Source organism: Scyliorhinus canicula, chromosome 18, assembly GCF_902713615.1.
Source record: "Scyliorhinus canicula chromosome 18, sScyCan1.1, whole genome shotgun sequence".
Lineage (NCBI taxonomy): Eukaryota > Metazoa > Chordata > Chondrichthyes > Carcharhiniformes > Scyliorhinidae > Scyliorhinus > Scyliorhinus canicula.
Window position 1 is genome coordinate 24,257,732 of NC_052163.1, and position 144,179 is coordinate 24,401,910.

Here is a 144,179-nt window from a genome sequence, read left to right on the forward strand (position 1 = left end):
ATCAAAGCCAGAAAAGGCATCAGATGTGACTGGCAAAAATTTATTTATTTCTAAATTTAGAGTACCCAATTCATTTTTTCCAATTAAGGGGCAATTTAGCGTGGCCAATACACCTAACCTGCACATCTTTTTGGGTTGTGGGGGTGAAACCCACGCAAACACGGGGAGACTGCGCAAACTCCACACGGACAGTGACCCAGAGCCGGGATCTAACCTGGGACCTCAGCGCCGTGAGGCAGCAATGCTAACCACTGCGCCACCGTGCTGCCCTGTGACTGGCAAAAATAAACTCTCTGTGCTGTTGTTCTTGGTCTACCTGGGGCTGATGTGGGTTACCACACCATCCTCCGACGCCTCTCCATGATCCTCCAGCCAAGAGAAACTGCATTCACCTCATTGCATTTGTCATGTGAGAGCACCTTTAAGAAATGGGTGTTTAAGAAATGTACTTTTAAGAAATGGGTGTTTATCAGTGATGTCAGAGTGTGGGTGGAGCTGGGCTGTCTGTCAGATTTTTACTTTCGTTTTAGGCTCTTTGCTGCAGGGTGTGTTTCCGTTTTGTTTTCAGTGTTGGAGCTGAAGTTAGGCAGAGCAGGTGCACTGTTGATCTCTCTGCCATGAAAAGACTATCTCTTAATCATCTGGTGAATTCAGAATTATAAATGTTCTCGGTAGTGAATGTAAACCTAATGTGCTTCTGTTAAAAGGTGTTTCTTTTGCCTTCCGGATGTTGTTTGGGAAGTTATTAAGGATTACTTAGTGTTGTGTTCTTTGGGGGTTGTATTTGAATTAATGGTTGCTAAGATGTTCACTGTATGTTTTAAAAAGGTTAACTTGAGTTCATAGACTAAACATTGTTTTGCTTTTAAAAATATTTTTCCATTTCTGCTGTACCACACCTGTAGAGTGGGCCGTGTGCTCCCCATACCACAATCTATTAAAAGTTGTGGGTCAGGTGAACTCCGTGATACACTTTGGGGTTCTCTAAACCCTGGCCCATAACAAATTGAGGCTCGAGGGGGATAAATGTCCTTCTATTGGATTGGCTTAGTGAACTTAAAGACAGTGTGGGGTGAACATATTGTGGTACCTTTTCAGGTGTGGAATTCTAGTTTAAGTGGGGAGTGTGTTGTGGACAATGGCTCTTTCAGAGGCTCTGAAGTTTTTGGGGGTGGAGACAGTCACATGCAGTACCTTAAAGACAGAGACTAAAAGCAGACTGTTAGATTTGGCAAAAACATTGCAGTTAACATTACCTGACAAAATGCGAAAAGGTGAGGTAATTATGGCAGTGGCTAAGCATTTAAAGTTGCCTGAGATACAGTCTGACTCATTAGAAATGGCAAAGATCCAGTTGCAGATTAAGCAACTTGAACATGAGAAAGTATTAAAGCAGCTTGAATACAAAAGAGAGGAAAAAGAGAGAGAGAGCGGCAAGAGAAAGAGATAGAGAGGAAAAAGAGAGAAGAAAGGAGAAAAGAAAGAAAGCTTGAGCAGAACAAAAAGAAAGAGAAAGGGAGATACAGATCAGGGAAAAAGATGAAGAGAGAGAGTTTGAACTTCAGAAAATGGCCATGAAACATGACTGTGAGACACAGTTAAAATTGACAGATGTAAAGGGAAATGTACAGTTGGATGATAGTGATGAGGATAGTGAGAAAGAGCGTCAAAGTCGAAGGCTTGGTGGGAATATATTTAAATATGTCCAAGCATTGCCAAAGTTTCACGAGAAGGAGGTGGAAGCCTTTTGATTTCATTTGAGAAGGTAGCAAAACAAATGAAATGGCCACAGGACATGTGGGTATTACTGATTCAAACAAAGCTGATAGATAGGGCTAGTGAAGTGTTTGCATCACTACCGGAGGAGGTATCTGGGACGTATGAGGAGCCGAAAAAATCCATCTTAGGTGCATATGAACTAGTGCCTGAAGCCTACAGACAAAGGTTTAGAAATTTAAGGATAGAATTTGGTCAAACATACATGGCGTTTGAAAGGCTCAAACAGAGTAATTTTGATAGGTGGATAAGGGCTTTGAAAATAGACAAAACGTATGAAGCTCTCAGAGAAATTATACTTTTGGAGGAGTTTAAATATTCAATTCCTGATGTAGTGAGAACTCATGTGGAAGAGCAGAGGGTTAAAACTGCGAGGTTGGCAGCAGAAATGGCAGATGATTATGAATTAATTCATAAATCAAAGCTTGGTTTCCTACATCAGTTTCAGCCTGTGAGGAATAGAAACTGGGGACATGAGAAATACTCAAGTGGTAAAGGTAAAGGTGATCTGATGGGAGATAATAAGGAGAGTGTACCTCAGACTAAAAAAGAAATCCAGGAGGGTGGAAGAGACATGAAAAGTTTCAAATGTTTTCACTGTAATAAACTAGGCCATGTAAAGTCACAGTGTTGGTGGTTGAAGAAAAGCACTGGGAAGGCTGATGTGGTAATACAGGATAAGACAGTGGGGTTTGTTAAAGTGGTAAAGGAAAGCCCAAGTGAAGCAAAGGAGATGCAAAACATTGTACAGTCTGATCAAGAGGTGATTGATAAGAAGGTGCCAGATCTCTTTAACAAATTTACTTGGGTGGGTAAAGTTTACTCAGATGTATCAGGAGGAGCAGGTAAAGAGTCACAATTTTAAGAGTTACAGGAGCTAGTCAATCTTTAATGGTAAGAGATGAGGAGTTATGTACTTTGAGAAGAATGTTGCCAGAAAAGGTGGTAATATGTGGAATTCAGGATGAGAGAAGTAGTGTTCCATTATATAAGGTGAGGTTGGAAAGTCCAGTGAAGAGTGGTGAAGTGGTAGTAGGAGTAATAGAGAAACTATCTTATCCAGGAATACAGTTTATCTTGGGTAATGATATAGCTGGATTGCAGGTGGGAGTGATCGCAGGCAACAAAAGATATAGAAATAAAATGGATGTATCAGAAAGCATATACGGAAGAGGAATCTGGGTGTATACCAGAGTATTATTACCGTAAAAGTGATGTCTTGATGAGAAAATGGAGACCTTTACATATGCAGGTGGATGAAAAGTGGGCAGAAGTTCATCAAGTAGTATTGCCGGTAGGGTATAGAGTTGCACATGAGGTACCAGTGGGAGGTCATTTAGGAATAAGGAAAACTCAAGCTAAAATACAAAAAGATTTTTATTGGCCTGGACTAAATAAAGATGTAGTTAAATTTTGCCAATCATGTCACACATGTCTTGGGCAGCACGGTAGCATTGTGGATAGCACAATCGCTTCACAGCTCCAGGGTCCCAGGTTCGATTCCGGCTTGGGTCACTGCCTGTGCAGAGTCTGTAAATCCTCCCCGTGTGTGCGTGGGTTTCCTCCGGGTGCTCTGGTTTCCTCCCACAGTCCAAAGGTGTGCAGGTTAGGTGGATTGGCCATGATAAATTGCCCTTAGTGTTGGGTGGGGTTACTGGGTTATGGGGATAGGGTGGAGTTGTTGACCTTGGGTAGGGTGCTCTTTCCAGGAGCCGGTGCAGACTCGATGGGCTGAATGGCCTCCTTCCGCACTGTAAATTCTATGAAACAGGTCAAGTGATCAGGAAACCTCAAGCAGTGATGAAACCAGCACCCTTAATACCCATTCCAGAATTTGAGGAACCTTTTACAAGGGTCCTAATTGATTGCATAGGACCGCTTCCTAAAACAAAAAGTGGGAATCAATATCTTTTGACTATAATGGCTGTGTCTACTAGGTTTCCAGAGACCATTCCATTACATAATATTACAGCTAAAAAGATTGTGGAGGAAATACTTAAATTCTTTACTAGATATGGACTACCCACAGAAATACAATCGGATCAAGGATCAAATTTTACCTCCAGGTTATTCAAATAAGTTATGGATATCTTAGGAATAAAACAATTTATGTCAACTGCGTACCATCCAGAATCCCAGGGAGCGTTAGAAAGGTGGCATTGGACATTAAAGACAATGTTTAGGGCGTAGTGTCAAGATTATTCAGAGGATTGGGATAAAGGGATTCCATTTGTACTGTTTGAAATTAGGGATGCACCTAATGAGTCAACCAAATTTAGTCCTTTTGAACTAATTTTTGGTCATGAGGTAAGAGGACCACTTAAATTGATTAAGGAAAAATTGGTGAGGGAGAAATCAGAAATTACATTATTGGATTACGTGTCAGATTTTAGGGAACAATTGAATAGAGCAGGTGAATTGGCTAGACAACCTTTAAAAGTTGAACAACATGTGATGAAACGGGTCGTGGACAAGAAATCCAAAGTTCGTAGTTTTGCTGGTGGAGATAAAGTTTTAGTATTGTTACCATTGGTCGGTGAACTTTTAAAAGCTGGGTTTTGTACACCTTACCAGATTGAAAGGAAATTAAGTGAGGTGAATTATGTGGTAAAAACACCAGATAGAAGGAAGACTCACCGAGTGTGTTATGTGAATATGCTTAAAAGGTACTTTGAAAGAGAAGGAGAGAAAAAGGAGGAGGTTTTAATGATTCTAACTCAAAGTGATGAACCAAATCCAGATGAATGTGATACCTCAAATTAAATTGGAAAACGAGGATGTTCTTAAAAATTGGGATAAATTGTTGAGTTACCTTCCAGAGGAAAAACGGACTGACCTGAAAGAGTTATTGATATCACATGGGCAGGTTTGTTGAGATAAATTGGGAAGTATTAAAATGGCTATACATGATGTCGATACAACAACATCCATACAGACTTACCCCTTTAAAATTGGCACAGGTTAACAAAGAGATTGAGAGTATGCTTAAAAATGGCATAATTGAAGTGGGTTTCTGCCAATGGAGCTCACCCATAGTGATGGTGCCTAAACCAGATGGTACCCAATGGTTGTGTGTGGACTATAGAAAGGTTAATGCAGTTACAAGAACAGACTCTTATCCTATCCCACGTTTGGAGGATTGCATTGAAAAAGTGGGACAATCAGCTTTTATTTCTAAACTGGATTTACTTAAAGGTTACTGGCAGGTACCTTTATCCGAAAGGGCGAAGGAGATTTCAGCTTTTGTGGCTCCAGATGGTTATATACCAATTCAAAGTTATGCCATTTGGCATGAAAAATGCGCCAGCCACATTTCAACGGTTAACTAACAAAGTCATTTCAGGATTACCGAATTGTGCGGTATAATCGACGATCTGGTAATTTTCAGCCAGACATGGACAGAACATTTAAAATACCTGATGGAGTTATTTGATCGACTTCAGGAGGCGGGTTTGGTGATAAACCTAGCCTAAAGTGAATTTGGAAAGGCCCAAGTCACTTTCCTTGGCCATACAATTGGACAGGGTCAAATGGTCCCATGGGATATGAAAATAAAGGTTATTGGGTTAAAAGTTAAAGGTTATTCCGATGCCCTCGACACGACGGAAAATAATGCGATTTCTTGGTATGAGTGGATTTTACCGGAAATTTGTACCGAATTTTAGCAGTGTGGTCGCTCCACTGATGGACTTGCTCAAGAAGCGTAACAAATTCCAGTGGACAGCAGAGTGTCAACAGGCATTTGACGGCCTGAAGGCTGTGTTAACGACTGCTCCTGTGTTAGCCATCCCAAATTATACCAAACCATTCAAAGTGGCGGATGATGTGAGTGATGTGGGTGTAAGTGCGGTGCTTCTACAAGACGACGACGAAGGGCTAGAGCAGCCTATTGGTTATTTTTCAAAGAAATTGAATTCTCACCAGAAAAAGTATTCTACGATTGAGAAGGAGACTTTGAGTTTGATGCTGGCTTTGCAACATTTTCACATTTATGTGACCAGCAATCCGTTTGACACCGTTATATATACTGATCATAATCCGTTGACGTTTTTGGAGCGATTCCGGAATAACAGTGCAAGGCTGTTTTGCTGGAGTTTATTGTAACAGCCATTTCATTTAAAAATAGTACATGTGGCAGGATGAGAAAACGGGATAGCCGATGCTTTGTCACGAATGTGATGAATGGAAGCAGTTTCAGTTGGAGGAAGAAGAACGGGAAACAAAATGGACTATATTATTATACCTGTTTGCGTGTGCTGTTTTCTGAAAGGAGAAAGTATATTTACTGTGTGCATTTGTTAAAGGATAGTGAAAAATGAAACCATCTTGTAGTTGATGGTGTATTTTTTTTTTCTTGGGGGGAGGTGTCATGTGAGAGTACCTTTAAGAATTGGGTGCTTATGAAATGTACCTTTAAGAAATGGGTGTTTATCCGTGATATCAGAGTGTGGGTGGAGCAGGGCTGTCTGGCAGCTTTTTACTTTCATTTTAGGCTCTTTGCTGCAGGGTGTGTTTTAGCTTTGTTTTCAGTGTTGGAGCTGAAGCCAGACAGAGCAGGTGCACTGTTGACCTCTCTGCCGTTAAAAGACTATCTCTTGGACATTTGGTGAATTCAGAATTATAAATGTTCTCAGTAGTAAATGTAAACCTAATGTGCTTCTGTTAAAAGGTGTTTCTTTTGTCTTCTGGATGTTGTTTCGGAAGTTATTAAGGATTACTTAGTGTTGTATTCTTTGGGGGTCGTATTTTAATTAATGGTTGCTAAGAGGTTCACTGTATGTTTTAAAAAGGTTAATTTGAGTTCATAGAATAAACATTGTTTTGCTTTAAAAAATACTTTTCCATTTCTGCTGTACCACACCTGTAGAGTGGGCCGTGTGCTCCCCATACCACAATCTATTAAAAGTTGTGGGTCAGGTGAATTCCACTTTGGGGTTCTCTAAACCCTGGCCCATAACACATTCTTATCTATCTCTTTATAGCCAGAGAATCATCCATAATGGCTTCTCTTCCTACACCCACTCTGTTACCCCTAGCATACTCGAACCATCTTTCTTGGGCCCCTCTTACTTCTCATCTGCCTGCTCGACCCTTGGTGACAACACAGCGCACACGTATGCTGACAACACTAAGCTTTACTTCACCATCGCCTGTCTCCAAATTGCCAGCCTGCTTGTCCAGCATCCAGTACTGGATGAGCAGAAATGTTATGCAATTAAGATTAGGAAGGTCAAAGCCATTGTCTTTGGTCCCCTTTCCAAACTAATTTCCTTAGCCTCCAATCCCATTCCGTTCCCTGGGAACTATCTGAGGCTGAAACACAGTTCGAAACCTTGATGTGATAATCGACCCCCAGGTGGGCCTCTGGTCACACGTCCTCAGCACTGTTAAGACTGCAGAGTTCCAGCTCTGTAATATTACCTGATTCCGCCCTGTCTCAGCCTCTCAGCTGCTTAAACTCTCATCTCTGCCTTTGTTACCTCCAGATTTGACTATAGCAACAGGCTCCCAGCCAGCCTCTATCTAAGACTCTTCTGCCAGCGTTCCAACTCTCACAAAGTCCCGTTCACCTATGACCTCTGTGCTTAAGCAATGCCTCAACTTAAAAATTCTCATTCTTGTTTTCAATTCCCTCCCTTGCCTCACCCCCTCCGTAATCTCCTCCAGGCCCACAGCTCTCGGTTATCTCTGCTGCTCCAATTCTGGCCCTGTCAGCTTCTCCGTTTTTAACTACGGCAGCGCCCTCAGCTGACAGGCCTTAAGTTCTGAAATCTCCCTAAACCCCTCTGAGTAAAACATAGAACATAGAACAGTACAGCACAGAACAGGCCCTTCGGCCCTCGATGTTGTGCCGAACTTTGTCTGAAACCAAGATCAAGCTATCCCACTCCCTATCATTCTGGTGTGCTCCATGTGCCTATCCAATAACCGCTTGAAAGTTCCTAAAATGTCCGACTCCACGATCGCAGGCAGTCCATTCCACACACTAACCAATCTCTGAGTAAAGAACCTACCTCGGACATCCCTCCTATTTGATGGAAATCAGCTCCACTCCACCTCCTCCCATTCACACGCTCATAGACAGTCCCCGGACCACACGGGAACCCGGCTTCCAGCCTCCTCTCATAGGTTCGCCCCTCCCACTTCCTCCACCAATTCCCCTCTGAATTTTCCCCACTCAGCCTGCCTCTCACCCGACCACCCAGCCGACGCTAGTCACCCCACCCCTGCCCCATCCCACACCCCAGCTTATCCATCATCCTGGGAGCTCATTGTCGTTTTTTGAGCTTGCCCCTCCCCCCAGCCACCCCCTGCAGGAGAAGGCACCTGGACAGATTCCGCTACTGTTAAGGGGCTAGCACCATCGCGACATGTTGCACAATCGATTCTAATGAGAAACGGTGCCGGACTCGCTGGATTCACAATTGACACTTAGGAGGCTGACAAGTTGCAGCTGCACATACACACTTCACTCCTCATACACACCATCTTGACGCCGCACTCACCCGCTATCCGGTAGTCACCAGCCGCAACAGCGATGCCGAGACCAAGCGCCAATTATTAGTGGTCTCCACAAGTGGAGACCAGTCATATGGGCAGCACGGTAGCATGGTGGTTAGCATAAATGCTTCACAGCTCCAGGGTCCCAGGTTCGATTCCCGGCTGGGTCACTGTCTGTGCGGAGTCTGCACGTCCTCCCCGTGTGTGCGTGGGTTTCCTCCGGGTGCTCCGGTTTCCTCCCACAGTTCAAAGATGTGCGGGTTAGGTGGATTGGCCATGCTAAATTGCCCGTAGTGTCCTAAAAAGTAAGGTTAAGGGGGGGTTGTTGGGTTACGGGTATAGGGTGGATATGTGGGTTTGAGTAGGGTGATCATTGCTCGGCACAACATCGAGGGCTGAAGGGCCTGTTCTGTGCTGTACTGTTCCAAGTCTATAATGGCTATCGGCTGCCTCGTAGGCCATTGGAGCATCCAGGTTGGATAGGGAAGTATCTGGCACTCCACCTGGCACCAAGGCACCCTGGTAAGTCTGGGTGAATACCAATCTGGGTCTCACAGGGGAAAAACCCTACCAAACTTGACAATATTCCATATTCAGGCAACATTCCTCAAATAGAATAAACTTACAATAGTTAGACAACTACTCAAAGTTATACAACTACTACTCTGTCCCTCTATCTCTCTTTCTGTCTTTAAAGCACTCCTTAAAACCTAACTCTTTCACCACTTCTAATATTTTCACATGTGCCTTATAGGCCCTAACAGCATCCTTTTCATTAGGATTTTCCCTCCTGGTCCCTGCATAGTGACGAGCTTAATAAGGTCACAGGGAAAGTCCAGGAGCAGAACCTATCGGGTTGCCCTTCAAAAGAGCTGCAACAACCCAATAGATCATTGGTTCTTGTACAATTTTGTGGGCTCCTTAAATCACTGACATTAAGGACTTTCAACAAAGGTAGTTTGTTTCTAAACTCACAGCTATAAAGAGTTCTTGTGCTCCCAGGGGTAACTGACTCTCATGTTCCCACCACATGACTGCTTATGTAGCCGCGTCATTATAGAATCATACAACTTACAGTGCAGAAGGAGGCCATTCGGTCCATCGAGTCTGCATGGTCCCTTGAAAGGAGCACCCAATTTAAGCTCACACCTCCACCCTATCCCTATAATCCAGGTACTCCCCCTAAGCTTTTTGGACACTGAGGGCAATTTAGCATGGCCAATCCACCTAACCTGCACATCTTTGCACATGTTATCATGTAACCACTCAGCTTAAATCTTTCTCAGTTTAGTTGGGACTCCCAGTGTCATGAGATGTAACAGTGCTTCCATAGGAAACTGTGTACAGACCATTGTGTGACATGCAATTAATCAAACTGACAATGCACAACTATTTACAGATATATGTTGATGCCCAGATTAGGCTGTAATAACTAGTGCATAGGCCATCACGTCACCTTCTCTCCCCCACACCCACCCACCCCTCCTTGGGACAAAGAGTTTGACGCCAAAAGTCAGTGAACGGTTAAATGTTGGGCAGCATGGTGTCACAGTGGTTAACACAGTTGCCTCACGGCGCTGAGGACCTGGGTTCGATCCTGACCAGTGGTCACTATCTGTGTGGAGTTTGCACATTCTCCGTGGGTCTCATCCTCACAACCCGAAGATATGCTAAATTGCCCCTTAATTGGAAAAAAAAAGAATCGGGTACTTCAAATTTATTAAAAAAGGTTACATGGTAATAAAGCCGTGGAGTCTTGTGTTCAACCAGTTCAGGCGTCCAGAGTATGTGATTACGCTGACAGGTGGTGTTCTTGTCTTTCTGTGACCAGTGTCCTCACTGGTAGCAACATGGGATGTTTCATCTGTGTGTTTAACAAGTGCAGGATTCTCTAAGTTGGCCCATGTAGGACTCTACATGTCCGCTGGTGCAGGGGTCCATGCCATAGGCCAGATGACTGAAATGTTGTGTTATCTGCTGGTGCTGATTCTGCTACCTGCAGAAGGTAACGGCGATTGCGTACATAGTGGGCACCAAATGTCACTACCACATAACTGATCAGTTGTGAGGCATTACAGTAGAGCACCGCAAACTTGTCATGGCTAAATGCTGCCTGAATACTGACTGTTTGACCTGGTGTTAGAGGGCCAAGTTTATGGACATCTATATCGTAGTGCACTTTGATTCTCAATCTGCATTGCAGGAGGGCCTTGTTCATGTTGGTTTCACGTTCAGGCTGCAGCAGAGCCTTGGAAATAGGAATTGTGTTCCTGGCGTGCCTGCAAAAAAGTCTTTGTGCTGATGAGGGGAGGCCCTGTCGTGGTAGATTTTGCGGGTTGAAGAGTGCAGAGTACTAGCCTGTGCAATGCTGCGCACATTTCTCGGAAAGGTGCTTGGCTGAGTGAACCACCCATTCTGCCAAACCGTTTGACCATGGATATGGGGAGCTGCCCATGATATGCTCAAAGTCTCATGTGCGTGCAACTTGCAAAATTCAACAGAGACAAATTGGCGAGTGTTGTCTGTCATGCGTCTCTGTGGGATGCCGTGTGTGGCAAAGCATCTCTTAGACTTGATGATTATTGTTTTACTCATGATGTTTGGCAGGTGGTCAAGTTCAAACCACCCTGAATATGAATCAACTAAGACGAAGGCCGCGAATCTCCCCCCAAACTTTCAAGTTAATTTGTGGCGGGTTTTTCAGGGAGTTTAGCCGGCGAGTTCCCCACCACTATTCAATGACACTTAGTCACTTTTTGGGCCCTGGGTAGTTTCCGGCCGGTTTAGCCCACCCTGAGGATTTTTTTTTAGCACTGGGGAGTTGAACTCAGAGATGGGGCCACCCTTTTGAAAGGGTGCCCCGATCTCTAAGTGAGCTTGTGGGCTCTCCTCCCCCGCCCCCCCCTCCATGGGCAATGTTAGCCCCTACACACATGGACACTACCCCACACCCCAAATGAGGCACCCCGCTATGGGGTCCCCCCTCTTCTGCACCCCCCAAGCCCCCTTACTGCACCCTCTCCCTTCTAGGACTACCACCCATCTACCCCCCCCCCCCCCAACATCCCAGAGGGCCGTACTTACTTGCCCTGCACTCCCCCACCCTTCAACCCCACCCCTGTTGGCTTGACAGTGCCATTGTGCCTTCTAGATAGTGGACAGGCTTGGGAGTCAAGAGGTGAGTTACTCACCGCAGGATTCCTAGGCTCTTACCTGCTCTTGTAGTCACAGTATTTGTATGGCTAGTCCACAATAGTCCTCAATACCGGTGCCCCGCAAGGCTGCATACTTCGCCCCCTACTCTACTCCCTGTACACACACGACTGCGTGGCAAAACTTGGTTCCAACTCCATCTACAAGTTTGCTGACGATATGACCATAGTGGGCTGGATCTCGAATAACGAGTCAGAATACAGGAGGGAGATAGAGAGCCTGGAGGAGTGGTGTAACGACAACAATCTCTCCCTCAATGCCAGCAAAACTAAAGAGCTGGTCATTGACATCAGGAAGCAAAGTACTGTACACACCCCTGTCAGCATCAACGGGGCCGAGGTGGAGATGGTTAGCAGTTTCAAATTCCTAGGGGTGCACATCACCAAAAATTTGTCCTGGTCCACTCACGCCGACGCTATTACCAAGAAAGCACAACAGCGCCTATACTTCCTCAGGAAACTAAGGAAATTCGGCATGTCCACATTAACCCTTACCAACTTTTACAGATGCACCATAGAAAGCATCCTATCGGGCTGCATCACAGCCTGGTATGTCAACTGCTTGGCCCAGGACCGCAAGGAACTTCAGCGAGTCGTGAATACCGCCCAGTCCATCACACGAACCTGCCTCCCATCCATGGACTCCATCTACACCTCCTGCTGCCTGGGGAAAGCGGGCAGCATAATCAAGGATCCTTCCCACCCGGCTTACTCACTTTTCCAACTTCTTCCATCGGGCAGGAGATACAGAAGTCTGAGAACATGCACGAACAGACTCAAAAACAGCTTCTTCCCCACTGTCACGAGACTCCTAAATGACCCTCTTATTGACTAACCTCATTAACACTACACCCTGTATGCTTCATCCGATGCCAATGCTTATGTAGTTACATTGTATATCTTGTGTTGCCCTATTACGTATTTTCTTGAATTTTGTTTAATTCCCTTTTCTTCCCAGGTACTGAATGATCTGTTGAGCTGCTTGCAGAAAAATACTTTTCACTGTACCTCGGTACACGTGACAATAAACAAATCCAATCCAATCCAATCCAGTTTCAGGTCAATGGTAACCCCCCCCCCCCCCCCCCCCACGGATGTTGACAGTAGGAGATTTAACAATGGTAATGCCATTGAATGTCAAGGGACGATGGTTAGATTCTCTCTTGTTGCTGATGTCATTGCCTGGCACTTGTGTGGCATGAATGTTACTTGCCACTTGTCAGCCCAAGCCTGGATTTTATCCAGTTCTTTCTGTATTTGGACATGGAATGCTTCAATAGCTGAGGAGTCGCAAATGGTGCTGAACATTGTGTAATCATCAGCAAGCATCCCCACTTCTGACCTTATGGTGGAACGGAGGTCATTAATGAAGTAGCTGAAGATGGTTATACCTAGGAGACTACCCTGAGGAGCTCCTGCAATGATGTCCGAAAACTGAGATGACTGACCTCTAACAACCACAACCATATTCCTTTGTGCCAGGCATGATTCCATCCAGCGGAGAGTTTTCCTCCCCATTCCTGGGGGATGTTCCTGGCCATTGTCTACTTCTGTACAATCAGAAATCATTTATGTACTAAACAAAATTTGAATTGTTCGATAATTTGAATGAAACCACAGAAATGATACAGCAAGGTGAGAATTTACAGTCAGAAAATTTGTGTTGTCAGTCTTAGTTAAGTGGACTTTACTACTTTTTGACATTTGTTTGTTGCCTAAGAAGTGGCAGCCTGAGACATGATAAAAAACTTTTATATAGATCAAAATAAATAAACTGAGTGCTGGCAACCAGCTGGTTGTGGATGGGCAGGCCATTTTTATTCTGCATGGAGCATTCATAAATTTCTGGAAAGCAAACTGGATTTTGAAACTCTTATTTATAAAGCAACCATTATGTTCTCCCACTCTTGTCTGTTCGGATGTGGAGGTATCAGGGGTGAGTTTTACTCCCTCCGTCTAATGTCAAAGGGGTGTTTGCAGTGTTAAGATGGAAGAGGATCAACTAACTGCCCCTTCCTGATCCACTGCCATTGCAACTTGGGCTTTCCTAGGGTGGCCCAAACATGGGAACATTATTAATTGATGCAAATTAGGGTCCTATCATGTACATCAGGCCCCAGTGCAATCTTGAGGGTTTGCTTGGTGGAGTGTACGCTTCATTTGTTTGTTTTTTTAAGAAAAGGTTTTTGAGAGTACCCAATTATTGTTTTGCCAATTAAGGGGCAATTTAGCTTGGCCAATCCACCTAGCCTGCACATCTTTGGGTAGTGGGGGTGAAACCCACGCAGACATGGGGAGAATGTGCAAACTCCACACGGACAGTGACCCAGGGCCGGGATTTGAACCCGGGTCCTCTGCTCCGCAGTCCCAGTGCTAACCACTGCACCACACGCTGCCTTTATGCTTCATTTGTTAACCTGGTGGTCAATAGTGCTCACTGTTGTGCTGACCTCTGGGAGAGAGCAGGTAGATCACTGGCTGCATGTTACTGAGGACCTGCCGTCACAATGGACTGGGCCTCCTTCCAGGAATTTCTGGCACCTGGCAAGCGCACACCACGCTGGCCGACTGTCCAACAGCTAAAGTTGACCCCGTTACGGTTTAAGGACTACTGAGATTCCGATAAATTTCCATCAAGTAACAGAACTCGAGCCTTGAACCCACCTTGCCCATTTAAATGTTTGTAATTGAAGTATGACAGCCCTCTGTATAATATTGCCCCAGGCAGGCACTGAAATCCAGGTATGGGCTTCACTGTTGAAGTGCCAGTGCCCCACCTCGAAACAGGAGAAGCTCTCATAGCAGGACGAGATGAATAGGGTGATTTCCTCACCCTCCTGGCACAGTATTCGACCGATGAGCTAGTGCTCCATCTATTGGCTCAGACACAAAATGAACCCGTCAAACCTGAGCAGCAAAATCAAGTAATTTCACGAAAGCTCCCAACCTCATATTCTGAACGACTGGGGGAGCCAGGCTACTGAGATGGGTAAAATTGTGCTGTTTTAAACATGGCTATGAATCAGTCAGCAGTAGTGCATTTTCAGAAATAGTTGAGGGTGGCCCAAGAAACAAAAACTATCCAACAGTTCAACAGAGGGCTTGTTTTTTTTTCAAAATGCGAGGAGAATTCTGTTCTCATTGGAGTTTCTGTCATTTCCGTCTTCTCCCCTTGTGGTTATGACAGGAAGCGAGAGGCCAGTTATCGAGCCAGCACACTGCTGTTGAAATCTATGAAGTCAAACTCGTCTCCCACATCATCCTTAATTACATCGCCATCTTTGTGTTGCTGCAAACATTTCTGGACTGCCTTTAGGATTGCCTGCAGCCGCCGGTCCAAGGCAAGCAAATGAGGCTCTGTCAAAACTGGACTGAGAGCATCGTGAAGCAGGGATTCCCGCATAATGTCACTCAATCGATAATCCGGCTGTGACAATAGATCCAAACGTAGTAGTGTTGACTTCTTTATTCTATAAATTAGACAGTACAACCATTAGGGTATTCAGCAGGAAACATATTGGACTGGATCTTGCATTAAGAATGACATGGAGATGCCGGCGTTGGACTGGGGTGAGCACAGTAAGAAGTCTAACAACACCAGGTTAAAGTCCAACAGGTTTGTTTCAAACACTAGCTTTCGGAGCACTGCTCCTTCCTCAGGTGAATGAGGAGGTATGTTCCAGAAACGTGTATATAGACAAATTCAAAGATGCCAGACAATGCTTAGAATGCGAACATTTGCAGGTAATCAAGTCTTTACAGACCCAGAGATAGGGGTAACCCCGGGTTAAAGAGGTGTGAATTGTCTCTAGCCAGGACAGTTGGTAGGATTTAGCAATCCTACCGCGTCCTGAAGGCCGCCTTGGAGAACGCGTACCCGGAGATCAGAGGCTGAATGCCCTTGACTGCTTAAGTGTTCCTCGACTGGAAGGGAACATTCCTGCCTGGTGATTGTTGCGCGATGTCCGTTCATTCGTTGTCTCAGCGTCTGCATGGTCTCGCCAACGTACCATGCTTCGGGACATCCTTTCCTGCAGCGTATGAGGTAAACAACGTTGGCTGAGTCACACGAGTATGTACCACGTACCTGGTGGGTGGTGTTCTCGCGTGTAATGGTGGTATCCATGTCGATGATCTGGCATGTCTTGTAGAGATTGCCATGACAGGATTGTGTGGTGTCGTGGTCGCTGTTCTGAAGGCTGGGTAGTTTGCTGCAAACAATGGTTTGTTTGAGGTTGCGCGGTTGTTTGAAGGCAAGTAGTGGGGGTGTGGGGATGACCTTGGCAAGATGTTCATCTTCATCAATGATGTGTTGAATGCTGCGAAAAAGATGTCGTAGTTTCTCCACTCCGGGAAAGTACTGGACGACGAAAGGTACTCTATCGGTTGTGTCCCGTGTTTGCCTTCTGAGGAGGTCGGTGCGGTTTTTTGCTGTGGCACGTTGGAACTGTCGATCGATGAGTCGAGCGCCATATCCCGTTCGTACGAGGGCATCCTACAGCGTCTGTACATGTCTGTTACGCTCCTCCTCGTCTGAGCAGAAACCTGTAGCCAAGTTCCGCACACATGAGGCCTCAACCGGGACCCGGGATTCATGTCGCAATACATTCATCCCCCACCATCTGGCCTGGGCTTGCAAAATCCTACCAACTGTCCTGGCTAGAGACAATTTACACCTCTTTAACCTGGGGTTACCCTATTTTTGGATCTGTAAAGATTTAATTACCTGCAAATGCTCACATTCTAAGCATTGTCTGGCATCTTTGAATTTGTCTATATATATGTTTCTGGAACATACCTCTTCATTCACCTAAGGAAGGAGCAGTGCTCCGAAAGCTGGTGTTTGAAACAAACATATTGGACTTTAACCTGGTGTTGTAAGACTTCTTACTGCATTAAGAATAATAGTGAGGGTATCTGCACTTACTGTTAAGGAGCAAATCAGACAGCAATATCCAGTGTCTGTACCGGTACATTAAATGCAGAAATCTGGAAGTTACTGTCCAGGTTTCCCTGCTCCTCCACAAACTTCACTACATGGATGCCTCACTGAGAGATTTGACATTCGAAACACATATAGAGGCCATGGGGTTGGTGTACCCACTCACTCATTATCCACTAACCATGCCAGAGAACCTTTGGGCTAGTCCCTTCAAGTGTATGTGAATTTTTAACAAGGTGATAAGTTTAATTACAGCCAAGTCACCTCTCTGGCACTGAACATTTTAATTTTACAAGTGTGGAGTCTCATTCCTTAAAATTTTAATTGTTGCTAAGAGTTTTTTTATAAAATTAAATTAATCCTCGTGCTTGGTCAGCATACTTGAAATAAAAGATTAGCAGCTTGTCCATTGCCTGCAGAGGCTGGGCACAGAGGCCTCTCTGCTAAATTGGCATGGTGTTGTACTCATGACTGAGACACAGGACAGCACAGGCACAGCACAGGCCAATTTTGAACCCATTTGTCTTCATCTATATGAAGCCACCCTGACAGTGCGGGATTACCTGCAGCATTGAGTCAGAGGGGCAAGGATGGAGAGTTCATCATGTGAGTGCTTCCCAAACCTGAGAAAAAGAAGGAAATTGGTTAAAAACTAGTTTGTTAAAGTTGGCAATAAAGCATCATCATTCAGATGTGCGTATCAGGATGAATACAAACTGAAATATAATCAAGGTTGGTTTGATGTCAGTATTAGACTGCCGGACAAGCCTGCAATACATCTTCATGACCCTTATCAATCAAAATTAGACACTGTGTCACATCAGAAGATATTGGGACAGATGGTCAGGAGTTTGGTCAAAATGGGGCGCTGCACTGTACTAAAATGCTACATAAATACCAAGGTGCCATTGTAGAAATAATGACAAAATAGGTTTGTGATAGCAAAATCGCAACAACAGTGCCGGCTTTTCACAGCAGGGCAGAATTCTCAAAAAGAAGTCTATAAATTTTCATATAAATGACTGATGTGATTTTTGTTTGGGTTTACTGTGACTTATCAAATTATCTGCTGATTTGAATAAAGCCAGGAAACTACAAGTATGATAAACCAATGACGGAAAGTGAAAGCTGGGATGTTGCCATGTTTCAGCTGGGGATTTAACTGGTATCTATTCCGGAACAACAATCAGCAAAGATGAATCAATCACCTTGTGTCTTGGACAGGGTCAGAAAAATTGACTTTGACATATTCTGCGATCAGAAATAACTTCTGCCGTTCTCTACGTTTAAAAAAAATAAAATAAAATTGTGTGTTGCTATTGCTACGTTGGCTGTTCTGAGGTCATAACATAAGCCACTAACAACCAATTACTCGAGATGTTGGAAATTTGCAAAGCTCAGCCAGCTCTGTTTCTCCAAGCAGCAGGTTTTTCCACAAAGAGTCTGAAATACCTTTTGTCTCTGCTGATTATTAAAGAAAGATTTGAGCTGGATTCTCACCACAGACGTCACGTCTAGGTAAATTACAAAACTAGCATAGACTAGTTATTACAAATCCAGACTGTCTGCCTACTCATTTCATGCACACCTTTTGGAAATGGTGACGATGGACTGCTGATTTCATATCAGCCTAATATTCCGCAGACTTACTTATCACCCCAAAAACTGCCCAGAGGTGTTCAGCTCAGACTGGACTGGGATTTCTCCTCATTCATTGCCAATGTTGTTCGCAATCTCGCTCTCCAGTAGTCTTTAACATTCTCACAATGTCCCTTTTATATTTTTGAGAACATTATATCCAAAATGCACCGTCGAAACGACTGCGGTTACCATCTCCGTGCCAAGGCTGCCAGTTTCCAGTCCTCCCCGACACCTGAGGTAAGCTGTCAGAAATCAGCAGGGGAAACCTATTTTCCACTGGACGAAAAGGACTGGTGCCACAATAAGAGTGAAAACAAGGAAGCTGCCTTTGATGGTGCACCGGCCAATAACATTTTTTAAATGTTTCCTTCTGTGTAACCAGGAGCTGTTTTATCAATGGCCAGGGCCTCAGCTCTGTGCTTGCTCAGCACTTGGATGGTCTTGATACATTTTTTTAAAATTCCCATTGCTAATCCGCAGTTCACAGATGGATCAGATGTTCCTTCTCTTCCGTCTTTGTCGCATACGGTAAGAAATCAAACAGTTGAAACCATTCTTTTTAGAATCTAAATCCAAGAATGCAAGGAGCAGACAGAATGTGTTTGCTTGCCATAACACACAAATCAGAGCATGGCCCCTCTTGGTTTAAATGCACCAATATTGAGATGGAGTTCCCACAGAACTTAAAATGTGTAACTAACAGTTATGAAAAACGGTTCATATTTGGGCAGGGCTTGGCAGAATGGGAATAGATAGGAAATAGTGACTGCCAATGTAAAGCAGAATTGGGGAGAATTAGGGGCAGCACGGTAGCACAGTGGTTAGCACTATAGCTTCACAGCGCCAGGGTTCCAGGTTCGATTCCAGGCCTGGGTCACTGTCTGTGCAGAATCTGCACCTCCTCCTCGTGTCTGCGTGGGTTTCTTGCGGGTGCTCCGGTTTCCTCCAACGAGTCCCGAAAGATGTGCTGTTAGGTAATTTGGACAGTCTGAATTCTCCCTCTGTGTACCCGAACAGGCGCTAGAATATGGTGACTAGGGGATTTTCACAGTTACTTCATTGCAGTGCTAATGTAAGCCTACTTGTGACAATAAAGATTATTATTATTATTTCTAAAAAGAAATCTTCTGGTTTTCTGCTGTAACTCTGGCAGAAACAAAACAGCTCCGCTGGACACATATTTTATTTCTTGACTTGTTCCATTACCATCATCATTTAATAATAATAATAATAATCTTTATTGTCACAAATAGGTTTACATTAACACTGCAATGAAGTTACTGTGAAAATCCCCAGAATCGCCACACTCCGGCGTCTGATCGGGTACACTGAGGGAGCATTCAGACTGTCCAAATTACCTAACAGCATGTCTCTCAGGACTTGGGGAGGGATTAAACCGTAGCACCCGGAGGAAACCCATGCAGACATGGGGAGAACGTACAGACTCCACACAGACAGTGACCCAAGCCGGGAATCGAACCTGGGACCCTGGTGCTGTGAAGCAACAGTGCTATCCATTGTGCTATCGTGTCGCCTGCATAACCTCTCCTACCTCTCACCCTATCATAGATTTCCCATTTGTTCTTGCCTCTGCACCACCCCCATCCCAACAACCTCTTTTGCAGCCTCTTCATTTGCTTCAAACATGATATATTCCCAATTTATGAAAGGTCGTTAACCTGCAACGTTGCCTCTCCGCACACATGCTGCCTGACCTGTCTGATTTTATTTTTGATTTCCAGCAACCACAAATATTTTTCTTTTGGCTTCTTCATTATTATTCATTCAAGGGATGTGGGCATTGCTGGCTGGGCGAGCATTTATTGCCCAATGCCCATGCCTAATTGTCCCTGAGAAGGTGGTGATGAGCTGCCTTCTTGAACCGCTGATACCAACCTGGTTTGGGTAAACCCACAGTGCTCTTAGTGAGGGAGTTTCTGGAGCACGCCCTTGTTTGTTTTGGTTCTGGATCTGGATTGTCAAGATATGATGTGTGATCGTGAGTTACAGAAAGCTCACTGAGTTCACAGATGCAAATCATTCGATGGGTTGCACCTTACATGCAACTGTTGTGTGGGCTGCTGGTAAACAGGAACATCCATTCAGCTAAAAAGACTGAATCACGATGAGGTGACACAATGAGCCTTGTTGTAGTCTCACACTCTCACCCTGTTCTGTATGGGTTTATACCATCTAAGAAATCAAGTTCTTAAAATGAACCTGTTTTTAAAAAAAATTATAATACTTGTTCCTCTGGGTTCTGTTTTCATAATGTTAATAACACTGTATGTATAAACTGTACAAAGTTGTTACCCTCTGGCATTGTCGAAGTGAATGATATAACCATCCTTTCCAAACTTGGTGAAAACCTCAAAGTGATGTCGATCCATATTTCCTGTAAATAAATTTAGAAACATTGAAATTAGCAGCAGAAACGTTCACCAGGGCTGGCTTCATTTTGAGAAATTCACTGGTAGCTGTGTAAAGTTAGCTACTATAGTCCTTGCGATTTTGCTATCACAAACCTATTTTGTCATTATTTCTACAATGGTACCTTGGTATTTATGTAGCATTTTAGTACAGTGCAGCGCCCCATTTTGACCAAACTCCTGACCATCTGTCCCAATATCTTCTGATGTGACTCAGTGTCTAATTTTGACGTTCCATCATCTGAGTAAAATGTAATTAATTGTAAATATTAATCGTTGAACGTTTCCTATAGGTTTTCTTGTGCTGTCTGTCCACTGGTATCATAAAATGCTTTTAAATTGTTCAGTAGCTTTACCTCACTTTCAGTCACAAAAACGAAAATGGCCTGAATTTTCACTTGTGGGTCAGGAGCACAGAATTGGGACAATTCCCAACTCCACAATGCCAGCCCACAGCCTGGGAAAAAGGGCTCTGGAACATCCAATTTTCATTCAGGAATTGGGAGGGGGGTATGGTGGTGTCGGCAGGTTGAAAGGGGAGTTGGTGTGGGCAGCTCTGGAAACAGCGCAGGGGCTGCCATGCATGGAGTAGGACTGGGCGGAACGGTCCACCTCACTGCATTCTTACATTTAACTTCCTTCAAATACTTTATTCTTAATAACATCCCTTGTTTCTCCATTCCTAACAATACCACCACTTTCTCAAGGGCACGGATGGGCATTAAACTCTGGCCTGGCCTGTGACTCCCAAGTGCCGTTAAATATAGTTTAAAAAAAACAAACATTTATATTTATAGTCCCACTCCAAAGATTTTATAAGCACTTGGAGCTGTCAATCAAACTATGAATTGACAGGCACCCACTGACATAATGATAGGTTGTGAAACCAGTCACGCAGCACTAATCCTACAACGCTAACCCTCAGCCTCATTTCATAGAACATAGAACATAGAACACTACAGCGCAGTACGGGCCCTTCGGCCCTCGATGTTGCGCCGACCTGTGAAACCATCTGAAGCCTGTCTGACCTACACTATTCCATTTTCATCCATATGTCTATCCAGTGACCACTTAAATGACCTTAAAGTTGGCGAGTCTACTACTGTTGCAGGCAGGGCGTTCCACACCCCTACTACTCTCTGAGTAAAGAAACTGCCTCTGACATCTGTCCTATATCTATCACCCCTCAATTTAAAGCTATGTCCCCTCGTGTTGGTCATCACTACCCGAGGAAAAAGACTCTCACTGTCCACCCAATCTAACCCTCTGACTATCTTATATGTCTCTATTAAGTCACCTCTCAGCCTTCTCCTCTCTAACGAAAACAACCTCAATTCCCTGAGCCTTTCCTCGTAAGACCTTCCCTCCATACCAGGCAACATCCTAGTAAATCTCCTCTGAACCCTTTCCAAAGCTTCCACATCCTTCCTATAATGTGGTGACCAGAACTGCACGCAGTACTCCAGGTGCGGCCGCACCAGAGTTATGTACAGCTGCAGCATGACCTTGTGGTTCCGAAACTCAATCCCCCTGCTTATAAAGGCTAGCACACCATATGCCTTCTTAACAGCCCTATTAACCTGGGTGGCAACTTTCAGGGATTTATGTACCTGGATGCCGAGATCGCTCTGTTCATCTACACTACCAAGAATCTTGCCATTCGCCCAGTACTCTGCATTCCTGTTACTCCTTCCAAAGTGAACCACCTCACACTTTTCCTCATTAAACTCCATCTGCCACCTCTCAGCCCAGCTCTGCAGCTTATCTATGTCCCTCTGTATCCTACAACATCCTTCAGCACTATCCACAACTCCACCGACCTTCGTGTCATCTGCAAATTTACTAACCCATCCTTCTGCACCCTCTTCCAGGTCATTTATAAAAATGACAAACAGCAGTGGCCCCAAAACAGATCCTTGCGGTACACCACTAGTAACTGAACTCCAGGATGAACATTTGCCATCAACCACCACCCTCTGTCTTCTTTCAGCTAGCCAATTACTGATCCAAACCGCTAAATCAGCTTCAATTCCATACTTCCTTATTTTCTGCAATAGCCTACCGTGGGGAACCTTATCAAACGCCTTACTGAAATCCATATACACCACATCAACAGCTTTACCCTGATCCACCTGTTTGGTCACCTTCTCAAAAAACTCAATAAGGTTGTGAGGCATGACCTACCCTTCACAAAACCGTGTTGACTATCGCTAATCAACTTGTTCTTTTCAAGATGATTATAAACCCTATCTCTTATAACCTTTTCCAACATTTTACCCACAACCGAAGTAAGGCTCACAGGTCTATAATTACCAGGGTTGTCTCTACTCCCCTTCTTGAACAAGGGGACAACATTTGCTATCCTCCAGTCTTCCGGCACTATTCCTGTCGACAAAGACGACATAAAGATCAAGGACAAAGGCTCTGCAATCTCCTCCCTGGCTTCCCAGAGAATCCTAGGATAAATCCCATCTGGCCCAGGGGACTTATCTATTTTGACATTTTCCAAAATTGCTAACACCTCCTCCTTTTGAACCTCAATTCCATCTAGCCTGGTCGACTGAACCTGAGTGTTCTCATCGACAACATTGTCTTTCTCCAGTGTAAACACTGACGAAAAATATCTATTTAACGCTTCCCCTATCTCCTCTGATTCCACACACAACTTTCCACTACTATCCTTGATTGGCCCTAATCTTACTCGAGTCATTCCTTTGTTCCTGATATACCTATAGAAAGCCTTAGGGTTTTCCTTGATCCTATCCGCCAACGACTTTTCGTGTCCTCTCCTCGCTCTTCTTAACTCTCCCTTTAGGTCCTTCCTGGCTAACTTGTAACTCTCAAGTGCCCTAACTGAGCCTTCATGTCTCATCCTAACATAAGCCTTCTTCTTCCTCTTGACAAGTGCTTCAACTTCCTTAGTAAACCACGGTTCCCTTGCTCGACAACTTCCTCCCTGCCTGACAGGTACATACTTATCAAGGACATGCAGTAGCTGTTCCTTGAAAAAGCTCCACATTTCGATTGGACCTATCCCCTGCAGTTTTCTTCCCCATCCTATACATCCTAAATCTTGCCGAATAGCATCATAATTGCCTTTCCCCCAGCTATAATTCTTGCCTTGCGGTATATACCTATCCCTGCCCATTGCTAAAGTAAACATAACCGAGTTGTGATCACTATCACCAAAGTGCTCACCTACATCTAAATCTAACACCTGGCCGGGTTCATTACCTAGTACCAAATCCAATGTGGCCTCGCCCCTTGTTGGCCTGTCTACATACTGTGTCAGAAAACCCTCCTGCACACACTGCACAAAAACTGACCCATCTATAGTACTCGAACTATAGTATTTCCAGTCAATATTTGGAAAGTTAAAGTCCCCCATAACAACTACCCTGTTACTCTCGCTCCTGTCGAGAATCATCTTTGCAATCCTTTCCTCTACATCTCTGGAACTATTCGGAGGTCTATAGACAACTCCCAACAGGGTGACCTCTCCTCTACTGTTCCTAACCTCGGCCCATACTACCTCAGTAGACGAGTCCTCAAGTGTCCTTTCTACCGCCGTAATACTTTCCTTGATTAACAATGCCACCCCCCCCCCCTCTTTTACCATCTTCTCTGTTTTTACAGAAACATCTAAATCCTGGAACCTGCAACAACCATTCCTGTCCCTGCTCTACCCATGTCTCCGAAATCGCCACAACATCGAGATTTCAACAGATAGAATAAACTAGCAAGCACATTTTTTAAAAATGCAGATTTTCTTGTAGAAATATTTAAATGCCCTGATAGTTCTCTTTGATAGTGTCCCAGGGCCATATCGAAAAGGGTACTCTATCTCTCCAAATAACTCTGCAAATTTGAGACTTTCTCCTACCAGGTCTATAGTGCACAACTCGTGTTTTGGAAATCCCAAGAGCCAAAATCAGATCAGCCTTAAGACAGCTGCATGTAAAATGTGAAAGCTGCTTCCTTAAATCACAGATGTGCAAAGTGTGACCGACTCCATTCTCTCCTCTCCCCCCCCCCCCCCCCCCCCCCCCCCAAAATGATGGTGGCTGTCTTTGGGGGAAGGGGCCTCAGGAGCCATATTCAGTAAGACAGAGAGCCTCCCCGACTGCAAGCATTCAGGCTACTGTCTCAAAATGCTTGACACAAGAGAAGCAACCATCAAACCATAATCTATAGAGGGGAGTTGAAGAGGTTAGGGCTAAGAGCGGGGTAGTGGAGTAGGGGCGATAATGGCAGGTTTGAATGGGATGTGGTGATGCATATGATAGCAGAAAACATTTCATTTCCTGATTACATTTATTTCTGTGTTCAAATTGTAAGTAAAGCAATGAGTCATTCCTCTGAACGCTGAAGGAACTAGTCCTTTTGCAACAGTGTAAAAATAAATTTATGCTTTTCTATTTTAATCTAACGTAATTACAAATTGAAGTAACATTCCATGATTCTGTACATTTTAGTATTTATGTTAATTCCTTCAAGTGTTTTTGTCACTTCCAATTGGAAAAAGTATCAAATTGTTACTGTTGCTGTGCATGCAGTTTATACATAGTAGTGGGAAGGAGTAACCTCAAGGTGTAGAATTAATTTTGGTTCGAGGTGACATTTATCTTGGCTATGGGAACTCTGAATTGGCTCCTTCAGTAAAATATTAATCTCTGGGAGCTGGAGCCACTCAACAGGCTGACTCTGATCGCTCTCAAACACCTTCCTCTCTTCCCGACAAAAACTAAACAAGAGCTTGGCTGGAATTCTCTGTCTGTTCATGCCGATTCCGATTCAGGGTTGATGTCTAATTAATTGGAGTACCACAGACATACAGTTTTATCAAATAAAGTATCAATCCGACAGACGTCCCTGCACTGTGCTTCCCTCTGCTGGAGTAAACTATTCGTGGTTGGTTTTGCAAATCTCGTGGTGGAATCATTATTTGTTGCATTAAAATGTGATGCCTGCCTGTTGTGCTGCGTATGATTTTTTTTTTGTTCGTTTTAAAGTGCCTTTTGTTTTATTGAAATGTAGTATTTGTTATATGGAGATAGGACTCTGTTTCTCCCTTACCCTTTCTCTGATCCTGTCATGCACTATGCTAGGAGACATTGCGCGGTTTAATGGCCGTGTTGCACTCGGTGCAGATACGTGTGCGCCGGTTAGATCACGGGAGAGGCCGAAACCCGGATCCACGCCGGGCGCCGACCAGTTTGTGATCTAACTGGCCTACTCCCGTCAGCAGGTCGGATCCAGCCTGGAGGTGGCAACTCACCAATTGTCACCAATTAAGAGTCATCATTAATGAGATGGACACCCTATCTAATGGCCTCCCGGGATCTAACCAGCCCCTCAACAGGAGATCATGCTGGTGCCGTTTAGCACTGGTCCACACAAATGTGGATCAGACCTAACAGCACCTGGGGGACTTCCAAGTCATTGGAGACACCTGGGCGGTCAGGGAAAGGGCACGGTGGCACCCTGGCTCTCCCTCTGACACCTGGATGCCTTGGCACTGCCAGGCTGGCACCTTGGAACTGCCATTGCCAAGATGTCCAGGTGGCACTGCTAGGCTGGCAGGGGCACTCGGGGTGGCAGGGCCTTGGTGCCAGGGTGGCACTGATAAGGGCTGGGGTCTAAGGGGAGCCATGCCCATGAAAGGGGAGATGAGGGGGTATGATGGGTGGGCGATTGACGGGTGGATATGAAGTGCCTCCTAAAGATTTGGGGGTGAAGGGTGGGGGGGGTCCTGAAAGGGGTGGGGGGTAGCAAAAGAGGTTGTGGGGAGGCCTGAAAAGGGGAGGCCTTCAGCACTCCTAAAATGGGTTATCCTCACTTGGGGGGGGATTGGGTATGGCATAATGCACATGTGTGTGGAGTGACAGTGCCCGTGGGTGGGGTGTGTGGGGGACCCTCAAGCTCACTTAGAGATTGGAGCGCCCTTTCATGATGGTGGCGCGATCTCTGAGGATCCGGCCTCACCAGAGGGTTTTAGCCACATTTTCTACACAATTTCTAAGTGTGGGCTTGACCAAGGAGAAACTCCCCAAGGCCCAAAACATTGACGAAGGGCGCGATTTAACTCAAAGAAAATAGGTCCGTTCTAGACCCGGTTATCGAACGGTATTCCCTGTTTTACGCCCCCGGTGGGGAATGCCCGACTGAGGCCGCAGTTAGCTGCGAATCCTGCACTGTGGAGCTCTGAAGAGCAGAGCTGCTCGGTGCAGGAAGAGATTGGTGTTCCCTTTTAAAGGGCGCCCCAATCTCCCAACCCCCAACCCCCCCCCCATACCCCCAACTCACCTGTTGGGGGGTCGTCGAGCCCCCCGCCTCACCGCACCACATACCAGCAGGGCAACCCTGAGCCCGATTCCTGGGGTGGGCAAAATGCCAGCGTGACACCTTGGCACTGCCAACCTGGCTGTGCCCAGGTGGCACTGCCAGTCCACCTAACCTGCATGTCTTTGGACTGTGGGCGGAAACCAGAGAACCCGGAGGAAACCCACACAGGCACGGGGAGAACGTGCAGACTCCGCACAGACAGTGACCCAAGCTGGGAATCGAACCAAGGATCCTGGTGCTGTGAAGCCACAGTGCTAACCACTAAACTACCATGCTGCCCTGGGTATAAACCAAAAAATGTGACCAAATACTCATAAACTTTGGACTTTAAGCCAACGTTCACATTGTTAATCCAAGGGTGCTGTGGTCAATTGTATAAGTGCCTGACCTACCTCACCGCAAGTGGTGAGATCACACAAAGGACCTTCCTAGTTTGGGTTTTTGCTGTAATGTCGGAGGTGTGATGGTGTGGCAGATTTTGGTGTGGATGGATGTGGTGATGTTTAATCGTACAAATCTACATACTGACAGTTCTCAGCATCAGCTTTATCAAATTGAGGCACTGAAGATAACCCAGCCGATCCTCCAGAGGGAATTAGAGTCAAATACTGTTGTATTAATGGAACTGGTTCTACCTCTTTTATTCTCCTTCCTCTAGGGCAGGCGGTTTTTGGCCACCTGCCCAAGTATCATCTTGTGTGGCTTGGTGACAAACTTAGTTTGATTTTCCTATGAAACACTTCAGGACGTTACACTACGTTAAGGATGCTACTGCTGTCGAAACACTTGGACGTTTCAATGAGAAAATAAATCTTTACCTATTAGAAAATCAAATATGGCCATATCGATAACGTTCAGTAATCTGCTACCTTTATTGTAAGGAGGGGTATGTTTGACCTTTTCACAATAGTTTGGGTTGGTTTCCCACCTACAGAAAGACAAAACAGTCGGAGATCAGACATGTGGTGAAAGCCACCAATCATGATAACATTAAGAGCATGTCGTACCGTCAACCTATCTGCTATTATTTTAAACATTGCTTACCCAACTAAAGGTTGCTTGAAGGCAGTTCAACCTTCTCTAATATCTATCATTTTGACGACATGAAATCTGACGGTCAAGTGAGTTGTTCCTGAATTTTCTAATTGCTGATATAATCTTTCTCCTTCCTCATCAAGCATTATTTAAATGGACTGACCAGGACTGTTGCTACCATCACTCTTCTCTATTTATTAGTTGTTTTTCCTTCCTTTCAGGTCCCACTCATGGTGCGTACCTTGCCAAAACAGAGGCCACAACCAAGAATGTCCTGCCAAGGTGCTTGCAGTGTGACGATCCAGGTGTCTGGTTGTGTGAGAATGCTCAGGATTTATCTGCACAGTGACTGGCCTCTCATCCTCGAAAGGAGATGTCAGTTATCTCCACCTTAAACACCTCTCAACCATCACTGAAACTGGCTAATTCCACATGGAAACCGTGACTGTGTGCTATCAGTGCCAGGTCACACCAACATACTTCCATCAGAGCTAACTGTGACTCTAATTGGAAGTGTATCGGGGAGCGCAATCATATAGGGAAATCCCAGCAAGGCAGGATGTGTGGAGATGTCACCAACCTTAATGCCAGGAGTTTGGGGATTTTTTTTCTTCTATTTTCCACCTATCCAAATCAAAAGTGTGAATTTTGATTTGTTCCGAAGGGGTGTGAGCATCACTGCCATCGTTCTTCCCCTGTCTGCGTGGGTTTCCTCTGGGTGCTCCGGTTTCCTCCCACAGTCCAAAGATGTGCAGGTTAGGTGGACTGGCCATGATAAATTGCCCTTAGTGTCCAAAAATGTTAGTTGGGGTTACTGTTACGGGGATAGGGTGGAGGTGTAGGCTTTGGCAGGGTGATCTTTCCAAGGGTCGGTGCAGACTTGATGGGCTGAATGGCCTCCTTCTGCATGGTAAATTCTATAATTCTAAGACCAGAATTTATTGTTAATTCCTAATTGTCCTCGGGAACGTAGTGGTGTGGGTAATTTGACTTTTCTGTCACAGTTTGATCCAACTGAATGGTTTGCTGGGCCATTTCCAGGGTCAGTTAATGTAAATTTTACCCAATTAGGCAGCAGTAGGCAGGAGTTCTGTAAAGGTTCTGGCAGTTCTATCTCCCTTGCACAACAATGATTCGCAACAGTTTTGTTATGATACCATAGTTCAGCACAAACACTAATTTCTACTCTTTCCTTCTAGTCCTTCTCACTGCCTTCCCCACTGGGCATAAACCCGGCTCTTAAATACAAACTTCAATGAGAATTCCTGCTCTCAATTCACTGTGAAGCTAGTCCTGGTTTACTCTTAAAGGGACCTGTATTTTTAACATTGACAGTTAAGAGACAATCACATTTCCGTGAGTCTGGAGCCACGTGTCGGTCAGACAGGGAAGGATGGCAAATTTCCTCCCCTGAAGAATATTAGTGAACCATAAGTGTATTTACGACAATCCGATAATAACCTGATCATTATTAATGAGACCAGCTTTAAATTCCAGAGTTCTGAATTGAATTGAATTCTCTCCCCCCCCCCACCCTCCCTCCCACCCCACGTGCCATGGTGAGATTTGAACGCATGTCGCTGGTAATCATTCAAGGCCTCTGAATTACTAGCCCAGCAATATTCTCACTGTGTTGTCATCCATCCTGAGCCTGCTTTCGAATGGGAAAACCCAAGAGCGGTACAGGGACAGCTCCCAACTAATGAGAATAGGAGAGAGAAAGCGGTTGGGGAAAATGGAGAAAAAGCTGGGCCATCTTGGAAGGGAATGAAAGATCTCATCGAGGGAAAAGAGAGGAAGTGGAATAGGGGGGAAAGAGAGAGAGAAGAGAGAGAAGGCGAAATCAGGCTTGGCGGGGTGGAGTGAGGGAAACAAAGAGTCCATCACAGGAGGGTGGGGAACCGAGATTGCGGCTGAATGGGGCATAGCGGGATGGGGGTGAGCGATCATAGCAGGTGTGGGAGAGAGAGAGAGAAGCTGAAGCTTTGCTTCAAAGGCACTCGTACACCTTTTGTCCCATGAGGAGTTCTATAAAAGTTTCCGGGAGTTCTATCTCTCTTTGACTGCTGAGTTTATTGAGTCCTGGACAACTGTTCAATTTAAATTGGATTCTCATTGCAGTTTGGGAGCTTACTATGAATATGTTAACAAAGCTCTTCCCCTTAAAATGCCTCAGATTTCACTGCTGTAAAGACGGTACCAGACACATGCGGTGAGTTGGTGACACGTTCGCCATTTACAATCTTTGAACCACCCAGATATAAATCTCAACACTTACTCTTCTTTATTAGCAAATGTGTAGGACCTGCTCCATGGATTCTTGATGAGTTCCCGCTGTGCAATGTAAAGGTCAGGCAGAAAGGCAGACACTGACCCTTCCAGCAGGTGAGGTCGCCCACAGACTGCATACTCTGTCTTACATGAGTAGAGGCATCTTGCAAAGAGACATACATTGTTCTCTGTAAAAGAATGGAGACATAACAAACCTTCATTGTGTTATGACCATGTAGAGATTTAAAATTTCCAAAATTAGGGACCAAACTCTGGTCTGACATCCTGGAGACTTCATCACGTGACCTTCCTCCAATCGTCTCACTGAGTCAAACAGTCTTTTGTTTGTCCATCTCTAATATTTTTGTAACTAATAAAAAAAAGTGCTTGAAGAAAATCAGAGCATAAGTTTTTTTTAATACTGTGACCTCTCTGCCTTGCTGACAACAGTATCCAAAGAATTACTCAAAGAATCCTGGCAGTGCAGAAGGAGGCCATTCGACCCATTGAGTCTGCACCAGCCCCACCCCCGAGAGAGCATCCTAACCAAACCCACTTCTCCGCCCTATCCTGGTAACCCCACCTATTCTGCACATCTTTGAACCTAAAGGGCAATTTAGCATGGCCAATCCACCCAACCTGCACATATCTGGGCTGTAGGAGGAAACCAGAGGACCCGGAGGAAACCCATGCAGTCACGGGGAGAACGAGCAAACTGCGTCACCCAAGACCGGAATTGAACTCGGGTCCCTGCTGCTGTGAGGCAACTGTGCTAATCACTGTGCCGCCCTAATCTCTGACTCCCAGCAGTTTCAGAACTATCTGGGAGGTTTGGCAGACCAACAAAGCACACACAACTCAAGAGGAAGCGTGGACATTTTGTTACTTCATCAACCTCTGTAGAAACGAAGAGAACTGCTCAGCTTGTGACACTGGAAGAGAAAAGAACTTCCCTCTGTGTGGGTTCTCAATCTTCCCTCACTTCCATGGACAAGCATGTGGCATGTCCCAGAAAGGTTCCACTGGTGTATTTTCACAAGACCTCTTGCTTTGATCTGAATACAACACTTGCAAAGTAATCTGACACCAGATAAGCAATGGCAGGTTCGTTCCGTTACCATTGGCCAGCATCGAATAGCAGAGAATAGACAGATTAGAGCTGCGCTTGGTATCTATGGTGAAGTTTCTCTCAGGAGATTCAGTGACAGGAAAGATTACACCTGGCTTGTGAAGGAAGCAGTTTTATGGGTCAAATTAAATTCCGTAGGTTCTTATAACCATCAATGAATGGGGCCCGGGATCAAAAATGACACTAGCTTAGATTACCTAAAGAGTTGAGCACGTTTGTCAAGTGAAAATCCTCTTGCTGTGAATACCTCAGCATTACAGAAAGAAGATGAAATGTGAACAGCAAATTAAACATTAATCAAACACAGATATTTTTTCATGGTGAAACCAGATGGAAATTGCCGTCTGTTTTTACACAGCAAAAACTGTTACTGAATTTGGACATTTCCAGAACGGAGGACTGAATATCTTGTATTGCATTAAGTCCAGGTCGGTGCACGGCTATTTCTATGCCTGCTGTTCCGAATATTTCCGACCGAACCTTCCTATTCATTTTCAAAGGAGTTACTCATTGAATTTACAATGCTGAATAATGATTGGGCTCAACCCCAGGTTTCCATTGATTCAATAGGCCTGGTTTCAAACTGGACTCTTACAATCAACGGTAAGGTGGCTAAAGCTTCTACTAGTTGAAATAAAACCCAGTTGCTTTCAGGCAGTCAGCTAGCACATACACTGGCACATACCTGGTGAGATGAAAAAAGTGGCTTTCAATTCTTCATTTCTGGTCAAGTCTTGGATTTCTTTACTGAGGTTAAGTTTTCTGCCGGCCACCGGTGGAACACGTCGGAAATCAAGAATTCTTGAATGGAAGGTATAAATACATCAGAGCATACAATGACTAATATATGTAACAAATATATTTTCAGGTATAAATGTGTGTGTTTGTGCATATGGCTGGAGATAGGGGTTTTAATTCCCGACTAACTGTTCCTTTTGTATTTATTCTGTTTGAAAAGATTTTCTAATAGCGCCGATGTTGTTTTCACGAGAAACTGCAAGGAACCATTGACTGTATCTTACTGAATTCCTTTACATACAGGAACACGAGAAGGCCATTTAGCCCTTTCAGCCAGTTCCCCCATTCAATGAGATGATGGCTGATTTGAAACCTAACTCCATTTACCGTTTTTCCCTTAATACCTTGGCTGAACAAAAATCAATTCGCTTCCGAGAGATCCAAGCTCTGAGCCCCCCCCCACTCTGTGCATATTTCCTAACTTCATTCCTCGACAGGTGACCCAGTCCCAGATAGTGTTAATAGTACTTGCTTTGTTTAATTCTCATACATAATGAAGTTGTTTTTTGTTTAAAAACATAAAATCTTGTGACATAATTATATCAGTTAATTACGGCTGTTCAGATTTTTCTTTAAACGTGACCATCTGGTTTCCTTAGGTGTGGTGCCCGGAAACACTCAGAGTGCTCCATGTGCGGTCTAACCAGGGCTTTGTATTGATGAAGCATCACGACTATCCTCTTGTATTCTACTCTTCTAGAATTAAAGGCCAGTATTCCATTTGTATTTTAGATTATTTTCTGTACCCACACATGGCCTTTTAATAATCTGTGTACATGGACCCGCAAGTCTCTTTAGGCCTCCACAGTTTATAGCTTATCATTATTTAGAAAATATGTTCTATCTTTTTCAGATCCAAAGTGGAGATCTCACATTTGTCGGCATTAAAATTCATTTGCTCAATGTATTAGGACCTCTTTGTAAATTTATTCGGCGCAGTGGTTAGCACTGTTACCTCACAGTGCCAGGGACCCGAGTTCAATTCCAGCCTTGGGTGACTCCAGTCTGCGTGGAGTTGGCACTTTCTCCCCAGGTCTACGTGGATTTCCTCCGGGTGCTCCAGTTTCCTCCCACAGTCCAAAGACGTGCAGGTTAGGTGGAATGGCCATGATCAATTGCCCCATAGTGTCCAAAAGTGTGCAGGTTACAGGGATAGGGCGGGGAATGGGTCTAGGTAGGGTGCTCTTTCAGAGGGTGGGTACAGACTGGATGAGCTGAATGGCCATCTTCTACAATGTAGGAATTCTATTTTAAAACTGCTGGCTGATGCGACCATCAATTCACGCGAGCCAGAGAGTTGAAGTGAACAGTGGCTTTAATCGACTAGAACAGTGCCTGCCTGCGACTGCTCTGCAAGTGAGAGCCGCCTACAGGGCAGCTGCTCTTTATACCTCCCCTCAAGGGGGCGGAGCCAGGGGCGGAGCCCATAAGGGCACCAACATGATACATTCAGTGTAGTACAGTACAATGGTCCATAGGTGGAGCCCACATGGGCAACAGTGTGATACAATGTAATACAGTGGTGAATGGTTTAGTACAATACGTTCACCACACTGGCTACATTTGTGTCATTGGGAAACTTGGATATGTGGCTTTCTACCTCATCTTTTGGTCATTAATAAATATAGTGATCAATTGCAGTCCCAGTGCAGATTCTTGATAGAAGCCACTAGATACATCCAGACAATTATACCACTATCCTTACCGCACGTGTGTCCTGTCATCTTCAACAATGTCGCTGAAGCTTTTAAATCCTCTAATGGCAATGATTGACTGTGGAAACCACCTCCCCTCTCTTTCTCTTCATTATTATCCAGATTATTGCCGTAAACAAACTTCAAAAAAATGCCCCTGCCACTTCACTGCACCATTTCTTAAAAGAGTCTATACTTGGGGAGAATTTGTGGGTTGAATCAATGATAATTTTCATCATTTGAAGGTATTTTGATGCTACGGATACTCTGCGATGGATAAAATGTGACTTCAGCATGGACAAACAGCAGGCAGCAACAGCTCAGCCATTTGTTTTACACATCACACGACATTTCCTTCCACCGCAGTTCTGTTTTACCTCACACATCACAGGGATAAATACAATCCCGGGTCCTGCGGGGAGAGGGACTTTGTCGGACAAGTTCTCAGCAAGGTTGCTGGATGGAGCAGCACCTACAGTGGGTTTCCTATCTTGAGGGAAGGAAATGAAAGACTGGCTTTCATTTGAACAACATCTGAGTACAACGTCCCACTGAGAGGGGGACGGGGGGATATAAACCAGATGGTAATGAGTTGCTCCTGTAAAGTGGTCACTTGGTAGGTGGAACAAGGTGAGTTTTAGTGAACTCATTCGTTTGAAACATTTCCCTTTCCACAGTTAACGTTTAGGAATGAAAAGTGAATTATAAATAAAATCCCTTCCCCACCCAATCGTTTCCATAGATAGATGTGTTGTCCTACAGAGAGGTTGTATATGATTATATTGGCTCTCAGTGGTTTGTGGTTGACCTTATTATAGTATTTTGGCTTAAACGTTTGGTGGAATGCGAACCATCTGTAATCTTTACAATAACAATATTTATAAAGAATTTCAAGGAGTACAGTCTTCACAAAGAAACTTTCATACAAAGCCTCCACTTTGTGCTCAGAAACGGTCTGGATTTATCGCAATGTCCGTTGACAGAGTTGGAAAGTTGATTTATATTTTAAAATCTAGAAATTCCTCAAAGAAGGCCGTCCAGAATTCCCCGGGTCTGGGCACGCCCAGAACATGTGGGTATGGTTGGCCGGACCACCCCCAGCACATTTCGCACTTGTCCTCCACCTCGGGAGGAACCCGCTCATGCGTGTCTGAGTGACGTGTGCTCTGTGCACCACCTTGAGCTGCATCAGGCTTAGCCGGGCGCAGGAGGAGGTGGAGTTGACTCTGTGCAGTGCCCCGATCCAGAGTCCTCCCCCTATCTCCGTGCCCAATTCCTCATCCACTGGAGTACAATCCTTTTCCATGAGCCTCCTATATTTGGCACTGCACTTATCGTTCCCTAACCAGTCCAGCTCCACCATCCTGTCCAGGAGTGTGTGCGTGGGTCTTTGGGGGGAACTCTTTCTGGAGAAAGTTACGTAGCTGCAGATATCTGAGCTTGTTCCATTCTGGAAGTTGGAGCTTCTCAGTGGGTTTCCCCCAAGGTGGTGGGGGTCGAGATGGAGCCCTGAAGGGCAGCACGGTGGAGCAGTGGATAGCACTGCTGCCTCACGGCGCCGAGGTCCCAGGTTCGATCCCGGCTTTGGGTGTGGATTGGCCACACCAAATTGCCCCTTAATTGGAAAAAGTGAATTGGGTACTCCAAATTTATAAAAAGAAAAGAGATGGAGCCCTGCCCATCTGTGGCGGTCTTCAAGATATCAGAACACCCAGAGCTCAGGACAGGAAAAGAGGTGGAGGCCCTGGCCTTTGCCTGACTGATCGTCAGGCAGAGGCCTCTGCTAGGGTGGAAGTTGGCAGCACCGCCCCAGGCGTTGGACTGGCTCGCAGACCTAGCCAAATTCATGAGGCTGGGAAAAAGAAAATTTGGAAAAGAGGATCTGAACAGAGGTTCCACATCATGTGGAGCAAATTCACAAATTTATTCACACAGACCTGCTTGCAACTAGCAGCCAGTCAGACTAGCTAGGGGTAGATTGGAAAAGAGGGGATAGGGATAGCCGCCCAGAGAGAGGAGAGCTAGACAAAAATAGGGAAGGAAGGAGGAGGAAGGCCATCTACTGGTGAGAGCACAGGCCTTCCCTACATGGGGAAAGTAACCCTCTCGAAGGCCTAAGGACCAAGGTGGTACCCCCCCACACACCAATGGAATTAAGGCTACCGACAAACAAGGGCGGGGGAGACCCCAAACGTACCAGGATACAGAAGGGGGAAACGAGAAACGACTCCTACCACTAAATGACAAAGACCCTAGTGAAACCCGACAGACTATTCTGAAAATCGAACATTGTTGTACAAATGTAAATACTATCCAGCGTTAGAGCCCCGGTCACGGCTATGGTGACAAGGAGGGGCCCGAGGCTGGCCGTTCAAACCTACGTCATTAGAACATAGAACATAGAACAGTACAGCACAGAACAGGCCCTTCGGCCCTCGATGTTGTGCCGAGCAATGATCACCCTACTCAAACCCATGTATCCACCCTATACCCGTAACCCAAAAACCCCACCCCCCTTAACCTTACTTTTTAGGACACTACGGGCAATTTAGCGTGGCCAATCTACCTAACCCGCACATCTTTGGACTATGGGAGGAAACCGGAGCACCCGGAGGAAACCCACGCACACACGGGGAGGACGTGCAGACTCAGCACAGACAGTGACCCAGCCGGGAACTGAACCTGGGACTCTGGAGCTGTGAAGCATTTATGCTAACCACCATGCTACCGTGCTGCCCATACGATACTTTGTATGAAAGCCTGTTTCTTTAAGTTTTTAATTCTTTCTCTCCTCTTTTCTTGTTTCCTCTGTAACTGTTATTTGAAATACCAATAAAAATATTTTCAAAAATAAAAATCTAGAAATTCCCTTTAGTTTGAATGAGAAATGGACTCTGATCTCCTGCCTGGAAAAGGAATGATATCTTTGATATTAACAGATGGTGTTGGGGGAAATGGGGACACCATCATTCTGTCCTCCCAGTCAGATATGCATTTACGCGGCGGATAACTCAAAGGGAATGGCTTTTTTTTTAGTTCTATGGGGCAGAATATAAATTACAAAATGTAATTAAATCACATTATGACTCAAGCATTAAGTATTAACAAATTAATTTGTGTTCAGATAGCTTCCTCCCACCGGCATCCTCAGTTGGCAAGGAAGTGATGCCTGGGTATCTGTCCTTATCCACAATAATCATGAGGCTGTGATTTGTTTTTAAGGATTACTCACAATAGGTTGAATTTTAGGGTTTGGATATAATGCCACCATGGTCCCCACCCCCAGACTAAAATGTCGATGTGGGGGGGAAGGGTTTGAGGGGCAGCTGTGAGGTGGGACTTTCACCCCTCAGAAACAGGAGGGCGTACCTTAGCTGCTGGCCAATCTGAGGCTTGCAGCTTCTTAGCACTGGCAGCGCCTCTGGGAGTGATAGCCACTGCTGATAGTGCAGCAAGGTAGAGAGGTTGAACTGCCCTGGTCACCAGGGCTGGATGTAAGTCTGGGCTCGCAGTGCGCCAGGCCATGGTGAGGGGAGTTGGAAGGCTGGGGTAGGTAGGCTGAGGGACGGACCCTGGGGGTGGCTCAGATAGATCCAATGGACACATTAAGGAGGGAACACCCCTTCCCTGCCACCAGCCCTTTCAGGGAAAGGTACTTGGCTGGGCACTTGAAGTGAGACTCTTCCTCCACCACTGGCTAAATCCCAGATGAGGCCCAGAAGTGGGCACTGTGGATAATTAAAGGCTGCTTGAAGACTTCAGTTGGCCCACAGATGGCCTACCCCACGTCACCCCCTGCCTCATTGTTGGTAAAATGAGGGAAAGCTGGACAGGTAGGCAGAAGGCATGTTGCCACTGAAATTTATGTCTTCACTACCCACCCACCCCCACCCACCCCTGCCCCCACCATCCCCCCATCTTAAATCTTGCCAATGAAGAAATTCTGTTTTGCATTCACACTGGCTTTTCCCACAAAATTAGGAGGGAAATGTCACTCTCCAAGATCATACAGCTCGAAAAACATTGTGTGTCTGGCCCTTCTATGAATCTGGTCACTTGTGGACCATCACCAGAAATAAAAATGACCAAGAATGCAACTGTCTTGTTCTAAAAGCTTATTTAGCCTGCCCTACACAGATCCCCTATGAGGCTGACTCTCTAATGCTTGTTTGAAGTGGCTGAGTGAGTCTGTCAATCAGAAAATCAGAGCAACAATTAATAGACAATAAATGTGGCCTTGCCAGTCTCACCCACATTGCTTCAACGTACATTTTATTTTGCAAAAAGCCTTCACTACAAATGCATACACTTGCGAGGATTTACAAAGACTGCCAATTAATTAAAGGTGAATACATGAATACTCAAAGAAGTGGATTATCATACAATCTTATTATGTTGGATAAACAGTCTCAGGGAGCTATTTTTACTGAAGTTGGTAGAATCATAGAAATCCAGTAAATACTTTGTCTCATTACCAACAAACATTCTTTATGTATTCAGCCAGTGACATTGGATTCTTTACACTAGGTGAAATCAGGGCCATACCTGTCTAGGTGAAAAGCAGCTATTTCCGCATTGTGCCGTTGAAAGTCAACAAAATAAAAAACATCTTCTGGAGTCTCCTCCTCTCGTGTTTGCCTGAAAAAGTGAATGGAACATATTTTGTGTAGTGTGGGCCCATTCTTCTTACAAAAAAATAAAGGGGGACATCTCCAATCAGTCACACACGTACAGGCACAGTGCCCGCTTGAAATATTCTTGAATTCCCCTCTTCAGGGTGCCTTCTGTACAATTCCCCAGTTACCCCTCGCTTCCTGCAGGCTGCTGTGTTGGCAGCTGCCAGAAAATGCCTACCTCAGGATGTTGAGAATAACTGGCATGGTATTATAGTAATTGATCTGGAACCAGTGCACTTTGAATGTAGAGATATGTATGTCCATAACAACACCACCTCCCAACTCCACAAAGAGAAAATACAACTAACTATGATTGACAGCTCCTGACTGCATCAAACACAGTTTAGTGCTTTCTGCTGAGAAAAAGAGGGTTTGAAAGCACTTAACTCCTAAATGTTTATAAACATTGAGGTTAGCTTCAAAGCAGGGTACTTGAGATGCAGTCACACACAATTGCAGCCCACTAAAAGCTTTTTTTCTTTCAAAAGTGAATAGATGGCTTGCAGATCAAAGGGTCAGAGGGGGTTGAAAGCCTTGTGATGTGGTTTTGGCTTTCTCTGAACAGCTGCTGCTTTCTGCACCTCTGTCTGAGTGAGAAAGCAATGATTTTTCACTATCTCTGCCAAGACCTCTTTAGCTTCTGGGCAAGGGTGCCTGATGACCCCCCGTCTTTGATCTGGGGTCTCTAATATGGGTGGGGTCTCTGATATGGGTGGGGTCTCTGATATGAGGGTGTCTAATGGGGATGACTGATGGGGGGTCCGATTGTGGGGGGTCGACAGGATTTTCATTGTGCGGGGAAGTACCGTTACAATGTGCATTTCTCTAGGCTGGGCTCCATGGTCTTTGCAAAGTCTGAACTGGATCAGTCTGAATTTTGCCTGTGATTGGTCTGTGAAAGTGATCCCACTGCTCCATCAGGTGAGACAAAAGCTGTTTATTTGATTGGCCTGTTATGAAATCCCAAACTGAACTGCAAATGATGATTCAAAAAGGACTGTGATCAGCACTCAAGTCAAATAGACACGGTAGCACAGTGGTTAGCACTGTTGCTTCACAGCTCCAGGGCCCCACGTTCGATTCCTGACTTGGGTCACTATCTGTGCGGAGTCTGCATGGGTTTCCTCCGGGTGCTCTGGCTTCCTCCCGCAGTCCAAAGATGTGCAGGTTAGGTGGATTGGCCATGCTAGATTGCCCTTAGTTTCCAAAAAGGTTAGGTGGGGTTACGAGGATGGGGTGGAGGTGTGGGCTTAGCTAGGGTGCACTTTCCAAGGGCCGGTGCAGACTCGATGGGCCGAATGGCTTCCTTCTGCTCTGTAAATTCTATAATTGATTGCATTTATCCAGTGGATCAGTCTCTGGTATCCATAACAAAATTTTTCGATCGCACCTTGGTGACCTGAGAATGCCTCAATAAACATCACAGCCAGTGAAGTACCTTTATGAAACGTATGTTGTGATGTAGGAAATGCACAAGCCAGTTTGCAGACAGCAAGGCCTATCGATGTGATAGTGGCCAGATAAATAGATTTTATGATATTTGTTGAGGGATAAATATTGTTCAATATACCGTGGATAAACCCCCTGTATTTCTTCAGAATAGTAAGAAGTCTTCCAACACCAGGTTAAAGTTGGAGCTTTTGGAGCATAGCATCTTCATCAGGTGAGCTGCGCTCCGAAAGCTAGTGATTCCAAACAAACCTGCTGGACTTTAACCTGGTGTTGGAAGACTTCTTATTGTACCCACCCCAGTCCAACGCTGGCATCCCCACATCATGGTTACCTTCTTCAGAATAGTTTGTGGGAACTTTCACATCTACTAGAGAGGGGCCTCAGTTTAACATCCCATCCAAAGATAGCAACCCCAACAGTGCAACACTCTTTCAGTAGTGCAGTCGACTGTTAGTTTAGAATTGTGTGCTCAAATCTTTGTTGTGGGATTCAGGTCCACACCCTTTCACCTCAGGCGCAAAAGTGCTTTGATAAACAAAGGTCGAACCGCAGTGAAGCTTTTAAAGTTTCCAATGCTCAGACTTCTGAAGGACAATCACTGAGAACCTCAGCTGGAGTTGCAGTTGGGCTGGAGCACGTTGCAACAACTTGAGACATTCAATTGATATGAATTACCTTGTGGTTTGGAAACATCTTTTGAACCCCGGGCCAGTGTTGCAGTGCCTGGAACTCACTCCAGCACGATTGCTAACGTTTGCATCATATAGAGAACTGTGGCTTTATTTTTGAAAAGAAAACTTTGCAGCGGTTGTAGGATTGCAAAGACTGCCTCAGCCACGGAGGCAGGCTGAAAGCATATTACAGTCAGGACGAAAGGTTTATTGCATCAAGCAACACTGGTTGGTAAAAAACGTACAATTTCCACAGGGAATTCTGACGATGTTCACTTCAACTTATGCAGGAATTCCTGAGAAATGCCGTTTGCAATTATTTTTGCCGTTATTTGGGGCCAGAATTTTATGTTCTCCCCGTGCAGGTTCTGAGGCAAGGTGGGGGTAGGGGGTGGGGGGGGGGGGGGGGGGGAGCTAAAGGTTACATGGGTTGAATTCCCTCTGACATTCCGCCTACCCCGACCCAGATGCAATTTCAGGGCGGACTGGGCCTTGAACGTGAGACCAATCCTTTCCCCTTTTAAGGCCCTTAAGCAGCCACTTTGTGGTCAGTTAAAGGCCTTTTTCCACCCAGCTTAATCTTTTAGGCTGGCGGGTTCGGGGGTCAGAGCAGGTTGGGAAACTGAAAAATCAATGATTCTCCATCTTGGGTGGGAAGTGGGGAGAGCAGGGGGTTGTGCGAGGAGGACAGTACCTGAACCTGAAGGCCCCTTCAGATCTGGGGTGCTCTTCCCTCTGAGACGTAGGAGCTCTGCCTTCCTCCCCCCGATGTCAAGATCGTGTTCCCCCCACCCCTCCTCCACAGGGCACCCCCTACCTTCCTGCCCCCGGGACCTCCCTCAAGTGCAGTCCTGGGATAAGAGCTGAGGTGGAGCAATGCAGTACCCCTTCTGGCCACTGCAGCATTGTGTCTGTCGAATGCTCCCCATGGCGGGATTTCCTTCCAAGGACAGACAGAAGTCCTGCCTGATGCCAATCAAGGTTCAGTTCAGCACGAAATGGCTGTGGGCCTGTCAGAATTGGCGGGGGTGGGTTACACTCTGTCGGCACTCACCGTCCTGAAAACTCAGGCCCTGGGGTTTCTGCCAATGCTGCACCAGGATCTCAGGCATGGAAATTCGACCACTTCTTGTGGAATAAGGGACAGTTTTCTATTAAAGGGAAAGTAAGGCATTTATCTAACTACTGATTACTTCAACTAGATTTGTGGGTGAAGCCATCTGCTCTCCACATGTGGCATGAAGTGGAATCATTGATTTCTTCATTTGAGATCTGAAGCTTAACAGGTAAAGCTGCAGGACAATGCCTTAAATCACATCCCTTCAGATACCCTTTTACTCTCCGGCACAGAGAGACAAAGTCCATTGCTATCAGTGAACTACATTTCCTTTCGTTGCTTCACCCAGACCTTGTTTTCAGGCTCTTTGTAAGTTTTTTAAACTGTTCAGTTCAGACTGTAATGCAGAAACCACTGTCACCATTAAAGGGTTGACTGGTTAGTGACACATGACTGTACTTTCAATTGAATTAATCCGTCTCCAATATGATTGAAAATAGAGTATCTAATTAATTTAAATGTCTTTGAAATAACGAGCAAAGGTTCCTCCTCATTTGTAGCAAATGTTAATCATTTTCTTTATATCCGTAGTTATGGTTTTGTAACGAACAGCAAAATTAGATAAATGCTCCCAGTGTATTCAACACCACAACCTTCTGTGGTAAATAATTCCATAGGTTCACCCCTAGCGGGTTGGTTTAGCACAGGGCTAAATCACTGGCTTTGAAAGCAGACCAAGGCAGGCCAGCAGCGGCGCCGGAATGTGGCGACTAGGGGCTTTTCACAATAACTTCATCTGAAGCCTACTTGTGACAATAAGCGATTTTCATTTCATTTCATTTCTCTGAGTGAATCGATACATTCCAACGAGTGAGAAGAAATTCAAGGGGCAGACCCACCGTCCATGGTTAACTGGAAAGGTTAAAGATGGTATCAAACTTAAAGAAAAAACATATAATTGTGCAAAGACAGTTGGCAGGTTAGAAGATTGGACAGAATATATGGAACAGCAAAGGATGACTAAAAGATTAATAAGGAGGGAAAAATTAGAGTATAAGTCAAAGCTAGCCAGAAATATAAAGCAGATAGTAAGAGATTTTCTAAACATTTAAAAACGAAAAGTTAACAAAGTGAGCATTGGTCCTTTGGAAAGTGTGTCTGGGGAATTGCTAATGGAAAACAAGGAAATGGCTGAAGAATTGAACAGACATTTTGCATCAGTTTTCACCATAGAGGATGTGGGTGGCACGGTTGAATAGTGGTTAGCACTGTTGCCTCACAGCACCAGGGTCCCAGGTTTGATTCCCACTTGGGTCACTGTCTGTGCAAAGTCTGCACGTTCTCCTGCTGTCTGCGTGGGTTTCCTCCGGGTGCTCCGGTTTCCTCGCACAAGTCTCAAAAGATGTGCTTGTTAGGTGAATTGGAAATTCTGAATGCTCCGTCTGTGTACCCGAACAGGCGCCGGAGTCTGGCGACTAGGGGATTTTCACAGTAACTTCATTGCAGCGTTAGTGTAAGCCTAATTGTGACAATAAACATTTGTAAAAAAAAGTAACATCCCAGAAGCTGCTATACCTCAGGAAATAGAAGGGTAGGAGGAACTCAGGAAAATTACAGTCACCAGGAAGGTGGTACTGAGTAAATTGTTGGAACTTCAGGTTAACGAGAGCTCAGGTCCCAGATGGACTTCACCCTGGGATCTTAAAGGAAGTGGCTAGTGAGATAGTTGATGCATTGATTTTAATTTTCCAAATCTCCCTAGATTCAGGTAAGGTCCCAGTAGATTAGATTATAGCAGTGGAGAATCCCAACCGAGGTTACTGTCAGGTCAGCAATGATTTTATTAAGTGGCCTCAGCCTCCTCCTGCTACTTGTTCATATGTAATATGACGACTTAGACATGGAACGATGTCCAAATGAGTGATGGGCCAGAGGAGGCTCAGAACGTTCAGTCTCAGTCACAGTAGAAAACCCTGTCTCGAAGTAATGTGGGAAGGAGACAGAATTGATGAATTTTTTTTAAAAATCTGATTATTTTCAATAAAACAAATCCCAAGAACGTAATGTTGGATGATTCCTCCCAAGGTATGAATGTAACACTCATCTCTCAGCAGCATCTTTGGAGTTCGGTTCAAGCATGTAGATATTGTGGGTGAGGCTCAATACTCTCATGAACTCTCTTGTCCTTTCTCGTTTGAATACAGTATTTGCAACTGTGTTAAACAGTGACAATACCTGATGATTCACTCCAATGTGGAAGGGCTACAGGGTGTTTAAGTTGCAGTAAGGTTAAACATGTGAATTAACTTACTTCATGGGCTTGAACATGGCTTTTCCAAAGTTCTGAAATTTTAGAAGGAATTTCAGATGGACTCCACTTGGCTTCACAACTTGCAGCGAGAGTGAGAGGGAAAAGAAACAAGAAGATTGAAAGTTATAACAAATATAATTGTGTTCCATATAGTACAGGTTATCTTAATTTGAATTCTCCCCTCAGATACTTCTCACTATCCAAGACAAACACAGTGTAAAACACTTGAAAGCCTGCAGTGGCTTCAGAGCAGAAAAAACGCTTTGGTTTTAAAATGAGGACAGGCTGAACACGTACTCATAGCTTTAAGTGGGAACTTCACATCTTCTGCCCATATCTCTCATCATGTAGTTATAAGCTGTAATTCTCATGGTTTATGGAAAAGCGCTGACTTCCGCAGAATGATGCACAAAGTTCCAAACAATTAAACTAATTGTAGCTTTGCTTGTGCATTTCAGAATGAACAAAAACTACGACTGGCGCCATGTCAACCAGTTTACAGATAGATGTAGTAACTTCTGCCATGGCCTTTCATTGTAGGGTACCATATCAATGCAGGATAAGCTCATGCTTCTTATTCACCAAATATAGAACCTTATACACACGTCATATAAGTTCAGAGGTGGTAGATTTAGAACTGAGATGAGGAGGAACTACTTCTCGCAGATGGTGGCAAATTTGTGGAACTCGCTGCCCCATTGTATGGTGGAATCGGAGTCATTAAATGGTTTCAAGAAGGAGGTAGGGATATTTCTGATTTTAAAAACGGGTTAAATGGATGTGGGGAACAGGTGGGGAGGTGGATTTGAGACCAGGAAGAGATCAGCCATGATCTGACTGAATGGCAGAGCAGGCTCGAAGGGCTGAATTGCCTACTTCTGCTCCTAATTCCTATCTCCTATGTTCCTATGTCCTATGTTACTGCCCTAAAACTGTTGCCCCCTCTGCACACCAGTACCAGATTAAGGTAGCAAAAATACCAAAATGCGGAATTCAGTTCTAATTCCCCACCATTATTGTGCAGATTCGGAGTCATCGGATATACACCATATTATCAGGTGTAGAAGCCCAAGCTTCATTGTGCCCGAGATGCCAGTAGCATATTGGGAACCAAATCTAAATGTTATAATGAGCCAGTCTTGCATAATGAGGTAACAATGTTCACTTCGGAACAGATGTGTGAAGCATTTCTTGAGCTGCAATTCTGGTCCGTATATCCTGGATCATATTATCAGTTCTTTACAACATTGAAGATGGTGGAAAGTTATTAAACACACTGCCTTGATTTTGCTGTGCGCTGGTGCAAGTGCAAACTTATAGATAAAATTAACCCTACTAAATTAACAGCTGAGTTGCTTTCTGGTGCAAATTAGTATATATCAGAGCAGCTCTGCTACTTTGACCCTTGACGTTCTGACCTTGAAATCCAGGAGGATTGGAGGCAGTGTTTCATATATTTCCCGTTACTCCGAGGGCTATGGGGGAAAAGGCAGGGGAGTGACACTTGGTGAATTGCTGTTGCAAAGAGCCAGCACGGACACGATGGGCTAAATGGCCTCCTGCGCTATGATCATTCTAAAATCCTATGAAACGGATACATTTTCTAAACAGCATTTTTAACAAATAGCTTCAACAATATTGCTAAATTTCATGTCCAAGTGCGATGAGTTTTTAGTTTGGCTTCACACTATTTCCCATGTAAGAAATAAGCTTTGTACAGTTTGTACCAATTCTTGCTAATACACAGGGTCCACACAGGCAGATTTGGCTCTAATTTTTATCCTTCTGCAAAATGTTGAATCAAACATCTGATATGCACACTTTTGGGAACAAGGCCCACTTCTCTACTTACCTTAGATACAAACATCACTTTATCAGCTTTAGTATTTGTATCCTGCTGTGAGGAAAATAAATCATGCTTGCGCACGTGTAGAAAGTAGTGCATATTTATTTTAAAAATATTTTTCTGAAAGCATTTATAAATATATACATAAAACCAAGAAAGAGAGCATACAGGAAGTCACATAGCCAATAAATAACACCCCACCCTCCCTGCCATTTCCCTCCACCGAGCCTGCCTCCCCCCTTTTTACCCCCTATAAACTCCCCCCCCCCCCCAACTACCCCTGATGTCTTAATTATCCTTGAAGAGGTCACTAAAAAGCTTCCATCTCCGGACGAACCCCCCCCTCCCCCCTCCCCCCCCCCCCCCTCCCCCCCCCCCCCCCCTCCCCCCCCCTCCCCCCCCCTCCCCCCCTCCCCCCCCCCTCCCCTCCCCCCCCCTCCCCCCCCTCCCCCCCTCCCCCCCCTCCCCCCCCCCCTCCCCCCCCCTCCCCTCCCCCCCTCCCCCCCCTCCCCTCCCCCCCCCCTCCCCCCCCTCCCCTCCCCCCCCCCTCCCCCCCTCCCCCCCCTCCCCCCCCTCCCCCCACCTCCCCTCCCCCCACCTCCCCTCCCCTCCCCCCACCTCCCCTCCCCTCCCTGGATTTACACGGCGGTCTAAAGTTTTTTTTAATGAATTTAGTGTACCCAATTCATTTTTTTTTCCAATGAAGGGGCAATTTAGCATATTCAATCCACCTACCTTACACATCTTTGGGTTGTGGGGGGTGAAACCCACGCAAGCACGGGGAGAATGTGCAAACTCCACACGGACAGTGACCCAGAGCCGGGACCGAACCTGGGACCTCGGCGCCGTGAGGCAACAGGGCTAACCCACTGTGCCACCGTGCTGCCCCACAGTGGTCTAAAGTTGAAGATCACCTGAAGAAGGAGCCGTGCTCCGAAAGCTCGTGTTTGAAACAAACCTGTTGGACTTTAACCTGGTGTTGTAAGACTTCTTAAAGTTGAAGAGACATGAATGCAATCAGCAGTGCCAGCAGTGAACAAGGATGGAAGGGTTAAATGTTTAAAACAAATATCCTTTTTATAACAAGGAGCAGTTGAACAAATTGTCAGCAGATTTCGTTGCTCCGAGCCATAATGGGAGTGTGAAAAGATTGCTGAGGTGCTAATAGTGACAGCGAGCCTCGACCACAAGTAAGTGGAAAAAAACGTCAAGATGCTTTTTTTCTCATTTCTGTTGAGTCAGGCATCCTTCTGCTGCAGCAGGAGCAGATACAATGCCTACTCTAAGCCAGCTCAAATAGTGCAGGCACAGCACAAATAGTAACAACTTAGAATGGCCAAACGTTTAAAAACAAAATCAGTTAACATCACCTGGTTTTCAGGTTTGAAACTGTTTGCTTCATTTTGTTGTCAATGTGTCAAATGCATTTATAATCAAGATTAAAATTTAGATTTTTTTTTCAGGGCCTTCTGCTAATCTTGATCACAAACATCAGTGTGAGGCTTCACCAAGATCATTCACTGGGAATCTAACAAAATCTGTTCAGGATAAGAGGTTAAATATCTCTCATACCTTCTTTACAATTGCATCTCCCATTCAAAGCCTTTTCGTCGTACGTGTAATCTATAAAATATGTTTAAAAATATTTTATTCATAACATAATTGCAAGATTAATAATCTAAGAAGCAGTTAAAATTCCATTTTGGGTCTCTATGAAGCAATTTACACTTTGGAATGATCATAAAAATGACAGTGGGTCACTGTCCGTGTGGAATTTGCACATTCTCCCTGTGCCTGCGTGGGTTTCACCCCCACAACCCAAAGATGTGCAGGGGAGGTGGATTGGCCACATCTTTTGATTAGAAGAAGGCCAAACGATACAAACACTAATTTTGCGTTGGAGGGTACCCTCCCCTCAGTATCAATGTACAGGGAGGAGGGATGGATACACGGACTATTGAAACAGTTCACAGCACATTTTTACAAAAAAACAAATGGTACAAGCACTAAACTTTGCGCTGGAGAGACCAGATACCCTCACCTCTGAACCAATAGGAGAGAAAGGAAGGGGGTGTGGTGGGGAGAGAGGAGAAATGAAGGTGTGGGTAGAGAGGGGAAATGAAGGTGGTGGGAGAGAGGGGAGAGGAAGGTGGTGGATAGAGAGAGGACAGGAAGGTGGTGGGGAGAGAGGGGAAAGGAAGGTGGTGGATAGAGAGGGGAAAGGAAGGTGGTGGATAGAGAGGGGAAAGGAAGGTGGTGGATAGAGAGGGGAAAGGAAGGTGGTGGGGAGAGAGGGGAAAGGAAGGTGTGGGTAGAGAGGGGAAAGGAAGGTGGTGGGGAGAGAGGGGAAAGGAAGGTGGTGGGTAGAGAGGGGAAAGGAAGGTGGTGGGGAGAGAGGGGAAAGGAAGGTGGTGGGGAGAGAGGGGAAAGGAAGGTGGTGGGGAGAGAGGGGAAAGGAAGGTGGAGGGGAGAGAGGGGAAAGGAAGATAGTGGGTAGAGAGGGGAAAGGAAGGTGGTGGGGAGAGGAAGGTGGTGGGGAGAGAGGGGAAAGGAAGGTGGTGGATAGAGAGGGGAAAGGAAGGTGGTGGGGAGAGAGGGGAAAGGAAGGTGGTGGGTAGAGAGGGGAAAGGAAGGTGGTGGGGAGAGAGGGGAAAGGAAGGTGGTGGGTAGAGAGGGGAAAGGAAGGTGGTGGGGAGAGAGGGGAAAGGAAGGTGTTGGGGAGAGAGGGAAAAGGAAGGTGGTGGGGAGAAAGGGGAAAGGAAGGTGGTGGGTAGAGAGGGGAAAGGAAGGTGGTGGGGAGAGAGGGGAAAGGAAGATGGTGGGGAGAGAGGGGAAAGGAAGGTGTTGGGGAGAGAGGGAAAAGGAAGGTGGTGGGGAGAGAGGGGCAAGGAAGGTGGTAGGTAGAGAGGGGAATGGAAGGTGGTGGGTAGAGAGGGGAAAGGAAGGTGGTGGGGAGAGAGGGGAAAGGAAGGTGGTGGGTAGAGAGGGGAAAGGAAGGTGGTGGGGAGAGAGGGGAAAGGAAGGTGGTGGGGAGAGAGGGGAAAGGAAGGTGGTGGGTAGAGAGGGGAAAGGAAGGTGGTGGGGAGAGAGGGGAAAGGAAGGTGGTGGGAGAGGAAGGTGGTGGGGAGGGACCAATAGGACACTGCCTGAACTATCTACGGAGGCACAAAAACAAAAGAACCTTCAGTTATGATGTGCCAGATTCCAGGAGTCTCCCAGAGGGAGTGAGGGGCGACCTAAATTGCCCTTAATTGAAAAACAAATTAATTGGGTACTCCAAATTTAAAAAAAAGTGATCAGACTTCTACTCAAACCTGTTTCCGTGGCATAGCAGAGGTCAGAATCATTGAGGAGGCCACCTGACACTGATCAGACGGTGCGTAACTCCAGCGCTGTGCAAAAACCAAGTTTCTAAAGTGCTCAGTTTGACCAGTGTTCTGGTTTCTTCCCACAGTCCAAAAATGTGCAGGTTATGTGCATTGGCTATGCTAAAATTGCCCCTTTGTGTCCAAGGATGTGCAGTTTAGGTGTGGTTACGGGGTTAGGGCAGGGCAGTGAGCCTGTGCTCTTTCAGTGGGTTGGTGCAGACTCGATGGGCCAAATGGCTTCCTTCTGCACTGTAGGGGTACTATGATCAGACCACCTCGGCACTTCCTAAACTTTAAAAAAAATTTATAGTACCCAATTCATTTTTTCCCCCCAACTCAGGGGCAATTTATCGTGGCCAATCTACCTAGCCTGCACATCTTTTGGGATATGGGGGCAAAACACACGCAAACGCGGGGAGAATGTGCAAACTCCACACGGACAGTGACCCAGAATGGAACCTGGGACCTCGGTACTGTGAGGCAGCAGTGCTAACCACTGCGCCACCGTGCTGCCCCCGGCACTTCCTAAACATAAACAGAGCTTATTTAAACGTTTGAAGTAAGCAGGAACTCCCATCTGCAACCCACATGTAAGTCCGTTTGTGCAGAACTCTCTCTTTGTAACATGGGTGAGACTCGCCAACAGCAACACGATTAAGTGCTGCCGGCTAGGAGTGTAACTATAATCTTTGGCTCTCAAACGTTTTTCCTTAAAATGGCAACCAAAGAATGTATAAAAGTGCACTCAATGATTTTTTTAAAAGTTTTATTTTTCAACTGCAGCAAGACTTTTAAGTAAAACAAATCTAATCTGTGGCAGCTCACTGAAATATTCAGTGAAAGCAGCTTCAGTTCACAATAAATGGATAGGCTGGAAAAGGAAAAATACATTGGGGTTTGCACAGCTGCCGTACCAGTCTTCACATCTGACTATTGATCTCTGTGTTACTGGCAGTGACCTTTAATAACCTGGTATAATTCATGAACCCTTTAACTCCATATTTCGTGTAGAACTCAAAGAGAGGAAAGATGCAATTCACCATTCTTCTATTGTTCAATCCTTGAAGTTACAGAACAGTGTGCTCAAACATTTTGCAACCCATTTTCTCTTCACACAAAATATCTGTTTAGTTCATCTGCTGAAGATCTGTTGCTTTTATAGATTGCGGAATAAACAGGACGGTACAGTGGCGTAGTGGTTAACACTGCTGCCTCATGGCGTCGAGGACCCGGGTTCGATCCCGGGTCACTGTCCGTGTGGAGTTTGCACATTCTTCCCGTATTTGCATGGGTCTCACCCCCACAACCCAACGATATGCAGGCTAGGTAGATTGGCCACGCTAAATTGCCCCTTCATTGGAAAAAAAATAACTGGGTACTCTAAATGTATTTTAAAAAAATAAATTGTGGAATAAACAGTTTAAAAAATTGAATGATCAGTATTTGAAACAATTAATGAACTGATCAACTATGAAACAAGGCATTGGGCAAATGCAAAAATATCGACACACTTTGAAAGTTATTCAGGACATTTCATATCAAGTTGCACACATTAGAAACACTGGAATTTATGTAGTCGTTAGTTCATTCCTCCCCCGAGAGAACAAAGAACAAAGAACAAAGAAAAGTACAGCACAGGAACAGGTCCTTCGGCCCCCCAAGCCTGCGCCGACCATGCTGCCCGTGTAAACTAAAATCTTCTACACTTCCGGGGTCCATATCCCTCTATTCCCATCCTATTCATGTATTTGTCAAGATGCCCCTTAAACGTCACTATCATCCCTGTTTCCACCACCTCCTTCGGCGGCGAGTTCCAGGCACCCACTACCCTCTGTGTAAAAAACTTGCCTCGTACATCTCCTAAAGGTACCATACCTTAAGAGGGCGTTGGTAACAATGGACTGCCAGTGTCTGGGTCCATGATTTTGTTTGGCCAAGTACTGCCGTTTGCTATTGCCTTCTGCAGAACTGCTAACCAGGAAACTCCCCCACTTAACGCCTGCATCAGGCACATACTGGAAGGATTTAAAGATTGGTAATCAGCCACGTTATGAATGCACCTTTCGTGGCAATCAAGTGCTGAAGTGGGTTGTGAATCCAGAGCGTCTGGCCCAGCGGTAGGGGTGGTACCCACTGCACAAGACCTCCCTTTTGTTTGTAAGTAGTTTATTTAATTGTTGTGGCTGAACTCAGCTCAAACGTTTCTTTTAGATCTGCATGCGTCAAACAACTTGATGCACGATCAATTGCACAAAGATGAGAGTTGAATACAACTGAGGCTTTATTACACGAAGATGTGTGGTCTCCTACAGCAGCTGGCAAAATGGCTGCTGCACGAGGAGCACACATATTTATACTCCGCCTACTGGGTGGAGCCAGTAGGCAGGGACTACCCCCGTACCTGTAGTACAGGACCTTACCATACATACCCTAATATATACAGCAGTGGTTACTACCACATTCACTCCCTGTTAAAATTGAGTCCGGGGGGGTAGTGGAGAACTATATACAGCACGAGTTTAAAGTACAGAGAAAAAAATTTTGAGTCCAGAACCAATTACAGGTTTAGCCAGTCCGGAGCCTTGATCTGACGTTGGGAGCGACGCAGTGGTGGCGGCGATTGTGGTGTTGGTCGGGTCCTTGGTGACTCCGGGAGTATGCCGAGATCCTCTTCATCCTCGGGCGTGGGCAGGGGGAGGACAGATGGTCCTGGGGGGGTTGCTGCTGGGTGCGCCAGGGGAGGGGAGGGTGGCGCCGGGCTGGGTGTGTGTGTGTGCGTGGAACCTGCTGGTGCAAGGTCCCTGAGAGAGACAGTATCTTGGTGGCCGTCGGGGTACGCTACGTAGGCAAACTGGGGGTTGACGTGGAGTAACTGCACCCTTTCCACCAACGGGTCCGCCTTGTGGAGTTGTACGTGCTTACGGAGGAGTATGGGTCCTGGAGCTGCGAGCCAAGTCGGGAGCGACACCCCGGAGGTGGACCTCCTGGGGAAGGCAAAGAGACATTCATGGGGTGTGTTGTTAGTCACAGTGCATAGGAGCGACCAAATGGAGTGCAGTGCATCGGGGAGGATCTCCTGCCAGCGGGAGGCCGGGAGATTTCTGAACTGTAGGGCCAGCTGGACGGCCCTCCAGACCGTCCCGTTCTCCCTCTCCATCTGTCCGTTTCCCCAAGGGTTATAGCTGGCCGTCCTGCTCGAGGCGATACCCCTGCTGAGCAGGAACTGACACTCATCACTCATGAATGAGGATCCCCTGTCACTGTGGATGTAGGCGGGGAAGCCAAACAGAGCGAAGATATGTGTTGAGGGCGTTGATGACGGTGGCAGACGTCATGTCGGGGCATGGGATGGCGAAGGGGAATCTGGAATACTCATCGACCACACTGAGGAAATACGTGTTCCGGTCGGTGGAGGGGAGGGGCCCTTTGAAGTCCACACTGAGGCGTTCGTATGGGCGGGAGGCCTTCACCAGGCGCACACGCTCTGGCTGGTAGAAGTGCGGCCTGCACTCCGCACAGACCTGGCAGTCCCTGGTGATGGCCCTGACTTCCTCGGCGGAGTAGGGCAGATTGCAGATTGGAGTAGGGCCTTAATGAAGTGGTGCAACCACGTGACTCCTGGGTGACAGAGGTTGTCGTGCAGAGTCTGGAGTCGGTCCACCTGTGCGCTGGCACATGTAACTCGGGATAGGGCATCGGGGAGGCTCGTTGAGCTTACCGGGACGATCCAAAATCTCGTAGTTGTAGGTGGAGAGCTCGATTCTCCACCTCAAGATTTTATCATTTTTGATCTTGCCCTGCTGTGTGTTGTTAAACATGAAGGCTACCGACCGTTGGTCAGTGAGGAGAGTGAATCTCCTGCCGGCCAGGTAATGCCTCCAATGCCGCACAGCTTCAACGATGGCCTGGGCCTCTTTTTCGGCGAAGGAGTGCCGAATTTCGGAGGCATGAAGGGTTTGTGAAAAGAATACCACGGGCCTGCCTGCCTGGTTGAGGGTGGCGGCTAGGGCGACATCTGATGCGTCGCTCTCCACTTGAAAGGGTAACGTCTTGTCGACTGCGTGCATCGCGGCCTTGCCGATTTCAGCCCTAATACGGTTGAAGGCCTGTTGAGCCTCGGCCGTCAGGGGGAAAAGGGTGGACTAGATGAGTGGGCAGGCCTTGTCCGCATAATTTGGAACCCACTGGGTGTAGTAAGGAAAGACCCCAGGCAGAGTTTGAGGGCCTTGGGGCAGTGGGGAAGGGGGAGTTTCATGAGGGGGCGCATGCGGTCGGGGTCGGGCCCCAGAACTCCGTTCTGGACCGCATAGCCGCGGATGGCTAAGCGGTTCGTGCTGAACTCGCACTTCTCCTTGTTATAAGCGAGGCTTAGGAGAGTGGCGGTGCGGAGAAATTTGGCACGGTTGGCATCATGGTCCTGCTGATCGTGGTCGCAGATGGTGACATTGTCTAGGTACGGGAAAGTGGCCCGCAGCCCGTACCGGTCGACCATTCGGTCCATCTCCCTTTGGAAGACCGAGATCCCGTTGGTGACACCGAAGTGAACCCTAAGAAAATGGTAGAGGCAGCCATCTGCCTCAAGGACAGTGTATGGGAGGTCCTGCTTCTCCCAACTTGCAGCCTCATTTTCACACTGGCAGTATAATTCAGGAGCCTAGTGTAGAGTGAGAGGAGGCTCATGTGGACCATAAATGGCACCTGCCAGCAAGGCTGACCAGCCTGAGCGTGCACCCAACGTGCGGAGGCCATCGCTTGAGTTTGTACCGGTACGACACAATTGTTTTCCAGGATGCCTTTGTCTATCTGTAAGAGAACTTTAATTCCTTACCCACTTCACTGACGTCAAGAACAGCCAAATCTTCAAGCAGACGATCGAGAAAAGGATCCGATCGAGGGTACAGTGCATAGCGATCAATGGCCAAGTGAAACTTCAACCAGTTAGAAGCCAGGTAAACCTTGGAGCTGTAGCGACCACCTGTTAACTCCCCCGCCCGTGCTCTTTTCCTTTGTGTGGAACACAAAAAAGAAAACAGGTTAAAATTTGTGAATCGCTCGGTGACACAACTCTCAGGATAAGGGTCTAACAGCTGCATTAAAATGAAAAGCAAGGGCTTGCTTCGCTTATTTTTTTTTGTTTTCCTTATTTGAAGCACTGCTTTCACTTGGCCAAGTAAACAAAATTGCGGGCAAGATCAGGAATTGTGAACAGAAAACTAAGGGGATCAAAATGTAATTAAAAGGACCAGCAATCCCAAAGTGTCGCAGTCGAGCTGAAAAGTATTAATATCGGTAGAATGGTATTTTCTTTAAGGTGAAATTCTGACTAAATATCAGTCAGGAAAATGAAAAACAAAATATAATCCCTCACAGGAAGCTTTTGAAGGAAGAGTAAATAAAATATTTAATATCACACTGAGAAATTCCTCTGGCCCAGGTTTCCCACAGGTGCGGGGGCAACAACATAAACAGTGTTTTCTCCTGAGACTTGTACAGCCTTCCACTGTTCACTTCTGTCAGTGCTAGGATGATACCTTCAAATCTTCCCACTCGTTAAACTCACTAATACTGGTCTGATCTGGAGCAAAATCATCCTTTTGCACCTTTGGAATACTGGATATGATAATAATAATAACCGCTTATTGTCACAGGTAGGCTTCAATGAAGTTACTGTGAAAAGCCCCTAGTTGCCACATTCCGGCGCCTGTTCAGTTACTACGTAATTACCTTGAGCGAGAACTTAACAGAAATTTATGCTAACATTCAGTCATCCATTTTTCAAGGTGTACAAATCCTTGAATTAAATTAAGTTTAAAACAAGATCCTGAATCAACGTTTACATAATTTTTCTATCTGCCAAAATCATCAAATAGCACAAAATATGAGATTTAATTTTCCGGTCCTTGGTAGTGAAATGGTTGCTGTGGAATGCACAAAGTGAGAGCTTGCAGCCTTTCCACTAGGCCCAGCTCGCAGGATCAGTCGCCATTGGCCTTACTGCGCACGTACATGATGTTCCCGAATTGGGCTTTTCAGCAGGACTCTGTTCTCAGTGTGGAGAGAGAAGATAATAATGTATAGCTGCGCTCTAAAAGGCTTTATTCAGAATATAGGGAGTTTCAACCTCAACAGCCTTCGATTCTTATAAAAAGGCTGATCTCTGGGCACCATAGTTTGTTGGCAAGAACGGAGAGACCAAGCAGCATGTAGGATGTGAGCGTAAGTGTGAGACGTTCACTATCGACACCTGTGGAATTGTCCACACGATTTGGTGTGCTGATTTGGTGTGTGCTATCTCCACTACAGAGTTGCCGGTGACAGAGAACCTAAGCCTAGACAAAAGTACCTTCCATTGATGCTTGACCTATGGTTATAAGGGCTTCGACCCGAATGGACAACAATCTCTGCCTGTTTTCAATGTGTTGCTATTTAGGACGTCAGTGCCCTAACTGCTGAGAGCTCTGCTCCTGGATCAGTGGAGAATGCCCACCAGCAGGAGTATAGATGCATTGGACACCAATCTGGGCATTGCATCTGGACATTAAACTTATCCAGCCCCTGTAGCCCTGCAAATGATAAACGATATGCCGAAAAATAGCGCAAATCAGTTAGCCACCTTAATAGTTGTATCAGGCACAGGGCTGGCTCATGACTTAGCCATATTCATAGCTGGCATTTCATTCCAACCGCCTCTCACTGACACTCAGAAAACAGTCATATTATTGTCAATGGGAGCAAGGAGTGCAAGATTACCAATGCGCACCAAAGACAAGTATTGCCGAGGACATGCATAAGGCTGAAGATTGTAACTGAGCTCTGGCGGTCATCACTGCTTTCTCCTTCAGCTATTTGCCGGACAGGAAACTGTCCGAGGACAGTATGACTGATCACTGACCATCTGCATTAATGGGATGGAAAGATGGACATAGAAATGAATGGTGTGACTTTAGAACCCCCAAGGATGAAGGAATTGCTGGGTGGCACAGCAGCGGGTATGGATAGTATACTTTTGTGTCACTCGGCGTCCTTCGCAGCCCTGCTCTTGCTCATAGTCTCAGACAGGTTTGACTACCAGATGAGCACTGAATGGCTCGCATTGTGCTGCGTACTCACAATGACATTATTGGAAAATGAGCTGTTTCCACCACAAGAGAGCCAAATTACAGTCAAGGAACAAAAGCCAGTTCTGATGCACAAGTCAAAAACACCATCCATTGTTCGCAGTTACGCTGATTTAGACAGTATTCAGGGCTGTTTGGGCATTTTAAGTGCACAGAGCTCACACATTGTACAGCCATGGATGGATGTCGAGAGCAATTTTGAAATGTGCACCTTTGATTTTATTGCTGCTTTGTTTAAAAAAGTGTCTCAATGCTGAGTGTAATTTCAAGGTATAGATCCCAATTACTAATAAATGCATACGTGAACATTATTGTCAAGTTACTACAAGCTCAATTACCTTACTGTCAATTAAGCACAGTACTTAAATGCAAGTGAGAACAAGGATTGCACATCATTTCTGAAAAGCTCTAATACGATTCATTATCAACACCACAAACGAAACATTTTGCAGTATGTTTGAACAATATTTCTATATCATAAAATATGCATGTTTAGACAGCTAAAAATGTTCTTTCAGCATCAGATTTATTATTACATATGAAAGGAAAAGTTTTAACTCCTTACATTTCACAGATCTAACAGTGAGCAGTATATGTTGAGTACTAAGGTGTAAGGAGTGTGTCCTTAATAATCTCAGTGATAGTTGCCAGAAATTCCATAGAACTATAGAAAACCCCTGCTGAATTCAGGCTCTCTGGGCTGTCTATATGTTTTAAGATTTCAGCCATTTCAACTATTATTACACAGAGATAGTTTGCATTTATATGGCACATTGAATGATCTCAGGATATTCCATAGCATTTCAGTCAACGGAACACCTTTGAAGTGTAGTCACTGTTGAAATTTAGGAAATGCGACAGTCAATTTGCATATGTAAACATCCCACAAACAGCGATGTGATAATGACCTGATTTTCTGTTATCTCTAAGTGTCAGTTGAGGCATTAGTCAACAGAATCTGGACACTGGGAGAAGCGTCCTGTTTTCATTTAAAATAATGACACATCCTCCGAGTGGGAAAACAGGGGGCGGGATTCTCAGATGGCGAGTCAGAGTGTTTGCGCTGTCGTGAACGCTGTTGTGTTTCACGACGGCGCTAACGGGCCGTCGGCAGCATCGATTCAGATCCCGAAAAGGGGCCAGCAGCGGGGCCGCGAGAAACGCAGTGGGCGAGGCGCTAGACCGGCGCCGTCATCGTGCGACACCCGGATGACGCAGCGCTGTGCCATTTTATGTGCGCGATCCGCACACAGGCCCCGACACAGAGGGATGGCTGCGCTCCGCCCTGCCGCTCCCAGGTTCCAGGACAATGACCTGGAGACACTGCTGGATGCAGTGGAAGAGCGGAGGGCGATCCTGTGCCCAAGACGTGGCCACCGGCACCTGGCCAGCACAGTCAGGCGCAGCTGGCATGATGTGGACATCGCTGTTAGCGCTGTGGGGCACACCCATGCTCGGGACGGCAGTGCCGCAAGAAGCTCCACAACCCCACGAGGGCAGCCAGGGTAAATACCCCGAGAGTTCACCCGGGCCACATACTATCCCCCCCCCCCCCCCCACCACGTGCCGCACGCCCACCCCTTGCCCATGCAGGAGAGGGGGCACCACGTACCACATGATCCACATGGGCACCACACCCCCCCATGCGAGCTGCCGTGACGTGGTGCCCAGTGCCCCCCCCCCCCAGTCGTAATGTTGCCAACATCTGCGCGTCTTGCTGCTGACCGCCTAACTCTGATGCCCCCCCCCCCCCCCCCCCCCCCCCCGGGCAGGATAAGACAGCCCACAACCATCGTGAATCTGCAAGAACCAGAGGGGGAATCACCTGTGCTACACCCCCTCACCGTCCATGAGCTGAGGGCTCTGAACCTCGCTGGGGGAGCCGCCACCCAGGAGGTAGAGCCATGCCAGATCGGAGGCACAGTACCAAGTGAGACTCCCCTGCTAGGCTGCACTCCCTCAGCCCCTCACCTTCCTCTTCACACTGCCCCCTCCACCCCCTCCACCCCTCACACTGCACCTCCTCACACTGCCCCTCCACCCCCTGACCCCCCCACACACTCCACCCCGTCACACTGCCCCTCCACCCCCTAACCCCCCTCACACTGCCCCTCCACCCCCTAACACCCCTCACACTGCCCCTCCACCCCTCACACTCCACCTCCTCACACTGCCCCTCCACCCCCTAACCCCCCTCACACTGCCCCTCCACCCCCTCACACTGCACCTCCTCACACTGCCCCTCCACCCCCTGACCCCCCCACACACTCCACCCCGTCACACTGCCCCTCCACCCCCTAACCCCCCTCACACTGCTCCTCCACCCCCTAACCCCCCTCACACTGCCCCTCCACCCCCTCACACTCCACCTCCTCACACTGCCCCTCCACCCCCTAACCCCCCTCACACTGCCCCTCCACCCCCTAACCCCCCTCACACTGCCCCTCCACCCCCTAACCCCCCTCACACTGCACCTCCTCACACTGCCCCTCCATCCCCTAACCCCCCTCACACTGCACCTCCTCACACTGCCCCTCCCCCCCTAACCCCCCTCACACTGCCCCTCTACCCCCTAACCCCCCTCACACTGCCCCTCCACCTCCTAACCCCCTCACACTGCCCCTCCACCCCCTAACCCCACCTCATACTGCCCCTCCACCACCTAACTCCCCTCATACTGCACCTCCTCACACTGACCCTCCACCCCCTAACCCCCCTCACACTGCCCCTCCATCCCCTAACCCCCCTCACACTGCGCCTCCTCACACTGGCCCCTCAACCCCTAACCCCCCTCACACTGCACCTCCACCCCCTAACCCCCCCTCATACTGCCCCTCCATCCCCTAACTCCCCTCATACTGCACCCCCTCACACTGACCCTCCACCCCTAACCCCCCTCACACTGCCCCTCCACCCCCTAACCCCCCTCACACTGCCCCTCCATCCCCTAACCCCCCTCACACTGCCCCTCCACCCCCTAACCCCCCTCACACTGCACCTCCTCACACTGCCCCTCCATCCCCTAACCCCCCTCACACTGCCCCTCCACCCCCTAACCCCCCCTCATACTGCACCTCCTCACACTGCCCCTCCACCCCCTAACCCTCCTCACACTGCCCCCTCCACCCCCTAACCCCCCTCACACTTCCTCTCCACCCCCTAACCCCCCTCACACTGCACCTCCTCACACTGCCCCTCCACCCCCTAACTCCCCTCACACTGCACCTCCTCACACTGCCCCTCCATCCCCTAACCCCCCTCACACTGCACCTCCTCACACTGCCCCTCCACCCCCTAACCCCCCTCACACTGCCCCTCCACTCCCTAACCCCCCCTCATACTGCACCTCCTCACACTGCCCCTCCACCCCCTAACCCCCCTCACACTGCACCTCCTCACACTGCCCCTCCATCCCCTAACCCCCCTCACACTGCCCCTCCACTCCCTAACCCCCCTCATACTGCACCTCCTCACACTGCCCCTCCACCCCCTAACCCTCCTCACACTGCCCCTCCACCCCCTAACCCCCCTCACACTGCCCCTCCACCCCCTAACCCCCTCACACTGCACCTCCTCACACTGCCCCTCCACCCCCTAACCCCACTCACACTGCCCCTCCACCCCCTAACCCCCCTCACACTGCACCTCCTCACACTGCCCCTCCACCCCCTAACTCCACTCACACTGCACCTCCTCACACTGCCCCTCCATCCCCTAACCCCCGTCACACTCCCCTCCACCCCCTAACCCCCCTCACACTGCTCCTCCACCCCCTAACCCCCCTCACACTGCCCCTCCACCCCCTCACACTCCACCTCCTCACACTGCCCCTCCACCCCCTAACCCCCCTCACACTGCCCCTCCACCCCCTAACCCCCCTCACACTGCCCCTCCACCCCCTAACCCCCCTCACACTGCACCTCCTCACACTGCCCCTCCATCCCCTAACCCCCCTCACACTGCACCTCCTCACACTGCCCCTCCCCCCCTAACCCCCCTCACACTGCCCCTCTACCCCCTAACCCCCCTCACACTGCCCCTCCACCTCCTAACCCCCTCACACTGCCCCTCCACCCCCTAACCCCACCTCATACTGCCCCTCCACCACCTAACGCCCCTCATACTGCACCTCCTCACACTGACCCTCCACCCCCTAACCCCCCTCACACTGCCCCTCCATCCCCTAACCCCCCTCACACTGCGCCTCCTCACACTGGCCCCTCAACCCCTAACCCCCCTCACACTGCACCTCCACCCCCTAACCCCCCCTCATACTGCCCCTCCATCCCCTAACTCCCCTCATACTGCACCCCCTCACACTGACCCTCCACCCCTAACCCCCCTCACACTGCCCCTCCACCCCCTAACCCGCCTCACACTGCCCCTCCATCCCCTAACCCCCCTCACACTGCCCCTCCACCCCCTCACACTCCACCTCCTCACACTGCCCCTCCACCCCCTAACCCCCCTCACACTGCCCCTCCACCCCCTCACACTGCACCTCCTCACACTGCCCCTCCACCCCCTGACCCCCCCACACACTCCACCCCGTCACACTGCCCCTCCACCCCCTAACCCCCCTCACACTGCTCCTCCACCCCCTAACCCCCCTCACACTGCACCTCCTCACACTGCCCCTCCATCCCCTAACCCCCCTCACACTGCCCCTCCACTCCCTAACCCCCCCTCATACTGCACCTCCTCACACTGCCCCTCCACCCCCTAACCCTCCTCACACTGCCCCCTCCACCCCCTAACCCCCCTCACACTTCCTCTCCACCCCCTAACCCCCCTCACACTGCACCTCCTCACACTGCCCCTCCACCCCCTAACTCCCCTCACACTGCACCTCCTCACACTGCCCCTCCATCCCCTAACCCCCCTCACACTGCACCTCCTCACACTGCCCCTCTACCCCCTAACCCCCCTCACACTGCCCCTCCACTCCCTAACCCCCCCTCATACTGCACCTCCTCACACTGCCCCTCCACCCCCTAACCCCCCTCACACTGCACCTCCTCACACTGCCCCTCCATCCCCTAACCCCCCTCACACTGCCCCTCCACCCCCTAACCCCCCTCATACTGCACCTCCTCACACTGCCCCTCCACCCCCTAACCCTCCTCACACTGCCCCCTCCACCCCCTAACCCCCCTCACACTGCCCCTCCACCCCCTAACCCCCTCACACTGCACCTCCTCACACTGCCCCTCCACCCCCTAACCCCACTCACACTGCCCTCCACCCCCTAACCCCCCTCACACTGCACCTCCTCACACTGCCCCTCCACCCCCTAACTCCACTCACACTGCACCTCCTCACACTGCCCCTCCATCCCCTAACCCCCGTCACACTGCCCCTCCACCCCCTAACCCCCCTCACACTGCTCCTCCACCCCCTAACCCCCCTCACACTGCCCCTCCACCCCCTCACACTCCACCTCCTCACACTGCCCCTCCACCCCCTAACCCCCCTCACACTGCCCCTCCACCCCCTAACCCCCCTCACACTGCCCCTCCACCCCCTAACCCCCCTCACACTGCACCTCCTCACACTGCTCCTCCATCCCCTAACCCCCCTCACACTGCACCTCCTCACACTGCCCCTCCCCCCTAACCCCCTCACACTGCCCCTCTACCCCCTAACCCCCCTCACACTGCCCCTCCACCTCCTAACCCCCTCACACTGCCCCTCCACCCCCTAACCCCACCTCATACTGCCCCTCCACCACCTAACTCCCCTCATACTGCACCTCCTCACACTGACCCTCCACCCCCTAACCCCCCTCACACTGCCCCTCCATCCCCTAACCCCCCTCACACTGCGCCTCCTCACACTGGCCCCTCAACCCCTAACCCCCCTCACACTGCACCTCCACCCCCTAACCCCCCCTCATACTGCCCCTCCATCCCCTAACTCCCCTCATACTGCACCCCCTCACACTGACCCTCCACCCCTAACCCCCTCACACTGCCCCTCCACCCCCTAACCCGCCTCACACTGCCCCTCCATCCCCTAACCCCCCTCACACTGCCCCTCCACCCCCTAACCCCCCTCACACTGCACCTCCTCACACTGCCCCTCCATCCCCTAACCCCCCTCACACTGCCCCTCCACTCCCTAACCCCCCCTCATACTGCACCTCCTCACACTGCCCCTCCACCCCCTAACCCTCCTCACACTGCCCCCTCCACCCCCTAACCCCCCTCACACTTCCTCTCCACCCCCTAACCCCCCTCACACTGCACCTCCTCACACTGCCCCTCCACCCCCTAACTCCCCTCACACTGCACCTCCTCACACTGCCCCTCCATCCCCTAACCCCCCTCACACTGCACCTCCTCACACTGCCCCTCCACCCCCTAACCCCCCTCACACTGCCCCTCCACTCCCTAACCCCCCCTCATACTGCACCTCCTCACACTGCCCCTCCACCCCCTAACCCCCCTCACACTGCACCTCCTCACACTGCCCCTCCATCCCCTAACCCCCCTCACACTGCCCCTCCACTCCCTAACCCCCCTCATACTGCACCTCCTCACACTGCCCCTCCACCCCCTAACCCTCCTCACACTGCCCCTCCACCCCCTAACCCCCCTCACACTGCCCCTCCACCCCCTAACCCCCTCACACTGCACCTCCTCACACTGCCCCTCCACCCCTAACCCCACTCACACTGCCCCTCCACCCCCTAACCCCCTCACACTGCACCTCCTCACACTGCCCCTCCACCCCCTAACTCCACTCACACTGCACCTCCTCACACTGCCCCTCCATCCCCTAACCCCCCTCACACTGCCCCTCCACCCCCTAACCCCCTCACACTGCCCCTCCACCCCCTAACCCCACTCATACTGCCCCTCCACCCCCTAACCCCCTCACACTGCACCTCCTCACACTGCCCCTCCACCGCCTAACCCCACTCACACTGCCCCTCCACCCCCTAACCCCCCTCACACTGCACCTCCTCACACTGCCCCTCCACCCCCTAACTCCACTCACACTGCACCTCCTCACACTGCCCCTCCATCCCCTAACCCCCCTCACACTGCCCCTCCACCCCCTAACCCCCTCACACTGCCCCTCCACCCCCTAACCCCACTCACACTGCCCCTCCACCCCCTAACCCCACCTCATACTGCCCCTCCACCACCTAACTCCCCTCATACTGCACCTCCTCACACTGACCCTCCACCCCCTAACCCCCCTCACACTGCCCCTCCATCCCCTAACCCCCCTCACACTGCGCCTCCTCACACTGGCCCCTCAACCCCTAACCCCCCTCACACTGCACCTCCACCCCCTAACCCCCCCTCATACTGCCCCTCCATCCCCTAACTCCCCTCATACTGCACCCCCTCACACTGACCCTCCACCCCTAACCCCCCTCACACTGCCCCTCCACCCCCTAACCCCCCTCACACTGCCCCTCCATCCCCTAACCCCCCTCACACTGCCCCTCCACCCCCTAACCCCCCTCACACTGCACCTCCTCACACTGCCCCTCCATCCCCTAACCCCCCTCACACTGCCCCTCCACTCCCTAACCCCCCCTCATACTGCACCTCCTCACACTGCCCCTCCATCCCCTAACCCTCCTCACACTGCCCCCTCCACCCCCTAACCCCCCTCACACTGCCTCTCCACCCCCTAACCCCCCTCACACTGCACCTCCTCACACTGCCCCTCCATCCCCTAACCCCCCTCACACTGCCCCTCCACCCCCTAACCCCCCTCACACTGCACCTCCTCACACTGCCCCTCCACCCCCTAACTCCCCTCACACTGCACCTCCTCACACTGCCCCTCCATCCCCTAACCCCCCTCACACTGCACCTCCTCACACTGCCCCTCTACCCCCTAACCCCCTCACACTGCCCCTCCACTCCCTAACCCCCCCTCATACTGCACCTCCTCACACTGCCCCTCCACCCCCTAACCCCCCTCACACTGCCCCTCCACCCCCTAACCCCCCTCACACTGCACCTCCTCACACTGCCCCTCCATCCCCTAACCCCCCTCACACTGCCCCTCCACTCCCTAACCCCCCCTCATACTGCACCTCCTCACACTGCCCCTCCACCCCCTAACCCTCCTCACACTGCCCCTCCACCCCCTAACCCCCCTCACACTGCCCCTCCACCCCCTAACCCCCTCACACTGCACCTCCTCACACTGCCCCTCCACCCCCTAACCCCACTCACACTGCCCCTCCACCCCCTAACCCCCCTCACACTGCACCTCCTCACACTGCCCCTCTACCCCCTAACCCCCCTCACACTGCCCCTCCACTCCCTAACCCCCCTCATACTGCACCTCCTCACACTGCCCCTCCACCCCCTAACCCCCCCTCACACTGCCCCTCCACCCCCTAACCCCCCTCACACTGCACCTCCTCACACTGCCCCTCCATCCCCTAACCCCCCTCACACTGCCCCTCCACTCCCTAACCCCCCCTCATACTGCACCTCCTCACACTGCCCCTCCACCCCCTAACTCTCCTCACACTGCCCCTCCACCCCCTAACCCCCCTCACACTGCCCCTCCACCCCCTAACCCCCTCACACTGCACCTCCTCACACTGCCCCTCCACCCCCTAACTCCACTCACACTGCACCTCCTCACACTGCCCCTCCATCCCCTAACCCCCCTCACACTGCACCTCCTCACACATCTCCTCTACACCCTAACCCCCCTCACACTGTCCCTCCACCCCAACCCCCCTCACACACTCCACCCGCTCACACTGACCCCTCCATCCCCTAACCCCCCCTTCACACTGTCCCCTCCACCCACTAACTCCCCCTCACACTCCACCCCGTCACACTGCCCTTCCACCCCCTCACACCCGACTCCGCGTGTCTAACGATACATGCTTTATTGTGTATTCCAGGGCCAGCTGCCGATCATCTCTGAACGTCTCAGACAAGCCACCGCCGTCCAGGTCCACATCCATCTGCCCACAGGGACGCATGCCAGGAAGGGGAAGGAAGACAGACAGGCGGGCCCTCTTCCGAAGCCGGGCCACAGGAGACGGATGCATAGATGACCAACACAAACGACACTGACGAACACATGACAGTCAGGACACTGACGGCCATGAGACGGATGAAGAGAGGACGGAGATCCAGGACTGGCAGCGCCAGGTGTTGGTGGTGCCACAGCGCTTGTCTCCACTCGCACCACCTTCCCATAGTGAGGCCCAGGGGCTACCGGGATCCCCGAGAGAGGAGAAGGTTCTAGGGCCCGTCATGGTGACTCCTGCAAGGGAGGTCCTGGAACACTCGGACTCCCCCCATCCCATCCCTGGTGCATCTGATGGGCAGCGGGCAAAACAGGGTGGCACCATGCCATCCAGCACGCCCGCCGAGCAGCCTGGCCCATCCAAGCCGGGCCACCCCAGGAAACGCGTGCCGAAGGGGAGCCAGGTCGCAGGTCAGGAGTCTCAGCAGTCCGCCTGGGCACAGCTTAGTTATAGGGGCTAGGGCACTTGTATGTGAATGTCACGATTAATGTCACTGTTACACCAAACCCCGATGCCTCTGCGCTACGTCCGGCGCCTGAGGGGTCGTGAAGGGGACCGAGTGGCACTGGGGTCGAAGGTCGGTAAAGCGGTGAGGGTGGGTGTGTGTTCCCCCCCTCCCCACAACCCCCGTCATCCTCGGAATACCGATGCCAGCTGCCCCACATGGCCATGTGATGGAGTGCTCGTGACGCATACAGGGACCACCCAGGTGGAGGGTGTAGCTGTGGCCATGAGTCAGACATTGTCCAAAAATCCGGAGCTCACAGCTCATCGCAGAGCGGGTTGTCATCATTCAACATGGCACTGATCACACCAGCTTACACAAGCAATTGTGTGAGACCATCCCGTTGTGCCGCAGGTGCAAGGTGCTGTGAAAGTGGCAGTGTGGGAGCGAGGGTTGTCGGATGGTGCGGGAAGTGAGGGGTGCTGGGTGGTGCGTTTGGGTGGAACGATGGTGCAAGTGCCTTGCTCAGTGATGCCCTCCCTCTAGTTGGTGAAACATGCGGTGATCAACGCCTCGCATGCTCGCTCGCCAAGCCGGTGGCGTCGTGCAGCCTCCCGGCTGATCCAGCCCCCATGTCGCGTCTGGGGACCCCCTCCCCATCCTCCTCCTCCTCCTCATGTAAAGAGCGTCGCCCTCGTTGGGCTCCCCCTGTGCCTCCTCCAGGATATCACCCCTCTGCTGGGCTATGTTGTGCAGGACGCAGCAGACAACAACAATGCGGCCGACCCGCTCTGGATGGTACTGGAGGGCCCCTCCAGAGGGCTCCAGGCACATGAAGCGCATCTTCAAAAGGCCAAAGCACCTCTCGACAACAACCCTGGTTGCTGCATGGGCCTCATTGTAGTGGGTCTCCGCATTGGTCTGTGGCCTCCGTATCGGCGTCATCAGCCACGGCCGCAACGGGTAACCCCTGTCGCCCAGCAACCAGCCCCTCAGCCGGGAGGACGTGTTCCTCGAACATGGCGGGGATGAAAGATTGTGCCACTATAAAGGCATCATGCACACTGCCAGGGTACTGGGCGCACACGTGCATGATCTTCATGCGTTGGTTGCAGACCACCTGAATGTTCATGGAGTAGGTCCCCTTTCTGTTCATGAACACATCCCTGTTCTCTGATGGTGGACGCATGGCGATGTGCACCGCATCAATCACCACCTGGACCATTGGTACCCTGGCCACGGAGGCGAATCCCGCTGCCTGGGCATCCTGGAGTGCGCGGGACTCTGGAAACTGGATGTACCGGTCGGCGATGGCATACAGGGCGTCGGTGACTGCTCGGATGCACCGGTGCACCGATGCCTGGGAGATACCGGATAGCTCTCCGCTTGGCACCTGGAACGACCCCATCGTGTAGAAGTTGAGAGCAACCATCACCTTAACGGCCACTGGGATAGCAGGTCCTTCCCCGTTCCACATGATGCCAGGTGTGCCATGAGGTGACATATATGTACGACGGCCTCCCTACTCATCCAGAGTCTCCTCCTGCATGCCCTGTCCGACAGGTCCTCGAAGGACATGTGGTGACGGTACACTCGAGACCTCATGGGGTGCCTCCGGCGCCTTAGCACCACCACCTCCTCCTCCTCCCCTGCGCCCCATCAAGATTGGTATCCTCATCCTGTGCATCCCCAACGATGTGGTGGTCATCGTCCACCTTTGCCTCCTCCTGCACATGTCGGGCTGGCGGGCGGGCCTGCAGCCTGAGCGGGTGGCACGGGACCCTCTGCAGCCGGTCCCTCTGCTGCAGCCGCCGCTGCCACAGCTACTCTGAGCCGCCTGCGCCGACGCTGCCAAAGGGCCACCTGCAGGGCAGCGGCTCCCGCCAGGGCGGCAAACATCGCTGGCTGATGCCCAAACATTACGATCTGCGGGGGGGGGGGGGGGGGGGGGGGGGGGGGTGGTGATACAACATGTTTAACGATTGCGCATTGACACCTCAACAGCCGGGTGCCATGGGAGATATATGTGCCCCGGTTGGCTGGTGTCGCTACAGACACGCAGGCAGCCTGACCCCTGCCCACAGTATCCGTCCACAACCCAGTTTTGCCCGTCCCTCCTCATTGCGCCACCGTGGGCCGGCCATGCCCTCACAGGGGCTGGCATGTGTGTTGCCTTGACCCTTCCCAGAGATGGTCTTCGTTATCTGGGTGTTGCGGCACCTGTGGGGGGGGGGGGGGGGGGGGCGCTGGGCGCACCCAAGGTCAAGGCGTGTGGCCACGTGGGATGGCGGCGCCAGTGGCCTTTGCCCATCAGCATGACCAAAACTTGCAGATGTGGCTTCGCCACCACCCTGCCATGACAGGCCAGCTGGCATGTCGCTCCCACGGAAAACCCTCCCCCCCCTCCCCGGGACATGGAGGCCCCCTGCCCCAACCCCCCCGAATATGACTGCACCCTTCCCCCTCCTAACTCCCTCCTCCTCCTCCCTCCTTCCTCCCTCCTCCTCCTCCCTCCTTCCTCCCCCTCCTCCTCCCTCCTCCTCTTCCCCCTCCTTTCCCCCCTCCTTCCCCCCTCCTCCTTCCCCCTCCTCCTTCCCCCCACGTCCTCCAGCCCCCTCCTCCTCATTCCCCCTCCTCCTCCCCTCCTCCTCCTCTTCCCTCCCTCCTCCCCCTTCCTCATTCCCCCCTCCTCCTCCTCCTCCCCCCTCCACCTACCCCCCCCTTCTCCCCCCTCTCCCCCCCCTCCCCGAGCATGCGGCACCCTTTCCCAAGACCCTCCCACCCACCAGCACCGGCCGTGGACGCCACAACATGCTGCCTCCGAAAACGCCGGCCGCTCACCCCTCACTCTGCATCGTCAGCCAGGACGACTGGCTGGCAAATCTATTTTGCAGCGATGAACCGCAACGGCGTGACCTGGGGTCACGCCATCGGGACTTCGGCCCATCCGGGCCACTGAATAGCGGGGGGCCCGGAGAATCGCAAGACTTAGCACCTCAGGCAATTCTGCACCGCCAACCTCGATAACGCCGTTCTCACTGGTTGGGAGAATGGCGGAATGGCGTTGGACCGGCGTCGCATGAAAATCCGGCGCGAACGGCGGTTCTCCCAAACGGTGCGGCATGGGAGAATCCCACCCCATGTGGCGGATTAATGTCTGACACAAAAGCATCGGTGCTAATGGCACGGTGCTCCCTCAATGCTGTATTGAAGTATCAGCCTAGATTTTTCTGCTCAAGTCCTTGCTCCCCAATCCCCCCACCTTCTGACTCAGGCAGAAATGCTCCCAATAAACTCACTTGACCGCTGGAACCTGTATAACAGTAATATTAATACCATACATATGAAATGTAATAATTTTGCACAAAAATAGAATCTTTCAAGCACATTTGTTTATCTGTCTTTTACTCAATTTTTACTCTTACTTTTATTAGTTCAATTCAGCATGTCAGTAATTTGGTATTACAGACCTTTTGAGTATTGCTGACAAAAGAGACAAGCTGTCGAAGCTCTTCATCTTGCACTCAATCAGGGTAATTTGGTTAGGTTCGCAGTGTGGCTGATTTACGTGTGCTAGAAGCTACATATTTCACACACAGGGACCTTTTCTTTGCCGACAATAGGAGCCTGTACACACATTGCACCTTTTTCACCCAAACAAAAATTTAAGGGACAGCCATTCCCTGGTTCATTCTTCAGCTCAATGCCTTAATCAATCAGAGTCAACCTGCTCGGTTTAAGTTTAAACAAAGCTTAGCAATTGACTGTCAGTTGTTAGTTACTGGGGCATTCTCCATGGCAACGCTTCTACCAGTAAGAGTTTATCTGCCAACCAATCATCGCTCTCTTCCAATGATGGCTATATGATGAGTTGCAGCCAGCCAATCTCTTTACTCAATGATACACAAGTTAAATTTAACTTCTACCATTTTTTACTGTTATAATTCACTTTGCCTTTGTGACATATATGATGCACAATCAATGGACACGAAACGTAGATAAAGTCCGAACGATAGGCTTTAATACGCAAGAAGTGACCCGGCAGCAGACATACAGAAGAATGGCTGACTGCTGGGGTACACGGGTTCTTATACCCTGCCTCATAGGCGGAGCTACCTTCCTCTCAGCCAATCGGCTGAGAGGCACATGACGTACCTGGGCCAATGGGCAGCGAGTCCTCTGCACCAATGGCAGCTCACACTCCCAGGTACCGTAATAACCCTAGTCATACTACCACAGTATACGTTTTGTAAAATATGTGGCTTTTGAAATGTTTTATTCATCTTATCTTCTGTCCATCCAAAGTTCTATTTGGTTGGTGGTCCAAAATGTGTTCCCAATCAACTTGTGACTATGTGAGAACAGGTTCCAAACTGTTTTCAGCCAAATGTGTGGCATAATCAGCAACATTGTCATGGGCATAACCAGGTTAATTATTGTGCTTTCGAGCAGCTAAACTATGATCTGGTATTTCCTGTTGATGAGATTACCTTGCCCGTACTGCCAATAGGCCCTACTCGGTCAGACTAGGCAAATTAAATTGAAACACAGAATGAGTTCCCCCAAATAGTAGAAAATAAGGATATAAATGAGTAATATTATACCAAATGTAAATAAACTAATGGTGTTTGTTTCTGAGTCTGGCTGTTAATAAAAATCTACCAAGTTGAGAATAATCTAAACTCATCAGAAAAGCTTGCTTCAAGAAGACAAAATTAAAATGTTTCGTAAATGATCGAAAGATAGGACAATATATGGTCTCCAAACAAAGCTGCCTATATTTTCATGCTATCAGCGGACTTCAGTCAATACCATGTGCAGCGACTCAGGGCGACTAACCTAAACTGGCAACAGGTAAATGTCATAATTTATAACAATATATCATGGTGCAGACACACACTGATGGACACACACCCGTACCAGCCTCCCCAGACAGGCGCCGGAATGTGGCGACTAGGGGCTTTTCACAGTAACTTCATTGAAGCCTACTCGTGACAATAAGCCATTTTCATTTCATTTTCACACAGGGACCAATAAACATGTACAAACACCGCAGCCAATCACCAGTTAGAATATACATACTATAAAGGCAGAGGGCACCATGGTTCCCGCTCATTCTGGGTGCTGCCTCTCAGTGTAACAAGAACTCATCCAGCCCAGCACAGACTCACACCACTTGCTGAGAGAATCAACTGGTTCGGACAAGGCTTAGGTCTCTAGGTTAAGTTAGCATCATTTAGACTCACAGTCATTGTGTGTTAGTTAGTTAGAAGTAGTTAATAAAATTGAGTTGAACCTTCATCAGTGTTGGAAGTGTCTGTTCATCCCTCAAGTCTACACTTGCCAACACTTCAGCAACAAGTAATATTCTGCCTCTTTCTCAAAAACCAATAGCCCAATGTCACCAAATATGTGGGCAGCTGTGGTAACGTGAGACCACAAAATAGGTAGTCGAATGCTTTGTTTAAAAGGAACTTCTTTATCTAAATAAATAACGAAGTTTAACAATAACAGTACTATAGCAGAGTAGTACTATAAGTAATAACTATGAAAACAGGAGCAGTAGTAAAACAAGTCTCCTCTTGCAGAATAACAAAGCCTGCAGAAGCTCAGAGTCCTCAACAGGCACCGGTGTAAGATTTGCAGAGAAGAAAGGCTTTAAAAGAAAATTAATTTAGAGTACCCAATTCATTCTTTCCAATTAAGGGGCAATTTAGCGTGGTCAATCCATCTACCCTCCACATCTTTGGGTTGTGGGGGCAAGACCCTCGCAAGCACGGGGAGAATGTTGCAAACTCCACACAGACAGTGACCCAGAGCCGGGATCGAACCTGGGACCTCGGCATCGTGAGGCTGCAGTGCTAACCAATGTGCCTCCATGCTGTTCAGGAGAAAGACTTATAAGAACATTCTGTACTTAAAATGACCACTCTGCAATGGTAGCGTTCTATTTCCCAGTTCTGAGAGAAGAGGAAATAGAATCCGCAGATACCTACTTTAGTCATTTCAATGTTACAATGTGCGTAATGTCACAGAACTCACAATATATGAGTTATTGTGAAATTAATAGCAATGTCTATTTCGGTAGCACCTGGCAGAAAACAAATTTACTTTTATATGGTGTGGTTCATAGTCACAAAGAGTCACAGTCACATGGAGCATTGAAGTCTAGCAGTCAACCAATGAAGTACTTTTGAAGAGTAGTTGCTGTTGTAATTTCGGAAATGTTGCAGCCAACCTGACTGAATAAACTCCCACAAAAGGCCTGATCATGATCAGAAAAGATCCTCTGTCATTTTTACTATTGTATTGATGATCATGTGCATCCCAAGGAGCAAATACCCATGTGGTGAAGAATGTATTGTTATTTTTATCTGAGAAAGATGGGATAGATGATGGAACGCTGGCTGGTCCCAAGGTAGCCAAAATGTCACCAATGATTTAAGATCACAGCTGAGTCCGGAGGATTGTACTGTAGATTTCTCCAAGCGAAGGTATCTTCACAAAGCAAAGACCTGAAAATGGAGCTGTTAGAAAGGAACTCAAACTTCAGCTGGTTTGAAATGAAATGAAAAAATGAAAATCGCTTATTGTCACGAGTAGGCTTCAAATGAAGTTACTGTGAAAAGCCCCTAGTCGCCACATTCCGGCGCCTGTTCGGGGAGGCTGTTACGGGAATCGAACCGTGCTGCTGGCCTGCTTTCAAAGCCAGCGATTTAGCCCTGTGCTAAACAGCCCTATTGGTTTGTCAGAAGATTGAATAATTGACCCACACATACCAGAGATGGCATGTGCCCAGATCAGGGGACAGCTCAGCAGATGTTGCAACAATTCAATTATTAATTTGCATGTCGGTACGAGATTGGAGGCACTTAGTGGAGCAAGTTCATTCAATAGCCGACCTGTTGACCACAATGGTCGGGAACCAGCTTCCCTGTTGCCCTCAGCTCAGGAATGGACCAACCCAAGATCCTTGTGCCCAGTCACTGGAGGAACAACCTCGAGAGATACTTCTGGATGGACCGCCTAACTGACTTCACTTTTCTTCCAATGTTTCCCGATTCCCATTGATTACATTCTGTTCATTTCAATTTGGCGGTGAAGCTTCTTCTATATTCTCTTCTATGTACAAAATGTCATTTATTTATTTCCATTTTGTACTTCACTGTCTGTGTTGCAACACTAAACCATTCACCAGCAGAGGGAGTTGCATTTAGGTTTCCAAGTAAATTAATTTGTATTTGAACTGGCGCAAGTTCTGGCCTGCAAGCAGTCCTCAGACGTACGACACAATTGGTTCCTGGAAACCGTGTTGGAAGTCAGAACCGATTTCCCCACAGGAACAATGTTAAAAATGAGGGTTTGGCTCCATCTCCGGGTCAAGGCAGCATTTCTACTGGAAAATTGCAACCTCAGACGCAATTTAACTTGCAAAACAAAAAGACCCGTTTTGGTCACGTGTCTGCAGCGCCGATAATGACCCTGCTATCAATGAGGACTCGGCGAGGAACACACTTGCCTCATTTCCAGGAAGAGATCTGGGCACTATTTTAAAATGCTGCTGCAATCTCTTGATCCGCCTCGGACACCCCACCCCGGCCTCTGGACCCCCATACTGCCCCAACTTACCTCTTAGGGTGTCCTCGAGCCCCCCCCCCCCCCCCCTCCATCACCTTGAGGGCACGGCATCCCATGGCCCGACCTCTGACACGGGTAACCTTAGCACTCAGCCTGTCATCCTGACAGTGTCCCTACCAGCCTGGCAGTGCCACCCAGGCACCCTTACAGTGCCATGTTGGCACTGCGAGTGTCCAGGTGGCAGTGCCAAGGTGCCATGTTGGAAATGAAGCTTCAAATGAAGTTAGTGTGAAAAGCCCCTAGTTGCCACATTCCGGCGCCTGTTCAGGTTGGCTGGTACAGGAATTGAACCATGCTGCTGGCCTGCATTGGTCTGCTTTAAAAGCCAGCTCTTTAGCCCTGTGCTAAACAATGCCAAGTTGCCCGAGTGCCAATGGAAGAACCAGGTATCACCCTGCCCTGAGCCTACCACCCGGGGGCCTCCGATCAACTGGGAGCCTTGCCAAAGTGCCGTTATACCTGGTCCTCGTTTGTGTGGGCCAGTGCTAAACAGTGTCATGGTGACGTCTCCTAGTTGAGGCCGTTAGCTCCCGAGCAGGCGTCTGGATAATCGGGAGCAGACGCATTTAAATGAGCCTAATGACTCACTTCAATATGTCAATCTGGATCTCGCTCAGCGAGGGCGAAATCCAGGTTGTGACATCTCGCGAGATCTAACATTTCGAGCATCACAAATATCGTGAGAGGCCTCTCATAAGATTAAACATCCACGTGACTTTGCTGGAGGAGGTGCTGACGATAGGGGGACTGGAGAAGCGGGTAGTGTCAGCGGATCACGGGGCTATTTTGGAAGAGGAGAAGGCACCCCAGGAAGGAACCAGCTGGCGAGTGTATACGCAGATATCTTCAACACCTCACTCCTCTGCTCTGAGGTCCCCACCGCCATGAAGAAGACCACCATAATACCTGTAGCCTGCCTCAACGACTACCAACCAGTGGCGCTGACGTCTGTTATCATGAAATGCTTAGAGCGGCTAGTCATGAGATCATGAGATGGATCACTGCCAGCCTCCCAGACAGTCTCGATCCATTGCAGTTCGCCTGTCAATGCAACCGGTCCACAGCAGATTCTATCTCTCCGGCTCTACAATCAACACTCGAACACCTATATAAGATTGCTGTTCATTGACTACAGCGCCCATTCAACACCATTATCCCGACAAGACTAATAACCAAACTCTACAATCTTGGACTTGACCCCTCCCTGTGCAGCTGGATTCTTGACTTCCCCACCAACAGACCGCAATCTGTCAGGACAGGCAACAGCACCTCCTCCACAATAGCCCTCAACACCGGGGCCCCGCAAGGATGTGTGCTCAGTCCTCTAGTGTATTCCCTGTACGCACATGAATGTGTGGCAAGATTTAACTCCAACTCAAACTGTAAGTTTGCGGATGACACGACTGTGGAGGGCCGTATCTCGAACAATGATGGATCAGACTACGGAGGGAGATAAATCACTTGGTTGCATGGTGTACCGAAAACAACCTCTTTCTAAATGTCGGAAAGACCAAGGAACTGATCATCGACTTCAGGAAGCACAGCATGACACACACTCCCGTCTTCATCAATGGCTCCGAAGTGGAGATGTTCGATAGCTTTAAGTTCCTGGGGGTCACCATCACCAACAGTCTGTCCTGGTCCACTCATGTTGATGCAACAGTCAAGAATGCCCAATAACGTCTCTACTTCCAATGGAAGTTAAAGAAATTTGGCATGTCTGCATCGACTCTCACAAACTTTGACAGATGTGCAGTAGAGAGCATCCTATCCGGCTGCATCACAGCCTGGTATGGCAACTGCGTAGTCCAAGATCGCAAAAAGCTGCAGAGTATGGTGAACTCAGCCCAATGCATCACACAAGCTTGCCACCCCCCCATTGATTCCGTATACATCTCCCGCTACCTCAGGAAGGCAGACAGCAATATCAGAGACCCCTCCCACCCAGGCATTACCTTCTTCCAGACCCTTCCATCAGGCAGAAGGTACAGAAGTCTGAGGACCCGCACATCCAGACACGGGAACAGCTTCTTCCCCACAGCTACAAGACTCCTCAACGACCTCCCCTCGAGCTGATCTGTTCCCTGTAAGAACGCTATTCACAATGCCCAATGCTGCTCTTGCTCATGTATTTGCTTTGTTTGGCCCCTTGTTCCGCACTGCAACCAATCACTGTTTGTCGATGTACCATTTGTCAATGTTCTCTATTAATTATTCTTTTTGTCCACTATGCGCGTACTGTGTACGTTCCTTCAGCTGCAAAAGAACACTTTTCACTGTACTTCGGTACATGTGACAATAAATCAAATCAATCAATCAAGGCAAAGTGGGATGAAGAATTGGGAGAGGGTTTGGGAGAGGGTATGGAGCAGAGGTTCTGGTGTGAGGTGCTCTGGAGGGTGAACGCCTCCACCTCGTGTGCGAGGTTGGGGCTGATGCAGCTGAAGGTGGTGTATAGAGCACACCTTACAAGAGCGAGGATGAGTCGGCTCTTAGAGGGGTTAGAAGATGCGTGTGAACGTTATGGGGCGGGCCCGCAAGCCACATTCAAATGTTTTGGTCCTGTCCAAAGCTGGAGGATTACTGGAAGGAGGTGTTTAGGGTAATCTCTAAAGTGGTGCCCGTGAAACTGGACCCGGGCCCTCGGGAGGCCATATTCGGGGTGTTGGACATGACATTGTTGGAAACGGGTGCGGAGGCAGATGTTGTAGCCTTTGCCTTATTGATCACCCGAAGGCGGATCCTGTTGGGATGGAGGTCAACCTCTCCACCCTGATCCCTGGCATGCTGGGGCAACTGCTGGAATTCTTGACACTTGAAAAGGTCAAATCTGAACTGAGGGGAAGGATGGAGGTATTCTGCAATTCATGGGCGTTATCCATTATGCACTTTAAGAATTGGATTATATCGAACATTTGGGGGGAGGGGTTGGGAGAGTTGGGGGAGGGGGACTGTATGCGTTAATGGTGACTATGGGTGATTCCTGATTCCTTTTTGTCATTTGTTTATGTTAACATGCGGGCTAATGTTTGGGGGTTTGGTCAGAGGATGGAATTGTTGTTATTGATTTGGGGAATGACATTACATTTGTTACTGATGATTATTGTTGGGTGCAAATTTGGGAGAAAATGTGAAAAGGAGAATAAAAATATATTTTTTAAAAAACCCATGACACCAAGTCGAACATGATGAGTCCATTCGATCAAGCCCCTCATTTTCCAGGAGTTTTCGACATGCAACTTGGGGCATTCAAATATCTGCCAGCAGACAACAGCGACCATTGTCCACATCTGTCCAAGCTAAATGCTTCGATGGGAGAGCAGTCAACAAGGCAAGGCAGGATTTTTACCAGAAACTGCAGCCCTATTTGACAAATCACTCTTCCAGTTTTTGGGCTCGAACTTGGCCAGGCTATGTACTGCCGGCAAGCCACAGCAACCATTCTCTACCGCGACCTTTCAGCCCGGTGAGTGAAGGTGCAAAGGTTTTTCTGGGAATTTCTCAACTTCAACATATATCAAATTTATAAAATTATAAAAGGTGGGCTGACTTGGTGTCACAATGTCAAAACCAACGTCACAAATTTGAAACAGGTTGTCAATTTTTAACCGTCATAATGTCATGCTAGGGAGATAATAGAAACTTGGGTCCAGTAATGGGGTCCAAGATGCAGCAGGAAATTTAGGGGTTACAAAGACTGCTGGCAGAAGAGTTAGTGGAATATGCCCACAGTCTGAGTTATCTTGTCCCATTCAGACTTAACCTCATCAGTGGGATTACACAAGATGTCCCGGTTCAGCCAGGATGATCCACTCAATGGGCAGCGCGGTGGCCTAGTGGTTAGCACAACCGCCTCACGGCGCTGAGGTCCCAGGTTCGATCCCGGCTCTGGGTCACTGTCCGTGTGGAGTTTGCATATTCTCCCCGTGTCTGCGTGGGTTTCGCCCCCACAACCCAAAAATATGCAGAGTAGGTGGATTGGCCACGCTAAATTGCCCCTTAATTGGAAAAAATAATTGGGTAATCTAAATTTATAAAAAAAAAAAGATGATCCACTCAAGATCCATTGTCATTCTGGACAACCTTGCTTGACCAGCCATCAACCCATCACTGAGTCTGATGATCTACCTGTCCATTAATGAAAGGTTAGTTGCATATGAATGGCATAGCTCTGTTCTTTTGTAAAAACGGAGTCGGCAATCAGCGAAGATAATGATAAGGGATTAAAGTCTGGCCTCCTCAGGGGAGAACCTTTGTTTGAAAGGGTGGGTGGAGCTTAGAGACAGAGAGAGGGGAAGAAATCCTTTTTTGAACAGTTGTAATCTGTTAGTAGTAATACTGAAGTAAAGGTTAAATATTATTTTCTGTTCTTTTGTTTTAATAAAATTTGTTTATAAAATAACCAAGCCCAATTTCTTCTTATATTATCACTCCTGGAATGAATTGATCGTTCCACACCACATTGAAACTGATTGGTTGAGAGCTGACCAGGCATCTGGAACAATAAATCGAACTTTGTAAAGCCAAGGACTGCCTGAACCTCTTAATTGTGCAGTGAAAGCAGAGTGACCAGCTTAGGCTTTTGGCAACTTCCGTGCAGCCTTCCAAAGACTGTGGTTGTCATTAGAGTAGGTGTGGTCAGCAAGATGAAGTTACAGGAATTCTTCCGCAACCCTTTTTCCAATGGACCCACTTGGTGAATCTCCGATCCTCATACAGAATGTCTTTTGTGAGTGGAATCATGATCGGTCGCAAGCCAGCTTTGTCCTCAAGGCACCAATGAGAGGACAACATTTCACCAAAGGGCAGTGGAAGGTCACTGCACCCCCTGGAGGCAACAGTAGACTCCTGCATGTATCAGGCAGCAAACAATAAAGAAATGTCAGTGAGGCAGTTCTGTCATTCATTACCAATGTCTTCTGCCACACTGCCTTATTCTCCTCGCCTCCATATGCTTCTATTCTGAATGAAATGAAATGAAAATCGCTTATTGTCACGAGTAGGCTTCAATGAAGTTACTGTGAAAAGCCCCTAGTCGCCACATTCCGGCGCCTGTCCGGGGAGGCTGGTACGGGAATCGAACCATGCTGCTGGCCTGCTTGGTCTGCTTTAAAAGCCAGCGATTAGCCCTGTGAGCTAAACCAGCTATTCTTCCATAAGGCTTCCCCAAAATGATTCTGAGTATTTGTGGACTGGCAAAAAATATTTGGAATGATGTAATGAGACTGTAGCACTTTTGGGAGTAAAGTTTGGATCTCACTGAGCAAAGCTGTGTAAAATAATGGGTGGAATTTTCTGGAGGCGTTTCAAAGTGCTGTCTCAGGCGGGTACAGTGGTGTGGAACCTGGAGACTGCGCAGATGACTTTTCCCGCCAAATCTTCAAACTCTTTGAAAGTTAAAATGCTGGAGGCTGGTCACATGCCGTCATGCTGGCGGGGTGGGTTGAGCTCGCCCCGCCGGCAACTTCGGCCTTCCAGAGAATGGGGCCACCCCCACGGAAACAGGGAACACAGCTGCCTCCCCATGGACACAGGGAAAAAGCTCCCTCTTGCACACAGCAAATCCTCCCCTTCGTGGACCTCCCCAAAGGAAGCTCTCAGCACTGACATCTGGCATTGCCCCTGAACACTGCCCCCCCCCCCCCAGTGCCAGGGGGACAGTGACAAAGGCAGAGCTAACAGTGCCTATTGTAAATCATGCTAACATATTATGTCAGAGGGGGAGGAAATCCAAACATGGGGAGACGATAGAGCGGGGAAGTCGGACAATGATATCAAAATGTATTTAAACGGACTTCCTGCCATTGCATGGTGGGAACTCCAATTATGTCACTGGCAAGGGGCAGGGGCAATCGCATTGTGAAATCGCGCCAGCGCGAATCACATCTTTCAGCTCGTGTGAGATTTTGCACCCCCTTCGTTATTTATGCCCGCATCAAACAGTGCGGCAAATTCCTGACCAAAGGGTTGACAAAGTCCCTGTGAAGGCAGCAACCTTTCCTTTTGCAAAAATATACTTTATTTGTAAAATATCTGAAAGAACGTGACAAACATTTCAAGATGACCATCACATTAAGTGCAATTCAGGTTTCTGTGAAGGGAGCAAACATCGAGCAAAGGTTGGGGACTCTTGAAAGCTCTCAAACCTTACCTTGCAGCTGAACCAAAAGACTAGGGCAACAGTTGTTCCTTTTTATTTGAGTGTAACTTCCACAAGTGCAACAGTGTTGTAAAATTTGGAAATTCCCAGCCATCACACCATCTTGTTCCTCTGCAAATGAGCTTTGTGATGTTTGGGTAGGCAGCATCAATAATTCCAATGCGAATGAGAAACTTGTGTTTAGCATATTAACAACGCACAAATCATCATAATTTACTAAACACAGGTTCCTTGATCTTTGCTTCCTGTACGACAACGATGTTATTTTAGTGAGCAACATCAAAATTGTCCTCAGTGTTTACGCTAAATCTTTCTTCTTTCTGTCTCTCTCTTCCTCTCTCTCTCTCTCTTTCTTTCCTCCCCTCTTTCCTTCCCCTTTCTCTCTCTATCTCCCCTCTCTCTCCACCTCTTCTCCACTCACTCTCTCTCTCTCCTCCCTGCTCTCACTCTCCGTCCTCTGTGCTCTCACACCCCCTTTCCCTCGCGCTCCCTCCCCCTTTCCCTCCCCCTCACTCTCTCACTCCTCCCCTCGCTCCCTCCCTCCTCCCCCTCACTCTCTCCCTCCTCCTCTCTTTCTCTCTCTCCTCCCCCCTCTCTTTCCCAATTCCCCTTCACTCCTCCTCCCACCATCCCTCCTCCCCTCGCCTCCCTCCCTCCTCCCCCTCACTCTTTCCCTCCTCCCCTCACTTACTCGCTCTCCACACTCTGCCTCCTCTCATCTCTGTCTCCCTTTTCCTCCTCTTTCTCTCTGTCCTACCCTCATTCCCTCTCCCACCTCCTCTTCACTCTCCCTCATTCCGCTCACTCTCCCTCTGCTCTCTTCACTTTGCCCTGCTCCCCCTCGCTCTCTCCCTCCTGCCCTCTCTCTCTCCTCACTTCTCTCTTGCTCCCACCTACCACTTGCTTTCTCCCTCCTCCCCATGTTTTTTCCCCTCTTCTTCCACGCACTCCCTCTTCCTCTCCCTCCTCCCCTTTGCTCTCTCCATCCTCCCCTTCACGCTCTCTCCCTCCTCCACTTTGCTCTCTCCCTCCACCCCCTCGCTCTCTCCCTCCTCCCCCTCTCTCTCCCGCTTTCCCTTCCCCTCGCTCTCTCCCTCCTCCTTCTCTCACCGTCCTCCCTCTCTCTCTTCCCCTCGCACCCTCCTCCTCCTCTCTCCTCCCTTCTTTCTTTCTCATCTCCCCCTTCCTCTCGCCTCCTCCCCTCACTCTCCTCCCCCTCTCTCTCCTCCCTCCTCTCTCTCCTCGCCCCTCTCTCACTCTCCTCCCCTCCCCCCGCTCCTTTCATACATTTCCTCATGTTTGGTGCTTTCAATTTCCGGAATGTTCTGGAACATATTGTGCGATCACATCCTATTATTTCCTTTGGGTCCTCATTTCCATAACTGATATTTGTAGAAGCTGGCTTGTTCCTGCAAAGCACTGGATTGCATGGGAAGTGAAATTGTGAATAATTTTTGTGCGCTTTTAAATTAAATATTATCCCATGCTGTAAGATTTACCTGTTGATTAAAGCACTTAACATTCAAAAAGTGTTGCTTCACAGCGAGGACTAATGAAACCAGATAGTTTCATGACTCATAGCAGATTCATGTATATGCAAAATCCGCAACATGTGTATGAGCAAGCATCAGTCAGACTATTATAACCAGTGACCTTGCTTCTGATGCTAAATGGTGGGCCCTGAAAAAGAGTGAATATTTAAATCTGTTTTGTTCGAATCGTTGCAATCCACCCGTACTCATTTTTGAAATTGATGCTTTAATCAATGCATTTTCCTTGCTGCAGCTGATTGAACGATGCTTGAAAAATTAGCCGCAGCCAGCATGATTGTCGAAGGGTTTGTATTCTTGCCAATGCTAATCAACAGTAGTTATGAAATGGCACTAATCCACACAGGGCGTGCCAAACACCAGTGTTTTGGTATAAGCAGGTATTCAAACTTCAGTCCCCATGCAGATCCAGAAGCTAAAAATTGGGGCACGGTTAACAGTATATACATTATTACTCTCGCAATGGTTTTGTTTCTGAATTTCACATTAATTTTCTTTGTTAAAAAGGAGCAGTGGAAGAAAGAATTTGAATCCTTACATCCCAAGCCGACTCGCGGCAGATATATTAAAGGCTCACTTTTCCTGGTAGTCAGGTTCTCTTTTTAACTAAGATGAACGTATAGTAACCTGTTAGCCGCTGCAGCCTGCTGCTGGTAACCACTCATGCCAGGAGATCTGCTGTCGTGGTATGTCACATTCGCCTGCCTTGAGCCGTCCTCACACATCCACTGTAGCGTGTCTGCAACCATCCTGTGACATCTGCCATCCAGTTGCACCTAAGCCGACCCCTTCTTATTTTTGCTTCCCCTCTATTTTTCCCTCTAGAAGAGGCCTTTGTAACTTTTCGGCTCAGATCAGGGTGGCACAGTAGCATAGTGGCTAGCACCGTTGCTTCACAGCGGCAGGGCCCCAGGTTTAATTCCCGGCTTGGGTCACTGTCTGTGCGGAGTCTGCACGTTCTCCCCATGTCTGCATGGGTTTCCTCCACGTGCTCCGGTTTCCTCCCACGAGTCCCGAAATATGTCCTTGTTAGGTAATTTGGCCATTCTGAATTCTCCCTCCGTGTACCCAAACCGGCGCCGGAATGTGGCGACAAGGGGATTTTCACAGTAACTTCATTGCAGTGTTAATGTAAGCCTACTTGCGACAATAAAGATTATTATTAAATCAAACGTGTAAAAAATGCTGCGATCTGCCTAGTGTTTATCCATGGGCTTCTTGTGGATTAATGGATATGGCAGCTGTATTGATTTCACAATTGTCACAGCGAGATCCTGCTCTCCATTTTTAATTCTCATAATTTTCTTCCTTTTCCATTTTGCCAACATAATTGTGGCTAAAAGCTGTGCCTGACTGACGGCCCATGGAACCTATGCCTGTGATTAATTAGCCACCAAATCGATTTCTAATGACACCAGTTGCGAATGGTTTGGTTTTGAAATACCAAAAAGGATTCCCAAGCTTGCTCTGGATTTTTGCTGGTTCCCCGGCTGAGAGATGAACCCAAGCGGAATACAAGCACCTTGGTTATCTGAGGGAAAGGATAAAACTAACCAGGGTCATTAATCTCCCTTTATTCATTTTAAAGACAGAGGAAGACTTAAAAGGAAAATTTGCATCTAAGCAGAAGATTTTCATCACCTCGGGGCATCTCACAGCACTTTACAGCCCAGGAAGTACTTATATTTTTAGAAGTGAGGCCACTCCTTGAAGGTAGAAAAAGTGGCAACCAGGTAGTGGACAAACTTCCAGATCATCTATTTTAGTGGTGTTGATTGAGGGATGAATATTGTTCTGGACACACAGTAGAATTCCCCTGTCTTCCTTTGAATAGTCCCATGCGGCATCTTTCATGCCCACTTGAGTGGGCAGACGTCACGTTCGAAAGACAGCACCCACAACAAAAAACAGCACCCACAACAAAAAACAGCACCCACAACAAAAAACAGCACCCACAACAAAAAACAGCACCCACAACAGTGCTTCACTACCTCAGCATTGTACTGAAGTGTCAATCTGGATTAATTAGAATCATAGAATTTACAGTGCAGAAGGAGACTATTCAGCCCATTGAGTCTACACCAGCCCTTGGAAAGTGCACCCTATCTAAGCCCACGCCTCCACCCTATCCCCGTAACCCAGTAACCCCACCCAACCTTTTCTTTGGACAGTAAGGGCAATTTATCATGGCCAATCCACCTAACCTGCACATCTTTGGACTGTGGCAGGAAACTGGAGCACCCGGAGGAAGCCCACGCAGACACAGGGAGAACGTGCAGACTTCACACAGACAGTGACCCAAGCCGGGAATCGAACCCGGGACCCTGGAGTTGCGAAGCGACTGTGCTAACCACTGTGCCACTGTGCTGCCCACCACTAAAATAGATGATCTGATTAATGTTCGTGGACGTTTGTCCACTACCTGGTTGCCACTTTTTTTACCTTCAAGCAGTGACCACACTTCTAAAAATGAAAGATTTGTTGAAGTCTCTGTAGTAGGACTTGATCCAGAACTTCAATGTGCACCTCATATGATTCAGGTGAGAGTGCTACTACTGAGTTACTGCCAAGATTGGTAGCACAGTGGTTAGCACTTTGCTTCACAGTGCCAGGTTCCCAGGTTCGATTCCCGCTTGGGCCACTGTCTGTGCAGAGTCTGCACGTTCTCCCCGTGCCTGCGTGGGTACCCTCCGGGTGCTCTGGTTTCCTCCCACAAGTCCCGAAAGATGTGCTATTAGGTGAATTGGACATTCCCAATTCTCCCTCTTTGTATCCAAACAGGCGCCGGAGTGTGGCGACTAGGGGATTTTCACTGTAACTTCATTGCAGTGTTAATGTAAGCCTACTTGTAGCACTATTAAAGATTCTGAGATTATTATGAGATCCTAGCCTCAGATGGAAATATTATTCTGGTGCGATGCACCAGTTGTGTTCTGTAAAGGTAGCAAAGGACATGGAGCTAACATAGGGAACTGAAGTTGAGACCAGCTATGATCTGATTGAATGGCAGAGCAGCCTCAGGAGAGCTGAATGTCTCAGCTCTCTTTCAATGTTCCACTTTTCCCCATTATGATCTCTCTGCTTGGAATGACCAATTTTTTTGAATCGAGTAGTTTTGTACTGCGACGCGTGGAACAGTGGTAAATTTACGTGAATCCATTTTATCAGGACCGCTTTGGACATCAACAGGAAGCTAATTTTCACTCATCACCGGGAATACATTCAGCCCATCTTCCATGACAACCTGTCCACGTAAGTGATACCAAATCAGCAAATATATTTGAAAACAATTTACCTCAGTGGTCAATCCATAGATAAACACCAGCCATAAGCACAAGGGTAAAGTTACCTAAATTAACCTGTGGTTCTGGTGAGCAAAACAGACATATTTCAATAAAGTACATCTACCTGTTTGTATTGTGCATAAAATGTCCAGTTTATTCAAAAAGTATAAACCCTATCAATCAGAGGTTTCTGGAATAACTAATACCCACATGAACTTGGCCCTCCCTATCTCTGTAATCTCCAGCAGCCTAACAACCCTCCAAGATCTCTCCTTCCGAGTCTGACTTCTTTGCATTTCCAATTTTAAATCGCTCCACCGTAGTTATGTCTTCGGTTGTTTCCACCCTATGCTCTGGAATTCCCTTGCTAGGTCTCCCTGGCTCGCGACTATATATACCACTACGAAAATGCTCGTACAAACGTATCTCTTTGACCAAACATTTGGGCACCTATATGAAATGAAATGAAATGAAAATTGCTTATTGTCACGAGTAGGGTTCAATGACGTTACTGTGAAAAGCCCCTAGTCGCCACATTCCGGCGCCTGTCCGGGGAGGCTGGTACGGCTCCATGTCAGTTTCATCAGTATCTTGTGAAGTGTCTCAGGACAAATTGAAATGCTGAAAATGCTGCAAGCGTGCAAGTTGTTTTAATTAAAAAAATTTTTTTAAAATAAATTTAGAGTACCAATTCATTTTTTCCAATTAAGGGGCAATTTAACACGGCCAATTCACCTATTCTGCACATCTTTTGGGTTGTGGGGGCGAAACCCACGCAAACATGGGGAGAATGTGCAAACTCCACACAGTCAGCGACCCGGAGCCGGGATCGAACCTGGGACCTCAGCGCCGTGAGGCAGCAATGCTAACCAGTGCGCCACTGTGCGCAAATTGTTTTAATAGGGAGATCTTAGGAGAAGGAATAGCAGAAAGTGAGATATTGGTAGGTTACTGCGTTTTCAACATTTTTTCCTTCCAACCTTTTATCCCTTGGTTTTCTTTGCCTTGTCACAATTGTATCTCCTGAATCATGTTCCTCCTTCAATTGGTGGCAGGTAAAGATCTCAAGCTCAACAGGTATAACGTCTTCCCACCTGATAGGTTCAGTATAACAAAGCAAGTGACTCTTGCACAACAGCTTCACTACAGCTGTAGATTGTACGCACACAATTTTGAGCTACGGTTTTCCCAGTTAGGACTTCCTGCCCTATTCCCTTTGCCTTCTATTTTCGCTGGTGGGGCCTAAGGGTGCGAGTGATCCATCCGTTTACAACACTCCCACCTGTGATGGCTCCATTGCTGAGGTGGACAGGCCAAACCTGCATTCTCCACCAACACCCACCCGCTTCCCCGACTCCTCCCCCACAATTGTTGTGGACTTGGTTCCCTTCAGTAAGTATGCATGATTTCATGGTCTCTCAGAGGACTCATGGACAATAGGGGAAACCCCAGTTCAAGGACTGGGGCATTTTGGGCAGCTGGGGCGGTGATCGGGTGTGTGAGATGTAGCGTCGTGGGGCCGGTCGTTGGGACATTCTTTCCTCATCCAGGTCCGCCGGCTGAGTCCGCCATCGCGTTCGGCACGGCCGCTTAAGGCCGCCACTGTGTGCACGTGCAGACTCGAAACCGGAAGTGCGGGGGCCTGTTTCCGCAGCTGAAGCTGCGAGAAGCGCTCCGGGGCCCTGCCAGCCCCCTGCAGGTAGATGAATAGCTGCTAATATTTTTAAGGAATCTCCAAAGTAAAACTCCAGCGTTTTTACGCTAGCGTGGATACATAGCCCCATTGGAAAATCCAGCCCCTGTTCTTTCAGTATCAATGGTTATATACTGTCCTGTGAGGTAGACAGGTTTATGTACAGTAATTGATTGTAGAGTTCTGTCCTGCAATGATAAGATGACTATTGCACTCAACAAAATTATGCAAGTGTTGAAATGCATGAAAGTACCTTTCCCATTGGGAAAAGTGCTCATGTGCATTTAAAACTGAAGAAAACACTGCCTTGGGAACTCTAGTGTAATAATTGGAAGTGATTAAAATTCTCAGCATCCTTTAAATGTGAAAGAAAAAGCTTTGGCAGCTGTCAGATATTTTAAAAAGTTAGACACCTGCTGCTGGTGTGTATTGATTACCAGACCGTCTGTTGTAGTTTGGGAAAATGTTACCTATCTGTTATTTAATAAGCTTCATTGTCTGTGAACTAGAATGGTTTATTATGATAATTTAGATGATTATGAATGCTTGGCTGTGTTTCAAAATCTCAAGACCCACTTTTCTCAGCCGGAGACATTACGGACATGTTGATTTACTATTATAAGAGGTTGTCAAAGGATTAGCTGTCTTTGTGATAGTGAAATTGATATTTATTTTTTTTATAGCAAATTGACCATTGAGGGTATTTAGTTATTTTTGAATGGCTTTTGTTGAAGGAAGATTGTTTCAGTATGGTGTGTTTGATTATATCAGAATATTAGAAGTTTATTTTAATGTCCATTTCAAAGACATTGTTAGATGTGCCCATAGTGGACACTGGGTAAGTGACTATGGAGGATACTTGGGAGGCATGAGGTGACCATGTGTTAATATTAAATGCTAGTATTTGGTGAAGGAATAATACAGCAACTTTTTTTCTACCGTCAGCAACTTTATTATGCATCCAACTCGGCAGAGTTACAAATGGCATATAAAATCCCCTCAGTAACTGTTCAAGCTGTGTCCATTTGTACACTTTTGGAGCCAATAAATATTACCTGTCTTTAATAAGGCAATTAAGGCTTAACAATGTAATTATCACAGCATACATCTGCTGATACGTTGACACATTGACAGCATAGGGGGCTATGAGGAGGTATGTTGGTGTGCGGGAGGTGATGGTTTTGGGATCTGACATTGCAACTGGGCAGATGTCCCAGTGAATGGAAACAGGCATTCTAGCCAGCTGGCTTCACAATCCATTCACCTCCATTGCCACCTCAGGAGGCCCAACTCCATCCTGCCCCGACCTCCCCAGAATGAAAATATGGTGGGCAGGGGAGCTCTTTCAAAGGGGCCGAGTCAGGAAGTTGCCCGACTCAACCTTACTGCCTCCTCTGGAAAAATCAGGAGCCACCATACAAAAACACAAGAGCAAAAGAAATAGGAGCAGGGATCGGCCGTGTGGCCTGTCGAGCTCCTGTCGATCCTGCTACACCATTCAGTACAGTCCTGACTAATCTTGGGCTTCAGCTCCATTTCCCCACCCACTCCCCATACCTCTTAATTCACCGAGAGACCACAAATCCATCCATCCCAACCTTAAATGTAGCCGCAACCCTCTTCTGCAGAGAATTCCAAAACCCATGATGCTTTGAGTAAAATAATTTCACTTCAGTAGAGTTCTAAATGACCGGCTCCCTTATCCTGAGATTGTTCCCCTGTTGTTTTAGATTCCCAAATCAGCAGGAATTATTTCGCAGCATCTTCCCTGCCAGCGCCTTTAGAATTCTGTAAGTTTCAATGAGAGTGCCTCTTATTCTGCAGAACTCCAGAGAGTATAAGCCCCATTTACTCAGCCTCTCAACATAGAACACCTTCTCATCCTCGCAGCCAATCTAGTGAACCTTTACCCTTCTGCCTCCAATGCGAGTATGTCTGCTCTCCTGTGCGGAGATACAAACGGCGCACAGTATTCCAAATATGGTCATACCAAAACCCTGTAGAATTGCAGCAATATTATTATTTTATTATTACTGCAATATAAATAAGACGAGATGAACACGCCAATCCTATGCTTCAATTCATTTCTATTCTGAATGCAATTCATAACATTATATTGCTTCTCCCCATATCATGAACAATTGAATGAAAATCTGTACATTCAGGCAATTTTCCCCGTCATTTTGAGGTTCCCTCTACCTCTCTTTATATTGTTGAGTTGCAGATTTTTCTGAGGTTTCAACCAGTTAACAGAGGGAAACACAAGTCTGTGGCTGATTACTCAATATAAGCAAAATGCAGAGCTCATCTGTCTGCCTGTCTTAAAAACAAAATTCTTGGGAAGTTAATCAGTTAAAAACAAGTAGTAAAACCCCTGGCAGCCAGCTTATAATTAGTTGCATAAATTGTCAATCCATCTGACATTTATTTAGCATTGAAAGCCAACTTCTGATCCGTCTGACTCCCTATTTGAACATCACAAAGTGACAGCTTAGAGACTCTGGTCTTTACATAATGGCTTGAATTTTTCATGCGGCGAATCTCTGGAAATGTGTATACAAGCCATCTCAAACTGAAAAGCTGAGCCATTAAGCATCGAAACAGGTCTTAACAATGGACAAACATTATTTATGAATGTTGTTTTTTTCTTTATGTCATTGTATTATTCCGAGAAAGTTGATGCAAGGAACAACAATTTATATTTCTATGGTGCCTTTAGTTAACAAAAGAACCCAAACTGCCCCACAGGAGCATTAGAGAACAAAATGTGACACCAAGACACATAAGGAGATATTAGGTCAGCTTCCCAAAAGCTTGCTCAAAGAGTGGATTAAAAGAAGAATATGAGGTAGAGGTGCAGGGAGGGAGAAGCAGAGCTTGTGGTCCAGACAATCACTAATGATTGGGCAATTATAATTAGGAATGCACAAAGCAGACAGTACCAGAGGACTGTGGATATCTTGGAGGGTTGCGGGCCTACAGGAGATTCTGGAGATAGGGAGGAGCGAGGTCATGGGGGGATTTAAAAACAAGGATGAGACTTTTAAAATCAAAATTCTGCTTGATGAGAGCCAAGGTAGACCATTGAGCACAGGGGTGATAGATGAACAAGATTTGGTGAAAGTAAGGACAAAGGCAACAGAGTTTTGGATGGCCTCCAGTTTACTGAGGGTATAATGTGGAGGACCAAGCTTTGGAATGGCAACATCTCGAGGTAAGGAAGGCCGGAATGAGGGTTCCAGCTGCCTGGGAAAAGACAAAGTCGGCCGATGTTGTGGAGGAAAAAGTAGGCGGTCTTTATGACGATGGGCTAAGTGGTCATCTCAAGGTCAAATATGACATCAAGGTTGCAAACAGTTTTGGTTGAGTCTCAGACAATTGCAGGGAGACGGATGGAGTCGATAGGTAGGAAACGGAGATTGGATTGGGAATCCAGTGCAATGGTTTCAGTCTACACAATATTTGCTTGGAGAAATTTCTGTTCATCCAATTTCGGATATCAGATAAGAAGCCCGATAACTTAGCAACAGTGGAGTCATCGATAGACATGGTGGTGAGGCAGACCTGCGTGTTGTCAGACTACCCGTGAAAACTCACACTATGCTTTAGCATGATGCTGCTGAGAGGCAGAATGTATATGAGAAAACAGGAGGAGGAGAGGCATAAATAATTGGAGGGCTCCAGAGGTAATGGTATCATTTAAAAAGAAGGAACATTGATAATGACTGATCCTCATAGATTCTCCTAAGAAATAAAACAAAATGTATTTTGCAGGTTTGAAAAGGTATTTCAGGGTTCAGATCACTGACACTATTCAAAGAGCACAGTAAGAAATCTTACAATACCAGGTTAAAGTCCAACAGGTTTGTTTCGAATCTCCAGATTTCGGAGCACCGAAAGCTAGTGATTAGAAACAAACCTGTTGGACTTTAACCTGGTGTTGTAAGACTTCTTACTGTGCTCACCCCAGTCCAACGCCGGCATCTCCACATCATGACTATTGAAAGAAGCACAGAGGAGTTCTCCCGGCCACCATTTATCCTTCAACCAACCAACACTAAAAACAGATTATCTGGTCATTCAGCTTTCCAAGTTCCTTCAGGGTTGACAGTGTATTGCCTCACAAGAAGACACAAACAAACACTTTGTGAACGACCCACACAGAAGGTCCCCCAGTTTCGACCTCCCACAAAGCTAAGCTGAATCTACACAAACCCTGGTAGGTGCAGGTATCTGGTGCACAAATGGAAAATTAAAAACCCTCCTATGTGTGACTGTGGTCACCCAGAACAGATCAAGGCACACATCATTACTCAATAACGCCCGACTCATAAGTAAGGAGGTATTACAGCGACACACATAATAATGATACTCTTTATTGTCGCAAGTAGACTTACATTAACACTGCAATGAAGTTACTGTGACAATCCCCTAGTCGCCACATTCTGGCGCCTGTTCGGGTACACTGAGGGAGAATTCAAAATGTCCAAATTACCTAACAGCACAACTTTCGGGATGTGTGAGAGGAAACCGGAGCACCTGGAGAAAACCCACGCAGACCCGGGGGGAACATGCAGACTCCGCACAGAGAGTGACCCACTCCGGGAATCGAACCCAGGACCCTGGTGCTGTGAGGCAATAGTACTAACCACTGTGCTACCGTGCCGCTCACAACACTGCCACTCCTGAAGTAATATCCTGGCTTGACCACCTTGGTCTAAAATTATAGTTGTTGGTCTATACCCAGCCAAATGTTTGGTTATTTATCTCACTCATGTCTGTGGAACCCTCTTGTGATGACATTGGCTGCTAACTTCCCTATATTACAACGGTGACCACTGTTCAAAAGTACTTCATTGATTGTACAAGACTTTGGGATGTCCTGAGATTGTGAAAGGATCTGTATAAGTGCAAGTCTTTAAATATAAATAAAGCTAAGCTCCAATTTGACAATTTATGATATCACCTCTTGGTACTACTGAAGTTACGGTGAAAAGCCCCCAGACGCCACACTCCGGTGCCTGTTCGAGTACACAGAGGAAGGATGCAGAAAGTCCAATTCACCTAACAAGCACGTCTTTCGGGACTTGTGGGAGGAAACCGGAGCACCCGGAGGAAATTCACGCAGGCACGGGGAGAACGTGCAGACTCCGCACAGACAGTGACCTAGGCCGGGAACTGAACCTGGGACCCTGGCGCTGTGAAGCAACAGTGCTAACCACTGTGCTACCGTGCAGCCCACATGATGATTACCTTATGACATTGGTCTGAAAGACTAAAATACAAGCGGCTGAAGAACCACTGTATATGGAAAAAGAGCTGCAGCAAGTCAGTTGATAGTCATTAGTGGCCAACAGCTTCCTGTGCTTAACCCAAAATGCTGGGACAGAAACAAGGGTTCCCATCACAAAGTACAGGCTTGTGCAGAAAAGGTAAAACTGTTTCCTGCTTTAAAAAGAAACCAGTTCAAGGGTATAATAAAACAGGTTTTGGCTGCAGTTTGTTTCCAACTATAATTGGTTACAAAATATATATGCTGTGATACCCTCAGCTTAAAACATTCACTTGGTGACCTCAGTAAACCTCAAGTCAATATTACTGCTGTCAGCCAAATTTGTAGTGATAAACACTGCGTTTAATGGGAGAATTTGAGCAGAAGATAACGGGGGTGTTGAGATGATCAGGGTAAGCAAGACTAAATTAGCTTTCATTTTGTGCCAAGCGTATCGGAAGAGTAATTAGACATGAATTGTTGCACAGGTTAGGGATTTTTATGGAGAACAAATTGACTTTTCTTAGAGGATTGAGGAGGATTATAGCTCGGTTGTTTTTCCTGCGTAGGACTTAACAATTACACACAAAACTTGGATTGAGGAAGATATCAGGGCCGGGATTCTCCGTTTGGGGGCTATCGGCGGGATTCTTCATTCTGGTCGCCTGAAATGTGTTCCCCGATGGGACGGAGAATCGGGCATAGGCGGAAAATCGGGATCGGCGCGCTCCAAACCCTCCCGATGAAGGTGGGAACAAGGTCCACGCCGCATGCCAGCGGGAGCATGAAAGTAAATGCAAATGGGTCTTAATGACTTATTTGCATCTAATTAGCACACCCAACACCCTATGAATGGGCCTCCCGTGATTCTCCGGGCCCTGCGGCCGGGAATCACCTGGACACGGATCACTCGTGGTCTTTACCAGTGTAGCCCTGGTGTGGTAGACCTCATGGTGGGCCAGGGGGCTCTTGGCCCACGATGAGTTCCACCACATCAGGGCCATGCAGGTGGGCCATCCAAGCTCATCCAAGAGCCAACCCTGCCCAGGGACCCCTGTAATAGGGGACGTCCCCAGGGACCTCTGTAATAGGAGGACCCCTCACAGAGGGCACCCAGGCAATCCAGGTGTGGGGGGCAGCTGTGCGGTGCGGGGTGGTGCTTCGGGCCCGATTTGTGAGAGGGGCGGGGCAGGGGGAGGGTGGTTGGCCGCGGGACCTCACTATCAGGCTGCCCGATCAAAATGGTGGCCCGAAAATGGGATTCCCTGGGAATCCCTCATATTCTACACCATGCATAAATTTGCATGACGGGGAGCGTGGAATTACTGACCAGTTTGCACTCCCAGGGGGATCGTAAACTGGTTGCAATTAAGCTCTGTCGGGAGAACATAGTCTCCCAAAGGGTGAATCCAGCCTTAAGTGTTACCACTGGGATAGAATAGCATGCGAGCCGCGTTTCTGTTTGAGCCATGAATCAGGACTTGCAAATGGGGCAGCATCTGCTGGCGCAAACTGAATGCAATTCACTGCCCAGCGGGCAGTGTAACCACTGGGGCCCGGAATTAGTGCCAAAGAGCCTGACAGCTGGAGCTGTTTTTAAGCACCCCACTCACCACAAACACATTTTAGCCACGGTGGTGACTCGGAGACTTGTTCCCCCCCCACTCCGGTTTCAGGAGTCAGAAGTGGACCCACTGCTCAATGCCAATGAGGAGAAGAAAGACACCCTCTTCCCCAGGGTGGGCTCGGTACTCAAGCCAGCTCTCCTGATAAGGCCTGGGAGGAGGTGGCAGAGGTAGTCAGTCACTGTTGCCAGTCTCACCAGTAGGAGACAGTTTGTAATCCTGAGGGGTGGCTGTTGATGTGTTATCTGTGTTGGTCTAACATCGACTGCAACTGGATGCAGTAAAACGAGAAACAGGCTTCCGACACAGGAGATGGTCCAACACTGTTTTGTTGAACCTGTTGACTGCTGTACATAATCTGCTGTGGGTTGACACTCTATTAATCTAACTGATAACCTCCTATTGGCTTGACCAGACTTGCTCTCTATCACATGGTGATGATGCTCATTGGCCTGTGCACTGCGACTATCTCCCTAGCCGTGTCCTGTGAGAGAGAGAGAGCCTTAATGCCCTGTGGCTTTATAGTGGTGGTAACCTGTCTGGTGATTGGCTGTTCTGTGTCGTGTGTGTTCATTGGTTATCCTGTGTGTCAATCACTGCCTGTCTGCATCTCATGATATACATGAGTGGATATTATGACAGGTGTCACTGGTGAAGCCCCTTCCCTGAGAGGTGCAGAGAACCAGGGAGGGTTCCAAAGGCCAGACGGTGAAGGTGTCCTTTGTTTGGGGTGAGCTCTGCTAAGCCCCTACTTCCTCTGCTGTGAGGCAGCTCTTCTGAGGAGTGCCAACACCTGGTGGGCCACTGATTGAGCTCGGCCATGTCCATCCCCTTGCTGATACTGCTGGGGTATGAGGGTTTCAAGAGGGACGGCCTGGGTGGGCTCCCACAACAGCAGAGGCACTTGAACATTCACAGGACACAGTGAGCAGTCAGCTGTGTGAGCAGCCAGGAAGGAGCCTAAAAGTAGCACCAAAGGGGTGCGTTTAAATCCACATACTGCAGCAATGGTGATCCGAACCAGGCCACTCCGATCCTGAGGGAGACACCCAGAGTCCATGGACCTGGCAGCAAGCCATTCCCTGCTGCTGCCCCCGGCGGCCTGGGCAGCCACAACCCCCCCCCCCCCCCCCCCCCAAACAAGCCCGCCAATATTCGAGAGTTTTCTTAGCCTCCCCCTCCCCCTCAAAAGCCATGGCCCCCGGGGCCCACTTGTAAATACATGCACCAGTTTGCGTCCACGAGGTGTGGAGCACGAGGTGATAGTCCCACTAATGATATTCCAACCCATGCAAATGGTGGTTTTACGTGGACCCACCAGCATGTGGTGCAAATTTTGATAACAGAGTCAGCGCGAGACCAGAGCTTGGCAATGGGTACAGCTCTGGGTGAATTTTCCATTGTGCGCTATTCTTCGCCCAATCATCATTCACACTGCCAGCATTGCAAAGTGGAGAATTCAGCCCCAGATTTCTCTTGATCCCAATGCTGCTCATGCCAAAGTCAGTACATAAACAAAACTCCTGTTTAAAGGTATCCTCTCTCTTATCTACGTCTATTTATTTATATACAGGTGGCTAATTGTCATATACTATTCAATGATTTGAAGATTTCAAGAGCTTCCTCCTGTTAAAGTTCATAAGAAAAATGCAAAAGATGCTGCTGTTTTCCACCCTATTGCCAGGGTATAAAAAATGCAGTACTCTACATCCTCAGATCAACTTGCTACACCATCTCCTTTAATATAACACACATCACTTATGTCTCTTTCGCCAAGGATGCCGTCAAATTTCCACTTTACTATTGCTCCAAAGTGACAGTCCCAGCTCCCAATCTGATCCCTCAAATGCATCAATGCACAGATCTCTCACTACTTTGATTTGCCACTGCCTGGAATAAGATGTCCTCGGGACATCTTATATATTAAAGATGAGTATTTGTTTAATGCACAAGCATAGAGTTCCTCCAGGGCAGCACAGTGGTGCAGTGGTTAGCACTGCTGTCTACAGTGCCAAGAACCCAGATTCGAATCCTGGCCCTGGGTCACTGTCTGTGTGGAGTTTGCACATTCTCCCCGGGTCTGTGTGGGTTTCACCCCCACAACCCAAAGATGTGCAGGGTAGGTGGATTGGTGATGCTAAATTGTCCCTTAATTGGAAAAAAGTAGTTGGGTACTCTAAATTAATTTTTTTAAAAGGATAACGTTCCTCCACATGTGCCCAAACTGTTAGAAATCTACAGGTTGGGTGCAGTGCTCAGTGAGTGTGTACGCATACATCTGCCAAACCTTTTTTTAAGATAAATTTAGAGTATCCAATTAATTTTTTCCAATTAAGGGGCAATTTAACGTGTTCAATCCACCTACCCTGCACATCTTTGGGTTGTGGGGACGAAACCCACGCAAACACGGGAAATGGTGCACATTTCCGGCACCATATTCACTTCCTGTAAGACTGCCCCACTCCACGCTGTTGCTAATACACATATTGGTAAAATCAATAGATTTTCCAATCACCATGAGCAATATGAAATGAAAATGGCTTATTGTCACAAGTAGACTTCAATGAAGTTACTGTGAAAAGCCCCTAGTCGCCACATTCAGGGAGGCTGTTACGGGAATTGAACCGTGCCGCTGGCCTGCTTAGTCTGCTTTCAAAGCTAGTGATTTAGCCCAGTGTGCTAAACAGCCCCTATCACAGCAGATCTGCCAAACAATATTGTAACAGTGTGAATCACACTCTTTCCAAATGCAAGAAACATGATTTGTTTCTTGGGAAAAGGGAATGTTCTTTCAGAATTCCGGGGAGAAATAAGTAGGCTGTTCTTTTGTGACTGAGTTAATCATTCCAGTCAAAATTGAATTCAGAATTTAAGGCACCACTGAGGGAACCTGCTGCATTGACAGGACGACTGTCCTTCAGATCGGTCAAGATGAGGTCGATCGGAGACTTTCGATGGCGGCAATGAAGGAGTAAGTTGCACATTTGGTGGCTCCCGCTCGGGTCGGACTTTTGGACCTTTTCCCCTGATTTTCTCCCGGACTTGAATTGAAAAATTGATGACAGAGGCAATTGTGTACTGAATTCCCACATCGGTGCATGGAGAGGAGGACTTGAAGTGCTCGTAAAGGCAGAAACAGAAAACAGAGAAGGCTTTGGCTGAAGCTGCAGCAGGAGACAGCATGGCAGAGGACCGGACCGCTGGCTCGGCGACCCAGCTGTCAATGGAGCAGCTGATGCAAGTTATTCAGGAAGTCTTCGCTAAGCAGAAACGGGACTGCTTGGACCCGATAAAAGAGTCAGCTTAGATTGGATGCCCAAGATCGAGCGATCCGGAAAGTAGAGAAGGCGCTGGACGACCAGGAGGAACATCAAACTGCGGTGGAGTTGGAGGTGGGGATGCTGAGAGACCAGCAGAAAAAGTTCCTGGAGAAGGTGGAGGACCTGGAGAATAGGTCCCGCCGGCAGAACTTGAGAATCGTTGGGCTCCCAGAGGGGTCAGAAGGTGCGGACGCTGTGGCATACATCGCAGACATGTTTGAGAAGCTGCTGGGGGATGGGGCATTCTCCCGACCATTGGAGGTGGACAGGGCTCAAAGAGCACTCGCAAGGAAGCCATGAATTGGGAGACCCCCCCCCGACGGCAATAGTGGTGAGATTCCACAGGTACTTGGATAAGGAGCGCATTCTACAGTGGGCCAAGCAGACACGGAGCTGTAAATGGGACAACAGTATCCTGCGGATCTACCAAGGCCTGAGCATGGAGGTGGCCAGGAGAAGAGCAGGCTTCAACCAGATCAGGTCAATCCTTTTTAAGAAAATGGTGAAGTTCAGACTGTTGTATCCGGCCCATCTCTGGGTCATGCACCAGGAACAGCACTTTTATTTTGAGTCGCCTGAGGACGCGTTGGACTTAGCAAAAAGGAAAGGACTGGTGGTGGACTGAGAACTTTTGAACTTTGCTGCAACGTTCATGTTTCTAAAAAAAGTTTCTCGTTTTTCATTTGTGGAAGCTGTCTGTAATGCCATCTGTACTGATTTGGGGCCAGTTGCAGAGCTGAGTGAGTTAAGGTTTACATTTGCACTGTTCGGGAATGGAGGTGTGCTTGTTTAGATTTTGGATCTCATACTTGATCTTTGTTAGCGTTTCCCCCCCCCCCCCTGTTTTTTCTGTCAGGCAATTGTGTTGGGATTGTTTGTCATTGGAATATGTATGTATGAGGGGGGGGACAATAGGTGGGAGACTATTCAGCGCCAGGGGTGGGGCCACCATGCTAGCTGGGCAGGCTAGCTCATGGAAGCATAGTGGGGTGGTTGTATATGTTAGGTTTATTAAAGGGGTTGAGTTATATTGTGTTGTTACTAGGGGGGGGAAATGTTCTGCTGACGAGGGAGGGGCTTGTGCTAATGGACAGACAGGAGGTTGGGGGTGGAGGCTGCCTGGGGGCGGGCCGGTGGAGGTGGGTCCAAAAAAGGGAATGGCTGATCGGTGAAGCTGGGGGGGGGGGACAATGAGCCCTCCAACTAGGCTGATCACCTGAATGTTCAAGGGCTAAATGGGCCGGTCAAGAGGGCACGCGTGTTCGCGCATCTGAGGGGACTGAAGGCGGATGTGGTAATGTTGCAGGAGACGTACCTTTGAGTAACTGAGCAGATTAGATTGAGGAAAGGCTGGGTCAGTCAGGTCTTTCACTCGGGACTAGATTCAAAGACAAGAGGGGTCGTGATCCTGATCAATAAGCGGGTGGTGTTTGAGGCGGGTAGAATAGTTGAGGATGTGGGAGGCCGGTACATTATGGCCAGTGGGAAACTGGAGGGGGTGCAGGTGGTATTAGTAAATGTGTACGCGCCAAATTGGGATGATGTGGAGTTCATAAAGAGGATGCTGAGGAAGATATCGGACCTGGATTCACATAAGTTGGTCATGGGAGGGGACTTCAACAGTTATTGACCCTGGTTTAGACCGGTCAAGCTCAAAATTGGGCAGGGTGTCAGCAATGGCAAAGGAACTAAAAGGGTTCATGGAGCAGATTGGGGGGGGGGGGGGGGGGGGGGGGGGGGGGGGGGGGGGGGGGGGGTAGACCCATGGAGATTTGGACAGCCGAGGGTGAAGGAGTTCTTCTGCTCACACGTGCATAAAGTGTACTCCCGGATTGATTTCTTTATTCTGAGCAGGGCTTTACTGACGGGGGTGGTGGACACGGGGTACTTAGCGATCACAATCTCAGACCATGCTCCGCACCGGGTTGACCTGCAGGTTAGTAAAGACAGTAACCAGCGCCCGCACTGGAGGTTAGATATGGGACTTTTAGCTGATGAAGGGGTGTGCAAGCGGCTGAGGAAATGTATTCAGAACTACCTGCAGGTCAACTACACGAGGAAATTTCAGCAGCAAACATCTGGGAAGCACTGAAGGCAGTGGTCAGAGGGGAGCTGATCGCGATACGGGCCCATAGGGAGAAGGTAGACAAGGCAGAGACGGACCGACAGGTAAAAGAGATACTACAGATCGATAGGAGGTATGCGGAGACCCCAGAGGCAGGACTTTTAAGGGAACGGCAGAGGCTACAGGCAGAGTTCGGCTTGTTAACCACAGGGAGGGCGGTTGAGCAGCTGAGAAAGGCGAGGGGGGCAATCTTGGAGGATGGAGAGAAGGCCAGCAGAATGCTTGCACAGCAGCTTAGAAAGAGGGAGGCAGCCAGGGAGATAAGGAAAGTAAATGATGGAGACGGGAACCTGGTGGGACACTCAGCAGGGGGTGAATAAGGCGTTGAAGGATTTTTACAGTAAGCGGTACGGGTCGGAACCCCCAACAGGGCCAGAGGGGGTGAGGCACTTCTTAGGGGCGCTGAATTTCCCAAAGGTGGACGGAGAGCTGGTAGAAGGGCTGGGAGCACCGATAGGGTTGGAAGAGATAGTGGAGGGTCTGAAGGACATGCAGGCGGGTAAAGCCCCGGGGCCAGACGGGTTCTCAGTGGAGTTCTATAAAATGTTTTCTGGTATATTGGGGCCGGTGTTAATGAGGATGTTCAATGATGATGTCACAGGCCACAATTTCGCTGATGCTTAAGCGGGACAAGAACCCGGAGCTGTGTGGGTCCTACAGGCCGATATCCCTGTTGAATGTGGATGCTAAACTGCTAGCCAAAATTTTGTCCTCCAGGATTGAGGATTGTGTTCCGGACGTTATTGGGGAGGACCAGAAGGGGCTTGTTAAGGGTAGGCAGTTGGTGGCCAATATAAGGCTATTAAATATGATCATGATGCCCCCGGAAGGTAGGGAGGTGAAGGTAGTGGTCGCAATGGACGCAGAGAAGGCCTTTGATCGAGTAGAATGGGGATATCTGTGGGAGGTACTGGGATGGTTCGGATTTGGGCAGGGCTTTATTGACTGGGTCAGGTTGCTGTATCAGGCTCCTGTGGCGGGCGTACGGACAAATAGGACAACATTGGACTACTTTAGACTGCACCGGGGGACGAGACAGGGATGCCCCCTCTCCCCACTGTTGTTCACGCTAGTTGTAGAGCCGCTAGCAATTGCTCTGAGAACTTCAAGGGGCTGAAAGGGGCTGGTCTGGGGGGGGTGGAGCACAGAGTCTCGCTTTTCCCAGACAACCTGCTTCTGTATGTATTGGACCCAATAGAGGGGATCGAAGAAATCATGAGGATTCAAGGAGAATTTGGCCGGTTTTCGGGGTATAAGCTAAATATGGGGAAAAGTGACTTGTTTGCGAGGGGACAGGTGAGGTGATTGTGGGAGCTGCTGTTTAGATTAGTAGGGGGAAGCTTTAGGTACCTTGGCATCCAAGTGGCGCGGGAATGTGACCGGCTGCATAAATTAAACCTAGCCCTGGTAGTAGACCAAATGAAGGACGATTTTCGGAGATGGGACACGCTTCCCTTGTCACTAGCTGGGAGGGTGCAGACGGTGAAGATGACGGTCCTTGCGAAATTCCTGTTGTGTTCCAGTGTCTCCCCATCTTTGTTCCACGGTCCTTTTTTAAACGGTCAACAAAGTGATCACTGGCTTTGTTTGGGCGGACAATACCCCGCGAGTAAGGAAGGTAATGCTTGAGCGGAGTCAGGGAGAGGGCGGGCTGGCGCTGCCAAATTTTAGTAACTATTACTGGGCGGCGCATATAGCCATGATCAGGAAGTGGGTGGTGGGGGAGGGGTTGGCATGGGAGCATATGGAGGTGGCTTCATGCAAGGGCACCAGTATGGGGGCATTGGTAACTGTGCCTCTACTATTCCCGCCGGCACGGTACTCCACCAGCCCCATGGTGGTGGCGGCCCTGAAAGTCTGGGGGCAATGGAGGAGACATGTGGGAGCAGAGGGAGCATCGGTTTGCCCCGCGAAGTATGGATGGGTTCCGGAGATGGCAGAGAGCAGGGATTGAGAGGATGGCAGATATAGAACAGTCCAGCACAGAACAGGCCCTTCGGCCCTCGATGTTGTGCCGAGCAATGATCACCCTACTTAAACCCACATACCCGTAACCCAACAATCCCCCCATTAACCTTACACTACGGGCAATTTAGCATGGCCAATCCACCTAACCCGCACATCTTTGGACTGTGGGAGGAAACCGGAGCACCCGGAGTAAACCCACGCACACACAGGGAGAACGTGCAGACTCCACACAGACAGTAACCCAGCCGGGAATCGAACCTGGGACCCTGGAGCTGTGAAGCATTGATGCTAACCACCATGCTACCGTGAGGCCCCTACTTCACTACTTCAAGTGAACATAAAATGATCTTCAGGATTTACTCAGGATGGAGAATCCTTCTGGCGTTGGAGGGACGAAGGGCCTGTTCCTGTGCTGTGTTGTTCTTTGTTCTTTGTCCCGACTAACATTTCACACTCAACCACACAACCAGATTAATTCATTTCACTTAATATGGTCAGTGGTTAGCACCGTTGCCTCACAGCACCAGGGACCCGGGTTCGATTCCAGCCTTGGGTGAATGTCAGGGTGGAGTGTGCACTTTCTCTCCCTGACTGCGTGGGTTTCCTACATTGCTCCGGTTTCCTCCCACAGTCCAGAGATGTGCAGGTCAGGTGGATTAGCCATGCTAAACTGGCCCTTAGTGTTCAAAGATGTTGAACACTAAGTTCAAAGTGTTCAAAAGTGACCCTTATCTACGGGTGCTCTTTCGTGGGTTGGTGCAGACTCGATGGGCTGAATGGCCTCCTTCTGCACTTTTGGGATTCTATCAAAAAAAATATTTGTGATGTGAACTGATGGTCACATTTACCCATCTGCTAACAGTTTCTGAATAGCTTGTTGTTTTGAGATGGTGTCTAATACTTTGGAACATGCTGTGGAGCGGGGGAGTCTTAAAATGCTGTCTAAATACATAAATCATCTGTTATATGATATTTTAATAATCTACAGGACTTGGGCTGACCTGCGTGCCCCAGTTATGATTGATTCATGAACAGCCTCATGAATCTTGGAGAATGGGGGGGGGGGGGGGGGGGGGTGAATGGAGAAAAGTGTTTCAATTTTTATTATTTGTAACAAGTGGTGCAGGACACATGCAGAACCCCAACCCACGTTTGGAAATCTCCAAAACCAACTTGTTGGGCATTGACATCGGTGAATCCCTCCATGTTTTTTTCAGGGCACAATTTCTATCCACCCCACTAAATGCAGATGATCACAGAATGCGGTAACAACTTGGAGACTTGTGCACGTCACAATCTGAATTCAGACAAGTTGTCCTTTGAAAGGAGGAGATGATGGCTAGTCTCAAAGGCCAGGGTGAACACGCCATGCAAAGGAAGCATTCGCACCAGGAAACTCTACACCACCTCATCTGCACAAAACCGTTACTTGCAAATTAATCTGTTCCGCCTAGGGGGCACGGTGGCTCAGTGGTTAGCACTGCTGCCTCACGGCGCTGTGGACCCGGGTTCGATCCCGGCCCTGGGTCACTGTACGTGTGGAATTTGCACATCTCCCCGTGTTTGTGTGGGTTTCACCCCCACAGCCCAAAATGATGTGCAGGGTAGGTGGATTGGCCACGCTAAATTGCCACGCTTAATTGGAAAAATATAATTGGGTACTCTGAATTTAGATGAAAAAAATTGATCTGTTCCACCGTGTTACAGGCTGCCAGGAAATTGCATCGCCTGCAAAGTGGGGAGTGGGGCTGTTAAAATTAATCCCCACCGAATTTTCCGACACAACCGTGTGTTTGTTGACGGAATAGGGAACATGCAGCCCCATTACAGAGGATGGGGTTGACTGACTCACTGCAGTCACTGCACAGGACCTGGCAGGTGGTCCCCACGTCAAAGCCGCCTTAAAATGTGGTCGGTGGTGAACGTGGGGTGGAGGACAGTGGCGGAGCACTCACCTCCCACTGGGTTGTTTCATTAACCTGTGCTTCAAACTGGTTCAGCAAGCGCGAAAAGTAGATTGTGCAGAAAGCGCTCGGATGGATTGCACGGAGGACTGGATTTGAGAGCCTATCATATTTGGGAGATTTCCAGATGGAATTAATCATTTCCGCCTCCAGAGGCTTCGGGATTATCTGTGGAATGTTATATATTCTCTTCAGTTCAGTCAAATATGAGGGGAAATCGGTGAATTGAATGTTTGATTAAAATGGCATCTTCTCGGGTATTTTCCCAATGAACACTCACTGCGTTGATTCAGAGTTTGATTTGAACCCATTCCAACCCCACCCACTCAGGGTGGGATGCAAAGAAACGGGTTGCCCATTGCCCTCAGCACGCTTCCCTCTGACCTGTTGCTTGGCAATGGGCAGGTTTACAGATACCCTTCAGCCAGCCCAAGCATAATGCTGCTGGGGGGTTTTTGTTTTAGTCAATGTCCCAGCCTGGTCAAGTTGCAAAAGTGGTTCTGTTAACACCAGCAGTGAGAATTGCAGCCAGGGATGTTTTGAAGAAGGGACGATGGATTGACAGCTTGTGGGGTGTCGGGGGGGTCAAGATCCAGAAATCAACAAAACAAAAAAAATCCCCACCGACTCGACAGTACTATGATTTGTGTGTGGGATGCCAGGGAAAGACCAGCCTCAATCTCCAGGGATGGGATTGCAACAATGGATCTATTTCTGTCCAGTCTACAGCTAGTCCATGATTCGAGCTACATCAGATTCCAGAGGCACTGGGCAGCTGACTGGCTGAGTGACTGTTAAACAGAGGATAGTGTGGCTTTCCATGCTCCATATAAACACTCAGTGTCAGTCCCTAAATTAAAATGCAGGAAGAGCTGACGCCAACTTCCATTTCATCTCCTCCCCCACCTCCCCCCCCCCAGCTACATTTTCTCAGGAGCCTCCACATAATTAATGGCAATAATAATCTTCCCCCCCCCCCCCCCCCCCCCCCCCCCAACCACCACCCCTCCCCTCTGTGAAAAGTTATTCGACAACTTACCTATTGGCCCGCTTCGCTTTGTAATTGCAATATTTCACAGCGTCCTCCTTTTCCAGAAGCTGGTCGCCAGGTCGCCGGGGCAGCGACTGCCCTCGGTAGAAAGGATGCGAGAAGAGTTTGCGGAGTTTGGACAGAGTTGGGTGGAGGGACCAGCGCCCGCTCTCCGCCGGAGCCCCGCTGCCGTTCGCAGGGGAGTTCCGCGGGACGGCGCTCCGGTTGGGGGACTCCTCGCACGGGCATTGGCTTCGGATGGAGCGCTGGTGTAACTTTGGTAAGATGTTGAAGAGCAGGTCGACTGTGAAGGCGGTCGAGAGGAGCAGGACGATGAGAAATCTGCTTCTGGCACTCCACATGGTGTTTGGCTGAGGCAGGCTTTGCCTGCCAGGGAAATAGAGAGAGAGAGGGAGGGAGAGAGTCTGTCACAACACGACCCACGCTTATCAGCTCAGCCGCAGAGGCTTCTTAAAGTGACACTGCTCCCAGACACCACATTACTCAGCTGGGAAGGCTCCGAGCACAGGAAAAATACAAAGAAAGGCCCCTTTACTCTTCATCTTCTCAACCCTCCCCAAAAAACAACATCTTTTAGATTTCACATTTTACAGCCCAAGGGATTATTAACGCAGAATGGATTCTGTATCGCATTTAAGCACAAATGATTCTGACAGTTGTAGTGTGGACACGTTCATCTCCTGGTTCCTGAAGAAGCAGGATTAAGAGGAAATTTATTTCTTAATTTCAGCCATAAATTAACCAGGGAGGCCAACGTTACTCCAGGCTTTCCAACGAGTCTGTTTCGGAAGAGGTCTCCCCCAACCACCCCCATTTGTTAATGTGAAGGCTGATTGTGAAAGTCAGTGCTGAGTGCAAGTGAGGCAATGCCTCCTCCACCCAGCCCCTCTCCTCCTCAACAGGATGTCTGTGACACCTCGCCTCAGAGGGTATCGTCCACTCCCCCCCCCCCCCCCCACCCCCAATTTAACTTTCTTCTTTTAAGCAATTGAGCTCGCTCGGAAATCGATGCAACATTCACAAAGAACTGAAAATTATTTTAATGAGCAAAATATTGCGGATGCTGGAATCCCCAAACAAGAACAGTGGGCGCGGAGAGGGGGGGGGGGGGGGGGGGGGGGGGCGGAATCAGCACGTCTGCCCTCATCTGTGGAGAGAGAAACTGAGTTCAGTTTTGGAGTCCTTCGGCTCTTCCCCAGAACTGACTGGAGGGAGAATGTGTTAGAGCTTCAGAAACTGCAACAAAAAAATAGCAACTTTAAGAACAAAGAAAAGATGGCCTGACGTGGGTAGTTGGGGGGGATTAAATTGTTGTCAAAAGCTTACAAGTACTTCCCTATCCCACCCATGGCTTTTAAAAAAGATTTCAACACTTTCTACCCATCATAAACAAAATGACAACCTGTCGAGGGTCCCATCATTTCACATAGACAAGGATGACATTCACTGCACAACAGCTTAATTCTGTGTTTTTGATCCATGCACAAAAAAGATTCACTGATACATTGTATCTCGAGTCTATTCCTTGCATTTATTTATACCACTCACACAAAGCCATCCACTAACATGAGAGCCCCATAATTCCCAGTTTCCAAGGTGTATAAACTGACAGTTTTGAATAGATGAAAGAGTAGTTGAAGCTGAAGCACAAATGAAATATTCTGTTTATTCACTGGGCACCTGGTAGAATTTAAATGAATTCACGAACATCACCTTTTGTTCTGAAATGCTAACCTGTGGACAATAAGAAGATTGATTACCACCAGGTTCAATAAAGAGCATGGCTTCTGGTAACTCGCCCATATCCTCGAGGAGTTCTGGCATGAAGATGAAAAGACTTCATCGATGCTTTGGCAACTGGGTCGAAAATTCAGCCCAGTGTTGCCGGAGTATGGTGTGGTAAGCAGTGTCTCCTGTGGCACCTGGCCATCTGCCTATCCTGGAGGTTAGTGGAACGTCTTAGACAGTGCCCAAAAGAGCCAGAGACCTGTGTGAGCAATATATGAAGCAGTGGCAGCACATAATACATAGCTTCCGAGAGGAGATGAAGGTGAATGGAACAGATAATCCGAGAAGATAGCTAGGTCAGATTTGCTAATGCAATGATAAAGTTAGAAACTTTTGGGTACCATGTTGGTTGCTCTGGGTAACTCAGTATGAACCAGATTTCAGTCAGCATGACTGCTGGCCATACTATGTGATGTTTTTACCATTGGGGGCAAGCTATCTAATGGTTGATACACCTTTCCCATTCATATCCAATGTTCCATGAGATACACCCGCTACCGGCAATTAAAGCCGCCATAATCCCAGATGGCCAGAGGCTGCTTTCCTCTTTGAGGGGGAGAGCTGACTGGTGGTGAGTACACCTGAGGGTCACCACACCTCAGGTGAGAGGCAAGGTTGAGAAGGCGGGGTCTTTCTGAATAACCTCAGCCGGTACGGGAATTGAACCCATGCTGCTGGCCTAGCTCTGCATCACGAACCAGCTGCCAAGCCAGCTGAGCCAAACAGGGCCCCTTACTGGCAAGTATAGGCTCGGGGACCCCACCCCCTGCTTTTGGTTCTGATATCCTGGTCTCGAAACCTATGGGAAAATCCAGCCCAATGTCACCTTCAGCCAGTCATGTCTTCTAGTACTTCAGTGAATGTGTTAACTTATGGCACAAGGGGCAGCACGGTGGCACAGTGAGTTAACGCTGCAGCCTCACAGCGCCGAGGTCCCAGGTTCGATCCCGGCTCGCGGTCACTGTCCGTGTGGAGTTTACCCATTGTCCCCGTGTTTGTGTGGGTTTCGCCCCCACAACCCAAAGATGTGCAGGGCAGGTGAATTTACCACGCTAAATTGCCTCTTAATTGGCAAAAATAAATTGGGTATTCTAAATTTGTTCAAAAATTAAAAAAAAAAAATAAAAAAAAAAACTTATGGCACAAGGTGAATGAATATTATCTGGATTTGTGACTCATGAGTACTCTGTCATTTTGTGCTTTTCCAAAGATACTTGAGTGAACCTTTTTTCATTCTTTACAGAGGGCGCAATCTTAGTAATGTTGAACTAAAGCCCTTGCTTTTTTCCAATTTAATAATCAACTGCCTTTCCTTGAAAATAGTCAGCACATTTTCCCTTTACCATTGCTAAAATGGTCAAAATAACATGATGGAAATAAAGTGCTTGAGATATTGCAGTCAGAGTTGGAGTGATGCGGGCTGTAAGTGATATACTCGGCTGCCATCGCCACATTACAAATTATTTATTAACGAGGCAACGGATGGCATCCCCCAAGGTCATGTTTTGCAACTGTCCAAGACCCTAATCTGTAGTGGTTCAGAAATATTTAACAGAGGTACATCTGACCATTAACCTGCCAACACAGCATAGAAAAAAAAATCATCAAACTATCGCAGAGAAGTAAACACTCCTCAGTCAACCTTCAGTAACAATGACAACTATAATACTCAGTCCATAGTAATCTGCACAGCTTCCTCCAGAATGCTGTCATTATCAGAACACATATTTATGGACACTTGCAGTGTGGGAACAGCCAACTTGACTATTGACCTGAACACAAATGTAACTTGGCTTTTGATGAAGCATCAAATGCAAAGTAAGATCATTTTTCTTATAATTCATGGGATGAAGAGGTTAAAGTAAAGATTGTGCTGAACCCCATCCATGTACACTAGGCCGACTTGTAGTCAGGCAGAAATTATGAGTTATTTTTAAGTATTGCATTCAAATGTACTTACCTTAAAATGAGGCACATACAATCTTCCATATTTGAATTTTTCTTGATGTTGCTGAATCTGTTGGCCTTGCGCCCATCAGGACAAAGACTGAAATGCCAAATTTCAAACAATCTCGGCAATTTGGGGACATATTCAAATTCAGTTAACAAATCTGGAATTAAACACAAATATCTACTCTCAGTATTGGTGACCATGAAATTATTGCTGACTGTTGGAAAACTCCATCTGGTTGACTAATGTCCTTTAGGGCAGGAAATCTGCCTTCCTTACCTGGTCTGACCTACATGTGGTCCCGGACCCAAGGCAATGTGGTTGACTTTTAACTGCTCCTGAAATGTCTGAACACGCCACTCAGTTGATGGGCATTTGCGGATGCGCAACAAATGTTGCCCTTGCCAGTGACATTCACATGCCAATTTTAACCAACGTCAGGAGAAAAGGGTGCTCATTGTTCGGCAAGTTGACTCTGATTGGCTGATGCCATGGAGAAAGCAACTATCAGCTCCCCAAGCTCCCAGTTAATTGAAGAGAGGCTCAAGGTTTGAATATATTCCCTTTGTTTGCAGAGAACCGGTCCATGGGTATGAATGTATATTTCTTCTAGTGAACATTACGGAGTAATATTATGAACTCGGTTGATTATCTTAAATTGGTTGTTTGTGTAGCTATTAGTGGAGTCCATGGATTTCCAAGATGAGTCCGCACTTTTAGGGAAATGCATGACGGGGCATACCTGACAGAAATATCCTGTCGCTTGACAGGCGGAGGCTGAGCAATATTCTTGCCTGAGTACTGAACCCGCTCTTGCCACTGTAACAGCGGGCTCTGAAATTCCCGTGAAGGAGGGAACAGCCCACCCCCACCCCCCAACACCTCCTGTGATGTGACAAACCACATATTTGTGGTTGATGGAGGAAGTCTGCCTGGAAACAAACAATGCCAGACACACCTGGATGCACCAGGCACAGCAAACCTGAGTCTAATCTTACAAGCTGGGTAAAAAGAGTTTTTTGTCTATTCGGGCTTTGTGCATTTATAACAATACAATGTGAAGTTTAGTGAAACATTGCTCTTTGTTTTTGAAAAAAAATTGTTAAAATTTAGGAGTCAGAAACTACAGGATACTGAACCCGTGAATTAGCTGTGGATCCCATCAGTTTGTAGAGTGAGAAAATTTGGGCGATAGCAGTATTTAAACTGAACATCCAGTGCTACCTCATGCAATGAATACAAATTGGCAGGGCCGCATATGGAAAAAGGACTTACAGGAGCGGAATGAATCATTATGAGACTAGTACCAGTCACATTTGTGCTAAAGAAGCTTGAAACAGTTCAGACACACTAAGTGTTATTAGCCCGCCTGCCACAATGAATATTTTACTGAGATACAAGCATTCCACTAAGTGGGAAGAAAAACATAAGAGCAGAGTAAACAACGGACCAATTATGTGGCTAAGGATGAGGAAATTGACCTGTCTGTAAGTAAACTGGCATCATGGACACATCAACCAGGATCTCAGATTGCTTTAGCCCAACATACCCTTTTATTTAAAAAGTTCACGTATTCAAAATTGTCTGTAATCATAGACATTTACCTGTGAAAGCTTACACAAAGGAGCAATCTATTAATTAACTGTGGCTATAAGTTTAAAGAAATTCTATAAGTAAATCAGAATAGTACATTTTCAATTGACGTCCAAAGACTTACAGGTTAGGTGTATTGGCCATGATAAATTGCCCTAAGTGACCAAAAAACGGTAGGAGTGGTTATTGGGTTACGGGGATAGGGTGGAAATGAGGGCTTAAGTGGGTCGGTGCAGACCCGATGGGCCAAATGGCCTCCTTCTGCATTGTATGTTCTATGATCAGGTTATCCTGTGAGCAGTTATTTTTTGGTCGTGTTAAAGCAGGTGTATTGTAAAATCGCAGAAAATCATTAAGAACCATGCATAATTATTTAACAATGGCGCAATTGTTTTGATTCACCCAAGGTGAAAGCGCATGGATTAAATACCTAATTCAGCAGGCTGTAGTGTAATTTTGTTAATGGTAACCTTAGTTTAATATCATCACTGCTATCTTTGATAGATCACATATTAATCCTTGATCAGTATAAAAAACAAGTGTGCAAACCACTGAACAGGCTATAATGTTTTTCTGTTTGATTAGATTGTGGCCTCTTGACAGTAAAAATGTCATTGTGTCCCGGTGATGCAATTGTAATTTTTGGAACCTTCATCAAGGAACACAGCATGGAAAAGTCATGATCTGAATGTGGGCTGGCTCTGCTAATGTCAAATAAATGAGGTTACTTACAAAAAGTTCATTTTGAATGCTTTTATTTTACTAACATGTTTGCCAGGGCATAAAGTGTGAGACTATTTAATTTCAATATAACACAAAGAAAAATACTAGATGCTTAAATAATGCAAATAGAAAGACACAAAGTCAAGCAAATTGGGATATGGGAGCTTTTTCCCAGGTTAAGGCCGAAGGTTGCCGGTGTACTGTGTAGCAATTCAGTTGCCATTGTTTAGCATAAAGATAAATGCAAAGTGTTCATTTAACACCTCAGCTTGCCTCCATGGGTAAATCATTTTTTTGGTCCCTAACCAGCCCATTTATCCTCATGTTACTATTTCTATGCCTATATACAACTTTGCAGGCAACACATTTAGCCTGTACACTTTAATTTTAGCTGGCAGTCTCTTTTCATAGTCTCTCATTGCTTCTCCAAAATGATTTGTCACTTCCCGTCTGAACCTTCAGTTTTCAGTTTTGTTCTCGACTGTATTATCCACCTGATATTTGACATAAGCCCACGTTACTTTCTTCATCTTAATCTCTGTCCAATTTGGCATCCAGAGAGCTCTGGATTTGTTTTCCTTACCTTTATCCATCATGTGAATATACCTTGACTTTGCCCCTCTTCTTTGAAGTTAGCCCATTGTTCAGGCAGCATTTTTCCTGCCAACCTTCGACTCTAATTTATAATAATCTTTATTATTGTCACAAGTAGGCTTACATTAACACTGCAATGGGGTTATTGTGAAAATCCCCCAGTCGCCACACTCCGGCACCTGTTTGGGTGCACAAAGTGAGAATTCAGAATGTCCAATTAACCTAACAGGCACGTCTTTTGGGATTTGTGGGAGGAAACCGGAACACCCGGAAGAAACCCACGCAGACACAGAGAGAACGTGCAGACTCCACACAGACAGTGACCCAAGCAGGAATTGAATCCGGGTCCCTGGCGATGTGAAGCAACCGTGCTAACCACTGTGCTACCGTGCCACCCTCATTCGACCCAGATCTATTCTTAACCCATTGAAATTGGCTTTCCCCCAGTTAGTTGTTTATACTGTGGATTTGTCTCTATCCATTTCCATAGCCAGCTTAAATCTTATGTTACAATGATCACTGTCCCCTAAATGTTCCCCTACCGTCACTTGATCCACCTCAAGGTCCACCAGTGCCGCCTTTCTAGTTGGACTAGAAACAGAACGCTGTTGACAATTTTCCTGAACATGCTCTCCGAACCCTTGCTCTTCTCTACCCTTTACACTACTACTATACCAATCTATATTCAGATAATTAAAGTCGCCCGTTATAACTGCTCTATAATCCTTACACCTCTCTGTAATTTCCCTGCAAATTTGTTTCTCTACATTGTCCCCACAATTTGGTGTCCTATAGACTAGACCAAGCAATGTAATTGCTCCATTTTTGATCCTTAGCTCTAACCAAATTGATTATGTCCTTGACTCGTTTGGGACATCCTCTCTCTTCAGCGCTGCAATGCTGCAACTTAATCAATACTGCCACCCCTCCTCTTTTACGTCCTTTCCTGGACACCCTTTTCCTGGATTATTTAACACCCAGACCTGCCATTCTTTGAGCCAGATCTCTGTTATTGCCATGTCATACTTCCACATGCCAATCTGTGTCTGTAATTCACAAATCATATCTACCAGCAACCCTCATTTAGATTTCATTACTTTCTCACTCAGTCTAATCCCATCTATTAACAAACTATTACCTATTCTAGTGGTAGCTCCCAGCATGCTGTTCACCTTGATATTCCTGCAAGATACTATCCCCTGGTCCTTCATCCTTGCCGAGTTAGTTTAAATCCTCCCCAATAGCACTATCGATATATAAGGAATTCAATCCCGGCTCCTCTTGGATGCAACCCATTTAGCCCGTACAGGTCCTATCTCTCCCAGAGCCGATCCCAATGTTCGAGGAATCTAAAGCGCTTCCACCTGCACCATTTTTCCACCCACACATTTGTCTGCTTCATCCTCTTATTTTTATACTCACTTGCGCATGGTACTGGGTGTAATAGGGACATTACTACTTTTGAGATCCTGTTTGCTAATGGTTCACATCTGCAGCCACAGAAACATCCGCTATTCCCTACAATACTGAATTCCTGTCACTATTGCTCTTTCAGTCTTCTAATCCCTTTGTATAGTTGACCCACCCACGGTGCAATGCACTGCATTACACTTCCCAGAAGAACCATCACTCTCATCAGTATTCAGAATTGAGAGAAGGATGCACTCAGGGGACTCCCGCACTACTTACCGGTTTCCTTTTGACTGTCTGCCTGTCACCCGAACCCTCTCTCCCTTCATACTCTTAGGTTGTGGGGTGACCGCATCTAGAAACGTGCTATCCACGAAGACCTCAACTTCATGGATTCACGGCAGTGATGCCAGCTGCTGCTCAGGTTCTGAAACCCAGACCTTGAGCTACTGCAACTGATGGCATTTGCTGCACAAATGTTTATCTGGGACACAGGAAGCATCCTGGAATTCCCACATCGCCCAGATGTGCATCTAGAGGTTTGGGCTGCCCTGCTATTCCTCCATTTATTGATTAATAACCTTGTTACTACTAATAAATATTACTAATACTAACAAAGCTTGACTAATACCAATAAACCTTACTACCATTAATAAATATCACTACTACTAATAAAACGTACTGACACTTAATAAAGCTTGTGAGTGGTAATAAACCTGATGTACAAATACAAGGAAAGGCTCATTAGCTACTCACTTGTTACTTGTTATTAATGGTTAATATATTTTAAGTTTTCTAATTTCCCGGTTGTTTAGATTCAGTCCTAAGCAGCAATACTAAGCAGTCAGTTAACCTAAGGCTTTCCCGTGATGTCTCAATATGATTTTTTTTCACAGCTAGCATTCATCAGACAGCTACAGCTCTAACCCCACCTATAGCTCCACTCCTGACTCTGACGCCAAGGTAACATCCTCCCCCCCATCCCAGCCCGGGTCTCAATTTATTCTCTCTCCCAGTTCTACCAATTTATTTCCAGACTCCATGTCCATTCCCAAATCTGTCTGCAAGGTAAGTCATGCTTTAACCATGCTTTCATTCCAAGAAAGACTGCAACCAAATTACATTATAAAGTCATGGATTTTTAGCACTGCTGCCTCAAGGCGCCGAGGACCCGGGTTCCATATCCGGCCCTGGGAACTGTCCATGTGGAATTTGCACATTCTCCCCGTGTCTGCGTGGGTCGCACCCATACAACCCAAAGATGTGCAGGGTAGATGCATTGGGTTATGCCAAATTTCCCCTTCACTGAAAAAAAAAAGAATTGGATACTCTAAATTTATTTTAAAAAATAAATCCATGACTTTATTTTGTTAGGAACCCTGCTGTTGTTCAGTGCAAGGACATCCCAAATCCCAGAGAGAAACTTGGGATCTGGTTCTTAACTATTTGTTTTTGTGATTTGGAAAATATGTGAGAAAAGAGATGAAACCCAGTATGGAAAGGAGTAAATTATTCAAATAACCAAATGCTCATTAAACTTTAAAACACAACAAGAAAAACAGCAGTAAACAAGAACATTTACAATGAACGAAATTAATGGTTACCCAGATAATATGCTTAAATTACCCCCAAATCCAAATCTATCTACATCCCAAACCTCCGAGAATATGTCGTCCCCAAAACAACATCCTATAAGTTTTCGTCCAGAAAATAATTACCACACAGAACCTGTAGCTTTCTTTTGGAAACCTTTCTTCCAGTTTAGAGTAGAACTTATGGGGTCTGACACAGACACTTCTTCTACTTTTGGTTTTGCACAACAGCTTGACTCTCTTGAGAGAGCTCTGCTTTGTACTGGTCGTGGCTAATGATCTAGGTCTCTAGGCTGTTAGTCTCCACTTTGCTTGACAAAGTGTCTGTTACACCCTGCTACTAGGCTAATCTGCATCTCTCAAGTCCTCAGTGTAGCTAACTCCCTATCAGTTTATTTTTTTAGTCAATTTCTTTACTTTTCATTTCGTTCCAACATCCTAACAGTTTCACATTTCATTTGTTTTGTTTCTCATTTTGTTTGTTTCACCTGGTTATGTTCTGAAGCACTAAATGTTATTTCTTGATCAGGGAACTATCTAAGTAGCTCTTACACAAAGCTAGCATGGAATGCAACAGGCGGCATGCGGAGCCATGGAAGTCGAAGAGACAAGACAAGAAATTGACAGAGTGACAGAATGCAAGAAGAACCATTGCCATCAGTAAGAGACCTACACTCATGAAGCAAGCTTTTATCCCTGATTTTCATCCTAATTATGGAACAGGCACATAATATGATATTGACAGTAGATCAGCCAGGGATATGAATACTGTGGGGCAATAAAGTGGGAAAAAGAACCACCTTCAACACAAATTGAAATTCCTCTTATGGGAATAACAAAATCAAAACACTTCTTGAAAACATCAGAAAATAGAGCAGCTGAGTAAGACCAAGAAATCGCTTTATTTTGGCTCCAGAAGGAAGAACTTCCAATGTGGTCTTACATGAAACATTGTTTCAACAAACATTCAAAATGCAGAGTGACATTGAAAATGTAGAGAGTGATACTACATTTGACACAGATAATGAAGTATTCAAGGTATTAACAAACATTGAGGAAACAGGTGTAGATATAGATTTTGATCCTGAGGGTTTGCGAGAGACAATGAGCATTGGTTAGAATTAGGGGTTGTGGGGGGGTGGGGGGGGGGGGGGGGGCAGGGGGCATCTGGAACAAAGCATCACAGCCTCAGGGTAAGCGATGGGACATTTAGGATTGAGATGAGAGGAAACCTCTTCACTCAGAGAATGGTGAATGTGGAGGCCAAGTTACTGAATATATTTAAGAAGGAAATAGAGGGTGGCATGTGGCGTAGTGGATAGCACTGGGACTGCGGCGCTGAGGACCCGGGTTCAAATCCCGGCCCTGGGTCACTGTCCGTGTGGAGTTTGCACATTCTCCCCATGTCTGTGTGGGTCTCAGGCCAAAGATGTGCAGGTTAGGTGGATTGGCCATACTAAATTGCCCCTTAATTGGAAAAAAAAAATTGGGTACTCTAAATTTAAAAAAAATGAAATAGATCGATTTCAAGACTCTACGGGAGTCAAGGGGTCTGGGGAGTGAGCAGGAGTGTGACTTTGAGATAGAGGATCAGCCATGATATTGCTGAATAGGTTGGATGGGCCGAATGGCCTGCTCCTGTTCCTATTTTATAGGTGTAATGTTCCTAAGAAAGTAAACTTGTTGTCCGAACAGCTTTTGGCAAATAATGTTTCTGAATATAAGATGTTTGTGTTTCATATTTGGAGGATTAAAATTGTTAGTTAAAATAATTGTGTGAAGGGCAGCACAGTGGCGCAGTGGGTTAGCCCTGCTGCCTCACGGCGCCGAGGTCCCAGGTTCGATCCCGGCTCTAGGTCACTGTCCGTGTGGAGTTTGCACATTCTCCTCGTGTTTACGTGGGTTTCGCCCCCACAACCCAAAAGATCTGCAGGCTAGGTGGATTGGCCACGCTAAATCGCCCCTTAATTGGAAAAAATGAGTTGGGTGCTCTAAATTTAAAAAATAATAATTGTTAGAAAGAAGGGAATTAAGTAACTTGTTGAAGAAATGTTTCCAATAAATGACTTAATTGAACTATATTTGTGGTCTGATTTTCATCTTTAATATCTATCTCATTCAGTCCATATGCACATAGGACGAATATCTCAGCTTATTACCTCATAAAAATAATTTCTTTGTGTTAATTTTTAACTCTTATTTTTAATTTTCATCCCTTTGTTTTCTGAACGAAGGATAGGTAACCCAACTTGTGTTCAAAAATGACTAAAAGAACAGTGTAGTTACTGAAAACTATCTCCATGTCTAGCCTGGCAATTTTCAACCCGAGTGTGAAGCTGCAAATTTAGCAGAGTAACATCTGCTATACTCAAAATATTATTGAACATATTACAGGGGAAAACAATACTAGACCTTGAGTGAAAGAGCAGGGCAATGGGATAGCTGTACCGAAGGGTTAACAGAGGCATGTTAGCCTACTTGAGCTGCATCATTCTATGATTTCAAATATTAAAAACTTGGATATTTAGGGAGCCACTAGACTGGACAAACCTGCTTAAAATCACAAGAAGAGTGTGTTAGCAAAACGCTTTAGTTGCTAACAGAATTTCTCAATTATGGGGCAGCACGGTGGCGCAGTGGGTTAGCAGGTTCGATCCCAGCTCTGGGTCACTGTCCGTGTGCAGTTTGCATATCCTCCCCATGTTTGCCTGGGTTTCGCCCCCACAACCCAAAGATGTGCAAGCTAGGTGGATTGGCCACACTAAATTGCCCCTTAATTGGAAAGAAAACGAATTGGGTACTCTAAATTTAAAAAAAAAGAATTTCTCAATTATATCATCATAGGGTCCTCCAGTAATCAAAGTATTGCATATTTCCTACTTGCCAATCTCCACTGAGTATAATCAAAATGTGACAAGTGTTGAACAAGCAGACTGCACACATAGGGTGGATCAAAATGCAAATGCATGTCCATGGAAGTACCTGCATCTTAGTGCAACCTTTTGTTTTAAATTTGCAAGTCCTATTACCTCTGGCCACACTTTTTACCTGAAATCTACTTGACAGTAGGAGTGTTAAATATATTTCATGCTGGCAATCGTGTATTTACATTCACTGGGAAAATTATAAAAGCTTCATCTTTCGCGAAGAAAGAAACCTTTCAACCTATTTATTTGCAACAGATTAAAGCACAAGTGCTTTGAATGAGAAAATAGTCATTCATGCCATATGTGAGTGACTACTGTAACACGTTTTATGCAAAATTGATTCCTGCCAATTTTTGTATGAGAGCATAATTGAATCGCTACAGCGCATAAAGAGGCCATTCAGCCTGCTGTGTCCATGCTAGCTTTGTGTAAGAGCCATTTAGATAGTTCCACTCCCCTGCCCTGTGTTCTTTGGTTAGGATATTTTCTTCTCCCTATAGTTAGCACGCAAGAGGTTAATTCCCTAATTTGTATTCATGTCTATTTTTGTATTAAAGTTTGTGAGCAGAGGCAATCATATTTTTTAATGTATTGCCTCCAGGATGGATAAACAACAGTTTTCATCTTTTGAGTTAAGTTTCAAAATATGTTGGTTAAAGCTGTGTTAATTTATTTTTATTACACCCCTGATATTGGGAAATAAGCTACACACTCATCTTTGAATTGGAATGAATGCTAAACTGTATTCATAGTCAAAGATGCCTGAAATTTCAACCCATTGTGCCCTTCCTTTGCCAATAAAATTCAGTTAGCCCACCTGAAAATGTCCTTTTTATATGCCCACAATCCTATTTTCTGGGACATTACTTTACAGCCATTAAGGTGTCTAACTCGCAATGGCTATCTCCTGCAGCTGAAGTCACATAATCAATGGATGCAAAACACACAATGTAAAGCTGGCCATTATGTAACAAACAACTGCAATTAGATCATTTCATTTTTACCCCTTAGTTGTGCTGTGGTGGAAAATATCACCAATATACATAAGACCATAAGACATAGGAGCAGAATTCGGCCACTCAGCCCATTGAGTCTGCTCCACCATTCAATCTTGGCTGATATTTTTCTCATCCCCATTCTCCTGCTTTAGCCCCATAACCCCTGATCCCCTTATTAATCAAGAACCTATCTATCTCTGTCTTAAAGGCACTCAGTGATTTGGCCTCCACAGCCGTCTGCGGCAAAGAATTCAACAGATTTACCACCCTCTCATTTCATAGAATTTTACAGTGCAGAAGGAGGCCATTCGGCCCATTGAGTGTGCACCGGCTCTTGGAAAGAGCACCCTACCCAAACCCACACCTCCCCCCTATCCCTGTAACCCAGTAACCCCACCCAACAGTAAGGGCAATTTTGGACACTAAGGACAATTTAGCATGGCCAATCCACCTAACCTGCACATCTTTGGACTGTGGGAGGAAACTGGAGCACCCGGAGGAAACCCACGCACACACGGGGAGGATGTGCAGACTCCGCACAGACAGTGACCCAAGCTGGGAATCGAACCTGGGACGCTGGAGCTGTGAAGCAATTGTGCTAACCACCATGTTACTGTGCTGCCCATATGGCTGAAGAAATTCCTCCTCATATCTGTTTTAAAGGAGCGTCCCTTTAGTCTGAGATTGTGACCTCTGGTTCTAGTTTTTACTACAAGTAGAAACAGCCTCTCCATGTCCACTCTATTCAGGCCTCGGAGTATCCTGTAAGTTTCAATAAGATCCCTCCTCATCCTTCTAAGCTTCAATGAGTATAGACCGAGTCCTCAACCGTTCCTCATATGACAAGCTCTTCATTCCAGGGATCATTCTTGTGAAGCTCCTCTGGACCCAAAACAAAATAAATAAACTGGAGGCACGATGGCACATTGGTCAGCACTGCTGCCCCACAACGCCACTGCTCAGCAAAATTCCAGCCTTGGGTGACTGTCTGTGTGGAGTGTGCACTTTCTTCGGGTTCCCTTCGGATGCTCCGGTTTCCTGCCACAGTTCAAAAATCTGCAGTTTAGGTTTTTTATTAGAACAGTACAGCACAGAACAGGCCCTTCGGCCCTCAATGTTGTGCCGAGCAATGATCACCCGACTCAAGCCCACGTATCCACCCTACACCAGTAACCCAACAACCCCCATTAACATTATTTTTTAGGACACTAAGGGCAATTTAGCCTGGCCAATCCACCTAACCTGCACATCTTTGGACTGTGGGAGGAAACCGGAGCACCCGGAGGAAACCCACGCACACACAGGGAGGACGTGCAGACTCCGCATAGACAGTGACCCAGCCGGGAATCGAACCGGGGACCCTGGAGCTGTGAAGCATTGATGCTAACCACCATGCTACATTAGATTGGCCACGCTGAATTGTCCCTTGGTGTCCAGGAATGTGCAGGTTATGTGGGGTTATGGGGTTACAGGGTAGGCCAGCAGAGTGGACCTAGGTAGGGTATTCTTTCAGAGGGTCGGTGCAGACTAGATGGGCTGAATGGCCTCCTTCTGCACTGTAGCAATTCCATGGTTCTATGGCTGGAGACTATGAGATTAAAGTTGAAGATCTAACACCTTCGTATGACATTCCTGTGTTCACTAATTTAACAGAAGCATTACCCCATTCAAAAGTAATGAGTTAATTCCTGCATTAAAGTAGAGCGTTTCCAGTATTCATTATTAATGTAAGCAACAATGGTCCCCAAGTTCAGGTGCCCATTGAAATGGTAAAATGTCATGAAATAGGACTGACAAATCTTTTCTTTGTTCCAGGAGAGAGCAGTTGAGCCCTGTGCCATTATTATCTTAATGGCAACACCAGCGTACATTTAGATGCAATTTTTGTCATCAAGTCATGCATTACAAACCAATGCTTTCCAAGCACTTTCATATTGATGGATTACTGAGAATAGTGGGATATTCGTTCGTAGGAGAATAACTTTTCTCCACTAGCAAGACATGATAAATTGGACACTTACTTTCCAACTGGTGGGCCCCTGAACACAAGCATTAAGTCAACATCAATGACAAGGTGTTTTCTCTGAAAAAGGAATACAGAACACTCTTTTTCCGAAGTAAGTACTTATTGGAGTTATTAATACCTGAAAGGTAACAGACAGGATCTTCAAACCATTGTGTTATCCCAGTGTTAATATCTGGCAATTGGTCCCATTTTCACCTTCATTTTTCTCATTTGTTACTCCAGCATTGCCCATATTGGAGAAAGTAATTGGCTAGATGGATAAGAAGCACTTACAACGCACATTTACCTTGGGTGTGAATGAGGACGTAATTCTACTTTGTCCTTCTTACTTACTCTGCACAGTAAGGAATGGCGTCTAGATTTTCCACTTGTTGACCATGAATGGCAACACTGTATAAATCAGCGATGGAAACTAATCTAGGCTTAGTGAACTGTTTATTTTTTTAAACAAAGTGGACAGCTGGAACTGAGTCAAGCTTTCACTTAGCTGTTAAGACGTAAGAGGGAACAGTTCAGATTTGGCTCCATTTCAATAAGAGGCTGCTCGCTTCCCTCTGATTTAAACACATCAGGAGTAGAAATTCACAGCGCCAAGAAGGGTTTCACTCCAGCCTGAAGCCAGTGTAAAAATAGACATGGTGATCACAGTATCTGTGCATCAGCTGTTGTTCCTTGTGGATAGACTAGACATGTTTTCTAGTTTTTCCATGTTTGACGCAAAAAAGCCTTGGTGTTATTCAATTATTTACTGCATTAGCAGAGCCTTTTCCATTTCAGCACAGTGTTTGCAGTCATGTGGAATGCTTTGCCATAGAGAGTAGTTGAGTCAGAGACCATTGCATCTTTTAAGGCAAGAATGGATGAACTTTGAAGAAGACGATGAAGGGGCTCAGGGGACAGGGTGTGGAGTTGTCGTCATGGCGATGTGAGAGCAGGGCAGCGGGGTTAGCTTGTAATTCTCTTGCAGAGAATTTTCACAGATAGATAGGATTTTTATTACCAACCTGACCGGCAGAGCCTGATCATCAGAAAACTGTGGGGAATCAGCAATTCTTGATCCCCCCCCAGCCACAATTTGCTCCACAGTGCATCAGGGCCCCTACTTGGGTGGCAGTCTGATTATCAATTATCAAACAGCATGAGGTTCGGAGGCCTGGGGGTGGGGAATCCGAGGCCTCAGGAGGTAAGATTGTGGAGGCTGAGCCCAATCATGGTTGTTCCTCACGTAGGCACCTGAATCTAGGAGGTAAGGGTGAAGGCACCTCCCGCCTCATCTCAGTGAAGCTGCCTGGTTCCCCAATGCTTATGAAACATGGCCAATAACAGTTAGCATCAAAACACTGAATGGCAATTGTAGAATCTGGTAAAGCAGCATGCATTGACCACGCAGGTAGAAAACAAAGGTTAGGTTTATTTATGATATACAGAATCTCCACTCACCGAAGAGTCACCCTCCTCGACCTGCACTCAGGTCGGAGTTTTTATACTAGTGATCTGATCCTCGGTTAGGCGGAAGCCCCGCCCCCGTTACCGGGGAAGCTCGTGTTCAGTGGAGGTCACGCAGAATCTGATAGTCCTGATGCAGTGACCTCTGCGAGGGTTATAACAGCAATGACATTCGTATCCTCACTGTGATACCAAACTGCTTCCTTAGATTGAATTATTTGCCCATCCACCGTCCCATTTTCTCAGTTAAAGTCAGAAATGGAAAGATTGGAGGTGTTTAGGAAAGAAACAGATGCTGAGATTAGCCTTGTCCAAACCCGTTTTTCTTTACTTAAAGCTTCCCGACTACTGAAGTGGGTTATATAGTCAGTCTCCTGTGCTGCAAAAGTCTATGGTTCAGGAATCTCGTAACAGCCTCCCCGAACAGGCAGCGGAATGTGGCGACTAGGGGCTTTTCACAGTAACTTCATTTGAAGCCTACACGTGACAATAAGCGATTTTCATTTCATTTCATTTAATCTCGGATGCAGGTCAAATGACCAACTTAACTTTTATTGTTGGATCTAAAAGCTATCTATCATTCACTATTGTACTGAGATAGTGTAGCCTGAATTGTGCTATTTAGTAATAATACCAGACACTGAGAATTAGACACCTGTCATTCCAAAGGGAAAAATCAAACTCAAAATCTATTTTATGTAGCCGAAGAACTCTTAATGACTCATTTTAACTACCTCACTAAAAGAGCCTGTATCCTTTGAGATAGACCTGATTACCTAGCATACCCTAATTCAGGAATTTTAGGCATCTTCACATTTCCTTCAGTTGGTAGTTAATCTTTACTTCATAACATTGCTGAGTCGTTGTCTCCATCAATCAGTACTAGGTTTAGTCCTTAGTCAGCTTACCTTACCACTGTTGCTACAATTCCTTGTGTCGTATGCAAGAATTTTCTTGTGTTTCAAAGCAAGTCGAAAATAACCTCCACTCACAATAAAACTGATTCCAAAGAGAAAATATCTGTCGCAATAACCGGTTAGCAAGGCAACATTTTTGATGTTCTCGGATCCCATCATGAAAACCGAATGATACAATTCAGTTGACTCTCTTCGGGAATGGTCTTGTGAGCTAAATGCAATCTGTGAGTTTGAGAATACTGGGTAGGGTCCCAATTTTAAGTTAATTAATGGTAGTTCATACTTTTTAAACTGTCAAATCCTGGATTATCAAGATAAATGCAATATGGCATTTTAGTTTCTAAGGGACTATATTAGTGTCTATATTAGTGATATATTCAAAAATAGGTTGTATTTTATGTGGGTGAACAACATATCGGGGAAGGGAGACTATCACAGGCCATTATCCCTTTACCTATGAAGATACTAAGGCAGTTCAAATTCTGATTACGTCTTCAGGGAGATTCTGCTCACTTCAAGGAAGTTAAATGAATAAAAAAAGTAACTTTTGATGGTTAGCAATTCAATTGCAAAGCTAATAGTTGAGTGAATGCAAAGAGCTCTTCAAGTGGGTGGTTTAAGAATTTATGAGAGACTTTTATCAGAAGTTAGCCTGAGAGAGTTCATCTGGGCTATGCATAGATTTTTTGTAACATAGATATCTGACTATATTTTCAATTCTGTATATCATTTTCTTGTAAAAGTTAGCCCCGGGATAGTCGTTTTCAAATCATAGAAACGGCAGTTCACTTTCAACGCGAGAAAGAAGGATGTTTGAAATATCGTGAATTCTAACAATTATATCCCCAGAATGAGCAAAGGTAGCATTTGGTTCATTTCTTGGATCATTTACTTTGGATCTTTTTGAATCAAAGCCCGAAAGGAAGACAGAGTGAGCATCACACCTTTGTTGAGTTTGCAATATGGGACAGTTTCTGAGACAACAGTGGTACAGAGGTTGCTGGTAGTATTTCTCCAATAACCTTAGCACAGAAGATCCACACCAGATCTAACTGTCTGTGTCCCCAGGATACACACAGTGCGCAAAATTAAAACCACATAGACACATGGTGCAGGAGTTAGACTGCATGTGGGGGCATGAAACTATAATAATAACTTTTTATTGTCACAAGTATGAAGTTACTGTGAAGAGCCCCTAGTTGCCACATTCCGGCACCTGTTCAGGGAAGCTGATGCGGGAATTGAACCTGTGCTGCTGGCCTTGCTCTGCATCACAAACGAGCTGTCTAGCCCACTGAGCTAAACCAGCCCTGATATATTTAGTCAGGGTGGATTTCCAATGACAGGGATGTGCTGAGCAGATGCAGGAAAGGTGGCTCTTCTCCTGGAAACATGAAATTAGGCACTTCTAACGCAAATATAGGCTGCTAAACTCTGTTGGGGGGGAAGAAACATCCTCCTCCAACATCACCACAATGAACGAGACATGCCAAGCAATAATTTGAGGAGCTGGAAGGACGGCAGCGTCAGTAACAGCCTGGAGAGGAAGAATGAGGAAACAACAAACATGCGGGGTGACGGGGAATCGGCTGCAGCTGAACGGAATGGGCCGCCAAGGCATATGCCGGGCTACCCCGCGATAAAAGGGAGCTTCCTAACACAGGAGCTCCAATTGCACAGAGACGCCATCAAATTAGAAGGGATGGTGACCGGTGAAGGCGGCAGGAGCGGAGGCACTGGTCCCCTTTCAAGCTGCACTGGAAAAGATGGAACAGCAACTAGAGGTACAGGAGGTGACAATCAGGGAGCTGGAGAAGGCTGCGACCGACTAAGTGACCAGAGATGGAGATGGCAAGGTTGGTGGCAACACAGGGACACAGAAGGGGAAGGTCGAGGACCAGGGGAATCGGTCGCACCATTAAAACCCCCGCATTGTGGACCTAGCGGAGGGTACTGAGGGCAGGAACCCCACGAAGTATGTGGCACAGATGCTGGGCAAGCTGGTTGGATGGGAAAGCTTCCCCAAGCCCCCAAAAGTGGGCTGAGCCCACAGATCACTCCAGCCAAAGCCCTAGGCTGGGGAGCAGCCATGGGACATCACCATGAAACTACGCTGGTACCAAGACCGAGAAATGATCCTGAATTGGGCTAGACACACATTGTTGTGTAAGTGGTGGGGACACTCGATCTGTGTGTACCAGGACATTGGGACAGACCTGTCCAAGCAACGGGCAGATTTCAACACAGCCAAGGCGGCCCTATACAAAGGCCAGGTGCGGTTTGGGAGGCTGTACCTCACCAAACTCTGGGTGACTTTCCAGGGTAAGGATTTCTACTTCACCGCACTGGCAGAAGCAGACGATTTTGTGCGCAGGCACGGGCTGGGAAGGTAGAGACACCAGCAGTGAACTCGAACTCTTGGTTCCTCTTTTTAAAAAGAGGAGACAGACTGCGCAGGATTGATCTCCCTCATCGTTGGTCTGACTATGAGTCTCAGGAAGGAGAGGGAGAGAGCGGTAAGGTACAGAAAGGGGTGAGGAAAGGGAAGGTGGGAGGAGAGAAAGGCAACAGGTAGGAGAAGGTAATGATTACACCCAGGGTGTGGGGGAGGGAGGGGAGGGGGGGACACCACACTGGTAGTTGAGCTAGCACAGGGAAACACAGCCGCGGGCAGCGGCACAACTTCCAACAAGGTGGGAATGCCTGGCAGAATGGGGGGGGGGGGGGGGGGGAGGGGGGGGGGGGGGAGAAAACTCTCAATGGAGGGAAGTAGGGGTGAAAACAGGGAGGGAAGAGGCTGAGGGAGGAAGGCCCATAAGGACGTGGAGAGGGGAAGGGAGGAGTGCAGCAGACCCAGTGGAGAAGTCGAGGGGTGGGGGTGGGGGTAGAAGGCTGGCTATGAAAGATCACACATGGCGACAGCGAAAAATGAGGGCACAGTAAACAGCCATCTTGGAGGGCCCCCAAACAAAGGGAAACCCCGGAGTGCAGGGGCACATCCACATCGTGTACACAGCAAATTGGGCCATCTTGGTTGGCCCGTGGACTAAAGGAAACTGTGGATTGCAGGGACGCAGCCAGACGGTGAGTATAGTTGACCCCGCAGGAGGGGAGGGGACAGAATCCTCCTATCAGAATAGTCACCTGGAACGTCAGGGGGCTTAACGACCCGGTGAAACAATCCAGAGTCTTTGTTCATCTGAAAAGTCTGAGAGCCGACATAATCTTCCTCCAGAAGACACACCTGAGGGCGAAGGACGGACTGCGGGTAAGAAGGAGCTGGGTGGGACAGACTTACCAATCGTGCTATGGCATGAGGGCTGGGGGGATGGCCATACTGCTCAATAAGAGGACAGCATTTATAGTGACGAGGATGGTTACGGACCATGGGGTCGCTATGTCATGGTTAGCGGTGTCCTGGAAGGGGCATCAGTGATCTGTGTAAATGTGTACGCTCCCAACTGGGACGGCACGGAATTCATGAAGAAAACCAACTCGGACATCCCCGACATAAACTTGCACCAAGTGGGGGGGACACACACGATGACTTTAACTGCGAGCAGGACCCACGGACAGACCGATCCAACCCAAGTCGGGGAAAAGAACAAGCATGGTGAAGGAACTGAACGCCTTCACGGAGCAGATGGGGACCAATGGAGGTTCACACACCCAGGGGAGGAGGAATTCTCCTTCTTCTCTAGGGATAAAGAATGGTGAATAATTTTCATAACGTTCAACTTCCCAACTAGCAACCCCTTCCTGTCCCATCTCTCATCCCTTCTGTCCAGGTACATCTTTCCCTTTTTGAATAAGTTCACTTTAAAACTTAATAAAAACACAAAAATTAATCGGAACTGCAGGCCTCACAAAAAAATCCAGAAAAGCATCAGACCTTCCTTTGAAGTTCATTTTAATCCCAATTGTCTTTAAACGCCAAACTTGTGATGATATTCCTTTTTTTCCCTCTTAATGGAGCTCTGCTATAATGATATCTCCTCCAAGGCCAGCAATAGTCAATTGTTAAGAATGGGATAGAATTCCTACAGCGCAGAAGGTGGCCATTCGGCCCATCAAGTCTGCACCGACCCTCTGAAAGAGCCCCCTACCTAGGTCCACTCCCCTGCAATATCCCCATAACCTTGTAACCCGACCTAACCTACACATCTTTGGACACTAAGGAGCAATTTAGCATGGCTAACCCACGTAACCTGCACATCTTAACTTCTCAGACATTTACAAAAGTGTTGGGACTATGACTGTGCAATAATGTTGAAAAGTTTAAATTCAATAGAACCGTCAACAATTTGAACTGTTGAGTACAAAGTGTTTGACAGTTCTCATCCATGCCACTCCACATCAGCAGATATACTTGAGCGTGCAGAGTAGGCTCATCCTGAACATGGCCTGTCAGAAATTGGTCAGACTAACCACCAGTGAGATTTGAATTTCACATTCAGCATAGGATTTGGGATCTGAGTTCAGCTGCACCACATCCAATCGGTCAAGTGCTTCCTCATATCCGTTACAGCTGAGGAAGCACTGAAATAAAACATAAAACACTAAGGAAGCTTCTTTGATCTTCTACCACTCTGCCCTTGTCCTCCTGTTGTCTGGCTGGTTGACGTGTTGCAGGGAGTCCTGGTGTCATCCTAGCTAAGGTTTTTAGCTGGTTTCTGATGTTTCCAGGGAGGCTCAAGCTGCAGTTCAATTATGCTGCAAATATATTGCTGATTTCCTTGCAAAAAAAGTAATGGATTGTGTCGACAGAGGAAATATATTGAATAGTTTGTTGCCATGCATTATGTATACCAATACTGGGCAGCACGGTGGCACAGTGTTGCATTGTTGCCTACAGAGCTGAGGACCCGGGTTCGAATCCCGGCCCTGGGTCACTGTCGGTGTGGAGTTTGCACATTCTCCCTGTGTCTGCGTGGATTTCGCCCCCCACAACCCAAAAGATGTGCAGGATAGATGGATTGGCCACGCTAAATTTCCCCTTAGTTGGAAAAAATAATTGGGTACTCTAAAGTTATTTTTAAAAAGTATACCAATACTGCCGTAGGCAGCGTTTCCAATTCTGTGTCCAGTAATACCCTTCCCATTGTTTCAATTAACAAGATTGTCACTTTTAGCTTAAATATCATGACTTTCTCCATCATAGTGTGTGTTTTGTGTGTTTCATTTTGAGATGAGCTTCCGTTGTGCGAGAATCCTGCATCATGGCTTATAAGTTATAAACAACATCTTATTGACCAGTCCATCAATTTCCAGTATTCAGCCTCTTACTCCTCAATTCTAAGTACCCGAGTTTCAAAAGTGTGCATGATCGTTTCACAGGTTACGGTGAGTGTTCATTAAAAGCCTCACAGCACCCTCTGCAACTTCATGACAATCTTTTGAACTTTTGCAACGGGGTATTCAACAGCACGTCACACAGAATAGAAGAGCCAGTAAACAGCATCACAAAGTAGTGGAAACTCAACAGTGATTCTTAAGGAAAGAGTGATGGGTCAGAAAGGACTGACGACTGCCCAAGAACATTGGGTGGAATTTTATGCTCCCGTCAGAGTCAACTGAGTTTTGAACAGCTTGTCACATTTTACAGCCCTGTTGCACGCTCCCCCCCCCCCCCTCCCCGCAACCCCCACTCCCCCACCCACCCTGCAACATGCCTGTAAAATTCTGCCCATTAAGTCCTAACGCAGAAAAGTAATGTGCAATTAAACATAGGAACCAAAACATCTGGGACCCTATTATGCGACTGAAGATTTATTGAGTGTACCCGGCACTATTTTGTCAGTAGCAGTGAGAAATTCCGAGTTTAGGCTTACAGCTAAAAGGTAACCTGTGAAGACGGTTCACGATTTATTTTGTAAGCAGCTATATCGATGAAGAAAAGTTGTTTTGTTCTTACAGGAAACCAACGGCACTTCCTGTGTTCTCCCTTGTCCACTGTAGATTAAATATTCTTGTTTGCTAATGCTTGGCTGCAGCTTTTGCATCTGTCAGGCCATTGCTCATGTCTGTGTTGTTTTAGCCGAATTACTGTTTTCATTATCTGGAGCTTAAATTTCCAAAATAACATTCAAACAGTTGTACTTAGATGGAATTCATGAACTCTTCCAACGGGGCTGCAAACGTAAATGAATACACATTCAGAAATATTGCATGAAAGGAAATGTAAAATGAAGAAACTTGTGCCTTTAACTGTCATGGCCACCAAGCATCATTTGATGGGGATAAAAGATGTGCATAAAGCTGAGACAAGTCTACGATTCACTCAACCATACAACACATCAGTGACTACATCAACAGCATCATGTTATGCTTCTCCCCTGCATTAAAGTTCTCTTTGTAGTGTCTAAACACTTTAATAATTTAGCCATTACACATCATTTCTACAGAAATTCAGAACAGTCAAAGTAAATCTTCTGGGCAGAATTTGTCGCTGAGAAAGGCAGGAATGGTTTCCTTCAGAAAAGCCATTCAGAAAATTGTATTCTCAAAAATGAGCTTTTAAATCCAAAAAAAATTCCAGAATGCTCAAGGCTGAAATAGTGAAGGTCGTCACTAAAATTGTGAAGGTCGCTACAGTAAATTGGTACTTCATATTTGCTACATTCAAAGGGAGCACAATATGTAGTTGTGTGGGTATAGCAATTTTTATAGTTTCATGGTATTTGTTGAAAGCAGGGATATAACAGTGGTTAGCACTGCTGCCTCACGGTGGCGAGGACCTGGGTTCGGTCCCGGACCCGGGTCACTCTCCATGTGGAGTTTGCACATTCTCCCCGTGTCTGTGTGGATCTCACCCCCACAAACCCAAAAGATGTGCAGGGTAGGTAGATTGGCCATGCAAAACTGCCCTTCAATTGGAAAGAAAATGAATTGAGTACTCTAAATCAAGTTTAAACATTTGTCTACTCATTGCCAAACGTTCGAAAGCTATGGAGACCAGCCACATTGAAAATAAAAGAAGGCTAAGTGATGGCCAGAGATGCTGCTACCAACCTGTGCCATAGAATAACTACATTAAGGCAAGGATGGAAGGGGAGCAGTACATTCAGAACATTACTTTGTAAATTCAATATTTACTTTTCTCAAATGGTTCAAGCTTGGAGTAGAAAGCCTGAAAACTTCAAAAATAATCCAGCAGTCTCCAGGATTTTGGTGTGTATAAAAAGTCTAATATGTGACAGCTTCCATAAGTGGAGGCTCTACTGGGAATGCCGAGCTGTGATCTCTGCCGGAGCAAAATACAATTGGCACCTGCAGTGAGTTGCTCTACATATTCTATTAGGATCCTTGTACATGCAAATGAACATTTTAGTATCACTGAGAAGCTGCACTGTGCAATGATGCCAAAGGTGGGGTTGATGATAAATTGAAATGATAACGAGCCTGACTGTCTAAATCCAACACGTGGTGATGTCCTAATTATGCTGCAGGTCACAGTTTCAACAAGACCCATCTGAATTTCAGATCTGAAGGGGTGAAGTTCAGCAAAAATAAAATGGAATGGTACTCCCCAGCTGATTATTACTTAATAATGGAGAAGGACAACAGGCAGGATCTTCCCTTCTGTGCTCCAAGTGTGGTGGCAGGTGGCAAAAGCGGCATGTTTCCTGGTTTTCACACCATTGTGTCCTGCTTCCCGCCTCATCAAATATGCATCCAGCAGGAAACACGGCGTACCATGGGTGGGCGGCCTCTGATTTGCCTGCACTGTCAAGGCCTCAGTGGATTTGGGCGCCATATTTAAATCGCACTCGCGCCCAGCCTTCTCAGTGTCTTCATTGGCGGAGCAGGTTCAAGAGTCTGAATGGTCTTCTCATGCACCAGGTTCGTACCTTCATCCCAGGACTGCCCCAGAAGAGAGTCTTCAAGTTTAGAGGTGTCTTGTTGGGCTGCCTTCAGGAGGCCGGCCGGGATGTAGTCTACCCCCGAGATGGTTGGCTAAGGTGCACAAAACGTTCCCAAATGGCCTGGGAGACGGTGTCCACGTATGAACGGTCCATGTATGAACGGTGCACAGAAGAGGTTAGGCATCCAGTGCCAATGAGGATGAATGATCTCATCCGTGCCACCAGGCTGAATCAACCAGCTCATCGCTCTCAAGTCACACACTCACAAGCCCGTCTGCAGGATGGCACTCCATGGGGATCTTACAAGCTGCCGGCTCAGGGAACAACACCATTCATTCTCTCACACATATCCTCCATCTGGCTCATATCGTGCATTTTTCGTGCCCATATTCCATGCACGGCTCTGCTCTGCACCCACATTAGGCCTCATCTTCTCATCGTTTGCCTTGGCATGTGTCTGCCCTCAATCTCGCCATCTGTCTTTATGCAAAACAAGCTCACCCATAATAGAAGAGAAAGGTCCATGACCGCTGGAAGAATGGCATTTAATTTGAGGAGTGGGCTATTGAATAGGCCACAGAGGGCTGGAACTGCCCACGTGGCAATGGTGAGGTCGGTGGCACGCACCCAAGTGAGGATCCTGCACCAGCTGATGATGCTCGAACAACGAATCTGAGAACCCATTGTCCTGCTTTGGAGTCACCCACCGTGCATGAATTGTCTCTGCTCTCTTTCATAGGCATCTCTGTGAAGTGCCCCCGGGGTCACCAGGACCCAAGCCCTCACCTTCAGTCCGGAAGACAGCTCAGATGATGATGCTCCAGAAACACGTGCAGAAGACCCGTCATTACGTTGCCCCCACACTCTGCACCAGTGCAGAGACACACACCCTGGTGGGACCTAGTTTGAGAGCGGTCTTTGGGTGGGTTGGGGGCGGGGGGGGGGGGTCACAAACGGGTGAAGACAGCGTACTGGTCCACAGCAGGCAGAGGCAGGGGCATCCAAGAGAGCCAACTCTCAGCGGACTGCTGGAGGCCAGAATCTTCCTTAATCCAAGTCAGACTAATGGGTCTCTGGACTCGGTCCTTACTCAGCTGCAACCACAGTCGGGAATATCAGAAAGAGTTGTCAGCTGCATTCCACAGATTTCAATGTACACTGGAGGAGTCTGCCTACGTTCAGTGGTCGCCATGCAGTGCACTGAGGTCAACGCTGGTAGATGATGGCTGTGGAAGCTGTGGCCCAGGACATAGCTCCTGAGCTGCTGCAGGAGTTGCACTCCATCCCTGTGTGCATTGGTGGCACCCATCAGTGACTACATGAGAGGGGGCAGGGGCACCTTGATCTCACTCCAGCTGAACCTTCTCCTCAAGATGTCTGGCTGAGGTCCCAGCCACCCATTGGGAGGAGAACCAACAGCTGGGCAATCCAACCAGGTGTTATTGGGGTTGTCTGAACAATACCAATCTCTTCTTCCTGTGACAGCATCACCTCTAGCTCCACAGGCAGAGAAAGGTGCACCTGCCTCAGAGCAAGAGACCCAAAGCATGTCAGGGCCCTCCAGGGCTTGGACCTCCAGAGATCATCGCACACAACAGGGCATAACAGCCAGCATGTCATGGCTGCACCAAAACAGGGTATTATGGTTCGGATGATAAAGAAATATCAGGAGCACAACTCGACATGCGTGTTCACCACAGGTATATGCTTCTTGACACTGTAAATAGGATGACTCCCATTTTACATCTCTTTGTATGCCTCCTCTTTATGCTGTGCTTTGTTGTATTCAATCAGATGTAACACCATGGTTCCTCCCTTCACTTATGGCAGATGTCGCTATCATATGTCACTGTTTGATGTTGTCTGCATTGATCTCACCACAGTGAGTGTCCGTCCTCAGATCATTTCCAACAACAGTGATGCCTTGCCCTCATTGTTTCTGTAGAGGCAGCTTTGCTGGGTCACGTCATCTTCATCCTTGGCTGTGCAAGATTGAGGCTGAGGTGTTCACCCGATTCGTTTGCTTTCCTGAAAAGTGAAGGTGCATTGTAGAGGTATGGAAACACCTGGAGAAGGGGAATTCCAGGAATTCTATCATCTCGCAGGATTTTCATTCTATGATCCCATTCTTGCTTTCCTTTCTGCCTAGCTCATTGCAGACTCTCCGAGTACATCTGCTAAATTTACCAATAAGTGTGTGCACCTTCCTATATACCGCCTCCTCATCTTGAGGTCTATTGCACAGTGACATCTGGAGATCCCTCCCCCCCGCCCCCCACTCCATGAGACCATCAAGCGCACCTACAATCTCCCAATCCAGAAGTTGCAAGTGCATCCCCTATCAGTGTGCCATCTGTGGCCCAGAGACAGTGCATGCCTCTCCCCCCCCCCCCCCCCCCCCCCCCACACACACACACACATACACACACATAGTTATGACAACAACTTGCACACAGCATGCTGGGCTCCACTGAGACTGGCGTAACAAGGACTGGGACAAGGAGTCTCTGCAATCTCTGCAATGTTAACTGAAACACTTATTCACTCTGCAAACGTCCCATCTCACCTGTGTCCTTATGTAAGAGACTTTCTCCTCATTGTAGACCAGACAAAACTCCCCCAATACCACCCCTCCGTCTACCCCAGTCACGTGTCTGAGTGCCCCATATCTCCTGCCCTCAATCCCCCCAACAACTCCACCCTCGCTCCCTCAAAGCTTGCAGCCCATTCCCTTGTTTCTGCCTGGCCTCCCCCACTCCCATTGAGGCCTCGCCATGCTACACTGTACAACCCTCCCCCACTTTACAGTTGGACGGGTACATTGACCCTCACCTCTGAGAGAGCCCCAGGAAATAATGCGGTACTGCCCGCGAAGCCTGGCGCAGACAGCAAAGTGTCGCGAGCACTGCACGGTGCAAGGTTAAAGTCCAGGTTTAGTGAAACGCTGGCGTGGCCTATTGATACAGCCCGGGGGGTATCCCAGTGAGGCTCCCACATGGTGCAGCAGGAAACACGCACACACCACCATAAAGGTCTGGAGCAGACGAACGACTGCAACGTAAAACTGATTTTCCCCATCTACCGATACTTACCGCTCCTGCCCACCCTGACACCTGCCAAAGGAGGGAGCAGAAAAATAAAAAAAAAACTGCTTAGTCTGCACATATGTCTGCAACACAGGTGGAGAAGGTAGTCAAGAAGGCATACGGCATGCTTGCCTTCATTGGCCAGGGCATTGAGTATAAGAATTGGCAAGTCATGTTGCAGCTGTTTAGAACCTTAGTTAGGCCACACTTGGAGTATAGTGTTCAGTTCTGGTCGCCACACTACCAGAAGGATGTGGAGGCGTTAGAGAGGGTGCAGAAGAGATTTACCAGGATGTTGCCTGGTATGGAGGGCATTAACTATGAGGAGCGGTTGAATAAACTCGGTTTGTTCTCACTGGAACGACGAAAGTTGAGGGGCGACCTGATAGAGGTCTACAAAATTATGAGGGGCATAGACAGAGTGGATAGTCAGAGGCTTTTCCCCAGGGTAGAGGGGTCAATTACTAGGGGGCATAGGTTAAAGGTGCGAGTGGCAAGGTTTAGAGTAGATGTACGAGGCAAGTCTTTTACACAGAGGGTAGTGGGTGCCTGAAACTCACTGCCGAAGGAGGTGGTGGAAGCTGGGACGATAGTGACATTTAAGGGGAATCTTGACAAATACATGAATAGGATGGGAATAGAGGGATACGGACCCAGGAAGTGCAGAAGATTGTAGTTTAGTCGGGCAGCATGGTCGGCATGGGCTTGGAGGGCCGAATGGCCTGTTCCTGTGCTGTACTTTTCTTTGTTTTTTGTTCTTTGTCTATTGCGATGTCATTACATTGCCAGCACGGCAATGCCTGTAAACACATACTGATTAGGTGTATGAGCTGGCGGTGAGAATGAGCCTAACCTAAAATCAGCTCATAAATAACTGACTCTTAATTCCACCCATGAAATATGAATGAATGCATAATCCCTGCAACCATAAATTAAATCCGTCTTAGTGTTTACATCAAGAATGTTCAAAATCAAGAATTTTCTAAATGTGTGAATTGTGATATTTCTGACACTGGCAGCCTAACTTATTGCAGCTGAATAATAATGTGATGGTTAGGGAACAATGTTTCCTTGGCTTCGCTGCATAAAATGTACAACCGTTTTGTGAAAATGGGGAAAAGCTGTCAATGAACAGCCTGCCGCTGCCTCACACATTGAAACCCATTGAGGGCCTCAAACTGATCCCTTTTATCCAATCTGCACAATTCATCCTCAAGACAGCAGGTAGCTGCCTGTAAAAAGCACTGGCAAGAATTTCTATCATCCAGGAGCAGAATTCCCATTACCCGGATCTACCTACAGGTTTGGCCTCTCCAAGTTTCATGTTTGTTAATCCAGAAGCATACCAGAGCCAGGAAGCTGGTTTGAACTTGCTTCGGTTTTTCCCGGGCTCTCTTGACCTGAGTTCAAATTTGCTAATGTTATGGAACAGAAAGGGAAGTGGAGCCTCCTCCTGGACAGATAGAGGATTCCAGCAGCTGGAAGGGATCCAGTTACTGAGAAGATCTTCCGCAAGGTTCCGGAGTAGCTTTGTCTTTAGTAAGGCTTATCAGGAAGCATTGGCAGCACTCACATACCATATAGAGACAACTCATCAAAGTTGTTGCCTACCAGTAACTTAGATTGATCACAATTGAAGCAAGAAGAATTCATCCTGTCATAATTAAATGCCAAATTCGAAAGCAAAATATGGGGGGGAAAAAATCTTAGTTTTCATACTTTTCACTAACATTGGTATCAGTTACACAATATGTCAATTACAGCGAGAAGCACTGAGAGTGCATCACCCTCCTTCTCATCATTGGCAGTCATGTCATCTAGGCCCCTTTTGCTCCGGAATTATTTCCCTGGAACCCTCTGCTTCCCTCTTTCCCTTTAAGACCTACCTTCGAACCCTAAGAGCTACCTTCAAAGCTACCTTGACCATGTGTTTGCTCCCCACCTCCTAATATCACTTTCGCTGAATCTAATTTTTGATGACACCACTGTGAAGCTTTTTGAGGTTTTTGTTATATATTCCCAAATTGTTGTTGATGAAAGGTAAACTTAAAGAAGCATTGTCTTCAGGAAGGCTGTCAACAAACATTTGCTTCCCTATTTTTTTATGGACAATTGAAGAAAGGATCTGAGTTTATAATAAAGAAAAAACAGAAAGCCCTATATAGTGCCTTTTATAATTTTAGGCCCTCTGTACTTCAAATAGCACCAATGGATCTTTTATGTTGACTTGAAGAGGTAGGCAGGGCCTCGGTTTAAAAAGCAGCCCATCTGGAAGGCAGAATCTTCAATAGAACAGCACTCCCTCAGGAGTGCCCTAGAGCAGGCATTGTCAAACTCGGGGTGCGACCCATGGGTGGGTTTCGGGAGGGTCGCAGAGTCGTCCGTCGCGGCTCTCCCGATCGCGCAAATCTGCGCGCAACAGCCGCAGCAGCCGGCTGTTAATCACGCCGGCAGTAAGCGGCCTTCAAAATGGCCGTGAACATGTAAACAAAAGCGGCCGTACTGCGCATGCGTGCCCGATCATCGGCACGCATGTGCAGTGCGGCCGTTTTTATTTAAACAGTCGCAGCTTTTTGTTTTACAAGTTCGGAGGGGGGGGTTTATTCATTTTATTCATTTATTTTATTCATTTTATTATTATTTTTATTTTATTGTTACAAGTTCGGAGGTTTTATTTGATAAAATTTTACAGGACAAAAATGCAGAACTTTGGACAGATGGAGACTCCATACTATCCGACACCAGAAGGCTTCACCTTCATTCAACAGGTCCCATTGGAGGAGTGTGTACGCGGGCCAAAGGGACCCAAAACCATTTCCTCCATTTTTGTCAGCAGCAAATAAGGTAAGAGAAAATGGTGGGTCGCGAAGGTCAGCCGGCGTAGGCCGCGAAGGTCGGCTGGTGTGGATCGGAAAGGTTGGCCGGCGTGGGTCACGAAGGTCGGCCGGGTTGGGTCCCGAAGGTTGGCATCTTGGTAAAAATGGGTCCCCGGAAAAAAAGTTTGAAAAGCACTGCCCTCGAGTTTCAGTCTACGATTGTGCTCAAATCTTCACATTTGGGTCTGAACTGGCCCAGCGGCAGCAGCACCGTGCCACCCTTAACTGTGCTTATGAGTTTACAAAGCATGAAACATATTTTGCTTGGATTCCCCTCCCATTTTTCCATGAGGTTTTCTGAGTGCCACCAAATGTTTTACAGACTCAGTGATTTTCAATGATCTTTCAAATAAATTCTTTGGAGCACAAGATGATCGTATCTTGTACTGCAATCATCAGAGGTCTTCAGTGCAGTGGAAAAAACTCTGTTACCAAACGCTACATTAAACGTATTGAAGATGAAATAAACAGCGAGGATCTGATAAATGTGGCAATAGTTTGGTCTGTAATTATATCCCAAAATAGACGTCTGGTATTTTACTGTATGTGCTCCCTGGCACCGGATGAAATTAGGGATTTAATTAAAATGTAACATCAGTTATCTTTGTTGGCTGCACCCATTACCTAACTCTGCCAGATCAAAGACACTCCCCACCCTAGACAAGATGATCAGAGGAGTACACGGGATAAGGAGGATGAAACACTATGGAAATCCCCATAACAGATTTAAACAGTATTGCTACTTCAGAACAAGACAGCCTATGCTATTATGCTTTTCAGGCTGCTAGCTATTTCAAACAACCAGACTTTCTATATTCTTTCACACCCCTTTATAATGACCTGTTCAACACATTCCTTTGAGTTGTTGGGATACCTTATCCCTGTTGGACAGTGTCCTCTCTTCATTCCTTCTCGGACGACAGATTTCAAGTCGAGCCAAAAATAAAGCCACTCAGAATGTAACTCTCCAACAGGATCTTATGCCCATTGGCTTATTTTCCCTTATGGACTTCTTAATAGTGAAAGATACATTACCTGAATCTTTGCTTTTTCCCTTTAAGCTATATTGAGTGAGGAAATCAGGTGAACTGACTAAGCTATCATCTATAAGATTCTTGCTATCACCAAACTTTAGGGAGTGGCCTATAAATGTAGGTTAATTTTTCACCCATGCACTGATTATTTAGCCTTAGAAGAGTAAGTTTTAAAAGATTTAACCACTTTAGCTCTCCCTTTGATGTAGGGCTTCCACCATAACTGGCCTGGTTGAGGTTTAGTGAAAATGTGGATGGTGAGACCATGTTTGAATGGCGGCCCCTGCTGCTTCATTTTGGAACTCCATTACCAGCAGTCCAGCGGGAACCATCTCAGGTCTAGGAGAAGGTCTTGGATGAGACATGATGGGATGGGCAATAAATGCTGGCCTGGCCAGCAACGCCCACATTCTGCAAATTAAAGATAAAAAATAATACACTGCGGTGGGGAGGGGAAGGTTCAGCTTGTTATGTGCCCAGACTCCAGCACTACATGGGCGGAATAAACCTCACCTACACAAAAGAGCAGTGTATTTACATGATAGCTGAGTTACACCCAACACTACTCACACTTGTGTTTTCCATGATCATTCATGCTGCTTCATGATGCATTTAGCTTAAATCAGGCTCCACCCACAAAGATTCTAAAGATTATGCTGGCGAGGGAATGTTCTTCAAATGACGCTCATTTTCTTAAGCACATAGTTACCGGTAGTGGTGTGCTTCAGTTCACACAGGGAGTCCAAGGTGCTATCGCAACAAACACTTTCTTTTTTTTTCCAAAATATTTTCTTCCCCTCCTTTTTCACATTTTCTCCCAAATTTACATCCACCAGCAATGAACAATAATCAGTAACAAATATCAATCCCCTATCAATAACAACCATCCCATCCTCCCACAAAACACAACCAACACTTTCAAATGCATGTTTGTAGTCGGTGGCTATGGACAGTGATGGTCAAGGCTCCAATGTCTTTCCATCTCATGGCTGACCAGGAATCGCTCCCACTCTTACCAGCTGCCATAAACGTGTGTTGGGAGGATTTTGCAGGTTGCCACTCAACCTGCTTAACCATGTTCCTTCGTCATCAAGCCCTGGGGTGGGACTTGAATCTGAGGCCAGTACACTCCCACCTGCTGGAGAATGTTCTAATCAGAAGACATTTAGTGGCAAGCTCCTTGCTTTTCTGATTTCAGATTAAAATGTAATGAATGCTTTACGGAAAGTGTGCTCATCTTTTTTAAAAAATTTAGAGTACCCAATTAATTTTTTCCAATTAAGGGGCAATTTAGCATGTTCAATCCACCTACCTTGCACATCTTTGGGTTGTGGGGGCGAAACCCACGCAGACACGGGGAGAATGTGCAAACTCCACTCGGACAGTGACCCAGAGCCAGGATCGAACCTGGGACCTCAGCGCCTTGAGGCAGCAGTGCTAACCCACTGAGCCACCGTGCTGCCCAAAGTGTGCGCATCTTAATCAGAACAAGAAATTTGTCACCACATACACAATTAATTCAAATTCATTTTGCTGCAGCTTCTCTTCAAATTGATTTGAATTTTAAAAATGATTTTATGAGTGACACTGACAAGGTCAGCATTTATTGTCCATCCCTAATTGCCGTTGCGAAGGTAGCAGTATGGCCCTTTCTTGAACTGCAGCAGTCCATGTAGTGTAGGTACACCCATGATGCTGTCAGGGAGGGCGTTCCAAGAATGATGTTGTTTGAGGGATGACGTGAATGGGGGGGGGGGGGGGGGGGGGGGGGGGGGGGGGGGGGGGGGGGGGGGGTACATTTGCAGCTTTAGAGCTTGCTTGAAGTAACAGAATGCCACATCAGTAATAGATAATAAACTGAAATTGAGTGAGTGTGAGTCAACATAATTTACTCATAGCACTGGTACAAGTTATATTGCAATTTTATAGGTTAGCTTCCACAATTCCCAGTATTTGGTTATTCCTACATATCTGGATGAAGTTGTCATTAGTAATGAAGGGCACCGCTCTGTTGCATCTTCTCTATTGAATTATAATCTATGAAAGGCAAGTTCCTGAAACAAGTCCAGAGAAGTGTCCACCTACATGTGGGTAATGCCGATTGCAGACTGTTCATGTGATGTAATTTCACCTGCCTGACATCCTTTCTACTTCCTCAAAATAACACATATAATGGGATTCCCTTGGAGAAAGCTGTGGTGCTGACGTAAATGCACCAATGGAAAATGGCAGCGACAACACCCTGGATATAAAGTAGTCCTAAATAGGTGACTTTAATTTAGTAGGCTAATGGGGTGGAAAACAAACACTGCAAAAGCACGCTGACTGTGAACACTCAACAAAGACTGACTTCCTACCAGAAGCTCGCAATGTTATATGGGTGAGCTGATTGCCCATCAGATTGCTGACATTCAATATCAGGAATCTGGGGATGTGCTCATTTACATGCGTGTGTTCAATTATTCAGTCACGGACAAAGGGCAGCCGAAGCCCAAAACAGTCACACTAACAGGTGAGCAGTTATCCGACTTTCACGCCTGCTCCATTACTCGCCATGCACCAGTCAGTTGGGTTCATCAATTCTTGTTCCGCTGGTCAAGAAAACTGATGGAGGGGGGTATTAAATTGTATCTTGTCTAACAGCTTGCACCAGAGTAGGGTGACTCATCATTGTTAACATCCTGAGTGTGCACACACTGGCTTATTCACAGAGTGCTTGAACAATAAAAGCTTTGCCGCATGTATCAACAATCCACATTGTATTCTAGTCAGCTCAACAATGCTCGAGTACATTTGCCTTTCAGCAGTGGGTCAAATCGAGTGTTTTGTTAAATTCTGCCTTCCATCCTCAGGCTGTGGGGTCAAAGCCACATGCCTCGTTCGCTCCAGTACCTTACTAAAGCAATTGATACTCATATATGATCACGGCCTGCAGTAACAGCTGATTATTCAAGAAACCAGAAGAGATGACAACTCATTGACGAAGCGTGCCACAAGCCATCATTCCAGTGCATTAACCAGCATTAATTGCATCCATTCTTCTGATGAGTTAGAAGTGCGCTTCCTTAAGTTACATCTCAGTCTGAACACATGAGCATCTCTGAGATCATAACCACTCAACACCAGAAATCACTCCAGGTGCCACCAACAATTTAAAAATATAATTAAGTTACATTCTCTAGTAATCTTTAAAGGCAGTTATTCCAACCCTGAGGAGATATTGAACCTCCTTGCAGTTTTATTTTGCTTTGAACTTCAAGGTTATTTCCCTTTGCATCACAAATTGACAAAGCTTGTGATGAAAGTTTGAAGCAACGATATTAAATTTAAAAAAGATTTCAGTGATCTTCATGCTGAGTTCCCTCCTCATTTTGAAAGTGATTGCAGGGGCGGCACAGTGGCGCAGTGGTTAGCATTGCTGCTTACGGCATTGGGGACCTGGCTTCGAATCCCGGCCCAGGGTCACTATCTGTGTGGAGTTTGCGCACTCTCCCTGGGCAGGATTCTCCGACCCCCTGCTGGGTCGGAGAATCGCCGGGGGACGGCGTGAATCCCGCCCCCACCGTCTCCCGAAGTCTCCGGCACCAGAGATTCGGCGGGGGCGGGAATCGTGGCGCGCCTGTCAGTGGGCCCCCCCCCCCCCCCGGCGATTCTCCGGCCCGCGATGGGCTGAATTCCCGCCGCTATCATGCCGGTCCCGCCGGCGTGAATCAAATCACCTACCTTACCGGCGGGACCAGGTGGCGCGGGCGGGCTCCGGGGTCCTGGGGGGGGCGCGGGGCGATCTGGCCCTGGGGCATGCCCCCAGGGTGGCCTGGCCCACGATCGGGGCCCATCATTCGGTGGGCGGGCCTGTGCCATGGGGGCACTCTTTTCCTTCCGCCTTCGCCATGGTCTTCACCATGGTGGAGGCGGATGTGACCCCCTCCCTTGCACATGCGTGGGGATGACGTCAGCAGCCGCTGACGCTCCGGCGCATGCGCGGACTTCCGCCAGCCGGCGAAGTCCCTTCGGTCCCGGCTGGCATGGCGCCAAAGGCCGTTCCCGCCGGCCGGCGGGGCGCCAACCACTTCGGCGCGGGCCTAGCCCCTCAAGGTTTGGGCTTGGCCTCTAAAGGTGCGAAGACTTCCGCAGCTTTGGGGCGGCCCGACGCCGGAGTGGTTCACTCCACTCCACCCCGCCGGGATCCCCCGCCCCGCCAGGTAGGGGAGAATCCTGCCCTGTGTCTGCGTGGGTTTCACCCCCACAACCCAAAAATTTGTAGGTTATGTGGATTGACCATGCTAAATTGCCCCTTAATTGGAAAGGAAAGTATAGGGTACTCTAAATTTATGTTTAAAAAGTGATTGCAGGAGTTTGATAAGCAGCAAAGTGACATTGGGCGGGATTCTCCCCTACCCGCCGTGACGGAGGGTGCCGGCGTAGGGGAGTACCGCCAACCACTCAGGTTCCGGCCCTCCCCAAAGGCGGGGAATTCTCCCCACCTTTGTGGGCCAGCCCTGCGCCGGAGCGGTTTGCACCAGAAGACTGGCGCAAAAGACCGGCGCCCCCGGCAGCGGGGCTGGCCGAAAGGCTTTCGCCGGTCGGCGCATGCGCCGGCAGTGATGTCAGCGGCAGTGGCCGCTGACGTCGCTGCCGGCGCATGCGCGATGTGGGGTCCTCTTCCGCTTCAGCCATGGCGAAGGCCGTGGCGGCTGCAGAGGAGAAATAGTGCACACAGGGCACTGGCCCGGAGTCTGAGCGGGGGTCCTCGATCGCGGGCCAGGCCACCGTGGGGGCACCCCCCGGGGTTCGATCGCCCCCCCCCCCCCCCCGCCCCCCCCCCAGGACCCCGGGGCCCGCTCGCGCCGCTGATCCCGCCGTTCCAGAGGTGGTTCAAACCTCGGCGGCGGGAGAGGCCTCCCAGCGGCGGGACTTCGGCCCATCCGGGCCGGAGAATCACCGCAGGGGCCTCTCTGATCGGAGTGCGAGATTCCCGCCACCGCCACTTCCTGGGTGGCGGAGAATCTCTGCCACGGCGGGGGTGGGATTTTCGGCGGCCCCAGGCAATTCTCCGACCCTGCTGGGGGTCGGAGAATTTCGCCCATTATCTTTGACAAAGAGTATTCCAGACTCGAAACATTAGCTCTATTCTCTCTCCACAGATGCTGTCAGACATGCTGAGATCATTAAGCAATTTTTTGTTTTTATTAGTGCGTTTGCCCTGTTTGATTCAAAATGTTTTTTTTGCATTAAAGCCTTTTAAAGGCGGAAAAGGCTCCCTGTAGACCTGTACTTGGTCTGTGAATTGAAGAGATTCACTTACTCTCCAGCCTGATTCCACATCATCCATAATGATGGATTAAAAAAAAAATTCTTTATTCTCCTCCTTTTTCACATTTTCTCCCAAACTTACACCCACCAATAATAAACAATAATCAGTATCAAATATGTCAATCCCCATATCAATAACAACAATCCCATCCTCCCACCAAACCCCAAACAATAACCCGTATGTTCACGTAAACAAATGACAAAAAGGAATCAGGAATCACCCATAGTCACCATTAACACACACCGCCCCACTCCCCCCAACCCTCCCATCCACCCCCCCACCCCACACCCCCAACTAATGTTCGATGTTATCCAGTTCTTGAAAGTGCATAATGAATAACGCCCATGAATTGTCCTTCCCCTCAGTTCAAACTTAACCTTCTCAAGAGAGAAGAATTTGAACAAGTCCTCTGCCACGCCAGGCCACAGGGTGGAGAGGCTGCTCTCCATCCCATCAGGACCCACCTTTGGGCGATCAACGAGGCGAAGGCTACAACATCTGCCTCCGCACCCGTTTCCAACCCTGGCTGGTCCGACACCCCGAATATGGCCTCCCGGGGACCCGGGTCCAGTTTCACGTGCGCCACTTTAGAAATTACACTGAAAACAAACCTCCTTCCAGTAATGCTCGAGCTTTGGACAGGACCAAAACATATGAACGTAGTTAGCGCCCCCCCCCCCCCCTCCCCCCCGCAACGTTCACACACATCTTCTACTCCTTCAAAGAATCTTGCCCTCGTGAGGTGTGCTCTGTATACCACCTTCAGCTGTATCAGTCCCAACCTCGCGCACATGGTAGAGGCATTCACTCTCCGGAGCACCTCACAGCAGGACCCCTCCTCCATATCCTCTCCCAACTCTTCCTCCCACTTTACTTTGATCCCTTCCAGTGGTGCCTCCTCCTCTTCCAAAATAGCTCCGTAAGCCCCCTGACACTACCCCCTTCTCCAGTCCCCCTGTCATCAGCACCTCCTCCAGCAATGTGGAGGCCGGCTCCACCGGGAAGCTCTGTATATCTTTTCTGGAAAAATCTCGAACCTGCACGTATCTAAACATTCCCCCCTACCCCAGCCCATACTTCGCTTTCAGCTCCTTAAATTCTAGCTCCTGCAAACCGACCCCTAAGAAACAAATCTTTTAGTGTCTTAATCCCCTTCTCCTCCCATTTCCGAAAATTTCCATCCCACCTCCCTGGCTTAAATCTGTGGTTCCCCCGAATCGGCATTTCCCTTGACCCTGCCCCTAACCCGAAGTGTTGGCGAAACTGCCTCCAAATTCTCAATGAAGCTATTATTACTGGACTCCCCGAGTATTTCCCCGGGGCTATCGGGAGCGGCACTGTTGCTAGTGCTTTCAATCCCGACCTCCTGCACAAACTCTCCTCCATTCTGACCCACTGGGAATCAACCCCTCTGACCCAGCTCCGCACCTTCTCCACATTTGCCGCCCAGTAGTAATACATCAGGTTCGGGAGACCCAAACCCCCTGCCAGCCTTCCCCTCTGCAGTAGCACCTTTCTCACTCTGGCCACCTTCCCTCCCCATATGAACGACATAATCCTTCCCTCAATCTCTCTGAAAAAAAGCCTTTGGCAGGAAAATCGGCAGGCATTCAAAAATAAACAGAAATCGCGGCAACATGTTCATTTTAATCGCCTGTACCCAACCCGCCAGTGACAGAGGGAGACCATCCCACCTTGCCAGATCAGTTTTCAGTCTCCCCACCAAAGTAGAAATGTTGTACCTGCGGAGCACCCCCCCCCCCCCCCCCCACTCCTGGGCAACCTGCACCCCCAGGTACCTAAAGTGAGTCCCTGCCCTACGGAATGGTAGCCCCCCCACCCCTGCCCCCAACCCCGGCCGAGACATCACAAAATGCTCACTCTTGTCTAAATTTAGTTTGTACCCCGAGAAAGACCCAAACACTCGAAGCAGCTCCAATATTCCCCCTATCGACACACTCGGTTCTGACACGTATAACAGCAAGTCATCGACATATGAGGACACCCTATGCTCTATCTCCCCCCCCCCCCCCCGGCACTATTCCTTTCCATAATGATGGATTGACGAAACCGCATGCACAAAGCATATCTATTCAGTGTTGCTGTGAGTTATCCAGCCAAGGCACTCAATGTTTCTTTTCATCATCTACAAAAGATACGTCAAAGCCCCTGGTCTGAATGACATCTACCCACACACTATCACTATGATGACAGTATCATTTTGTTTGGTAAATGCAAACACTCTGTCACTTAGCAACAGAATGTTTGGCATGCAGCAAGCTGCTTTATATAATCGCTATTAGGCTAGTGCAATTGCCCTATGGACTGATTCCAGTCCAACATTATTACAAGCTGTGAAATAATCTTTCACATATTCACCTATTCATTTCCAGTAGAATGTTTATTTTGTCATAAAATTTACAAAAGTAAGAATCACTGTTTGATCTCCAGTGACATTTGTATAACTTGTGCTCTACGTGCAACTTTCCATTTATCTCAATCACTATTTAATTCCTCTCTATCTCGATCTTGGCACTGAGGGTACTTTGTTTTGCTGTCATTTGTGTCTGAATCAATGTCATAATCTTTACGCAAGTCTATACTTCATCCAGCCTCCTCTATTCTCTGCATATCATCCACTTGTATG

The 144,179-nt window shown here is 47.5% G+C and overlaps 1 protein-coding gene across 1 annotated transcript; it reads right to left on the reverse strand.

Moving 5' to 3' along the window:
- Positions 1-13,282: 13,282 nt before the first annotated feature.
- On the reverse strand, positions 13,283-103,733 carry fam20a (FAM20A golgi associated secretory pathway pseudokinase). Its single transcript, XM_038777944.1, has 11 exons — positions 103,381-103,733; positions 53,983-54,158; positions 47,359-47,409; positions 43,941-44,019; positions 38,319-38,411; positions 31,967-32,082; positions 30,160-30,340; positions 27,665-27,774; positions 20,386-20,467; positions 16,995-17,054; positions 13,283-14,959 (listed from the first exon to the last, which is right to left on the reverse strand). Exons 1-11 carry the CDS (start codon positions 103,731-103,733, stop codon positions 14,692-14,694), a joined length of 1,569 nt encoding a protein of 522 aa, XP_038633872.1. The 3' UTR covers positions 13,283-14,691.
- Between the last annotated feature and the right edge of the window lie 40,446 nt (positions 103,734-144,179).

Coding starts and splice junctions, on each gene's coding strand:
- fam20a (XM_038777944.1), bottom strand. CDS start 103,733: ATGTGGAGTGCCAGAAGCAGATTTCTCATCGTCCTGCTCCTCTCGACC. Junction 47,410..53,982: donor TCTTGACGTCAGTGAAGTGG/GTAAGGAATTAA, acceptor CATATTTTATAG/ATTACACGTACGACGAAAAG. Junction 14,960..16,994: donor CCTCTGACTCAATGCTGCAG/GTAATCCCGCAC, acceptor TCTAATTTATAG/AATAAAGAAGTCAACACTAC.